The sequence below is a fragment of the Carcharodon carcharias genome, chromosome 3, assembly GCF_017639515.1.
Source record: "Carcharodon carcharias isolate sCarCar2 chromosome 3, sCarCar2.pri, whole genome shotgun sequence".
Taxonomy (NCBI): domain Eukaryota; kingdom Metazoa; phylum Chordata; class Chondrichthyes; order Lamniformes; family Lamnidae; genus Carcharodon; species Carcharodon carcharias.
The window spans coordinates 179,733,353-179,877,531 of record NC_054469.1 but is presented as its reverse complement, the minus strand read 5'-3'; the positions used below and the strand labels follow the sequence as shown (position 1 = coordinate 179,877,531).

At 42.6% G+C, this 144,179-nt stretch overlaps 1 protein-coding gene across 1 annotated transcript; it reads left to right on the top strand.

Moving 5' to 3' along the window:
- The first annotated feature begins 36,609 nt into the window (after nt 1-36,609).
- tmem170b (transmembrane protein 170B) lies at nt 36,610-140,434 on the top strand. The gene is made up of 3 exons (XM_041184796.1): nt 36,610-36,861; nt 72,950-73,120; nt 131,598-140,434. The coding sequence occupies exons 1-3, from the start codon at nt 36,717-36,719 to the stop codon at nt 131,726-131,728; spliced, it is 447 nt and encodes a 148-aa protein (XP_041040730.1). The 5' UTR covers nt 36,610-36,716; the 3' UTR covers nt 131,729-140,434.
- Nucleotides 140,435-144,179: the final 3,745 nt, after the last annotated feature.

Below are 144,179 nucleotides of genomic sequence, written 5' to 3'. Positions count from 1 at the left end.
AGATATTGCAGAGCTCTGGAATGCTGTGGGATCTGGGTGTCCTCATGCATGAATTGCAAATGTTTTGTATGCAGATACAGCAAGTAATTAGGAAAGCTCATAGAATGTTATAATTTATTGTGAGGGGAATTGAGTGTAAAAGTAGGGAGGTTATGCTTTAGTTATACAGGTCATCGGTGAGACCATATTCGGAGTACTGTGTACAGTATTGGTCTCCTTATTTAAGGAAAGATGTAAATGCACTGGAAGCGGTTCAGAGAAGGTTTACCAGGCTAATACCTAGAGTGGGCGGGTTGTCTTATGAGGAAATGTGGAGCAGGCTAGACTTGTATCCACTGGAATTTAGAAGAGTAAGGGGCGACTTGATTGAAACATATAAGATTCTGAGTAAGCTTGACAGAGTGGATGGAGAAAGCATGTTTCCTCTTGTGGGAGAATCTAGAACTAGGCCATTAATTGGCCAATCAGTGTGAAATTGCAGTCAGATCCCGATCGTCGGCGGCAGTCAGTCTCATAGCCGTTCCTGGGCTTGCCCGCCACTCCCACCCGACAAGGGGAAAATCCTCCCCATGGTCACTATTACTGAGACTAACTTTAAATTCTAGATTTATTAATTGAATTTAAATTCCACCAGCCACCATGATGGCATTTGAACCTGTGTCCCCAGAATATTAGCCTGGGCCTCTGGATTACCAGCCCAGCAACATTACCATTGTGTCTCTCGATGGAATTAAGCTCTGTGTTGATTTCAAGTGTGACTTAAAAGTATACTCATCACTTAATTGCTCTGGGGCTGTGAAGAGAGCCTCTGAAACACATCAGGAGATTTTCTGGGACTTTTTGTTAAGACTTCACCAACTTTTAAGCAACATTTATTCTGAAATTTTTTGGGGGAATTCACCTAAAAAAAAAAGTAAGTGTACAGCATTGGACACAGAAGCACTATGCCATGTTTGTGCCAGGTGGACTCATGTGCACTCGCACTCATTTACTCACCCCCTTGGGTGGGCACTCCTGACTCACCATCAGCAATTGAACAGCTGCCTGGTGACCAGCACCCATCCATTAGTCTTTCGCATTGTGTACCATCTTCTCCACAAGCAGAAAAAGGAAGACTGTTACTTCCCCCATGGAGACCAGCACAGCACCTCTGATGGTGGGGGCCCGTTGGTTCTTGATGGGAGCACAACAAAGCCAGGAGGCATGTGACCACTCTCAAGAGACCATGTGGGGGTCAGCAAAGACAGGTGGATGCCTCTCACTAAAATGCAGTCATGCCTCTGACAGGATTTGCTGCCATGCTGCTTCCTGAACCCCTTGCTACTGACTGGGTGGTCACCAACACCAGCCCCCCACACACACCCTGCCAACAAGCTAACCTTCTTACATTACCAAATGCAATCCCTAAAGAGAAAAGAGGTATGCAGTACTCAGCTTGGTGGAATGAATGAGGTTATTGGCGCACTTTCAACACTAAATCCTGGTGTGGGGATGACCCCAAAGCTGCTGACCTCCTCTGCAATCTCTATTCTTGGTCAGGAGAGGCTCTGACCTCCTGCCATCTCTTGTGAAGAGGGTCCACCATTTTACCATTACAGCCTGGAGGGGAACGTGCAAGAAGACATTGCTAAACTGTGGGGTTTCCAGGGGTCTTCCTTCTGCCACTGTTGCCGTGACTTCCTGGTCAGGTCCTTGGTCAGTTTGAGTCTTCAGTGAGGGGAGCAGAAGCAGCAGGATAACTCGAGGCAGAAGGAACAGAAAGACTCTTTTGCTCAGGCAGTAATGAAAGCAGGGTTGGCATCCCCTGGTGCAACATCAGTTGACACCGACCTCACTGCCTACATTCCTGCCTTGGGCCCAAGATTGGATGGTCCCCCGCATCTTGTGTTCTGGCTGCATATTAATTGCTACAACTGTACAGGGCATTGGTGAGACGAAACTGCTATGACCCAGATGAGAAGGAGTGAACTGGCTCCACTATTCTGAAGGAGAGTCATATGGACTCGAAACGTTAATTGTCTCCACAAATGCTGCCAGACCTGCAGAGGTTTTCCAGCATTTTATGTTTTTGTTTCAGATTTCCAGCATCCACAGTATTTTGCCTTCATCCCTTCTATTCAACCTCCTTGGTTGGTCACAACAAAGGCCTAAGTTTCTTTCTCACAAGGATATACTTTTATCAAAACAGAATGTATTTAACTATTTAAGCTGTGAGCATTAAGGAGCCAATCAAACAAGGTTTCCTTGAGTTAAAGAACTGAGGGAGTTGAACAGCGGGAAGCCATTTCACTCCTTCTCACTTGGCCATAACAGTATGACCTCACCAATGCCCTATACAGTTGTAGCAATTAATTTGCAATGATTAACCCCTAAACCTGAGAAAAATAATAAAAACACGGCACCACACACACACACATGGGTAGCAGAAATAAGAGAAGTTAGAGTTCAATTAAAAAGTGTTAAAAGAATATATAGTTAAGTACCGTTTGATTTTCCTGAAGGCGTAGATTTTAAATGTTGCGGCCAATTTGGATTAGCTGGTTTCGTGGATGCGGTCAGGTGTAGATATTACAATTACTACAAGATCTTGGTTCGCTGGTAGGTTTCTGATATTGACTTCTCAAACTGGGTGACACACACTTTTTCTAAAAGAGAGAGAGGGAGAGAGTGCAGCTTTTCAGCCTGTTTCCTCTGCTGAAAACTTTCTGGACACTACCTGTGTCACTTGCAATCTCTTTGTAGTGTTTGCAGTCTGGCCTCTTATACTTCACCCAGTGTACATTTCCAAGAGGTTTTGGGTGGGTTTGTCTGTGGCAGCCATTGATTCAATATCCAGCACTTTGCATTTCTAATGTCTCTTCCTCAGATAGTGACAAGTTTCAATGGATTCTTGAATGACAGGAAATGGCTCTCTCTTTGCAGTCCCCTGAAGGTGTATTGTTTGCTTTGCATTTTTAAGTAGTTTGTTCAGTCTCATTTCAAATAGTAAAATTTCCGTCAGTTTACAATTGAAAAGTCATATTTTCACAAATAAAGGGGCACAGCCACCTCTACATCACAAGAAATGAAATGAGATTCACTCTCATTTCATTACAAGGTGTAAAAACATACAAAACAATAAAAAGCGCATTCACTCCCATTCACTCTCTTATTCAAATTGCAACCATTCTACTGTGGTCTTGATATCCAGATGATCCTAAACTGTGTTAGGTCTCTGGATAGCATTTTTTTTACATTGGTTTTTCCTTTTCATGTGGTTGGTTATGAACAAAACCTGTTTTCATTTCAAAAGGTTAGGCTGTTCCTTAGCTATCACAACTCCCACAGATTCTGTGCTGACCCAGATTTTTTTTCTACTGGTCTGGCCTTTTTAAGTCCTAGTGGCTCTTCCCTAGCTACTCTAACTCTCACAGGTTCTATTGCATCCTGTAGGATGTCCAAAGCTCTCGGTTCCCTGTACTCTGACAAATTCCTATTGGTTTTCTCCAGCCTTTCCAGCCTCTCTCAACTGTCCCTGACCTTTCCTGAGTACTATTCTGCAGCTTGCCTTGGCTGCTTCTATCTCCCTATACAGCCTTTTCTCCCCTTCTTACTGTCGTCTTTGGAATTCTCTCTCCTCCTTCAGTTCCTGCCTCTCTTTTTCTCCTTTCCTCAAATTCCAGTTCCTATTTCCTCTGCTCCAATATTAATTTCTCTTCCACAAATTTATCTGTTTCATTGTCCTCAATTTCCACCTCTAGATGTTTCACCGCCTATTTTAAAATGTCCATTTTCTGGCTTTCAGGCGGACTCCACCTTCTAGGTGCCTAGCTACACCTTTTAGTTCTTACAAGGGCAGTGCCCTTACCTTCTCACCAGTTGTCTCAACTTTTTCCATGAAAGAATTGACATCCAATGTGGATATTATAGCACTTTAGTATTACAAACCCAAGGAAACATTTTGCAGCTTTTAAATTGTTTTTGAAGGAACACTCCAATTCTTTCGTCAGTCTGTGGGAACTAATTTTGGAAGTGAACCCCTAATTTTGTTATGACCAGGTGAGAAGGGGTGAACTGGCTCCCCTCTATTCAACCTCCTCAGTTGGTCACAACAAAGTTTCTTTGTCACAAGGCTATGCCGTTATCAAAACAGAATGTTCTTAACTATTTATGCAGTGAGCAATGAGGAGCCAATCAAACAAGGGTTTCTTGAGTTAAAGAAAGAGCAAATATTACTCACTAAACCTGAGGAAAAAAAAACGTGATGTCACGCACACATGGGTCCAGCTGTGAGACAGAGAGGAAGGTGTGCTGGGGGGGTGGTGGTGGGAGAGGAAGGTCTAGGTTTGACTGGGAGTGAAAGGTATTTAGGTGCCAGGGTGAGGTTGGGAGGAGTGGAGCGAAGATTTCAGGGGGGTGAGGTTGGGAGGGAAGAACAAAAGTGTCGGAGGTGTGAGGTTGGGGCTGGAGTGAATATGGGGGGAGGAGGGTGTAAAGGGGAGAATGTGGCAACCGAGGAGGTAGTTATGAGGGGTAAGGTGTAAGGGAATGAGTTTGGTGGGCGGGAAGAAATTCAGAGGAAGGAAGGACTTCGGGGGGTGGAAGGAGTTCAGAGGAGAGAAGGAGTCCGAGGTGGGGAAGGAGTCCAGGGGAAGGAAGAGGTCCGGGGGCAGGAAGGGGTCTGGGGGGAAGAGGGAGTCCAGGGAGGGAATGGAGTAAGGGTGGAGGAGGAAGTAAGGGGTCAATGTCCAACTGAACATGCAAGAGAGGAGTCTGTGGAGCCAATGATGAAGTGAGGGTGGGCGTGGTAGGAGGGAATGGTGAATATGAGAGGAGGCAGGGTGAGCTGGAACGTTGGGAGGCTGAATGTGCAATGGATGCAGTAGAAGGGATGGTGAGGGTGGTTTGTGGGGACTTGGAGGAAGACACGGATCTTGGGGGAGGGAAGGAGGAGGTTGGGGAGGTCAATGTGGATGGCTGTGGGATTCTCAGGAAGAAAGGGAACGTACATGTTCATCTGGCTATCCTGGAAAGCTCTGGTTGTTAGGCGACAGTTGTCATGAAGCTACTAATGTATATAATGTTATTGGAAATTGTTTTTTTTAAATAGAGGTTTTGTCTGTGGTTGTGTCTGTGTGTGTGTTTTAATTGGATTAAAGCCAGCTAGTCTGGGTGCTTTACCCTTTACCAACTGCTGTGTCATAACAGAGTGGGGAGGTGGAAGGTGATGCCGGGGGTTCAACAGTAATGGGAAAAGGACATGGGTGACTGGGAGAGAGGAAAGGACAGGGGAGCTGAGAAGTAACATAATGACAACCATGGCTGTCAAAATTGAAACTGAGTGGAGCCTTGTGTTGGACGGGCACAGGCGCTGCATGGGAGTGCGATCAGTGTGTGAGTGGAGATGAGGTCAGCTCAGATGGAAAACTGAAAGAGAACCCCAGCAGGCAGCATTGAAAGTGCTCGGACAGTGAGATGAGTGTGATGGAGGAAGGCTCCATATGCGTGGGAGAATGCTTACACGAGGCTCTGAAAGGCCAAGTCACACACACACACTTCTCCTTCCAGAATCACTCGAGGTCTCGCTGCATGCAGCTGAACTGCTAGTGGTGGGGGGGTGGGGGTACGGTGGGATGTAGGGAAGGGCTTGCAAAGCCTGTAAATGAAGCTGAAAGACACCATTACACATTATTCAGTGGAAGTGAATATATTTTTAGATTATAAAGTGACAAATCATGGTCACCCATGTAACCACTTGTGATCGAAAATTTCTAGGCTTACCATTTCTTCTAGGTGCTGCCTGGACATCCGCAGGAGGGGTGGAGACATCCTGTGCAATGGTTGACCCTGTTGCCTCTGGTGACTTTGACATGTGTCCTCTGGAGAGTTGAGGACTTGAGGGCCCTGGCTTGCTTTAACCGTTCTCCTGTGGGCCAGCTGCTACCTCTGCAGTGACAGAGGATGAGGTTGAGGGGGGTTATAGGCAAAGGGGACTTGGAGGGAGGGGATAGCCTCTGCGATTCCTGGGTAAATGACCCAGTGGTGTCTAATTACTGCACCTCCTCCCTTCAGGTGCCCAAGGGCCCTGGACTGACTTCTTGAGGAGAAGGAGCACCTGGAGGGACGTCAATGCAGGCCTTCACACACCTCTGCATTCTGCTGGACCAAGGTCTTCATGGCGTTCACAATCCTCCCCATGGAGATCTCAATATGTACACGTGTGGGCACCACTTCATCAGATAGCAGGCATGCACTCCTCCGACTCGTGTGCCACTCTGCTGAGGGCTTCAAACAGCTCTGCGTGATGTTCACCTTACTAACTCTCCACAATGAGTTTGAAGGTTGAATCCAGAGGCTCGTCATCTGTCTCAGACCTCACAAATACCTCTTCCCCAGCAGTCCTCCTAATGCCGGGAAGCTTAGTAGAACCTGCCTCTTGCTGCGGACATATGTCTGTGCGGTGACCACCAGATTGTAAACCCAAGCCTGCTCTAGATCTCAGTCCCACTGAGGTGTGTGTCTTTGTGCTGGTGGAGGGTGTGGGTAAGTGTGTGGGTGGAGGATATGACAGGCTGTCCAGGCTGCTTATTTCCAGTTCTTCAATGGAGGAGGCGTCCTCTTGGCTGGAGGTGAGGATGTTGGTCATTTGGCAGAGCTCCCTGTGAACCAAAGTAGAGATAATTAGTGCATGACAGCAGAGTCAAAAGCAGGAGAGAAAGCAATCACAGTTGCGTTGAGGGATGGATGTTGTGGTGCAGGATTCCCACATGAGTGTTCACCGCTGTCTTCACCGTCACCACAGGCACGATCCACATCCTCACCAGTCAGCATGATTGCACACTCCTCAAAGTGAGTGAGGAGCCTAAGTCCACCCCACGGTCTGGAATCTCTCCCTGCTGTTGTGAACTAGCTTCCCCTGCATGTAAACAGATGGAGGGTGTGTGATCAGGAAATATGGCACTGCATGGAATGTTTGTGCGGTGAGAAGAGCCATGGACAGGATGAGGATGTGAGCTCCAGAGGATATGAGCATGATGGAGATGTGAGCGTGTGTGTAAGAGTTAGTGGTGTTGTCCCTTGAGGTGTGAGATCCCTGTAGATGTATGATGGATTTGTGAGTGTGTGAGTTGAGAGTGATGAGATGGTTGACTTACACTGGCAGAACGGGTGAGAGCGTTCATCCTCCTCCTGCACTGGATGGCTGACCTCCTCTGTGCTCTGGTGGCGCTGACCGTCGCTGCCGCTGCCTCCCAGGACGGATTTGTGACTCTGGTGGGCCTCGTGTAACATGAACGGGGGTAAAGGACATCACAGCAGCCTTCTACTGTGCCCAGCAGGTGCCCTACAGAGGAGTGACTAAATTGAGGGCTGCCATATTCTCTGCTTCCAGGCCATCTGTTGCCTGGCGCAGTCCTGGTCAGGAGACATGAATTAGGCATGCACTCTGGTGAACTTTAAATATGGTGCCTGGACTGAGGAAATGCTGAAGTCATGGCATGGCAGGCAAATCTTAGCTGGCGTGTTCCCCAATTAATGAGGCAGGATGCGTCAAGAATGAGACGATATGGCATGAAAAGGCACCCCAGCGGCTGGCAGGTAAAATGCCCTTTTACCCACCCACTACCACACAATGCAAATCCGGGACAATTCCGACCTATAATCTTTCAATGGCTGTAGCCCTTCTTCATTGATTTTCTGGTGAAGGCACGAAGTGCGTGAAGGCACACTTGCTCCTTTTCAACTTCACAATAGGCCGTAACTTCCGACTGGTGTCAGAAAGCACTGGCCTGCAAGAATTAGAATAAATAAATGCACACTTACCTGGTCTTGAAAATTGTGTTGACACTTCCGCTCAATGGAGCTGCTTGGGCTTGTATTGAAAGAATCCTCACAGGCCCCGGCAAAGTTTAGATCCAGTGCAGCCAAGGAGGCCATGCCCCATTTTTTATGGCACTTGCTGCTGCAAAGCAGGTAAGTATAAAGGGCCAGGGGCAGGCAAGTGTCTAAGGTAAGTAGATAGGAATGGTGGGGGGGAGGGGTGAGTTGTGTCCAGAGGTCTGGGGGGTTAGTTGTCGGGGGGCAATGGTCCAGTGGTTGGGAGGTGGGTGGTGTCCGGGGGGGGGTTCCAGATGTCGGGGGGGTAGGGGTTGTCTGCGGGGTGTCCAGAGGTCAGGGGATGCCCAAGAAGGGGTCTGGAGGTCGGGGGGGGGTGGCCGGGGGGTGGGAGGCAGGGCGGGGCGGCATCCGGAAGTCAGCGGGGGCGGGGGGAGCAGTGGGGATGCGGTGTCAACTGGATGAAGAGGCCGGGACGAGGGGGGGTCTAGGTGAGGTAGTGTCTGGGGTTGGGGGGGTGGTCTGGAGGTTGGTGGGGTATGCGGGGGGGGTGTGGTTGGGCAGGGTGGGGGTGGGTGGGGGTGGGGTGTTGGGGTGGGGGATGGATCCAGGTGAGTGGTTTATGGAAGGGGGGGTCCTGGGGGGAGGGGGCTTCTGGGGGGAGGGGGAGGGTCCTGTGGTCACGGGGAACCAGGGGCAGGGTCAGAGGGTGGTCCAGATGTTGGTGGGTGGGCCTGGGGTGATGTTCTGAAGGGGTGGAGGGTCTGGGGAGCTAGGGGGGTCCGGGGGGGGGGGGGGGGGGGGGGGGGGGGGGGGGGGGGGGGGGGGTTGTCCAGACAAATCTAATTTAGTGAATATTTTGGATTCTGCGACCTCCACAACCAAATCTTGGGAGCTGGTAATGGCTATTGTTCATCGTTAACTTCCTGATTGTCGTCCCACCTAGTCTCATGGTTTATTTGACTGGGACATTGCTATAATTGGATTTGCCCAATCACTGTAGTTTTCACCAGCATGCCACTTCTCTCTAGCTTCTTTAGTTACTCTTCAAACTGGGTTTTGAGAGCATAAGGAACTGGTCTAGACTTGTTCGTGCATCAAGCCTGATTCAAATGTGTACTTTCACACTCATTATGCCTCATGGCGGTTTTTAAAAAATATCTATTCAATAGTTAATCAAGTTTTTTGATCACCTCAACTTGAAAAGCACGCTTCAAGTCCAACTTCAGCTTGTGAAGCTAATTAATACTTACCAATTAGCATTGGTTTGTTGACATATCTCGCAATAATAATGGGTAACTTGAGGGACTTGCCCTTAAATGAACACTACCTCCATTTTTCCACGTTTCTAACACCTGAACTGTGCTCTAAGTTAGAGGTACGTCACTAAATTTGCTCTTCTATACTCTTGTTATGTCACTGTTTTCCATTACGACCAACATCACAGATGCCAGTTTCCAGCCAATTTGATTCACTCCATGTGAAATCAAGAAACGGCCAAAGGCACTGGATACTGCAAGGCTATGGGTCCTGACAATATTCCGGGAATAGTAATGAAGACGTGCGCTCCAGGACTTGCTGCACCCTTAGCAAAGCTATTCCAGTACAGCTACAACACTGGCATCTGCCTGGCAATGTAGAAAATTGCCCGGGTATGTTGTGTACACAAAAAGCAGGACAAATCCAACCCAGACAATTACTGCTACATCAGTCTACTCTCAATCATCAATGAAGTGATGCAAGAAGTCATCAACAGGGCTATCAACCAGCGTTTGCTTAGCAATAACCTGCTCACTGATGCTCAATTTGGGTTCGACTAGGGTTATTCAGCTCCTGACCTCATTACAGCCTTGGTTCAAACATGGACAAAACAGCTGAACTCCAGAGGTGAGGTGAGAGTGACTGCCCTTGACATCAAGGCCGCATGTGACCAAGTGTGACATCACGGAGCCTGAGGAAAACTGGAGTCAATGGGAATCAGGGAGAAAACTCTCCACTGGTTGGAGTTAAACCTAGCACAAAGGAAGATGGTCAGGGTTGCTGGAGATCAATCATCTCAATTCCAGGACATCACTGTAGGAGTTCCTCAGGGTAGTGTCCTCAGCCCAACCACCTTCAGCTGCTTCATCAATGGCCTTCCTTCCATCATAAAGTCAGAAATGGGGATGTGCACTGATGTTTGAACAATGTTCAGCACCATTCACGACTGCTCAGATACTGAAGCAGTCCATGTCCAATTGCAGCAAGACCTGGACAATAACCAGGCTTGGGCTGACAAATGGCAAGCAACATTCACACCACACAAGTGCCAGGCAATGACCATCTCCAACAAGAGAGGATCCAACCATCGCTCCTTGACATTCAATTGCATTGCCATCACTGAATCCCCACTATCAACATCCTGGGATTACCACTGACCAGAAACTCAACTGGACTAGCCATATAAATACTGTGGCTAAAAGAGAAGGTCAGAGGCTAGGAATCCTGTGGCGAGTAACTCACCTCCTGACTCCCCAAAGCCTGTCCACATCTACAAGGCACAAGTCAGGAGTGTGATGGAAGACTCTCCACTTACCTGGATGAGTGCAGCTCCAACCACACTCAAGAAGCTTGACACCACAAAGCAGCCAGCCTGATTGGCACCCATTCCACAAACATTCGCTCCCTCCACCACTGATGAACAGCAGTGAGTACCATATACAAGATGCACTGCAGAAACTCACCAAGCCTCCTAAGGCAGCACCTTCCAAACCCACGATCACTACCACCTAGAAGGACAAGGGCAGCAGCTAAATGGTAACACCACCGCCTGAAAGTTCCCCTCCAAGTCATTCACCGTCCTGAATTGGAAATATATCACCGTTCCTTCACTGTCACTGGATCAAATTATTGGAACTTCCACACTGACAGCACTGTGGGTGTACCTACATGGACTGCAGTGGTTCAAGAAGACGGCTCACTGTCACCATCTCAATGGCAATTAGGGATGGGCAATAAATGCTGGCCTAGCCAGCGAAGCCCACATCCCGTAAATGAATAAAAAAAAGTCTCAACTCATAACGGTACAAGCTGCAGCCATATCAACGTGCCTTACCAACACCTCTATAGAAAAGTCTCTGTCATTTAAGTCAAAAACAGAATTACCTGGAAAAACTCAGCAGGTCTGGCAGCATCGGCGGAGAAGAAAAGAGTTGACGTTTCGAGTCCTCATGACCCTTCGACAGAACTTGGAGTTCTTCAAGTTCTGTCGAAGGGTCATGAGGACTCGAAACGTCAACTCTTTTCTTCTCCGCCGATGCTGCCAGACCTGCTGAGTTTTTCCAGGTAATTCTGTTTTTGTTTTGGATTTCCAGCATCCGCAGTTTTTTTGTTTTTATCTCTGTGTTTAATTGACTGCCACTGCTCTTCAAGAAATGCCTACCTCCTTGAAGAAGTTCTGTTCCTCTCCCAAGTTCTGTCGAAGGGTCATGAGGACTCGAAACGTCAACTCTTTTCTTCTCCGCCGATGCTGCCAGACCTGCTGAGTTTTTCCAGGTAATTCTGTTTTTGTTTTGGATTTCCAGCATCCGCAGTTTTTTTGTTTTTATCTCTGTCATTTAAGTGATGGCTGATGGCATAAATGCTGCACAGTCCTAGCCCCTCTTTGCTTAAGCATTCTGGATTCACTTCAAAATTGTGAACCCCATTTTTGTGATGTCACTATTTTCCATTACTACCAGAAGGAGTTCTTTCTTGCTTTGGCGTTCGCTTGGCAAGCAGATGCAATATGACTTTGGGAGGCAATGGTGTAGTTGTACTGTTGCTGGACTAGTAATCCAGAGATCCAGCGTAATGCTCTGGGGACCTGGGTTTGATTCCTGCCACGGCAGATGGCGGAATTTGAATTCAATAAAAATCTGGAATTAAAAGATGACTATGAAACCACTGTCATCATTGTCGATTGTTGCAAAAATCCACCAGGTTCACTATGTTAGTTCCTTTAAAGAAGGAAGTCTGTCATCCTTATCTGGTCCAGCCTACATGTGATCCCAGATCCACAGCAATGTGGTTGATTCTTAAATGCCCTCTGAAATGGCCTAGCAAGCCACTCTGTAGTAACAAAACCACTACATAGTCACAAAAAAGGAATGAAACCGGATGGACCACCCGGCATTGACCTAGGCACTGGAAATGACACTGGCAATTTCAGCCCTGTCAACCCTGCAAAGTCCTCCTTACTAACATCTGGGGGCTAATGCCAAAATTGGGAGAACAGACTAGTCAAGCAACAGCCTGACATTGTCATTCTCACAGACTCATACCTTACAGATAATGTCCCATACATCACCATCACCATTCCTGGGTATGTCCTGTCCCACCGGCAGGACAGGCCTTGCAGAGGTGACGGCACAGTGGTATATATTCAGGAGGGAGTTGCCCTGGGAGTCCTCAACATCAACTTCAGACCTCATGAAGTCTCGTAGCATCAGGTCAAACATGGGCAAAGAAATCTCGTGCTGATTACCACGTACGGCACTCCCTCAGCTGATGAATTAGTGCTCCTCCATGTTGAACACCACTTGGAGGAAGCATTGAGGGTGGCAAGGGTGCAGAATGTACTCCACCTTCTCAATCGCAATTAGATGGGGACTAAATGCTGGCCCAGCCAGCAAAGCCCACATCCCATGAAAGAATAAAAAAAAACCTTCTTTGGCAATTAAAACATTTTGTATTTCTGTCCTGACATGCCTGTGCCATGTGATTGTCATTACAGCGATGACAAGTCACTATCACAAGCAGACTTCTGACCAGGTTTCCCCACGTTAGGCTTGGTGGAAGCCTTCTGACTGTGGACAGTGCTGTGCTAGTCACTATCATAGGATGAAATTCTCTCGTATTATTTGATGCTGTCACCATGGTAAAAACAATCTTACATGCTAGCTCAAATGTAAGATTTCTTGTGTTTAGTAACTTCGTGCAGTAAGCTATTTGACTGACTAGAACTGCTCAAAGTAAGGAACAGTGAGGCTGTAATTGAAATTTCCACCATTCAAGCAGGTAGGTCACCAGGAACCAGCAGATTTTCTTAATCATAGGCCCTACCCCTGTTTGCTGCCAATGTTCTTGTACTTTGATTTTATCTTGCTGCCAGAATCTGTTACATAGTGAAAGACACTTACAAACAAAAGACAGAAAATAAGGTAGCCAGTTCACTTGTTTAATGATTTCAATTGTGCACTGTGCATACTTAGAACATATGAATACATTACACTCTGTATCTTCTTTAAATATAGCATTGTACTTCTGTGATGACCTAGTACGGTTAACCAGGATGGGAGTATCACTCTCTAAATGGGATTGTTGATTTAAAGTTATTCCAGACCTACTTTGCTTAATATCTAAACTGATATATTTAAAACTCCCACAAGCCTGACTCCCAATTCTAAATTCTATTTTTATCTTATTAATTTCTCAAATACCGCAGTACTACCCATAAAAAATCAACAACATGTATCATAATGATGTCTGAAAGTTTCTCTTCATGAAACATTTGGGGCAGAATTTTAGGTCCTTCCTGGTCGGTTTGCAGGTTGAGGAGCCTGTAAAATTCTCCAGGTGACCCCCTACCACTTTCCCTCCAGCCCCTGACCTATCAAAAATTTAAGAAGGAAGGTGAGGCCTAGGGCCCGCCCTCACCCCAAGTGAGTCCCTTATGTGGTCAATTATTAACCACTTAGGGGACTTTTCCCACCCAGCTACAATATTGAGGCCAGTGGGAGGAGATCAAGGACCAGGTTGAAGCTTGGCAGGGAAGCCTCCTTGGGCCTTGGGTGGGAGAGGCGGGTGAGCTTCTGTCGCTGGCCTCCTTTCCTGATTGGTATCTCTCTCAAGTCTGTCCCTTCCCCTGCAAATTCTCTCCCACCTCAGCCTTGCCAACATGGCCCCCATCACTCCAGGCCTCCCCTCCTGTCCTTTCCGCAAGGCCTCTGGACTTACTTTTGTCCTGGGCTCCCAGCATTTACAATCTGGAGACTGTAGTGCCAGCAGTGGTAGAATTGTAAAATGGTTACAGCACATAAGGAGGCCATTTGGCCCATTGTCTCCTTGCCAGCTTTCTGCAAGAATAATTCACCTAGTCCCACTTCCCTGCCTTTTCCCATAACCCTGCAAAACCTTTTGCTTCAAACAGTTGTTCAATTCTCTTTTGAAAGCCCCAATTGAATCTACCTCCAGCACAGTCTCAGGCAGTGCATTTCAGATCCTGAAACCCATGCAAAATGGTTTTCCGAATGTCACTTCTTTTTTTGCTAATCACCTTAAATTGGTGTCCACCAAGAGAGACAGTTTCTCCCTATCTACTCTGTCCAGACCCCTCATGATTTTGAACATCTCCATTAAATCTCTTAATTTTCTCTTAAGGAGAACATTGCTAGCTTCTCCAATCCATCCAATGTAACTGAAGTTTCTCACCTCTGGAATAATTCTTCTGAATCTCTAATGCCTTCACAACCTTTCCAAAGTATTGTGCTCAGAACTGAATACAATACTCCAGTTGAGGCCAAACCAGAATTTTGTACTGGTTTTTTTCTTTACTTGACTGCACCAAAGAGTATAAGGAGCACACTATTGAAATTCAATGATGAAACAAAAATCAGGGGGTTTGGAAAATAGGGAAGAAGATTAGAAAAGGCTTTAGAAAGATACAAACAGCTTACTGATTGGACAGGCTTCTTGGGTGAGAAGCAGAAGTCTCATCTCCAGCCAATTAATGTTCATTAAATAGCTGTTGGGCTGTCAACATTGGCAGGGATGTGCTCCTTCCTGACCTTCTCAATGGCATGATGGGGAACACCGCCATATGAAGAAACCTGGACTTGCGATTTGATTTTAATTGAACACAACATATTTTCAGCAAAACAATGTCACCAAAAAAATACTACACCCTAGAAGTATCATTTAGAGATGTGTTTCTTTAACTTCTATAGCTTTCCTTCCACATCTGCCTCTTTAGGCGCTTTCAGAAACACTTCTCTCTGAAAAGTTTAGACCTGCAGAAATGTCACTTTTAGTGTCATACGATTGGATTTTACTGGCCACCCGCCTCCTAGCACACCATCTAGGGAGGGCAGTAAAATGGCAGGAAGCCACATTAGGGAGGGCTTCCTCATGTAGTTCCACTGCTGGGCCATTTTACTGGTGCCATGAGTGATGATGGATTGACTGGAGGTAGGCGATCAATTAGTCCAATTAAAGACTCAATTAACAGCCATTTTCTTAAACCATCGATGGAACACCACTACCCCCCACCTGCTGCATGGGGAGGCTGCAAACTACAAGGAGGTGGCATACCCGCGGCTTCCTGAGGAGGACTATTGCACCTGAGGCTCCATGGCTCAAGGTGGGGGTCCCTACTCGCAAAGGCCATGCTCCACGGCTCCACATTGCTGCTGGAAGTGTTGTCAGTTCAATCGTTGGGGCCTCCCTGTCTGGACCCTGCGGAGAAAAATCAAAACTTTGAACTTCCAGTGAATGACTGAAAGGATCACAGAACAAGATTTCAAGTTTTAAGACTTTAACTGTAACAAAAAAATTAAAAGCAACCTTGACTAAACATTATTTTCGTAGGCAAATTATGCTTTAAACTACAGAAAAGAACTTCCCCCTTTTAACTTTTAAAACAACTGAAAATCCCATGTTACTGTTGTACTTTACACTGTCCCTTAAGTGGATACTTCCTTCTCCAGGAACCAGCCTAAAGTTATTCTTTACTCCTGAGGTCTTTCCTTTTCCAGCTGGGTAACTTTTAATGCCAGAGCTAACTTTCGTGGTGAGGATTACCCTAGAGATTCCTCTCGCTAGCCAAAACTAAGCGAATCTTCCAGTCTTGGTTAAATCCTCATGAGCATGGTCTCTTCATGCTGAGTGTGAGCTCCCACCCATTCTGTGTGATGAAAAATAGAGACTGAATGCCTCTATTACTCTCGCTCTCTCTCTCAGATTCTTGCACACTGAGGTTCAAGGATATCTTAAGAAACCTGTATGGCTTGCTTTGGGTGCTTCCCCTTTCAAAGCCCATCTCCATGGCAACATGAATCACATGGGTCTTGTATCCAGGTGGAACCTACCTGGAAGTCAAATTGGAGTGAAGTGGAGACAGTTGGGAGCAGGGAGCGACTTAAATACAGCTTTGGGATCAGAGCATTGCTTAACCTACCAGGAAGTCAAATCGGAACAGGTGGAGACAGTCGGGGGTTGAGAGCACATCATTTCAGCTGCTGAAGAAACTGGGTGAAAAAAAAGCTGTGACATCACAGGAAACTAGTAATTTGATTCGCCTGTAAGTGCTTGGTGTAATGCATAGTGTGTTAGTAGCCAGTTTGGGGCACCACAATTAAAGTAGATCTAAAAATAAAAAGAACTAAAGCTTAAAAATAAAATAAATAAAATAGAATAATTAGAAAAATACTTAAAACACATACATGTGTAATTAAGAAACATACAATTTGTAGTTGTAGGTCATACTAGCATTTAATAAGTAAAGTAAAAATAAAGTAAAGTAGTAGACATAGGAATTATACTATATTAATTAAGAAAATAATTAATTTAAATTAACTAAATAACGCAAGTAACAATGGTAGGGCAGGTGTTATGTTGTAGCTGTGGAATGTGGGAGCTTTTCGATGCCAAGATGATCCAGGACAAACATGTCTGCAGGAAGTGTAAGCAGCTAGAGGAATTCCAGGTCAGGGTTTTGATCTGGGAGTTGAAGTGCAGACACTGCACAACATCAGGCAGGGCAAGAAACATCTGGACACTTTGTTCTAGAAGTCACAGAATAGCAGGAAGGGACAGAGAGATAAAACCTAAGAGTACACCAACAGTCAAGGCTAGATGTTACAGTAACAACAAAAATACAAAACTAAAGGCTCTGAGTCTAAATGCACGTAGCATTCATAACAAAGTAAATTAATTGTTGGTGCAATTTGAAATAAATAAATATGATCTGTTAGCTATTACAGAGATGTGGCTGCAGGATGACAAGAATTGGATATTGAATATTGAGGGGTATATGATATTCAAGAAGAATAGGAAGCTAGGTAAAGGTGAAGGGGTAGCACTGTTGATCAAGGATGGTATTAGTTGAGGAGATCAGGATGTAGAATCGGTTTGAGTGGAGGTGAGGAATAGTAGGGGAAATAAGTCATTAGTGGGAGTGGTCTACAGGCCTTCTAACAGTAACCATAATGTAGGACAAAGTATACAAGAAGAATTGGGTGCTTGTGATAAAGGGACAGCAATAATCATGGGTAACTTGGATGAAGAGTTCACATAATGCATTCCAGATAGTTTTTTAGAGCAGCACATTCTGGAACCAACCAGAGAGCAGCAATACCACAAGACTTGGTATTGTGTACTGTGACAGGATTAAATAATGAGCTCAGAGTAAAGGCACCGCTAGGTAGCAGTGACCACAATATGATTGAATTTTACATATAGTTTGAAAGGGAGAAGAGTGGGTCTAAGACTAGTATTTTGAATTTAAACAAGGGCAACTATGGGGGAATGAAAGCTGAGCTAGCAGAAGTGATCTGGGATACTAGGCTAGGGATCAATAGAGAAGCAATGGCAGGTATTTAAGGGGATATTTCAGAATACTCAGAATAAGTATATTTCTACTGGAAAAAAAAATCTAAGGCAGGACTCACCATCCATGGTTAACTAAATGAGTTAAGGAAAGCATCAAACTTAAGAAAAAAGCTTATAACTGTGCAAAGGTGAGTGGCAGGTCAGATGATTGGACAGTACATAAAGAGCGGCAGAGAAGAGCTGAAAGGTTAATCAGGAGAAAGACTTTAGAGCATGAGAGGAAGTTATCTAGAAATGTAAAAACAGACAGCAAGAGTTTCTACATGTATTTAAAAAGGAAAAGAGTAAGTAAAGTGAGTGTTGGTCCTCTAGAGAGTGACAGTGGGGAGTTAATAGTAGATAATAAGGAAATGGTGGATGAAATGAACAAATATTTTGCTTCTGTGTTCACTATAGAGGATACAAAAAACATTCCAGTATGGCTGTAAATCAGGAGATAGAAGGGAGAAGGGAAATTTGTGAAATTACAATCACTAGATAAGTAGTACTGAGCAAACTGATGGAGCTGCAGGCTGACAAGTCTCCGGGTCCAGATGGACTTCATCCTAGGGTCTTAAAAGAGGTGACTAATGAGGAAGTAGATGCTGGTGTTAAATTTCCAAAATTCTCCAGATTCTGGAAAGGTTCCATCAGACTGGAAAGTAGCAAATATAACCCCTCTATTCAAGAAGGGAGGGAGGCAGAAAACAGGAGACTATAGTCCAGTTAGCTTGATGTCTGTCTTGGAGAAGTTATTAGAATTGATCATTAAGGAGGTTATAGCTGGGCGCTTAGAGAAACTCAAGGTAATCGGGAAGAGTTGGCATGGTTTTGTGAAAGGGAAATTGTGTATAACCAATGTATTGGAGTTCTTTGAAGAAGTGACATATGCTGTGGATAAAAGGGAGCCTGTAGACATGCTATGCTTGGATTTCTAGAAGGCATTTGAAAAGGTGCTACATCAGAGGTTATTGCAAAAGATAAAAGTTCATGGTGTAGGGGTAACATAGCTGGATAGAACATTGGCTGGCTGGCAGAAAACAGAGTGTATGCATAAATGGGTCTTTTTCTGATTGACAGGATATGATGAGTGGAATCCTGCAGGGTGCTCAACTTTTTACAATTTATATAAATGATTTAGATGAGGGGAGTGAAGGCATGGTAGCTAAATTTACAGATGACACATAGATAGGTAGGAAAGTATGTTGTGAAGAGGACATAATGAGGTTGCAGACAGATTTAGGAAGGTTGAGTGAGTGGGCAACAATCTGGCAGTTGGAGTATAATGTAGGAAAATGTGAAGTTGTTCACTTTGGCAGGAAGAATAAAAAAACAAAGTATTACTTAAATGGAGAATGGCTACATAATTCTGAGGTGCAGAGGGATCTAGGTTCCAATGCATGAGTTACAAAAAGTTAGTATGCAGGTACAGCAAGTAATTAAGAATGCTAATGAAATGCTATCCTTTATTGCAAGAGGAATTGAACATAAAAGTAAGGATGTTACACTTCAATCATACAGGACATTGATGAGACTACATCTCAAATATTGTGTACAGTTTTGGTCTCCTTATTTAAGGTGAAGGTGGTTCAGAGGAGGTTTACTAGATTCATACTGGAATGAGCGGGTTGTCTTATGAGGATAAGTTGGACAGGCTGGGCTTGTTTCCACTGGAGTTTAGAAAAGTGATGGGTGACCTGACTGAAGTATATAAGATCCTGAACGGTATTGACAAGGTGGACGTGGAAAGGATGTTTCATCTTGTGGGTGAGTCCAGAACTAGGGGGCACTGCTTTAAAATTATGGATCGCCCTTTTAAGACAGAGAGGAGAAGAATTTTTTTCTCTCAGAGGGTTGTGCAACTTTGGAACTCTCTGCTCGGAAGGCAGTGGAGGTGGAGTCATTGAATATTTGTAAGGCAGAGATAGATAGTTTCTTGTTAGGTAATGGAATCAAAAGTTAGGTAGATAGATGGAAATGTAGGTAGAATGGAATTCGAAACACAAACATATCAGCCATGATCTTATTGAATAGCGGAGCAGGCTCTAGAGGCCGAATGGCTAACTTCTGCTCCTATTTCGTTTGTTCATATGTCATAGGGTTGGAAGCTATTATTAATTAATAAGATTATTAAAGATGTTTTAGCAGGGCACTCAAAAAATTCAAGGTCAAAATGGTCTTGTGAAAGGGAAGTTATGTTTAACAAATTTATTGGGGTTTTTTGAAGAAATAACATGTGCTATGGATACTGTACCTAGATTTTCAGAAGGCATTTGATGAGGTGCCACATCTAAGGTTACTGCAGAAAATAAAAGCTTATGGTAGAGGGGGTAACATATTAGCATGGATGAAAGATTGGCTAGCTAACAAGAAACAGAGAGCAGGCATAAATGGGTCATTTTCTGGTTGACAAGATGTAATGAGTGGTGTGCCACGGGGATCTATGTTGGGGCCTCAACTTCTTAGAATTTATGTAAATGATTTGGATGAAGGGACTGAAGGTATCATTACTAAATTTGTTGATGAAACTAAGATTAGTAGGAAAGTAAGTTTTGAAGAGGACATCAGGAGGCTACAAAAAGATATAGATAGGTAGGCGTGAAGGCAAAGAACTAGCAAATGGATTGTAATGTGAAAAACTGCAAAATTGTACATTTTGACAGGAAGAATAAAAAAGAAGCTTATTATTTAAAGAGTGAAAGATTGCAAAGCTCTAAGATGCAGAGGGATCTGGATATCCTAGTGCATGAATTGCAAAAAGTTAGTATACAGACACAGTAAGTAATTAGGAAAGCTAATAGAAAGTTATTATTTATTGTGAGGGGAATTGAGTCCAAAAGTAAAGAGTTTATGCTTCACTTATATAGGGCATTGGTGAGACCACATCTGGAGTACTGTGTCCAGTATTGATCTCCTTACTTAAGGAAGGATGTAAATGCATGGGAAGCAATTCAGAGGAGGCTTATTGGACTAACACCTGGAATAGGCAGGTTACGTTATGACACAACCCAGCCTGGACAGGCTGGGTTTGTGTCTGCTGGAGTTTAGAAGAGTAAGAGGAGACTTGATTGAAACATATATGATCCTAAGGGGTCTTGACAGGGTGGATGTGGAGAGGATGTTTCTTCTTATGGGAGAATCGACAACTGGGGTCACTGTTTAAAAATAAGGGGTCACCCATTTAAGACAGAGATGAGGAGAATTTTTTTCTCTCAGGGGGTAGTGAGTCTTTGGAATTCTCTTCCTCAAAAGGCTGTGGAAGCAGAATCTTTGAAAATCTCTAAGGCAGAGCTGGACAGATTCTTGATAAACAAGGGGGTGAAAGGTATCTGGGAATGTAGAGTAGTGGTTAAAATCAGATCAGCCATGATCTTATTGAATGGTGCAGCAGGCTCAAGGGGTCGAGTGGCCCACTCCTCCAAATACGTATGTTCGTATGTATGTTTGTTTGAAATGCTAATTAGCTATCCTCTAGGCTCTCAACACCATTCTACCTTGGAATTAAATAGACAGTTTAAAAGCATAACCATTTATAAAGCCTGACACTCCTGTGAGACTTAGAGACTAAGGGCGGAATTTTCTGTGCCTGCTGGCGTCTGGCGTATTTGGTGGCTTGAGCAGAAATATGGTGAGAAGGCCAAAAATCAGTTTCATGACATCGTGAAACCAGTTTGCGATCATCCGCTCAGCCTGTCAATGGCGGGTCACGTCTCCTCATTATAATACAGCAGTATATCATTATAAGGCTAGCCCGCTGGACTCATCCTCCCACACTGGATCGTCCACCCACATCAGCGTGATAGAACACCAATGTGTTTCACAATATCACATAACTAACATGCACCTGGTGAGCTGCACTTCACTTGGGATTTTGAGGTTTGTCTATCTTGCTTAGGGCAGCCCTCGTAGTCATCAGCGCCAGGCTTCACAGGCAGCACCACATCACTTTTAGTGGGGGCTCTACCTACCAGATCAGCTGTAAGACAGAGGTGGTTATGTATGGGTGCAGGGCTAGGACTTGCTTGGGGAAAGGGGAGAAGTGGCCTTAGGCAAAGGAAGAGGCTGCAGGACGAGGACTGTACTGGGGAAGGAGGGTAACTCAGGGTTTGTGTGGGGGGCACATGTTGATCTGTGCAAGTGGCCTCAAGATGGTGAGGGCTGAGGAGGCAGTCTCCAGAGGAGATGAGGCCAGATGGGGATGTGAGGGTGCGTGTGAAAGAGAGAGTGGTGATGTCCCTTGAGTTGGCAGTGAGAGAGATGCCCATGAATGTGTAATGGACTTGAGTGTGTGAGTTTAGAGTGATGAGATGTTTGCCATACCCTGGCTGCATGGATGAGATCATTCATCGTCTATCTGCATCGGATGGCCAACCTCTTCTGTGCCGCATTGGGCACTGATCACCACTGCCATTGCCTACCAAGCCAGATTGGTAATGTTGCTGCCCATCCTGTGGCCAGAGCGGGGGTAGAGGACATCACAGTGGGCCTCCACGGCATCCAAAAGGTGCTCAAGGGGCACGTCACTAAACCTGGGGGCTGCAGTCTTTTTGCCTTTTGGGGCCATCCTATCTTCTGTGTAGCAGTACTGAACTGGAAGCACCGAGTGGTGTGCACGCAGCTGCACTTTAAATAATGCACCTGGCATGATGAAGCAGCAAGGTGATGGCATGGTGCATGAATGAGAGCCTGCTCGCCATGAAAAAGTTGTGCTTCCTGGGAATGCATAATTAACGTGGTGGGTTTGGGACAATACGAAGTGAGAAGCCGCCATTACAGCCAGCAAGTAATATGTCATTTTTCTTGTCCACTACCACACTTAGTGCAAATCTGGGACGATTCCTCCCTCAACGTGGTGATGGGCAGGAAAGTAGGAATGATTCTCACTGGACGGTGGGAAGGTTCCTGTGCCAAATCATCCGCTTTTCAGCTCGTTATTTATGCATCAACGAGGAGCTTGCTGAATCTCATGGCACGACCGGTAGGGATTTGTCCACTTCGCCATTGCCTTATGACCGAGTTGAAGGTCCTTCGCCATATTTAAATGGCACCCACCCACACATTCACTCAATGCAGGACAGGAGTAGTGTCACAAAGGAACTCCATGTGCCAAAGAGATGCAAACCATCTGCCCCCAAGTTCAGCGACAGCTCCCTGGAGAGATTCCTCTCGGAACTCCAGGACTGGCGGGAGGTCCTCTATTCCAGAGATGGCAGCAGGAAGTCCACCAACTTGCCTACGCTGGCTTGGGAGGAGGTCACCAGGAAGGTCAGTGCCTATGGACCCCAGAAGTGGACCGCCCTGCAATGCAGAAAGAGGACAAATGAACTCATCCACTCTGCCAGGGTAAGTCAACCTCATCCTCACTCCAAACTCACACTCTCATAAGGCCATCAGGCATTCGAAGGGTTACAGTTCGAAGGGTTACAGGAGGGACATCACCACTGATTGTCGCACAGACACTTCAACATCATCATCTCCCTTAACAACCTGCACAAGTTGCATCTTCAGCTGTTACTGGGGAGCACTCAGTGCTCACAGCATATGATCTTCTCTTTCAACTGTGCTGCTCACAGTCTATATGCAGGACAAGATCACCCACAACAAGAGGGAGAGATCCCTGACCAGAGATGGGATGCCGGAGTTGAGGCCACTCGCCCCCTACAAGGAAACTTGCTCAAAACTGCAGGATAATGGCTACCCCAATCAGATCATTTCATGCTGTAAACTGTACAAACTCATGAATGAGCCTTAAGCTGTCACTTTTGGCCCTGAAAAGCGCCCAGTCTGCCTCAGATTACCCTGGAAGGGCAAAGAATCTCAAAATATTTGAGCAACAGGTGAAGCTAGCTGTTTCACGCTGCCACTACGTAGCAGCAACACAAGTGGTATTGACCACCAACAGGATGCTGCTGTCAAGCCGAAAAAAATTACTCAGTTCTGTTGAAGGGTCATGAGGACTCGAAACGTCAACTCTTTTCTTCTCCGCCGATGCTGCCAGACCTGCTGTGTTTTTCCAAGTAATTCTGTTTTTGTTTTGAAAAGACTTTCTGCCGTCACACAAATGAGTAATGTGGTATATGAATTTCAGTGCCAGTGTGATGCTAGGTCTGTAGGCCATACATCCCAAAGGTTCGCAGATCATATCAAACAGCATGTCCCAGCCACTGTTCACAACGGGCAAGGTACAGACTGTAACTAACCAGTCTGTGTTTGTTAAAACTCAAAACACAGAGTCCAACATTAGACGTGATTTCGTGATTGGATAACATTAGCTAAATAATCCTCAGTGTGCTAAGAATTATGCTGACAATCAATTTAAGGTTGTCAGTCAGGCTCGCAGTGTGGCACATTTGTGTGTACTGGAAGCTACATATATTAAAACACAGGGTCCTGTTCTTTGCAGACAGAAAGAATATGTACACACATTGCACCTGCTTCAGCTAAACAAAATATGTGACAGCCATTCGCTGGTTCACTCCCCAGGGCAATGTCTTGACCAATCAGAGTCAGGCTGCCTGGTTTAAATTTCAAACAATGCTTGGCAGTTAGCTGTCAGTCACCATCAACAGGTGCATTCTCCATGGCAATGCCTCTACCAATCAGAGTCCACTTGCCAACCAATCAGCACCCTCTTCTCATACAGTATAAAGTTGTTGTTTCCCCGACATTGGCATTTTCTTGTGAATTGTCCTGATGTGTACAAGACGAAAAGCTGAACGAAATTTTCAGCAATATTCAAGACCTTCATGTAATTAATGTCAGGCTTGGGTTACTGTTTGAGTAATCGTCAAGGACCTTAGCCTTTCCTGCGGCCTGCAGCTTTAACTCGTAACCATGTTTATGGATAAATATTCACCTTATATTAGTTCCCACGCTCCACATGCATGATGGATCTAGTTTGCATTTGGTGACTCTTGAAATGTCTGTTAGACAGCCATTCTATGCAATATTATAGGTGTATGCCTAGCCTCATGATGCCAACCTATTGTATTTACCAGTTTGCAATCAGCAGCTTTGCTGGTCAACGGCAGTCTGTGATTCCCGCTGCTGTTGGACATCGGGAACTTCATTGTAACAAATCTGCATATCATTATAAGCCCATCCTGCCAGAATTATCCCCCATGCTGGATCACCTGCCAACATTGGTGGGAAAACACGTTGGTGCAGGACACATCTTGACAACTATGATGTGCAGAAGTTGGGACTTACCATCAGGGCCTTGCTCACATCGTGGATATTCAAGGAGCAGAAGATGCTGGAGCCCAATGGGACCCTGGAGGAACGTCCATGGCATGCTGGGTGGATTCTCATGGACATGGCTCCACTGGGGAGCAGCTCACAGGAGAGCTCACAAAAGCTGGAAAGTCACTGTTGGAGGTCTGCTCACAATGCTTGATCATTGAGGGGATTGAGAGGGAAGTCCAGCTGTGTTTGGGAGAGGAAGATGTACCAGGGCATGGGAGAGGAAGGGGGGGAACGAAGGTGTTGGTGGGGGTCAGGTCAGGCGCCGGGGTGGGGAGGGATTACAGGCGGAGGAGAGGTTATCAGAGCAGAAGACAACACCTGGAGAGGTAGGTGTAAGGGAGGAGGAGGGTGTAAGGGAAGGAGTTCGGAGGAGGGAATGAGTCAAGAATGGGGAAGAAGTAAGGGTGAAGGAAGGAGCCTGGAGAGGGGAAGGGGTAAGGGTGGCAGAAGAAATAAGGGTGAAGGAAGGCATCGGGAAGCAGGAAGGACTAAGGCAGCGATGTGGTGGGGCGGGCGGGGTGTGGTGCTGGTGCCACGCCAAGAGGGGAAAGAGTTCCAAGAGGGGAAGGAGTTCCAAGGGTGGAAGGAGTCCCAGGAGGGGAAGGAGACCTGAAGGGTGGGATGAACAGGCTGAATACAGCCATGTGTTCTCACCCTCAGTCAGGCTGCTGTCAGCCTGGCTCCTTTAGACACTAGTCCAGCCTCGCTCTTATTTCATGACAGAAAGCGTTGTGGCCTGTAAGATATGACCATTGAAATGACTATGTGAAGCCTTGCCTAGAGCTTTATGCTTATGCCCAACAGCCCTGTTTGTTTACACCCCTGTCCCTCTTTACATACCTCCCTTATTGACATGTGGACTCTCAGACCAAATCAAATGTTTCCCCAAGCCTTAATGGATTCTTGCATGAAACGCTCCATGAGTTAGGGTGACAAACTGCTTCAATTGGCATTAGACACATGTTAACAGATCTCAGCTGAACCATAATCTGCAGGACTTGAGTTGAAAATTAGGGTGCACCTTCAATCGACCCACAACTGCACTGGTTGATTCCTCCTATACACCATCAGACTCCTACCCAGGCAATTTTTTCAAACTTAATTTTTCAACTGTGTTTTTTGAGATCCAAGTCAAGATGGTGGCACTGTGGTTTCTGATGGAGGCCAGCTCCCACTCTTACCCTCCAAGTCCCTCCTATTGTCCTCCATCCTAACCACATTCAAATTCCCCTTCCTCTGGCCTCTTCCTGTCACCCTAGAACCAATCTTCATTTATGTTGATATTCCTGTCCTCCCATTTTCTGTTGATGAGCCCATGCCTTACGTCAATGTGACCTCTCCCCTTCTTGAGGCCACATGTACTGTGGTTTTCTAGATATCCCCCCACCATGAGACCTTCCAATACTTGCCCTTGATGTACCAGCTCGCACTTTACCGGATGCAGATTCTTCCCCGAATGGTGACAGTGCTATTTGCTTTCCAATACAGATTCTCCAAACCCCTGGACTAACCTGTGTAGCACACTGACCCATGCCCTGCACTGTGTGCTGTGCGCAACCTTCACTGCCCAAAGAGGCCTTCCACCTCTAGGACCAGAACTAAGACATGCATGCCATGTGGAGTCCTTTAGCATGGCCCGTTCAGCCCCAGGACTGTCTTCTGAATCTGCCTTAGCAGTGTTGGCCTTAGCCCCAGGACTGTCTCACACTACTACCCTCTGTACCTTTGACAACCCTGCCCCCCAAGTCATGCACCTGCATTCCAGTCTTCCCTCCCATGCTCCACTCACTTTGCTTATGTCATTCCAGTACCTCCCCACCTTGCCTCCCTGGCTACACTCAGTCCCACCCAGACATACATATGGCCTCCCCACTTGCCTCCCGTGCTCCACTCACTTCCTCTCAGTCATGTCTCTGTCTTCCCTCTCCTCGCTGGTATTGCCTCCCGGACAGCAGCCTGGCACAGCTTCATTGAAGCACCAAGATGTCACAGCACCATTGTGAAAGGTAGATGAAAGAAGTGTCTATGTACCTTGAATCGCTATTGAAGTCAAGGTCACCGGGTGCGCACCACATATATCCAGCCGTGAAACAGACTGTTCTAATTATCCCTTGGCAGGACACTTAAATTTAAAGTTGAATGTGATTCTGGCATGTTGCATTTTTAATAAGCATTCATGAGATGCAAAGGGATGCAATTATGGTTCTAGACATGGATCAGCAGGAAACTCGACCTGCCATGAAAATCGGGAGAACAAAATTTCAAACTAATTGCCCACTGGCAGGAAACTGACTCTTACCATCACTCCAATTTTGTGCCCCTGCCTGCCACGATTCCCACCACTGGCGGGAGTGGAAAATTCCACCCTAAAAGTCATCCACCGACAGCACAGCTGCTCTGGTTACAGGTGTGCATATCTCACACCTTCTTCCCAGTAAAACAACCTTATCTGCCCACTTGACCATCCCGTCTATATCTTCCTGTAGCCCAAGCCACTCAACCTCACTGTTAACCATCCAGCCAATCTTTGTGTCATCCCCAAACTTACTAATCCTAACCCCCACATAGTCATCTATGTCATTTATATAAATGACAAATAATAGGGGACCGAACACAGATTCCTGTGCTACGCCATTGGACACTGGCTTCCAGTCACTAAAGCAGCCTTCTGTCATCACCCTCTGCCTCCTACAACTAAACCAATTTTGAATCCACCTTATCAAATTGCCCTGTATCCCATATGCATTTGCCTTCTTTATAAGTCTCCCATGTGGGGCCTTGTCAAAGGCTTTGCTGAAATCCATATAAACTACATCAACAGCACTACCCTCATCTACACACCTGGTCACCTCCTCAAAAAATTCAATCAAATTTGTTAGGCATGACCTCCCTCTGACAAAGCCATGCTGACTATCCCTGATCAAACCTTGCCTCTCCAAGTGGAGATAGATTCTCGCCTTCAGAATTTTCTCCAGTAGTTTCCCTACCATTGATGTGAGACTCACTGGTCTGTAGTTCTCTGGCTTATCTCTACAACCCTTCTTAAATAGCGGAACCACATTGGATGTTCTCCAGTCCTCTAGCACCTTCCCTGTGGCCAGAGAGGAATTAAAAATTTGGGTCAAAGCCCCTGCGATCTCCTCCCTTACCTCCCTCAGCAGTCTGGAACACAAATCATCTGGACCTGGAGATTTGTCCACTTTTAAGCCTGCCAACACCTCCAATACCTTAATAAAAGCAAAAAACCGCAGAGGCTGGAAATCCAAAACAAAAATAAAATTACCTGGAAAAACTCAGCAGGTCTGACAGCATCTGCAGAGAGGAACACAGTTAAAGTTTCTAGTCCATATGACTCTTCAACAGAACTAAGGAAAAATAGGAGAGGTGAAATATAAGCTGAATTAAGGCGGGGGTGGTGGTGGTGGGACAAGTAGAGTTGGATAGAGGGCCAGTGATAGGTGGAGATAGCCAAAAGATGTCATTGACAAAAGGACAAAGAGGTGTTGAAGATCCTAAGATCCTTACTACTTAGTGAATCAAGGTAACATTTTAACCATTCTGTTTCCCATACTGTCAAACTGTATGTATTATCTTGTTACAGTTAAAGAACTACACAACTGGCACATTCATCACAGTTCTAAAATGCCTGTGACCAGTATAATTTGTTTAGATTTATCATTGTCTTGCGCTTTCTCAGCATTCTGCTCTATATGTGTCATTTTGAGAACTCCGCCTCTCTGCTTTGGACAGTTCATCACACAATGATTATTCAAGTCACACCTGAAGCGCCTATTAACTGTTCCTTGGGCATCCCTAGGATTCATTGGCCTATCATTGCAGTTCTTATTCTATCTTCTACAGAAAAAGGCAAATCTGCTAAAAATGCTTTCATTCTTAATCTGCCTGCCTTTATCCTTCCAACGTACTAAGTCCTGTGTCGAGTATCTGGACCATTTCAAAATCTGGCAATCATTGAGTCCTCAATTCTTTGTGTCACCATAGAATGTCCCATTTGTTCCATGAAGGCTGAAGAAAATGATTGTTTGCCCAGGATTTTTTTCAAGGCAGCGGATATCTGATCCAACAGTGTCTCCTTCTCAGAGAACCAAACACCAGTTAGAACCAGGGACCAGTCCATATGAGACACCTTAGCACATTTCAACAATTTAAAAGTTAGTACTCCAAATTGAATTTGATCACTCTTCTATACAATATGTTAAATAGCCTAGTTCAGCTCCTATTCTTTATGTTCCCGTGTTCCATTATATACTTTTTTATGGAATGACCATATGTTTTCTGAAATCTAAAATCCAATTATGCCTCATAGGCATTTAAGCGATTCATGAGTTATTGCCCACTACCTGGATATAATTAAACAAATCTATATGCAATTAATAAGCAGGTTTATCTTCCACAGAGCCATTGCTACTCTGCTGGGCTGGCACCTTAGCGATTGCTGGAGGACAGATTGCTGCACTGCTGTGACACTCTAAAGGTGAGTTGAGCTAGAGATGATGACCTCACTGATTCAAGTTATATTCATGTTGGATGATGTCAGCAGCAGTAATCCTGATTCCTGATTATAAAATTCTATCTACAAGATACAAGTGTTGTACTTTCTACAAGTCTTAAATCAACTTGGTCAGCAGCATTCTGCAATCATAGCTAGTGTCCTGGAACAGAGAGACATGATAATTTCAACCAAATTGCTTAGGCCATACCAATATTTCAATTTGAAACTTTCATACATTTACAAAGTTGGATATCGAACAGAGATCATGGGTTAGGTTATCCCCGCAGGCTTCTGAAACCTGCTGTGAGGCTCAAATGTGGGTGAGAAACCTGCACTGTGTGGTCACTCTGGCTGTTTTGGGATAAAGTCACAATTAATGGCCATAAGGGCGGCAGGCAGACTCTTGAAGTTGAAGGGCGATTCAGAGGCCTTCCAGCATAAAAATAATTTCAAGATGCAATGGATGGTAAGTGAGTGAGAGTGTTTAAAATGGAGGTGCTCTCCCTCCTACTTTTTAAGACTGGAACTAAAAGTGGATTTTGCAACTAGGCCATCATTGGGAGGGGGAAGGGAGTTAGGGAAGGTTGGGGGAAGAGTCTGCTGCCAGGAGGCCACCTCCAAGCAGTTAAACTGGCCCCCGCTGCCTCTGGGAGTTGCGAGACTGACTGGAAAATGCCCATCAACCTCCTTTACATGACCTTAATTGGCCTTAACAAGCCTGATCAGCTTCCCACCACATCTCCCTCATCCCACTTCTGGCAATGGGCCACAGGTGGGATGCAGTGCTGGGGAACTGGCTCACTGGCCAGTGGTGCTGTTTTTAGAGCTTGTCCACCTCACTCCCAGACCTGGTATGGCTTAAAAATCTGGCCCCATCTGTATCAAGGTATATTTTAAAGTTTTCATCTTTGTTGTACCTAGAACATGCTCATTTCCAAGGTTCACTAAAGAGGAAGATGGAGCAGAGATCTGTTACATCAGATCCTGGGCCCCATATGACTGGCCTGGCTTTTTTGGGGGGGCCTCCTTTTTTGTCACAAATGCCTGCCTGGAGCAGGCATAGAGCTTGGGATAAGTATTATAATGATAAGTAACAGGAAATTTCAAGATTGGAGGATCTTTGGGTACCAAAGGAAAATCAATCAACAAAAGCAGAATGTCTCATTTTTTTTGGTACTTTCTTTTCTCTGCTAGATGATCGAAGATTCCAAAGCATTTCTACAAGGCCTTAACGTGAATGGCAATGAAGACAGCTGCAGGCCTCTCAAATCTTTACTATAATCTTGTTCCTGGCGTCAGATCCTGGTGCAAGGCCATGTCACTAGGGGAATTTGTGGCAGGAATATAGGTTGTGTATATGACCAGGTAGAAGAAATTGTGTGTATCTCTTCTTTTACAGGCACGGTGCACCTCAGGTACATTGTGCCTGTACGAGGACAGGCCCAAATGTCCACTGAAAGTTTTTTACTGGGTAAGCATTGATCTTTCCTCTGTCGATCATGACTGTGAACTTATGAAATTGTTTTGCTCATGTTGAATCATTAATACAATAAAAGAGTGGGAGGCCTCAAAGCAGGAATAATTTTGGTTTCAACATTTAATTTCCTAATAGTTAGTATTGTTGTTAAATTATTGCCATAGTTCACTGACCTAACTCATTATCTAATTAGATTTGGTACTTTTCATTTTATATTTCAGGCCATCATCAGGATTTTCAACTTCTCAGTTCAAATTTTTTAAAATGTAATGAACTCAAAAGTCATTTTTTTCAGATTACTGTTACTTTTGTTGTCACTCTTTTCATAAATAAAATGTGACACTGCTCTAATACTCCTGGAACAACTGTTTATGTGCAACTTCCAGAATTGAGTGTCTTTTGAAATATGACCATTATGATCAAAATATGGAAATAATACAAAGAAAATATGAAGTTATGCACTTTGGTGGGAGGAATGGAAGTACAGAGTATTTCTTAAATGGTGAGTGATTGGGAATTGTTATGACTGGTCCCCGGGCGAGGGCCCTCAGTTTGCTAGCCTCCCAAAGTTGGAACCCAATTTTGTTATGCTCCCGGGTAAGGAGGAATGAGCTGGCTCCCTTTCTTTATTCAACCCCCTCGGTTGGTTGCAACAAGATTAATTTAAAAGGGATCCCTTTCCCCCATGGATACCTTATCCCAGTCCAAATGTATTTATTTTTTAGAAGGAGCAAATTTAACCAGGCTTTCTTGAGCCAAAGAAAGAGTGAGTTTATGAGTTACTAAAACCAGAGAAAAATAATAAAAATGCAAAACACATACACATAGATCAGAAATGATAAGTTAAGGTTCCAAATAAAAGTTAAAAAAAATCAGTCTTTGGCTTGTCCGTGAAGCATAGATGGCAGTATGTTGCGGCCATTAAGTTGATTCCAGTAGAGCTGACTTTGGCAGTTTTGCGGTTGGTTTGGAGACTCTTGTTTCTGCAGGATAGCTGAAGAGCTGTCCTATTTCCTTTTGATTGTGGCTTCTGCTGAGCCCTACCTCCAGCAACAGAGAGAGAGAGAGACTGACTTCATCTGCAACTTCAGGGGTGACTAGTTGGTCTTCTTAACAAAAACAGAATTACCTGGAAAAACTCAGCAGGTCTGGCAGCATCGGTGGAGAAGAAAAGAGTTGACGTTTCGAGTCCTCATGACCATTCAACAGAACTAAGTGAATATTAGGAGAGGGGTAAAATATAAGCTGGTTTAAGGTTGCGGGGGGGGTGGGGATGGGGGGAGAAGTTGGGGGGGGTGTGGTTGTAGGGACAAGCAAGCAGTGATAGGAGCAGATAACCAAAGATGTCACAGACAAAGGAACAAAGAGGTGTTGAAGGTGGTGATATTATCTAAACGAATGTGCTACTTAAGCATGGATGGCAGGACACACAGGGTACAGCTCTAGTGGGGGTGGGGTGGAAAGACTAGCAGGGCATAAAAGATTTAAAAATAATGGAAATAGGTGGGAAAAGAAAAATCTATATAAATTATTTGAAAAAACAAAAGGAAGAGGGAAGAAATGGAAAGGGGGTGGGGAAGGAGGAGGGAGTTCAAGATCTAAAGTTGTTGAATTCAATATTCAGTCCAGAAGGCTGTAAAATGCCTAGTCGGAAGATGAGGTGCTCTTCCTCCAGTTTGCGTTGAGCTTCACTGGAACAATGCAGCAAGCCAAGGACAGACATGTGGGCAAGAGAGCAGGGTGGAGTGTTAAAATGGCAAGCGACAGGGAGGTTTGGGTCTTTCTTGCGGACAGACCGCAGGTGTTCTGCAAAGCAGTCGCCCAGTTTGCGTTTGGTCTCTCCAATGTAGAGGAGACCGCATTGGGAGCAATGAATGCAGTAGACTAAGTTGAGGGAAATGCTGTCTCTCTCACAGCACACCAGCACACGCTGCACTTCTCTGCAGCTAGCTTTTTAACGCATTTTCCCTGTGTATTTCATGAGGGTAAATGGTTGTCTTGCGTCCATCTCAAAACTATTTACATATTCTGAGATATAAATCAACAGGAGGTGGATTTATGGGTGACTGCTGAGATGTGCAAATCAGTCTTTTGTCTCGACAACCACAGGAGATTAAAGATCAGTCTTTTGCATCTTTCCTATCTCCCTTTCAAGTGTCCCCGCTTGAAGAAGGCCATGACGTCTTGTTCTCTCAGGATAGGTCATACAGGAATTTTCCAGAAAGTGGTCACTTTACATTATCAGCCATCTTTTGCTCAGTGTCCTTGCTTGTACTTCTTTCAAAGCACAGAATTTTTCCTTAAAAAGTTCAATATGCCCATAAGTAATTTGTGTATGTAATCGGCTTTTCATGACAATGTCCAAAGGGATCTGGGAGAGCTTGTTCACAAGTTACTGAATGCTAACATGTAGGTGCAGCAAGCAATTAGGAAGGCAAATGGTATACTGGCCTGTTTTGCAAGAGGATTTGAGTGCAAGAGGATTTGAGTACAACAGGAAAGATGTCTTGCTTCAATTGTATAGAACCTTTGTTAGATGGCGCCTGCAGTATTGTGTACAGTCTTGGTCCCCTTACCTAAGCAATGATATACTTGCCATAGAAGGAGTGCAGTGGAAATTCATCAGACTAATTCTTGGGATGGCAGAATGGTTCCATAAGGAGAGATTGAGGATATTTGGCCTGTCTTCTCTAGAGTTTAGAAGAATGAGAGGGGATCTCATTGAAACTTACAAAATTCTTAAAGGGCTCAACAGGATAGATGCAGGGAGGATGTTTCCCCTGGCTGGGGGGGTGCTTCTAGAACCAAGTATCAGAATAAGGTATCAGAATAAGGGGAAAGCCATTTAGGACTAAGATGAGGGGGGATTTCCTCACTCAGAGGGCTGTGAATCTTTGGAATTCTCTACCCCAGAGGACTGTGGAAGCTCAGTCATTGAGTGTGTTCAAGACAGAGATCGATAGATTCCTGATACTAATGACATCAAGGATATGTGGATAATGTGGGGAAATGGCATTGAGGTAGCCAATCAGCCATGATCTAGTTGAATGGTGGAGCAGGCTCGAGGGGCTGAATGGGCTACTCCTGCTCCTATGTTCCTATTCCTCTGCACCAAAAGGTTTCAGTGGGAAATGTGGCACTCATGTGGGATTGATCAGTCAGATGGCATCAAGATAGCATCTTTCAAAGATAATAGTGGATTCAGTCGGCCTTAGCATCATTCCAAAACAGGAGAAAAAAGTGTTTCAATCTCCAATAAATCTTAACTGCCTGTTCACTTACCCTAACTTGGTACAAGTCACTTAAACTATAGTCCTCCTGTGGCACACCAACTCTTCTACTGGGCTTTCTCAATCTCAGGCAGTATCCACTAACATCATAGTGTTCCCAGCACTGGATGAGTGACTGTTGATATCAATGGTTTGACACTGATTAAGTTTCCAAACCTGCAACCTCTACCACCTAGAAGGGCAATGCTAGCAGACCATCACCTCCTGCTTTCCTTCCAAGTCTCACACCATCCTGATATGGAAATATATCCCTGTTCATTATCATCATTGGATCAAAATCCTTACCTAAAAGCACTGCGGGAGTACTTCCACCATACAAACTGCAAGGGTTCAAGAAGGTAACTCACCACTATCTTTCTAAGAGCAACATCGATGGACAATACATTTTTGCCTTGCCAGTGCACCCATATCCCCATTTTTAAAAAAATCAACAGCAAATTTACCCTTTTACCAAAATCTATGACATCGAGAATCATTGGAATCAAAAAGGCTCTTTGATGAACCTTTTATAATGATGTTTCAAATTTCTCAATATCTTTGCACCAAGGATTGTGATATTGCTGAAGATCAAGATCATGTAGAATCATTATATAACACAGTTTTAATTCAGATGCCAAATCCTGAAGGAAATAATTGACATGAACAGGTTGAAAACAATAAAGCTGACATATAATTCCAAAAAAAGCATCAAAAACCACAACTGAATTCTTCCCAATTATCTATGGATCTAAATGTTATTCTTTTGATGTACAGCATGTGATTTCTGCATTCAGTTGAGTGACACTTGATGCAGGTAGGAAAACAAAGATGTTATTAACACTTAATGAAGTTATTTGAAAGTAGAAATGTGGAATTATTCCTAGCGATCCACTATTAGAAAGCATGAATATTACTGATGAATGTCCCTATTGTTGATATTTCTAGGCAGAGTTTGTTCTAAGTTTCTTACTAAAGAAATAAACATGTTAAAACAACTCACTAATCAAGATTGAACACACAATAGAGGTAGAAAGCAACAGACCTTGATGAATAGTTGTTCAGACTGATTCTATTCTTAAAGACGATGTTGACTTAAAGAAACTGGTAACCTACCATGGTGTAACATACTGGAGAATATGAATACTAACCAAAGTAATATTTTTGTCTACAAGGTTTTATCACAGCAATTAGCTTTACATAGTGATAGACTCTGCAAATGAAAAACAATTAATTGCAAGTCTTATCCATTATGGGAAGCAAAGAAAGAATGATGATTACCTGATAATAATCATAACCTGCCTATTGGAAAAATGATTACCTGAGCAGATTAGAAAGGACAGGGAAATTAGGAATTAAGTCAGTTGTCCATGATGAGTTAACTGCTAAGAAAGCAAATTGTAAAAGTTGAATGGAAATTTACAGTTTTCAGTATCAATCATACCAAATGAGGGAGGAAGGGAGAATTAAAAACTAAATAGGTATAGGCTTCAGGGCACAACACAAGATGGGATTTTGTGAGCTTTGCCTTATTTAAGTATGACAAAGTGATATTACCGCTGGACCAGTATTCCAGAGACCCAGGGTAATGCTTTGGGGACCTGGGGTTTGAATCCCACCATGGTAGATGGTGAAATTTGAATTCAATAATGATCTGGAATTAAAAGTCTGATGATGACCATGAAACCATTACTGATTGTTGTAAAAACCCATCTGGTTCACTAGTGTCTTTTAGGGAAGGAAATCTGCTGTCCTTACCTGGTCTGGCTCCAGACCCACAGCAATGTCATTGACTCTTAAATGACTCTGAACAAGGGCAGTTAGGGATGAGCAATAAATGCTGGCCTAGCCATCGACACCCACATCCCATAAAAATGAATAGAGTTAGCAGCATCTTGAAGAAGAACTGATAACTTATCTGGTCACATCAGGAGTACGACGTGGAATTCTGGTTGCTGTGAGACAGCAAAGATATCCAGGCTGCAAAGGACAACCAAACTTAACTAACGATATCTGAACTATGCCGAGAGGTTAAAGTGCCTCGAATTATTTATCTGGAGAATAAAAAATTTAGAGGCAGTATCATTCAAGTATTCAAGATCCTTAACTGAATCGACAAATTGAACCCTGAGAATTAGCTTTGAGATGGCTGCAGACTGACTAGGGGAGATAGGTTCGAGTTTAGAAAATGGAAGGTGTACAGACAGTTTAGATTTAACTACATAAAGCGTAATATGTGGAATGGTCTCCCCAGACAAGGCAGTGGAGGAAACATCTAAGGCAGAATTGGAGATGATTGACGGGTGGTCGTTTCATGAATAAATAGATGGGTTCTGGGGTCTCTTTTTTTCTATGTTTCCGTACTTTCCTACGTTTCTAAGAGGGCATTAATTGCACTGTCTGACAAAGTAAATTTGACATGTTTTCTCATTCCGCTTATTCTAAAGCCTTACCCTGTATGTATTTCAAAGCCCTACTGAAAAAGCGATTCGCTACAAGTAATTGTGGAAGTGGTAGTCCAGTATTTTTGCTTTGAGATTGCAAACCTCTTAGGTGTTAGCTCTCTCTTAAAGGCCAATGCTTTGCTGTTGGAGGAATAGGGAGTTACCAGTGTCTGATGTGACACTGCAATGCCTCCAGCGCCCATTCGCGACGCTGGCTGACATAGAGATCCAAGTGTGTGAGGAGGGTGCTGCCTTTAAGGGTACGCTCCTTCATCTCTGCTGTCCACCGCTTCGCCTCAGTCCTGGCTGGGCGCCGCGGCAGTGGTAGCCTCTCCCCCATACCCTGCATCCCAATGCCGGCCGCCTCGAGTAAAAGCGTCCCCCAGCAGCAGCAGCGAACGGCCCGTTCAGCCATGGCCGCCGGCGATTATTCCATCAACCTTACGGTGCAGCAAGTCCTGAGCCTGTGGGCACACGGTACCCTGCGGCACTTCACAGGTAAAGAGAGGCAGAGGGAGGCTGACAGGCCGCTGTTGGGGATCTTGTTGATCCGGGGTAATGAGGAGAGAGGGGACTGGAGTGAAGTGAAGTGATTGCAGCGCCTGGAAAGCGGGGCGGGCGGGGGGCTGAGGCTGCTCCAGCTCCAGGCCGCGAATTCAAGTGAAGGCATGGGAAAGATTGCAATTAAATCCAGAGTAGCAGGAGAAAGCTGGCAAGCCTCCTAAATACCTGGCTCATTCAAAGCAGGAAGAGTTCCTCCACAACCCGAGTTGTGAGCTGTCTACGTTACAATATGTAGCAATTGTAATGTAACAATTGTGTCGAGTTGTGACTTGGGGAGCTGAGGGCCGCAGTGGGATAAAATACGGAGGGGAAACAACCCTCCTGATGTATTAAGGGCATCATTACCGATTAAGGAGGCAAGGTTACTTGAGGGTTCCCCAGGTTAAAATCAATATATTTGAAGTGGAGAAAATAGCTATTTTTTCACATCAGTTGGGGAAAAAATGAAATGATTCCTGTTGGTCTACACATTATATCGCATTAAATGGAGGGCAGGGAAACGTTTACTCAAAACATTAAAAAAACTTTTTTCCCCTTCTCGTATAAGAATGGTAATGTGTTGAGCAATACTGAAAAAAATAGTTAATTACATTATTCACAGAGTAAGGGGTAAGGAAATAAGACACTGCAACATGAATTATATATCAAGCTACCAATCTGCCAGTGCGATTGTTCTTTGTCCCTGACAAATGACAGTATCACATGTAAGATTGTTAAATGGTATTTGATTATAGTAGTCAATCACTTGCACTATACAAAGTGCTTTGAGATCGGCCTGGCAAAGAGGTAGATTTGCAGAAGACAGAGGAGCAATTTTTCTATTGTATTTTACAAGTTTAAAATAATTTTAATTGCAAATTTACTTTGATTTTCTTTTCCATTCTACCAATGGTAGAATCTAATAGAATGCCCATTCATACATTCTATTCATGTAGCTAAATGGGAATCCAGATGTGGCTATTTACAATAAATAAAAAATGAGCAATGGACACCTTCATTGCATGTGATTGCTACTCATTTACATGCTATATACATGTATACTCAAACTATTTTGTTTTTAAAAAATTAGATGAAGTGGGATGTGAATGTTTTCCGACCATTTGAGAGTTTTAATTCCTTTGTTACTAGATGACAGATGTTTAAGTAAATATGCAGGTGAAGTACATTTATGTGTATCGAGAGTGCAAATATTGTACTTACTACTAAAATTTGGATACGCAGTGAAACATCTGTGGTTGGTCAGCAATTTTTATTGGAGAACACCTAATATAGTGATGTGCAGGCTGGAGTGTGTTATGTGAAAATGATGCCATTGGCAGTCATGCCTTAAGTAACCTGGGCCGTAAACTCCAGAATTCCTTGCTTAAGCATCACTTTGCTTCCTTCAAATCTACCTCTTTTTCTCCAAGATTTGGCAACTGCCTATCTTAATATATCCCCTCTGTGACTCTGTGTCAAGTTTTGTTTGATAACACTCCTGTGAAGTACCTTGGGGTGGTTTAAGTTAAAGATACTATACAAATGCAAGCTTTGAAGATTGAGAATTTGTTTTAAAATACAGGAGTTGGAGTGACTTACAGATATCATTTAAGCAGCAATGCATTTTGCAGTCTTTGTAAAGTGTTGCAGAATGTATTCTACTTTTTGTTTATGTTTTCTTTGCAAATATCTTTGAGTATCCTATATTTGGTCGCTGGTTATGACCCATGGGATTAGACCAGACGTGATCATAGAGATTTATTTTACTGACACAGGGAATACTGCACCTTCCATATTATAAATAGAATACACATTGGCAAAAAACCCAACTGCTTCATTTGTGGGGGAGGGGTTGCACTAAATAGATTTTTTTTTAAATGTTGAAAGGATACAATGGAATTCTGGTTGTTTAAGTAGCTTAATCCCAGTTGTAATACTGACCTGCACGAGCTTTATCTTGCAGGATTTCATTTGATGAATTGCAGCTTGTTTTGTTTCCACACAATTGCTTGAAAGGAACATCACAGCATTGTGCTTTCCCATGTACAATAAAGCTGTTCACAGTCCCAGTGACGATATCCCGTTAGATTTGGTCATCAAAAGCAAGTGTTTTGTTGACTTTGATAGTTTCCCCAGCTCCCCTATTAAAATGGCAACAATCTTTTTAAGATAGTTAATATAGTATTACTTGTTACAATCAGGTGAGGAAGGCTTAGATGGCTCCCCACTTTCCCCACTCCTTGTTTGACCACAACAGGCTTTTTAAAAAGATTATGTTTGCCAATCCAGTGAGTGCTAAACTGTTTATGTGCTGTTACTGTAAGAGAGACAAGCAGATTTCCTTGATTTATTTTTAAAAAGAAGAGGTTATGTTTATTGCACTTTACCCAGTCTAAGGAAAATAATAAAAATGTTTCAACTTCTTTTTCTCTTTCTCTCTCAACTGCTGGGTTGAGTTCTTCTTAAAAATCTGTATGTGGCACATGGCTAGTCAAGTAGCAGGCAGGATTCGGGCTTGCAAGATAGGTGGAGGGGGGGAACGAGATCAACACAGGTCCCTGCCACTGTAAAGTATTTTCTCCTTCTGCCTTTGGTCTGGAGAAAACAATTTCTTAAATGCAAAGAGTTAGCTGGCTTCTCACCTGATCCCCTCTTTCCAACTGACCAGGAACCTAAATATGATCATAGCCAGTGGATTCCAGTGGATGGTTTCAACTTGATTAGGTTATGGCTGGGGTGGATTCCTTTCTTAGCCATAGCTCATTGTCTGAGGTGATTCCATCGAATGCATAGTCCCCACTCAGGTGATTGTCTAGATGTTCTGCGAATGGGTTAGGAGGTGATCCCATTCACACCAAGGTAATTGTCTCTGGAGTTTTCTAGTCAGGTTGGCTTCACTTAATGACTTTGAAATTTTTCATGTACAGTGATGCAGGTTTTCAGCCATCTTAGAAGCTGTGATTTCAAGTTACTGGAATGTAGCATCAGTCTTTTAAAAATTTGATCAGTGGTTTCCAGCCAGTACATTTAGAATTTTTTTTTTATATAAAGCATGGCTTTGCGACATCCTCCTATTGTGGATTATTTGGGGCTACTAGAAATAAACATCAGTAGTTCAATGTCCTTGTATTCTTTGAAGAACTGTTTGCTCTCAAGCTTATCAATTTCTCTTAAAAGTGCTGCTTGAAAGATAGAGATTATAGACTGATTTTGCTCTTCAACTTGCATTTATACAGTGCTTTTAATATAGTGAAATGCATTGGAATGTTTTTCTGAGGTATCATCCAAAAAAATGGACACAAAACAAAAAAGGAGATAATGGGGTTCAATTTTTAGTTGCGATTGAAATTTGTGCCAGGAGCAGGAGTGTGACAAGCTGGAGAGACCTGATCATATTTAACTACTTTTCTTTGCTCTTTTTTGTAAATAGCTAAAATGAGTTTCTTTAAAATTAAGAAAATATGTAATATATAGTATTCCTCTGTAACAATTGGAGGGCTCATCAACTAAGGTTGGTATTGCACCCACCCAGATGGTTATATACAGAGACCTGGTGCGAGTATTAAAGTTAGTTTTGGAAGCAGTTGCTGTATAGGAAAAGGGAAATAAATCCAAACTTGCCAACAAATATCTAAACATCCTCATTTCCTGGGAATTATTCATAGAATCGTATATCACAGAAAGAGGCCATTCAGCCCATTGAGTCAGCACTGGGTCTTTTGAAAAGCACCTGCTCTTATAACATGTCCTTGCAGCTTTTTCGCTTGCAAGTATTTATCTGCATTGAAATGGGATTGTTAAATAGGGAAAGACCATAGGGAAGGTTTCTTCAACAGGAAATTTGGGGTTCAAAAAATTGAATGAAATACATTTTTTATGACAGTCAATGTAATAGTAATTGTACAGTTCACTGTGTTTAAATAAACAGAAATTTTTGGATTTAATTATATCTCTGCAATTATATTCCCTGACTCCACCCTCCCTGCCCCAATAAAGATTACCAGTACTACATGTTATATCCAAAGTTGTTGATGTAGGGCCAGGAATTGCTGCAATGGCAGTTTTGGTGGCAAACAATGTTAATTGGACTTTTTTATTCACTTAACATTATACTGCCAATTGTGAGAAGCTTAATCCAGTAACAATACAATGATGTCAGTGTCACATCTGGGGACCTCATGAATGCTGTGCCCAATTGCATGTCTCATTATGCTTTTCTTTAATTAAAAGAAAACAAACGTTGGAGAAGGCAATAGGGTGAATTAGCTAAATTGGAGATACAAGAATGGCTGAGAAAAGAGTGATCAGATTTCAAAAAAAAACAAGCAGAGGAAGGGAACATTGCAATCCAATTGTGTTTGTAAATTGTTGCTTTGGTCCTTCAGAAGTTAGTGAATGACAGGGTAAAATGCACAAACATTCTTGACCCATGATGCATCGAACCAGCTTTCCTGTTTCTCATCAAGTAAGTGGAGCACCCAGTGGGTATGCCCTTCCATTGCCTTCAGAGGAACATGGGACTTGTTAAATGAAACCATCTGTTTAGATTGCTTAATATCATTCTTGTAGTTATGAAATATAATAATTAATTGTAACAATTATATTGTTAAGGACAAAATAAATTACCAATTGGAAAGGCACAGGTTATTAAGGAGAGCCAGCATGGATTTGTCAAAGGCAAATTGTGTCTAACGTGATGGAATTCCTTGATCAAGATATTGCAAGGGATGTGTGTATGGACTTTTGTATTGCATTTTGTTGAATGCTTTCCAACAAGTGTGTTAAGAAGATGGAAGCTCATCAAATTCGAGGAAGAGTGTCAGTATGAATAGAGAATGGGCTCAGTGGCAGGATGCAAAGCGTGGTGAAGAGATGTTTTTCGGACAGGGAGGTGGTCTGGTGTTGTATTTCCCCAGGGGTCAGTTTTGGGCCTGGTACTCTTTTCAATTTTTATAAATTACACAGATTTCAGTATAGGGAGCAACATTATGAAGGCTATTGATGTTCTGAAACTTGGCAAAGGAGTAGATAATGATACTTGAAGAATACAGGGTGGAGCTGATATAGTGAGATTAGGCAGAAGCATGACAGATTACATTCAGTGCACCATGGGAAGGCTAATACTGAAAGACAATATAGTATTAATGTCATAATTTGGAAAAGTGTTTTTTTAAAAAAAGCAGAGAGATCTGGGTGCTCATATACACATATCCTTAAAGGTGGCAAGGTAAACTGATAAGGTGATTTTTTTTTCCCCCCCTTAAAGCATGTGTGTCAGCTGTGGCTCAGCTGGTAGTACTCTGAGCTCTGAGCCAGTACTTGCACATAAAATGAAGGCTGACATTCCACCTGAGGGAATGCTGCACTGCCAGAGGTGCTGTCTTTTGGGTGAGATGTTGAACTCTGCTCTCTCAGGTGGACATAAAAGATCCTATTTTGAAGAAGAGTAGGGGAGTTGTCCTTGGTGCCCTTATCAATATTTGCCCCTCAATTAGTATCATAAAAACAGGTTATTTGGTCATTAACACATTACTGTTAATGAGAGTTTGTTGTGTGCAAATTAATGGATGCATTTCCTGATACAAGCTTAAAAAAAAGGACTATTGGCTGTAAAGTGCTTTGGAAAACCCAGTGGTTGTGAAAGACACAATATAAATGCAACTATTTTTTACTTGGGTTTATAAATACAGGAATAGAATATAAAATCAGAGATATACTAGAACAATATAAATCACTCCATTCCATCTCTGACTCGGTTTTTTATTCATCCATGGGATGTGAGCGTTGCTGGCTAGTCTGTTAAAAGTTGCCCATCCCTCATTGCTCTTGAAAAGGTGGTGGTGAGCTGCTTCTTGAACTGCTGCAGTCCATGTGGTGTAAGTACACCCACAGTGCTGTTAGGGAGGCAGTTCCAGGATTTTGACCCAGCAACAGTGAAAGAGCGGTTTTATATTTCCAAGTCAGGATGGTGTGTGGCTTGGAGGGGAACTTCCAGGTGGTGGTGTTCCCATGTATCTGTTGCCTTTCTTCCTTCTAGATGGTAGTGGTTGTGCATTTAGAAGGTGCTGTCTAAAGAGCCTCGGTGAGTTGCTGCACTGCATCTTGTAGATGGTACACACTACTGCCACTGTTTGTTGGTGGTAGAAGGAGTGAATGTTTGTGGATGGGATGGCGATCAAGCGGGCTGCTTTGTCCTGGATGTTGACGAGGATCTGGAGTGTTGTTGGAGCTGCACCCATCCAAGCAAGTAGGGAGTTACTCCATCACACTCCTGACTTGTGCCTTGTAGGTGGTGAGTGGGCTTTGGGGAGTCAGGAGGTGAATTACTCATTGCAGGATTCCTAGCCTCTGACCTGCTCTGTAGCCACAGTGTTTATATGGCTAGTCTAGTTCAGTTTTTGGTAACCCCCGAGATCTTGATAGTGGAAGATTCAGTAATGGTAATACCATTGAATGTTGTTTGGGTGGGGGTGGCGGGGGGGGGGGGGGGGGGGGGTGGGGGGGGGGGGTGCGGGGGTGAGGAATGGGGGATGATATTTAGATTCTCTCTTGTTGGAGATGGTCATTATCCAGCATTTGTTTGGCGAGAAAGTTACTTGTCAGCCCAAATCTGGTTATTGTCCAGGTCTTGCTGCATTTTGGACATGGGCTGCTTCAGTATCTGAGGAGTTGCGAATGGTGCTGAACATTGTGCAATCATCAGCAAACATCCCCACTTCTGACCTTATGATGGTAGGAAGGTCATTGACGAAGCAGCTGAAGCTGGTTGGGCTGAGGACACTATCCTGAGGAATCCTGCAGTGATGTCCTGGAATTGAGGTGATTGACCTCCAAGAACGACAATCATCTTCCTTTGTGCTAGGTATGACCTGTGGTGAGTTTTATTCTTGATTCCCATTGACTTCAGCTTTGCTAGGGCTCCTTGATGCCACAGTTGGTCAAATGCTGCTTTGATGTCAAGGGCAGTCATTCTCGCCTCACCTCTGGAGTTCAGCTCTTTCGTCCATGTTTGAACCAAAGCTGTAATGAGGTCAGGAGCTGAGTGATCCTGGTGGAACCCAAACTGGGCATCAGTGAGCAGGAAATTGCTAAGCAAGTGCTGTTGATAGCACTGTAGATGACTACTTCCATTACTTACAGATGATGGAGAGTATACTGATGGGGCAGTAATTGGCTGAGTTGGATTTGTCCTGCTCTTTGTGCACAGGATATACCTGGACAATTTTCCACATTGCTATGTATATGCCAGTGTTGCTATGTATATGCCAGTGGAACAGCTTGGCTAGGGGTGCGGCAAGGTCTGGAGCACAAGTCTTCACCACTATTGCCTGAATATTGTCAGGGCCCATAAGCTTTGCAGTATTCCGTGCCTTCACCCGTTCCTTGATTTCACGTGGAGTGGCTGAAGACTGGCATCTGTGATGCTGGGGATCTGTGGAGGAGGTTGAGATGGGTCGTCCATTTGGCACTTCTGGCTGAAGATTGTAGCAAATGCTTCGGCCTTATCTTTTGCACTGACATGCTGGGCTTCCCCATCATTGAGGAAAGGGATATTTGTGGAGTTGCATCCTCCAGTGAGTTGTCTAATTGTCCACCACCATTCAGGACTGCAGTGCTTTGATCTGATCCGTTGGTTGTGGGGTCACTTAGTTTTATCTACTGCATGTTGCTTATGCTGTTTGGCACGCAAATAGTCCTGAGTTGTAGCTTCACAATGTTGACACCTCATTTTTAGGTATGCCTAGTGCTACTGTAGGCATGCCCTCCTGCACTCTTCATTAAACTGTGGTAGATCCCTTGGCTTGGTGGTAATGGTAGAGTGGGTGATATGCTGGGCCATGAGGTTACAGGTTGTGGTCGAGTACAATTCTGCTGTTGCTGAAGTTCACAGTGTCTCATGGGTGCCTAGTCTTGAGTTGCTAGAAATCTATCCCTTAGCATGGTGGTAATGCCGCACAACACAACGGAGGGTGTCATCAGTGTGAAGATAGGACTTCATCTCCACAAGGACTATGCGGTAGTCACTCGTATCAAGGCTGTTGTGGACAGATGCATCTGTGGCAGGTAGATTGGTAAGGATGAGGTCAAGTATTTTTTTCCCTCTTGGTTCCCTCCCTACCTGCTGCAGACCCAGCCTAGCAGCTATGTCCTTTAGGGATGGGCCAGTAGTGGTGCTACCAAGCCACTCTTGGTGATGGACATTGAATTTCCCCACCCAGAGGACATTCTGCACCCTTACCACCCTCAGTGCTTCCTCCAGAAAATGTCCCAGACACCACCATCACCATTCCTGGGTCCCACTGGCAGATCAGACCCAGCAGAAGTGGCGGCACAGCACTTCCCATGAATGGTGTGCTCAACATGGAGGAGTACTGACTCATTAGCTGAGTGGGGTTGTGGTAAGTGGTAATCAGCAGGAAGTTTCCCTGACCATGTTTGACCTGATGCCAGAGTCAATGTTGAGGACTCGCAGGGCAACTCCCTCATGATTTTGTCATTGGACCACCACCTCTGCTGGGTCTGTCCTGCCACTGGGACCCAGGAATGGTGATGGTGGTACCTGGGACATTTTCTGTAAGGTATGACTGTCAGGTTTTTGCTTGACCAGCCTGTGAGACAGCTCCCCCAATTTTGGCACTAGCCCCCAGATGTTAGAAAGGAGGACTTTGCAGGGCTGACAGGGCTGATTTTTGCCATTGTCATTTCTGGTGTCTTAGTGATGAGTTGTTCGTTCGGTTTCATTCCTTTTAGACTTCCGTAGTGATTTGATACAACTGAGTGGCTGAGGGCATTTAAGAGTCAACCACATTGCTGTACATCTGGCGTCAGGTGTAGGCCGGGTAAGGATGGCAGATTCCTTCCCCTAAAGGACATTAGTGAACCAGATAGGTTTTGATAATAGTTTTGAGGTCATCATTAGACTTTTAATTCCAGATTTTTCTTTCTGCCGTAGTGGGATTTGAACCCAGGTCCCCAGAGCATTACCCTGGGTCTTTGGATTATTAGTTCAGTGACAATATGTGATGTCCCAGTAATTTCTGGCTTACACTATATTGTCCACAAGCAGTAGATGCATCCTTGTTGCCTTTCTACTCTTGTGTTCACAGTCATAATTTGTGGGGATAAGTGGGTTGGGGGAGTGGATGCAAGAGACCAGAGACAAAATGCTAAGGAAATTTTTATTATTCCTGGTCTGTGCTCAAGTAATACAGTTAAGTTCCGAGGAACAAGGGAAGGTGCAATGTCCTTCAGAACTGCATAATATTCATGTAAAGTACATTGAGTCTGTTTCTGAACCCTGGAAACTAAGTTACAATTAAAATAGAGCTTGTTTTTACTTGGTGCTTGTTTTATTCCTGGTTTACTGGCCGAAGGCTAGTAGGTTAAAAGTGGAGAAAATTTAATTTTGAAGTAACAGAGATTTTGCTTGGAAATTATTTGATTTCTGAAATTGAGCATTTTCACCCTAAAGTAAATGTAGCTCAAAGTATGAGAAAATAAGCAACATATATGCCGAAAACATTAGATCACCATTTCACGGGAATTGCTGTTGGTCCTTTTTTAAATGTTTGTGCTGATAACCTTAGCAAACTGGATTTGACTGTTCTCAATGAAATTCAGCATTGGCTGTTATTTTTAAATCCAGTGTCCTGGATGCCATTCACCCAATACCTTCAGAAGTAGATTATTCTTTCATTGCTATTTGTGGGATCTTGCACTGTGCAAAATATCTTCACTGTTTGCTTACATTATATCTATTGCATTTCATAGTTCACTTGCATGCAAGGTACATTGAGATTATCTGGTAGGAGATGTAATAAAGTTGCTGTAAAGCAAAATCTCTCAGTTTGGATGTATTGCACTTACTATGTCTTGCACTGGTGTTTATTCTCATTTCTCATTTAGCTTTAAAAGCAGGCCATTCGGCCCCTCAGGCTGCTACACCATTCCTTTAGATCATTGCTGATTTGCATCACAAATCCATTTTCTTAATCTTTGCCTTTCATGCCTTTATGTCCTTAACTAATAAAGATTACATATCTCAGCCCTAAAATTCTAGTTGACTTGGAACACCCAGAATTCTGGAGGAAGAGGTTCCAAATTTTGAAAAAAGTACATCCTGACTTTGCTCCTGAAAGGTCTGGCTCTAACTTTTTGTCCCCTTATTCATGATTCCTGTAGCTGAGGAAATAATTTCTCTATACCTACCCTATCAAATTATCTTAACAGTTTTAAATACCTTGTTCAGATCATCCCTCACTTTCCTTTTAGCTTGTATTCCACTGAATTAAGTATATGCAACTTGTTGTAATTTATCCCTCCAAGTCTACTATCTTTCTGGTAAATCTGAGCTGCAGCTCCTCTAAGGCCAGTGTACCCTTCCTGAAGTGCGATGTCCAAAACTGAACACAGTGCTCCATTTAGAGTCTAACCAAGGCTTTATACCCTGTCTGTAGGGAGCATAACTTCCTCCCCCTTTTATCAAGGAGACTGGAATACAAAGACTTACATTTACATAGCCCCTTCATGATATCCAAAACATTTTGCAGTCAGTGAAGTACATTAGATGTGTGTTCCCTACATGACAACAGTGACTTGTGCAAAGCAAGCTTCCTGCAAACAGTAATGTGATGGTGACTAGATAATTTGTTTTGTGGTGATGTTTGTGGGATAAATATTGGTTAGGACACTGGGGATAACTTGCTTGCTTTTTTATGTCCACCTGAGAGAGTGAATGGGTCCTCAGTTTAACACCTTGTCAGAAAGATGACGTCTGACAGTGCAGTGCTCTCTGAGGTGCACTGGAGTTTCGGGGTTATTTTTGTACTTGTCTTGGAGTGGGATTTAATTCCACAACTTTGACTCTGGCGAGAGTGCAATTAACTGAGTCACAGCTGATAGAAGACTTACATTCAATATCCTTTTATGATTGCTTTTTGTGCCTTTCCACTAGCTTTTAATGATTTGTTTACCTGGGCTCCCCAATCTTTTTGCTCTTCTACAGTTTCTAGTTCTTACCATTTAGGAGATGCATAAATTTATCTTGGGTCCAAAGTAGTTGACATCACACATTGGACTCCATTTGCAGTAATTTTACTCATTCATTTTAATCTGTTTATGTCCCTTTTGCAACTTTCTCTAAGACTGTTTCTGCTGCCCCCTGCATAACTTATTGTTCCTCTTAGTGTCATCTGAAATATTTGCATTTACAACTCTCTCTTCCAACTTATTGATATACAGTGAAACTTGGCTGTCTGGAAAAGGTAGTCATCTGGATTTTTGCTGTCATTTGAATACCTCTGGGGTTGCATCTAGCTTAAGACTTCTAATTTACCTGTTGCATCATTTGAGCTGGTACCATTGTTGCCGGTCATAGGTATCAAGCACAACAAGGCTCCTTCAGTGTCTTGGATAGCCACAACTATTTTTAAGACTCCTCAGCAACAACTTGCATTTACATAGTGTATGGTGTACAAAGTTATATGGTGCAGCCATCTCATTGCATTTTAAGGAACTGTGAATTTAAGTAGTGAAAATCCAGCACAATTCTGCACTGCCTGCTCAGGCTTGGATGACTGTTTGCCATGCATTTGTGTTTTGAGCTGGGGTAACAATGTTCATACTGAACCACTAGTGGATTTGCTTCCTCACTCCATTATCATTAAATAATGTGCAAGATTCCCAACCTGGAGTAACATCTAAGACATTGAAAACCATACCTGTTTTTCTATTTTCTCTTGTTTTACACCTACAAAATTTATGGCATCTCGCATGTATTTCTAACTGTTTCCATTTCTGGTCATTCTTCCCTCATTTTATAGGTTCTCGCTCATGTTCAACTCCATCTTTGATTCTTTTCTCTTCCATTTCCCTCAAGTTATTTTTTACTTCAGCTTCTGACCCCCCAAAAAAGTGCATGCCTTGGCCTGGCGGTTAGTACTCTCATTTGAGCCAGAAGGCTGTGGGTTCAAGTTCTGTTCTAGAGCTATCAGCGCACAACCTTGACTAACAGACGAGTGCAGTACAGAGTGAGTGCTGCATTGTTGGAGCTCTTTCAAATATAACATTAAACAATCTGCCCTCTCTGGTGGATGTAAAAGATCCCATAACAATATTCAAAGAAGAGCCTAGTGTTCTGGCCATTTTTTATCCCTCAAACAACATCACAAAAGAACGTTACCTGGCCATTAACTCATTACTCTTTGTAAGATGTCGCTGTAAACTGTGCTTCCTACATTACAACAGTAACTAGACTTAAAACATATTTCCTTGACTGTAAAGCAACTTAGATCCATCATAGGATTGTGAAAAGAATCATGTTCGCTTTCTCGCTCTTTCCTCTTCACTTGTCTTCATCCTCAATTCATAATTATCTAGTGGGTGAAATTTATTTTTATGCAGAGACAGTATGTTAATTGGAAATTAAATTATTTCCTGTCTATAGTCTTGATCGAGCAGCTTACCAGTGCTCTCTGTGGCTAAGTCAAGCAAGATTCAGATAGTTAAATTCTTCTAGTAATGTTCATCACATGTTTAATGGGAAAGTAGTCCCAAATCTAACTTGTACTTACCTGAGCTCTTTGGACTTCAGTCAGTGTGATGTGTCCCCCTATGGCCAGGCAAACAAAGTCTTATGTATTTAGATTTCTCAACTTGTTTTGAAGATTCATTTAAATATGATGGATTTGCACCTTTATCAGCCATATCCTGTTGTTTAAGAAAAAAACTCCACTTTACCAATATCAAATTCTCAGCTCAGCAAACACGGTGTGTTTGGTATTTTCATATCTTTCCACCTCCAAGGAGTAATTATTTAGTGTGTTTACCATCTCCTGTTCATGCTTGTTTCAACTCCATGCAAATCCCTTGGGGTTTTAACTTCCTCCTCTGTTATAATGGTAGAATAGTTTGGTGTTCTGCTTTGTGTCTGTTGCAATGCCTTTCTTGATATTCGCACAAATTATTCGGTCACTGTTCTTAGTGGTTAGGTTCTTGAATAGTGATCTAATTACTCACAAGTATCTTATTGAGGGGAGCACTGTCTCTTCCAGTCGTTTTGACTCATTTGAGTTAGGAAATATACAAACGCATGAAGTAGCTACAGGAGTAGACCATCCAGCTCCTCAAACCTGTTCGCCATTTGATAAGATTCATTGCTGATCTGATTGTGACCTCAACTGTCCTTTCTGCCCACCTACCCTTAGATTCTTGATTGAAGGGGGTCAATCTAACTCGGTCTTAAAAATATTTAATGACTCTGTCTCCATTACTTTCTGGGGAAGAGAATTCCGTAGACTAACAACTGAGAGAGGAAATCTCCTCATCTCCGTCTTAAATGGGAGAACCTTTATTTTTAAACTCTATTCCACCTAGTTCTAGTCTTCCAATAAGAGGAAACATCCACCCTGTCAAATCCTCGCTGGATCTTCTGTTTCAATAAACTCACACCTGATTCTTCTAAAGGCCAGTGGGTACAGGTGCAACCTGTCCAATCTTTCCCCCGAAGACAACCCCTTCATCCCAGGAATCAGTCGAGTGAACTGAAGCAGCCTGAGCTGCTTCTAATACAATTAAAGCCTTTCTTGAGGAGATCAAAATTCTACACAGTATTTTAGATGTGGTCTTGTCAGTGCCCTGTGCAACTGTAGCAAAACATCCCTACTTTTGTATTCAATTCCCCTTGCAATAAATGACAACATTCCATTAGCCTTCTTAATCACTTTGAACCTGCATACTAACCTATTTGTGAATCATGTACCAGGACATCCAGATTCCTCTGTACCTCAGAGTTCTGAGACTTCTCTCCATTTAAATAATATTCTGCTTTTCTACTCTTCCTGCCAAATTGGACAAATTCGTATTTTCCCACATTATACTCCATTTGTCAATTTTTTGCCCACTCACTTAACCTGCCTATGTTCCTTATGTCCTCATGCCAAATTGCTCTCTCCCTTACTTTGTTTCAGCAGCAAATTTAGCAACCATATATTCGATCCCTTCATCCAAGTTATTGATATAGATTGTAAATAATTGAGGCCCCAGCTCTGATCCCTGAGGCCTTTTCATTGTCATGTCAGCATTTCTCAATCAGCTGTCTCAATTTCTCTGTTCCCCTCACTCGCTCTAACCTATCTCGCTCTGTACTTGCTGTACTATGTTTTCTTGGGTCCTGTTGACAGGGATGGTGCTTGTATGACGAACTGACCTTGACCTAGCACAGGTTGAACACCAACTCTGACATTTCTTCTTGCTTCTCCTGGGCTATGACCTTACCATTGAACATCAAGCTATTGTTTCCGGGACATCACTGACTTAATTTCATCTCCACGGACTCCGACCTATAGGCCCCCAACCCCGAACACCTGTACCTTTCCAAAGATCCACAAACAGGGCTGCCCTGGTAGCCATGTAGTTTCAGCCTATTTCTGCCCCTGCCCCAATGAACTGATTTCTCTTCTACCCCCCCCCCCCAACCCACCCGACTTGGTCAGTCTCTGCCCACCTAAAACTGTCTCTCTTCTGATGCCCTCCACCAGTTTAAATTTTCGAATTTCCTGACCCTAAACATCTCCTCTTCACCATGGACATCCAATCTCTCTACACATTTGTCCCCCCATTGGGATGGTCTTGTGGCTATCCATTTCTTCCTTGAACAGAGGAGCAACCAGTCTCCAACCACCACCACTTTCTGCTCATATTGAATAATTTCTTCACCTCCACTCATACCCTCCAAATAAAAGATGTTACAATGGGTACCTACAGGGAATATATGGAGCACTCCTTGTTCTAGCCCACTCAGGCCCTCTCCCCGATCTCTTTTCTTTTTTCTTGTACATTTGTGACTTTAAGTGTGCCATTTTCTGCTCTCGCCCTGAACTGGAAAAATTAATCTACTTTTTAATTACGATTTCCCCCTTCTCTCACCCTCACACAGTCCAGCTCTGACAATTCTCTTCCCTACTTTGACTTACCTGTCTCCATTTCTGAGGGGAGGCTATCAACAAACATTTATTATAAGCTCACTGACCCCCACAGCTACATCAACCTCACTTCCTCACATCCTGCTTCCCGTAAGGACTTTATTCCATCCTCCTAATTTTGTTTTTGTTCTGATGGTGCAGCCTACCACACCAGTGCTTCTGTTATGTCTTCCTTATCCTCAACCAAGGATTATTCCCCCAGCATGGTTGACAGCACCCTCAATTGTGCCTGCTCCATTTCCTGCACCTTTGTTCTCATCTGTTCCCCTTCCTTCCAGAGCCAAAATAGGGCCTCCCTTGTCCTTGTCTTTCACCACACCAGTCTCCAAATTCAATGGATAATTCTCCAGCGTGATGTCACCACCAAACGTATCACACCCTTTGCTTTTTCAGCATTCCAAAGGGGGCTATTCTCTCTCTGATACCCTGGTCCATTCCTCAGTCACCCCTCACAACCTGTCCTGCTTCCACAAAACTTTTCTGTGCAAATACAGGAGATGCCCTAGTGGTAAAAACAAAAAAACTGCGGATGCTGGAAATCCAAAACAAAAACAGAATTACCTGGAAAAACTCAGCAGGTCTGGCAGCATCGGCGGAGAAGAAAAGAGTTGACGTTTCGAGTCCTCATGACCCTTCGACAGAACTTGAGTTCGAGTCCAAGAAAGAGTTGAAATATAAGCTGGTTTAAGGTGTGTGTGTGGGGGGGCGGAGAGATAGAGAGAGAGAGAGGTGGGGGGGGGGTGTGGTTGTAGGGACAAACAAGCAGTGATAGAAGCAGATCATCAAAAGATGTCAACGACAATAGTACAAAAGAACACATAGGTGTTAAAGTTGGTGATGTTATCTAAACAAATGTGCTAAACAAATGGATGGTAGGGCACTCAAGGTATAGCTCTAGTGGGGTTTTTTTTTTAATTTTTTTTTTAATAATGGAAATAGGTGGGAAAAGGAAAATCTTTATAATTTTTTGGAAAAAAAAGGAAGGGGGAAACAGGGGCTGGGGATGGGGGAGGGAGCTCACAACCTAAAGTTGTTGAATTCAATATTCAGTCCGGAAGGCTGTAAAGTGCCTAGTCGGAAGATGAGGTGTTGTTCCTCCAGTTTGTGTTGAGCTTCACTGGAACAATGCAGCAAGCCAAGGACAGACATGTGGGCAAGAGAGCAGGGTGGAGTGTTAAAATGGCAAGCGACAGGGAGGTTTGGGTCATTCTTGCGGACAGACCGCAGGTGTTCTGCAAAGCGGTCGCCCAGTTTACGTTTGGTCTCTCCAATGTAGAGGAGACCACATTGGGAGCAACGAATGCAGTAGACTAAGTTGGGGGAAATGCAAGTGAAATGCTGCTTCACTTGAAAGGAGTGTTTGGGTCCTTGGACGGTGAGGAGAGAGGAAGTGAAGGGGCAGGTGTTGCATCTTTTGCGTGGGCATGGGGTGGTGCCATAGGAGGGGGCTGAGGAGTAGGGGGTGATGGAGGAGTGGACCAGGGTGTCCCGGAGGGAGCGATCCCTACAGAATGCCGATAAGGGGGGTGAAGGGAAGATGTGTTTGGTGGTGGCATCATGCTGGAGTTGGCGGAAATGGCGGAGGATGATCCTTTGAATGCGGAGGCTGGTGGGGTGATAAGTGAGGACAAGGGGGACCCTATCATGTTTCTGGGAGGGAGGAGAAGGCGTGAGGGCGGATGCGCGGGAGGTGGGCCGGACACGGTTGAGGGCCCTGTCAAAGACCGTGGGTGGAAAACCTCGGTTAAGGAAGAAGGAGGACATGTCAGATGAACTGTTTTTGAAGGTAGCATCATTGGAACAGATGCGACAGAGGCGAAGGAACTGAGAGAATGGGATGGAGTCCTTACAGGAAGCAGGGTGTGAGGAGCTGTAGTCGAGATAGCTGTGGGAGTCGGTGGGTTTGTAATGGATATTGGTGGACAGTCTATCACCAGAGATTGAGACAGAGAGGTCAAGGAAGGGAAGGGAAGTGTCAGAGATGGACCACGTGAAAATGATGGAGGGGTGGAGATTGGAAGCAAAATTAATAAATTTTTCCAAGTCCCGACGAGAGCATGAAGCGGCACTGAAGTAATCATCGATGTACCGGAGAAAGAGTTGTGGAAGGGGGCCGGAGTAGGACTGCAACAAGGAATGTTCCACATACCCCATAAAGAGACAGGCATAGCTGGGGCCCATGCGGGTACCCATAGCCACACCTTTTATTTGGAGGAAGTGAGAGGAGTTGAAGGAGAAATTGTTCAGCGTGAGAACAAGTTCAGCCAGACGGAGGAGAGTAGTGGTGGATGGGGATTGTTCAGGCCTCTGTTCGAGGAAGAAGCTAAGGGCCCTCAGACCATCCTGGTGGGGGATGGAGGTGTAGAGGGATTGGACGTCCATGGTGAAGAGGAAGCGGCTGGGGCCAGGGAACTGGAAATTGTTGATGTGACGTAAGGTGTCAGAGGAATCACGGATGTAGGTGGGAAGGGACTGGACAAGGGGAGAGAGAAGGGAGTCAAGATAACGAGAAATGAGTTCTGTGGGGCAGGAGCAAGCTGAGATGATCGGTCTACCGGGGGCAGTTCTGTTTGTGGATTTTGGGTAGGAGATAGAAGCGGGCCGTCCGAGGTTGGGCGACTATCAGGTTGGAAGCTGTGGGAGGGAGATCCTCCGCATGCAAAGGATCATCCTCCGCCATTTCCGCCAACTCCAGCATGATGCCGCCACCAAACACATCTTCCCTTCACCCCCCTTATCGGCATTCCGTAGGGATCGCTCCCTCCGGGACACCCTGGTCCACTCCTCCATCACCCCCTACTCCTCAACCCCCTCCTATGGCACCACCCCATGCCCACGCAAAAGATGCAACACCTGCCCCTTCACTTCCTCTCTCCTCACCGTCCAAGGACCCAAACACTCCTTTCAAGTGAAGCAGCATTTCACTTGCATTTCCCCCAACTTAGTCTACTGCATTCGTTGCTCCCAATGTGGTCTCCTCTACATTGGAGAGACCAAACGTAAACTGGGCGACCGCTTTGCAGAACACCTGCGGTCTGTCCGCAAGAATGACCCAAACCTCCCTGTCGCTTGCCATTTTAACACTCCACCCTGCTCTCTTGCCCACATGTCTGTCCTTGGCTTGCTGCATTGTTCCAGTGAAGCCCAACGCAAACTGGAGGAACAACACCTCATCTTCCGACTAGGCACTTTACAGCCTTCCGGACTGAATATTGAATTCAACAACTTTAGGTTGTGAGCTCCCTCCCCCATCCCCACCCCCTTTCCGTTTCCCCCTTCCTTTTTTTTCCAATAAATTATAAAGATTTTCCTTTTCCCACCTATTTCCATTATTAAAAAAAATTTAAAAAAAACCCCCACTAGAGCTATACCTTGAGTGCCCTACTATCCATTCTTAATTAGCACATTCGTTTAGATAATATCACCAACTTTAACTTTAACACCTATGTGTTCTATTGTACTATTGTCGTTGACATCTTTTGATGATCTGCTTCTATCACTGCTTGTTTGTCCCTACAACCACACCACCCCCCCCACCTCTCTCTCTCTCTATCTCTCCGCCCCCCACACACACACCTTAAACCAGCTTATATTTCAACTCTTTCTTGGACTCGAACTCAAGGTCTGTTGAAGGGTCATGAGGACCCGAAACGTCAACTCTTTTCTTCTCCGCCGATGCTGCCAGACCTGCTGAGTTTTTCCAGGTAATTCTGTTTTTGTTTTAGATGCCCTAGTGGACTGGGCAGGAAGACTACAAGTAGGACAGTTGATGAACAGTGGCAGATATTTAAGGAGATATTCAATTCCTCCTAAGTAAAATACATCCCAATGAGGAAGAAAGATGGGAAGAGGGGGAAAAGCATCCATTGCTAAGCAAGGAAGTTAAAGATAACTTAAAGGCAAAAACTAAGACAGACCAAATTGCGAAGTGGCAGGCTGGAAGATTGGGAAACTTTAAAAATCAACAAAGGGTTACTAAAAAAATAATAAAAAGAGCAAAGGTAAATTATGAAAGAAAACTAGCGCAAAATGTAAAAACTGATAGCAGGAACTTCAAGTATATAAAAGGAAAGAGTAGCTAAAGTGAATGTTGGTCCCTTGGAGGACGAGACTGGAGAGTTAATAGTGGGGAATGCAGAAATGGCAGAGATGCATATTCAATATTTTGTCTCAGTTTTCACAGTGGAGGACACTTGTACCACCCCAATAGTAACAGGTAGTGCAGAGGATATAGAGAAGGAGGAACTTAGAACAATCACCATCACTAGAGACAAAGTACTGAGCAAACTATTGGGATTAAAGGGTGACAGTTCCCCAGGACCTGATGGCCTACATCCCAGGGTCTTAAAGGAAGTGGCAGCGGAGATGGTGGATGCATTGACTATAATATTTCAAAATTCCCTGGATTCTGGAAAGGTTCCAGTGGGTTGGAAAAATGGTAATATAACGCCCTTATTCAAAAAGGGAGGGAGGCAGAAGGTAGGAAACTATCGACCAGTTAGTTTATCATCTGTCATTGGGAAATTGTTGGAATCCATTATTAAGGAAGTAGTAATGGGGCATTTGGAAAGTCAAAATGCAATCCATCACAGTCAGCATGGTTTTATGAAGAGTAAATCGTGTTTAACGAATTTGCTAGAGTTCTTTGAAGATGTGACAAGCAAAATGGATAATGGGGATCCTGTAGATGTAGTATATCTGGACTTCCAGAAGACCTTTGATAAGGTGCTGCACTAAAGATTAATAAACAAGATAAGATCACATGGAGTTAGGGGTAATGTATTAGCTTGGATAGAGGATTGGCTAACCAACAGAAAACAGAGAGTCGGGATAAATGGGTCTTTTTCTGGAAGGCAATCTGGAACTAGTAGAGTGCCACAGGGTTTGGTCTTTGGGCCCCACCTATTTACAATCTATATTAATGACTTGGATTCAAGGATAGAAGGTACTATAGCTAAATTTGGAGATGACACCAAAATAGGTGGGAAAGTAAGTTGCAATGAAGAAATAAGAAATTTACAAATGGATATGGACAGGTTAGGTGAATGGGCCAAAATTTGGCAGACGGAGTTTAAGTGGTTAAGTGTGAGGTTATCCATTTTGGTTGGAAGAATAAAAAGGTGACTTATTATTTAAATGGAGAGAAACTTCAGAATGCTTCAGTGCAGAGGGATCTGGGTGTCCTCGTGCATGAATCGCTGAAAGCTAGTATGCAGGTACAGCAGGTAATAAGAAAGGCAAATGGAATTTTGGCATTTATTGTTAAAGGAATAGAATATGAAAATAGAGAAGTGTTATTGCAACTGTACAAGGTATTGGTGAGACCGCACCTGGAGCACTGGCCCCCTTGAGGAAGAATGTAGTTGCACTGGAGGCGGTTCAGAGGAGGTTCGTTAGATTGAATTCAGAGATGCGGGGCTTGTCTTATGATTGAGCAGTTTAGGCCTATAATCGTTAGAGTTTAGAAGGATGAGAGGATATCTAATTGAGGTATATAAGATGCTAAAGGGGGTAGACAAAGTAGAAATGGAACGGATGTTTCCCCTTGAGGGGCATTCTGGAACGAGAGGTCATAGTTTTAGGCTAAGGGGTGGTAGATTTAAATCCGAGATGAGGAGGAATTACTTTTCTCAAAGGGTCGTGAATCTGTGGAATTCACTACCTCAGAGTGCAGCAGATGCCGGGCACTGAATAAATTTGAGGAGAGAGACAGATTTTTAATTAGTAATGGGTTGAAAGGTTATGGGGAGAGGGTGGGAAATTGGAGTTGAGGCCGAAATTAGATCAGCCATGATCGTCTTGATTGGCGGGGCAGGCTTGAGGGGCTGAATTGCCTCCTCCTCCGAGTTCTTATGCAACCCCTATTTTAGCTCCTTTTCACCTAATGCCCCAAACAGTCCTCCCAGATGGAACAGTGATTGTCCTGTACTTTCAATTTCATATACCGCAGTCTGCTGTACATTATGGACACCAAACCCAGATTGGGTGACTGCTTTGCAAAGTACTTCTGTTAAGTCTACAAGTGTGACCCTGCTGGCCTGCTGTTTTAATTCTCCAGCTTGCTCTCATGCTGACCCCTCGGTCCTTGGCCTACTGCAGTGTTCCAATGAAGCTCAACACAAGCTCAAAGAACTTCTGATTGGACACTTTGCAGCCCTCCAGACTTAACATTGTGTTCAACAATTTCATACCATAATCTGTGCCCCCAATTTGTTTCATTTTCTTTGCATTTTGGCCTTGATTTTCTCTTATTTTGTTTTCCAACAGCAGCTGTTCTACCATTCTACCATTTGCCTCTCCTCCAGACGTATTTGTTTCTTTACGTGACTCACTTGGTCCCCACCAACTCCTTTTGTCATTTCATGTTTCCTACCTTCTACCCTATCACAAACCTTCCCTTTTGTTCTTTTTCCACCCTTCCCATTTCATACGGTTAAAGCCTATTACATTTCTCATTTTTCCTGGTTCCAGTGAAGGGTTATTGACCTGAACTGTTAACTCTTTCTCTCTCTATAGACGCTCATTGACCTGCATTTTTCCAACATTTTTCTTTTTAATTAGATTCCAATGCATGAATTGCAGAAGCAGAGAAAATATAGATCATTTTGCCCTTTATCTCTTTTACTATCCTTTCATGTTGTTCACTTTTACGATGTGATGCATTTTATGATGCTGCATTTTTGGTAATTTCCTAATCCTAATTTATTAATCTCTCTCTTGTGCAGGATATGACATCTTGTTGAAACAATGCCTAACAGGTACTGTGTTGCCTGTCCAATTTGGGTACAACCATCACCCTTGTGCATGTTTTATTTCTTCAAGGATTTTAGGTATTTATTTGTTTTTGCATCATTCAGTTAGTCAGGTTTTTAAGCTTACTTTTCCTATTGCTTTCACCCTCCTTTTTTCCATTGTGTAGCACTGGAAATATGCTCAAGCATTTCTGTGTGTTTCTCAATTCCTCTTTCAGTTTTATTTTTATTTTTATATAGGATATACGACACAAAAAGAGGCTATTTGGCCCAGTCAGTCCATTGCTGGTGTTTATGCTCCACTTGAGGTTCCTTACATTTTTTCTCATCTACATCTGTCAACTTAATTAACTATTCCCTTCTCCCTCATATGCTTGTCTAGTTTTCTCTTAAATGCATCTATAATATTCACTTCAACGTTCTTGCCACTCTGAGTAAAGAAATTTCTTCTGAATTCCCTACTTAATGCTATTCTCCACAAGAGGAAACATTCTCTTTGTATCCTCTGTCAAAATCTTACATAATTTTAAATACCTCTTATTAGGTCACCCCTCAGCCTTTTTTCAAGAGAAGAGACCCAACCTGTCGATCCTTTCCTAAAATGTAAACCTGCACATTTCTTGCATCATCCTTGTAAATCTTGTCTGCACCCTCTCCAGTGCCTCTATCATTTTCATGATATAGTGAACAGAACAGTACACAGTACTTTTTCCAATGTGGTCCAACCAAGGTTCTATACAGGTTTAGCATAACTTTCCTAATTTTCAATTCAATCCCTCTAGAATTAAACTCTGTGGTTCATTTTTTATGGTCTTCTGAGTGTGTGGCACAACTTTCAGTGATTTGGTGTCTTTGTACTCTGAGATGCCGTTGTTCCTCTACCCAGCCGAGGCTGAAACCTTCCAAATAGTAAGTGATCTTACTGTGGTGGAATCTGTGGTTTCAAAGCTTGTTTTTTTTTGAGATGTACCCTAACTGAGAAGAGAAGCTGAACCTTCTGGTTTCTAAGGAGACAAAGACTGGAACTTTAGATTGGAAATTAAAACTTCTGGGGAGACTGAATCTTGTTGAAGCATTCAAAGGAATACAGAGCCATCCAAGTTGGTAGTAGATGTTGATCCCAGTGGTACAGTAGAGACAGGCTGAAGCCGATGGAAGCTTGACCTCGAGCTGAGAATAGGCAAATATACCGTTGCTGCTGTTTTTTTAAATTCATTTACAGGATGTGGGCATTCACTGGCTAGGCCAGCATTTATTGCCCAACCCAAACTGCCTATTGAGAAGGTGGTGGTGAGCTGCATTCTTGAAGTGCTGCAGTCCAGGTGGTGCAGGTACTTTCACAGTGCTGTTAGTAAGGAGATTTTGATACAGTGAAGGAACAGTGATATATTTCCAAGTCAGGATGATGAGTGGCTTGCAAGGGTGGTGGTGTCCCCATGTATCTGCTGCCCTTGTCCTCCTAGATGGTAGTAGGTGTGCATTTGGAAGGTGCTGTATAAGGAGCCTTGGTTAGTTTCTGCAGTGCATCTTGTAGATGGTACACTCAGCTGTTGTTCGTCAATGGTGGAGGGAGTGAATGTTTGTGGATGGGGTGGCAATCAAGCAGGCTGCTTTGTCCTGGATGGTGTCAAGCTTCTTGTGTTGCTGGAGCTATGCTCATTTGGGTAAGTGGAGAATATTCCATCACACTCCTGACTTGTGCCTTGTAGATGTTGGACAGGTTTTGGGGAGTCAGGAGATCAGTTACGCATTGCAGAATTCCCAGCCTCTGACCTGCTCTTGTAGCCACAGTATTTATATGGCTAGCCCAATTCAGTTTCTGTTCAATGGTAACCCCCAGGATGTTGATAGTGGGTGATTCAGAGATGGCAATGCCATTGACTGTCAAGGGACGATGGTTAGAGATTCTCTCTTGTTGGAGATGGTCATTGTCTGGCACTTGTGTGCTGCAAATGTTACTTATCACTTGTCAGCCCAAGTCTGGATATTGTCCAGGTCTTGCTGCATTTAGACATGGACTGCTTCAGTGTCTGAGGAGTCGCGGATGGTGCTGAACATTGTGCAATCATCAGCAAACATCCCCACTTCTGAACTTATGATGGAAGGAAGGTCATTGATGAAGCAGCTGAAGATGGTTGGGCCGAGGACACTACCCTGAGGAACTCCTGCAGTGATGTCCTGGAACTGAGATGATTGACTTCCAACAACCACAGCTATCTTCGTTTTGTGCTAGGCTTGACTCCAACCAGCAGAGAGTTTTCCCCCTGATTTCCATTGACTCCAGTTTTGCTAGGGCTCCTTGATGCCACACTCAGTCAAATGCTACCTTGATGTCAAGGGCAGTCATTCTCTCACCTCACCCGTTAGTTAAAGATAACATTGGTGGATCTATGCAATCCAGACCATTGTAAGCAGAGCCGGGGAGGTTGTATAGACAGATGTCATGTTTTGGGCGCAGGCTGTGCCTGTTGAACTCGAGTGGGCTGTGCACTGCTGTCGGCTGAGGATCAGGTTGAATCCTCAATAAACTGGAGCTGAAATTCTTCGTGAGGAGACGAGTTTGTGCTGAGTTGGCTGCCGAGCCAATTCGTAAGATCTCTCTTGGTTGTATCTGCCATTCAACATGTAGCATAATTTTTATAATTGACTGCGATTTGTCTGTTAATTTATGTTTAACTAATGTTGATTTGGGGCTTTAGAGGGTCATCTAAGATGATGTTTTTTGTTTGCTTTGTTTGACTCGTAAAAATTCTTCTGTTTTAAACCGTGGAATCTTGTGGCTCAATTCTTTCAGCTGTGATTTTGGATTTCTGCTCTTTTAAAAAAGTTTACTGGTCCCTACTAAGATAGAATAGTGTTAGAATCTACTAAAATGCACTATCCCACATTTATCTGAGTTGAACTTTATCTACCATTTAGTTGTCCATTCTGCAAGTTTACTACTGTCTTCCTGTAATTTGTTGTAGTCGTCCTCTATATTGGCTATTTCCTCCCTCCCTCGCCAATTTGATGTCATGGTGAATTCATAAATATTATTTTTTGATTCACAAGTGCATGTCATTAATGTAAATTGTGACCACCAGCGGTCCCAGCGCTGATGCTTGTGGAACACCAAATCCCACCTTCTGCCACTTGGAATAATTGCCCTTTAGTCCCACTCTCTGCTTTCCCTGTTGGAGCCAGTTAGCAATCAGTTTTGCCATTTGTCCCCTGACTCCACATTCTCTGGCCTTATTCAGTAGTTCATTATGGGGCACCTTTATTGAAGACCTTTTGAAAATCTAGATAAATTGCATCTATTGCATTACCATTGTCAACTCCCTCTGTTACTTTCTCAAAATTCAATAAGATTAGTCAAGGGAGATTTCCCCTTTTAAAATTCATGATGAGTATTCATTATATCTTTCATTTCTAGAAGTCCTTCCATTCTCTCCCGCAAGGATTGCATGATTTTTTTTCTACCACTGATGTTAAGTTGACAGGTCTGTACTTCCCTGAGCATGTTCCTCAAATCTAGGAATTACATTAGCTATTTTCCAATCTTCTAGCACTGCATATTTTTCTGATAAATTATTAAATAGGAGTAATAATGCTTCTATCTCTTCCATAGATTATTTTAAAATACATGGATGCAATCCATCCAGATCAGAAATGTTATCCTCTTGAGTTTATTTAGTTTTGTTTACTGTATCCAGTTTAAAACAAAATCATTTTGTTTAATTTTAAATGCACTTGTCTCATTGTTCATCTCTTCATTCAGTGTCATGTCTACCTTTTCTTCTTCTTGAGCTCTCTGCTCAAAGCGTCATGATCTCCACCTACAGGGCAAGGAGGCAAGTCCCGAATCCACCCCAGCCGGAACGAGGATTGAACCCTATGCTGTTGGCACCAATCTAATTCACACCAGCGGTCCAGCCAACTGGGCTCCCCAGGAATCAAAGGTTGCAGTGGCAATATACACTTTTTTACATGCATTTTATAGTCTGGAGTCATGGATGGTGATGGAGAAGGCTTCAATTTCTTTTCATCATATGGCTGACCAGAAATCCCCCTGATCGTATATTGGAAGATTTACAAGCTGATGTGCAGCCTGCTTGGCAATGTTGTGTGTACACCTGGGGTGGGAATTGAATCCAGAGGTACCTTCTGAGCACAAGAACTTTACCTACCTGTTCAATTTCCCTGATTAAATAATTATTTTGCTTCAATATTTAATATTTCTGGCATCTCTCTATTGTTACCTGTGATATTACCCTGTCTATCCCTAATGGACCTATTCCCATTACAGCCTTCTATTTTTTTTTGTTGATGTGCCTGTAAAATATTTTACAAATTTGTTTTATATTCCTTGATAATTTAATTTCGTAGATCCTGTTTTCCTTCCTAAGTTGTTTTTCTTATTAGGAAGAAGGTCTGAAATGTGAAAATGTCATTTACATCTGTATGGATGACCATTTTCTTTATTCTTTCATGGGATAAGGGCGTTGTTGGCAAGGCCAGAAATTGTTACCCATCCCTAGTTGCCCTTGAGAAAGTGGCGGTGAGCTGTCTTCTTGAACCGCTGCAGTAGTGCTGTTAGGAAGGGACTTCCAGGTGTTTGACCCAGTGACAGTGAAGGAACGGTGATATAGTTATAAGTGTGGCTTGGAGAGGAGCTTGTCCTTTTCCTATGCACCTGCTGTCCTTGTCCTAGGTTGTAGAGATCCTGGATTTGAAGGTGTTGTTGAAGGAGTCATGTTATTGCAGTGCACCTTGCATATGCTGGACTCTGCTGTCATAGTGCATTGATGGTGGAGGGAGTAAATACGTAAAGTGATGGATGGGGTGCTGATCAAATAGCCTGCCTTTTCCTGGATGGTGTTGAGCTTGAGTGTTGTTGGAGTCGTACTCATCCAGCAAGTGGAGAGTATTCCATCATACTCCTGATCTGTGTCTTGTATATGGTGGACAGGCTTTGGGGAGTCAGGTGATGAGATACTTTCCACAGAATTTCCAGCCTCTGACCTGCTCTTGTAGTCACAACATTCACATGGCTGTTACAGTTCGGTTTCTAGTCAATGATAATCCCAAGGATGTTAATAAAGGTAATGCCATTGAATGTCAAGAGAAGATGGTTAGATTCCCTCCTGTTGGGGATCGTCATTGCCTGGCACTTATCAGTCCAAGCGTGAATGTTACTCAAGTCTTGCTGCATTTTGGACACTGACTGCTTCAGTATTTGAGAAGTCTCAAATGTCATTGAACACTGCAATCATCAGCGACCATCCCCAATTCTGAACTTATGGAAGGAAAGCCATTGAAGCAACTGGAGATGGTTGGGCCTAGGATGCCACAGTACACTGAGGAACCATTGCAGTGATGTCCTGGGCTGAGATGATTGTCCTTCAACAACCTCAACCATCTTCCATTGTATTGGGTATGACTCCAAACAATTGAGAGGTCCCCACTGTTTCCCACTGACTTTAATTTGGCTGGGGCTCCTTGATGTCACACTTGGTCAAATGCTGTCTTGATATCAAGAATAGTCACTCTCGCCTTGCTTGTTGAATTCGGCTTTCTTATCCATGTTTGGGTCAAGACCTTTGGCCAGGAGCCAAGTGTCCCTGGTGGAACCCAATCTGAGCATTAGTGAGCAGGTCATTGCTACCTAAGTGCTGCTTTGATAGAACTGTTGATGACACCTTCCATCTCTTTGGTGATGATCCAGAGTAGATTGATGGGATAGTAATTGGCTGGATTGGATTTGTCCTGCCTTTTGTGGGCAGGACATACCTGGGCAGTTTTCTACATTGTCGAGGGGTTGCCAGTGTTTTAGTTGTACTGAATCAGCTTGGCTAGTTCTGGAGCACATCTTCAGTACTACAGCCAGGATGTAGTCAGGGTCCATAGCCTTTGCTGTATCCCAGTACATTAAGCTGTTTCTTGATATCCTGTGGAGTAAAGTGCAATGGCTGAAGACTGGCATCTGTGATGCTGGGTACCTCGAGGAGGCCGAGATGCATCGTCCACTGTGCACTTCTGGCTGAAGATGGTCGCAAATGCTTCGGACTCGTTGTTTGCACAGACATGCTGGGCTCCTCCATCATTTGAGGATGGGGACATTTGTGGAGCACCCTACTTCAGTTAGTTATTTGAATCTCACTGAGCCTTTACTCTCTCTGCTAAGCAGTCTCCTGTCCTGTCAAATGTAGGCAGCTCCTCATTTTGTTTACACTTTCCTTGCTACACCAGTCACTCCCCTAAGCAGCACATCTCTTAATGCCATTGTCTCTAGATGCCTCAACTGCCTTTACAGGTTTACTGTGCTCAACAACTTTTGTATTGGTCAGACCTGGACATTGATCTTAGAGTTCCATACAGGCACTCATCAATAAAACTTTCACAGTTCCCTAATACTTCAGTGTCTGAACCCTTCTTTTCACTTCCTGTATTTTCTCGAGTTCTTTAATTAACAAATACTTGTTTACTTCTCATATCTGGGCTGCTACTCTCAGAATATCTCTTAATAGTCATTATTTGTAAACTAGGTCTATTTTGTGGCGTTATTACTCTACTGACTCTTGAGAATTTTTTGCAACAGATTCTAATGTTTTCTTCAATGTTGCTGTACACGGTACTGATGGTTTCAGTAAGGTTACTCCAAGCATCCCCAGATCCCTTTCCTGTGTTGCCCCAGGATACTACTACTGCTTAATTTGTATCACCCGACTTCTTTTCCATTCTAAACTGATATTTTCAAGCTGTATAGCTGCATGGCCATCTGGAATTTGTTAGACGATCTTCTTGATTTGTTTCCAGTCTCACTTTCTCGCTCATTTAGTCCACTTGTTTTATATTATTTACCAAATTTCTCCCATTACCCTCCCCAAGTCAGTTAACCTCAGAACATGATAATCTTTAGAGTTTTATCTCAACAATGTACATAAATAATTTAAAAGTAAACTGTAACACCCAGAGCCCTTTGATTGCAAAATCCAATGGTTTTCTTGGTCCCATCTATACTGATGCACCTAAATGTGTAGTAATGGATGCTTTGTCTGAAAAGAAAATGGTTGATTCAATCTAGAAGCCGCCTTAATTTTGTAGCTGCCAAACAGTGGCCCTGTATGACACTCTTAAGATCTCTTCTAAAATGTTTTTTAATATCGAAATACATGATACCCAATGCATTTCTCCCTGCTTATGGGTCTTTTATTTCTTCAAAGAATGTCAATAGTTTTGGCAGCATGACTTGCTTTGCTGACTCACATAAAACATGAGAGAATTCTAAAGTACGTTTTTGACCACTCTCTCATATCTGCTTGTTGCAGAATACATTGCAATAAATCACACAAAGCTAGTTTTAACCTACTTGATACTATAACTCAGCCATCTAGAGCTGTCTTTGAGAATTATTTGCAGCCTTTTCATATTTGACTACTGCTTTTGATCTTCTGTGGCAGTGAAGTAACTGATGTTCTAGATCTTGGTTTCAACACTAAAACATTCCATGGTGATTATTGATTTTTATACTGTAAGTCACTCCTCTTCTTCCACATGCTCTCACTCTTTTATGCTCGCGCTGTCACCACTCACTCCCCCACCTAATTTTAATCTCTTACACACACTCCATTTTTTTTCCTTTTTCCTTCGTGTTCATTTTTATATTGACTCTATTTCTGATGGTGATCCTGCTTTCCCTTAAATCTACCACACTAGTGTATTACTCTTTTATTGGTGAAAGAAGCTATTAACTCTTAATTAATCCATCAATTTAAGTTCTGATGATTAATATCGTTTTCACGGTCACAATTTTATTTCTTATGAAGCTCTGTTGAAACATTTTTGTTTAATCCTCTCTAGTTGCCTTGAGCATCACTAGAATCTTTCTTTTAGCACTGTTCATGGCTATGTAATTTTCTCTCTCTCTCTCGACTGTGTTGATTTGCTGATGCTCTGAATTTTTCTCCATTAACTTGGGCTCTCTGCTTCTCCATTGGGCTCTTCCTACTTTTTTAGACCAGTGATGCACTCTTCTTCTTAAATTCTATACCACTGCAGGTCTCTTGCACTGGTCTCTGCAGCTATAGTCAAAGCATCTCTTTCTTGCTGTCCATGCCCTTAAATGAGGGAACTGAAAATCTTAATTCTTCAAAGGCACGCACTTTCTGCAAGTTTCTGATAAATTTAACCAACATCTACAATGTGTCAATTTTGACTTGCCCTGAGCTCTTTTTCATCTGTCCTCCACATGGATTTTGGATGTAGTTTTACAGATAGATGAAATATTAAAGTTTTGCTGCAGCAACACACTGTTTACCCCCTCAAAAACTTGGTTAATGCCACGCAAAAAAGAAAGTCCATCTAAAGCACTTATACTTTTCTCCCATTTTATTGTAGTTGATACTTGATTAAATTTTACTAGGTGTCACCTATGACTCAGTGGTAGCACTCTTCCACTGTCAGGTTGTGAGTTCAAGTCTCACTCCAGAGACTTGAATACTCTAGGCTCATGCTTCAGTGCAATACTATGGGAGTGATGAATGGTCAGATGTACTGTCATTCAGATAAAGATATTAATACGAGGCTCTGTCTGCCCCCTCCACTGGAGATAAAAGATCCCATAGCACTATTTGTGGAATAACAATAGAGTTCTCGCCAGTTTCTTGTCCAGCATTTGTCCCTCAGCCAACATCATTAAAACAGATTATCTGACCATTGTTTCATTGCTGTTTGTGGAATTATGTTGTGCACAAATTTGCTGCCATGTTTCCTACATTAAATAATAATTACATTTCTAAAGTACTACATTGGCTCTGAAGGACTTTGGGACATCCTGAGATTGTGAAAGGTGCTATGTAAATACAAGTTTTACTTTATCAAGATTACAAATGTATCATCACATCTACAAGATTTCCTTCCACCTGTTAATATAAAGACTTACGCTTAAAACTTTGGATTTTAAATCTAAAACTTGGTGTCACCTAATTGGTAATATTGATGCCTTTTTGATTTTTAAAAAAATTGTATGGTCTGAAGGTTTTCCCTCCGAGCAATATGTTACTAGACTATGTTACTATATCAGGTAGTGGTAGAGCCAGAGGGGTGGGGGTGAGTGCGATTATGACCATCCCAATCCCCAGTTGTTTGGAGGTTGGCTAACGTGACATTGGAGGACCACTTCTCTTTCATTCCCATATATACCAATATTGCTCACGTTTGGCCTCCTGATTCAATCTGCAAGTCTCCCAGATTCCTGGTTGAGCCATCAGACTAGTAAATCAACATTCTTACTTTCCAGTTTGATGCCCTGAGCAACCTGATTTCCATTCCTGTAAAAAGAAGGCAGATCTGTGTTGGGAGGAAGAGACAGGAGGAGGAGATTTACAGCTGCTGACAAGAATTTCTCATAATCTAAGCCAGGGGCAAATTTGAAGATTTGACTGGTCTTTCTGCATCCCCACTGCCTGTCCCCCACCCCCCCAACCAAACCCATCTTTTCAACCACTCTGATCCAGTTGTTAGCAATGAACTAGATAGTTTGTGAGCTGTTGGCGAATAGCAAGCACAAAATGATAATATTAACCACGTGATATGGTTTAAGATTCAATTATAAAAGAGTCAGTTCAAAAACTGGAAAATTCAATAGAATCATAAAATGGTTACAGCATAGAAGAAGGCCCTTCAGCCTATCCTGTCCATGCCAGCTCTCTGCAAGAGCTACTCATCTAATTCTGCTTCCTTGTCCTTTCCCCGTAGCTCTGCAAGTTTTCTTTCTCTTCAGGTGCTTATCCAATTCCCTTTTGAAAGCCACTATCGAATCTGCTTCCATCACACTCAGGCAGTGCATTCGACTTGCTGTGATTTTTTTTAAATGCTTCACATGTCGCCTTTGATTCTTTTGCCAATCGCCTTAAATCAGTATCCTTGGGCTCTTGGCCCTTCTGCCAATAGGAACAATTTCTCTCTATTTGTTCTGTCTAGATATCTCATGATTTTGAACACTTCTGTCAAATTTCCTCTCAACTTTTCACTAAGGGGAGCAGCCATAGCTTCTCCAATCTATCCATGTAACTGAAGACCTTCATCCTTGGAACCATTTTTGTAACCCTTTTCTGCAACTTCTTTCAAGGTCTTACCAAAAGTACAGTGACCAGAATTGGACACAATACTCCAGTTAGGGCTGAACTAGTGTTTTATAAAGGTTTGTCATAAATCCCAGGATCCCTTGTGTCTCTTAACCACTTTCTCAACCTGCCCTTCCACCTTCAACATTTATACAATGAGTATATGCACATATTACTCTCCACCCAGGCCTATTGTACTGTTCCCTTTATTACACACTACACTTCTCACTCTTTCTACCAAAATATATTACTTCTTTGCATTAAATTTCAACTGCTAGGTGTCTGCCCATTTCACCAGGCTGAAATGCCCTATTGAAGTCTATGATTAACCTCCTCACAGTTCACAACACTTCCAACTTTTGGATCATCTGCACCTTTTAAAAATGTGCCCTGTACATCCAACCCTCGGTCATTAATAATGTCAAGAAAAGCAGTGGTGCTTGTACCAACCCCTGGGGGACCCTGCTATACAACTTCCTCCAGTCCAAAAAACAGTTGTTCACCACTACTGTATCATGGCAGTCGCCCACCTTTGTATTTGTGCTATTATTTTCTCTCTTATTTCATGGGCTTCAACTTTGCTGGCAAGCCTGTTTTGTGGCATTTTATCAAAACCCTTTTTGGAAGTAAAATGTACACCATATTAACCATATTAACCTTATCAATTGTCTCCGTTACCTCATTTAAAAATCTTACTCGAGTTAATTAAATATGATTTTCCTTTAATTAATCCTCAGTTGTCCAAGTGACAATTTCATCCTAGATTATTGTTTCTAAAAACTTCACCACACCAACTGCCTGGCCTGTAATTGCTGGGTTTATCCTTGCACCCTTTTTTGAATAAGGGTAAAACGTTTTCAATTCCCTGCCTCTACCACCCCTGTATCAAAGGAGGGTTGGAAAATTGCCTTCACAATTTATATTCTTGCTTCCCTCCATAACCTCTGATGTATCCCATCTTTGAGTACAGCTAGCCTTGCAACTACCTCCCCTTCCACTATGACTGGAGCAGCATTTCTTCCTTGGTAAAGATAGATGCAAAGTACCCATTTAGTACATTGCCACATCCTCTACCTCCATGCATACATTCCCATTTTGGCCCCTGGTCAGTTTAACCCCTCATTTTACTACCCAATTATTATTTATATTCCAATAGAAGACTTTTGGACTCCCTGTTATGCTAGCTGTCAGTATCTTCTCGTACTTCCTCTTATTTCCTTTTCCACTTCCCCACTGAACCAATCTGGTTCTCAGTTGTATTATCAACCTGACATCTGTCACATCCACGTCGCCCTTTTCTGTTTTTTCTCACTCCCTATCTCTTTCAGCATCCAGAGAACTCTAGTTTTGTTTGCCCTACCTTTCACCTTCATGGAAATGTACCCTGACTGTACACAAACCATCTGCTCGTTAAAGACTGCATTGTTCTGTTACAGTTTTGCCTACTAATCTTGATTCCAGTTTACCAGGAAGAGGTTCACATCCCATTGAAGTAAGGTCCAATTTCGTATTTGTACTCTAGATTGCTCCTTATCTTTTTCCATGGCAATCCTAGATCCTATGATCACTGTCCCTGAAATATTCCCTGACTGACACTTTATCCCTTTGGACCCACCTTCACTCCCCAGAACAAGATCCAACAATGCCTCTTTCTTTATTGGGCCAGGAACACATTGAAGAAGAAAAGTCTCCTGAATACATTTCAGAACTCTTCCCTCTTCATTATTAATATCCCATTCTAAATTAGGATAACAAAACTAGAAGCTTGACACCAACAAGGACTAAGTAATAATTGGCAGCCCATTCTCGAGCTTAGATATTCACTTCCTCCATCACGGGCACAACTTGGCTGCAGTGTGTATCATCTTCAAGATGTACTGCAGCAGCTCACCAATCCTTCAGTATCACCTTCCAAAGCCTCGGCCTCTACCACTGAGAAGAACAAGGGCTGCAGAGGTGTGGGAACACCACCGCATATAAGTCCCCCTCCAAGTTGGGACTTATGGAAATATATCACTGTTCCTTCACTCTTTTTGGGTCAGAACCCTGGTACTCACACCCTTTATTATACTGTGGATGTATCTATACCACACAGCAGTGTTTGAAGAAGGTGGCTCACCAATACCTTCTCAAGGGCAAGTAGGAACAGGCCACCTTGCCAGTGATGCTCACATCCCATGAATAAATTTTAAAATAAAATCTTCTGTTCCTCTATAGGTTCCCTTAGGAGTGGAAATGCTGCTCCAGACCCTGAAATGTTAAGCAAAACCCTCTGCCCTAGCACTCCCTAAATTAGCATCATTTCAGTTTCCAGTGGCTACCCCCATCAAGCATTTACCCACTGCTGAGGACCAATTCCTTGAGTCCATCCTATTCCCACTCCTGCCTACTATCTTTGGATACCAACAGCCTGTGATGAGTGACTTTCAGGCATAAAAAATTATTTTTATGATTGGGCCCCTCGGCCTTTCCGACATCTGGGAGTGCCACCTATTTGAGGAACCTCCTGCCCAAGTTCTCCATACAAATATTAAATTGTTTTCTGAAGCTACAAGAAGTATTTTGATTTTTGTTGCTGGGCAAGGTATAAAACAGGTCAGCCAAAAGTTAATAAAAACAGAAAATGCTGAAAATACTCAGGTCAGGCTGCATCTGTAGAGAGAAAAATTGAGTTAATATTTCAGGTCAATATTTCAGCAGCTTTTTAATTTCTTAAATAAGAACAATGAGAAAAGACAGGGGACAATAAGCTTAAGCACCTAGGCAATTAAAATAAAGGTGCAAGGCTTGAACACATTCCTTTTTGTTTGCAGAGAATGCATCCCTGCATATGAATATACACCTTGCAAGCATAAATGAATCACATCACAAGCTTGACTGATTATCTTAAATTGGTTGTTAATGTAGTCATTAGCGTATTCAGGATTGTTCAGTAAGTGTTGCCCAATTGCAGAATCACATCTAACAGCAGACATTACGTTTTGGGTTATGAAAGTGCGGGCTGGTTGAGTATGTTCTGGACCCTGTCTATTGCGAACCACTGAAGTTCCCCACTTTTTTCTCCATGGCAATGCCTCCATTAATTAGTGCCAACTTGCCAACAAATCGGCACCCTTTTTTTTCCTTGTATAAATTGTTGTGATCATTTGAAATTTGGCATTCTTGTGTTTGTCTTGTTGAGTACAAGATGGAAAACTTCATCAACATGTCTCTCCTCTGTAACATTCAAGTTCTGCACCAAGCGACTGTTTATTTAACAACACAGAAGATAACTTTGTTCTTTCTCCACTGACCCACTCCATTATTGCCAGAACCTGAGATCTGCTCCTTAGGAGCAGAGTTACCTGTGTCTTTCCTTGGGCTGTAGCTATGGGGCTCTTTTTCCAAATTATTTCAAAAGCAGCTGTAGCATGAATTTTAGTTGTTTGGGATAAAACCAGCAAGGGTCCCTTTTTTTAAATGTGTCTACCCACACAGTGAGTAACAGAAGCTTCGTGATTCCAACACCTGTGTTTTTTTTTTGTCCACGCAGAACATTTGAAAATGTGTTTTTGTTATCTAGCTGTAATGGGCAAGACTGGTTATTTATCATAGATCTTGTGGGCCTTTATAAGGACATAGTTTAACCTCACCTGTAGAATTATACACTATGCTATTATATTGTGTAACAATCCTGTCCTTGTAAAACCTTGCTTAATGTGAGCAATGTAATAGAAAATCATCTTATGCATATGTTTATTTTAAAGTCAGTTTCACTCTGCACTCTGGGCATTACAATTCATGGTGCTGCATTTTGTTAGAAAACATACCTTTTTTTTAAAGAATGCCAGTGATTGGCAAAGAGCCAGACATGATCAACTCTTACATTCACCTGTGAGTAACCTGAGCATTTTCCAATCAACTTTGAATGAACTTTAGAGTTTGATCTTTTAAAGTTAGCAACTAGAAGTAGCAGATACCATGATCATCCAGTAAGTTTTGTAGAAAAAAAACACATTTGTGATGTATAGATTTCAGAATAGAAATCTAGCCAGTTCTGGAAGCTTACTTCATTCAAGAAGCTTTGCTCTATTCACCAAGTTAGTTGTACAACTAAAGAAACTTATGTGCCTTGTCTTTTCATCAATGTCATTGATGTGAAGGTCTAAAATTTGTTTTAGTCGTGTTTCTTACACCCTAATAATTATTTTCTTTTTTCCCATAGAAATGTGGTACTGGGTTTTCCTCTGGGCTCTCTTCTCCTCTCTCTTTCTTCATGGTGCTGTGGGCCTGCTGATGTTTGTAATGCTTCAAAGACACAAGCAAGGCAGAGTGATATCAGTGATAGCCATTGTTGTGGGCTTCCTAGCATCCATAACTGGAGGAATGATCACCAGTAAGTACTTGAACTTGGGCAGCAGACATGCATGTGATATTTTGGTAGTTCAATGTGTGTTGGATAAAGTTAAACAGAAGATAAGTCATGATCTAGTTGAATGGTGGAGCAGGCTCAAGGGGACAAATGGCCTATTCCTCCTATTTCCTATGTTCCTAACCTCTAACTATTGTGAAAAAAATGACTTTTTAAATTGCATATTATGTGCTTTATTTTCTTGAAGTTTTTTTAAAAAATAAATGAAAGTCCTAGATTTTCTGAATGTGGTGGTGATTGTTGTTGGTGTTTGCATGCTGCAAAACGCAAAATGCTGTTCATGGAATAGACATGCAAAGCTTTCTGAAAATACTGGGAAGGCTTCTTATAGCCTGGACCCTCTCTCTTAAGAAGAAATATTGAGTATTAATGGAATTATTGATCACCTGTTTCTATTTTTGAACAGTGAGTGATGATGGTGGGGAAGCAATAATCAGGTATAGCATGAGGAAACTAACCTAATGTGAAATTACAAAAATCATGAAATGTTTGACATTACAAATGGCAATTTGTAGTCAGTGGCGATGTAACAGCGATTGCTGCTGAACCTGAGGAAAGTCTTGCTGAGAGATCTAGTGATCTGTGGCAATAGCTTCAACTCTCTTGATAGGTAAATTATCATAGTGTAATTTAATGGGGATCACAAGTATTGAGCTGCAGTGATGCCATCAAGCTGTCTAAGCAGCCAATAACACACAACTTTCATGGATGGCTAACCAGGAAACAAAAAACATAACTTTTAAAAAAGTGATTATTAAAAGTTTGGGGAGTATGCATGGATTAAGGTAAAAGCTGAAATATCGTGAATAAACTTTACTAGATTTTTCAAACAGTTACATTTTTTGAATTAACCTTTGCATAAATTTAACAACATTCCATTATTTTTTCCTGGACTGTCAGGCAGTAGTTATCCCTCATCACTGTTTAAAAACCCAGTTACCCCTCATTAAACATTAAATATATTTTTACACGGTTTCCAATAGTGATATGGGAGCAGAAAAGGGGAAGTTCTCATCAGAGCAACTTATCTTGCTGATTGCCAACTCGGTGGGGTCACAGCACAGCCTGTGGCAGAGTAGTGAATAATAGACTGCAACTTCAGGACTTCCATTTTACTCTATGCTTGCACTAAATCCTGAAGTTTTAGTCAGATTGAGAGGGCGAATGAAAACGAACACTGACAGTTGTCGTCAAAACTTCCACAAATTCTGGGATAATGGCTATGCAATATAGAGTTTGTTTCTGCACACAGGTGCTATTAATACAGGAATACATCTTTAAGGCATTGGTGCCCAACCTTCATGTTTTTATGGTCCCTCTTGTGCCTAGCATGGAACCTTGGCTGTCAAAAATTAAGTTTCAATCCATGTTTCCATTAATTTGCATATATTTTGCATTGTCGATCAGTAAGCCTCGTGTTGATGGATAAATCCGAAAATCAAAACAAGGCAATGGTATTGCAACTATCCTTATCTAAATCTATAACCTATAAAGATACGTGTGTGTATACTCCTTTCAATTTGCTGATATTTTCTATATTCGGTTGTCATATCTTTCCAATTTGGGTTATCTCAAAATGGTGTTCTAGTCAAACATTTGAACAGTACTGAGCAATGTCTGTGATCAGACTGAGGTTCCAGATAATTATGTCTATTTATTTTGAAGTTTTTGAAGTGTATTACTGAATATAGTGATTTCTTTAAAATTAAATTGCTTTGGCATCTTTTAATAAAAAAGAAACACTGGTGGCTTGGGTCTATTTAAGACAATGGCTGGAATCTTGTAGAGGTGATGGGGGTATTTGCTGCTTGCTAGAGGTCGCATTAGCACCTTTAGGGAAGGCCCGCAGCATTTTGTTTCAGTCAGACACTTGACAGCCCATTGGGGAGGCGTTTCCCTGGGAGCTGCCAGTCAAGTTAGAGGCCAGAAACAGCACCGCTACTGAGGAAGAAGTGGCTGCTGATGCAACACCCACCTGGGATCATCTCTGGATCCCAGTCCAGAGGTGAGTGACGGTGGGAAGGGATCGAGGGGAAGGGGTGTTGGCAGCAAGTGCATAGGGGTGGCTCTCAGTGCCCCCCACTGCTCTCCCTTTCTGATGCTGGGTCCCTGGATCAGACGTTGAGTGCCTTTGAACAAGGGCCCTATCCAGGGAGCCTGCAAGCAATGCGACAGGGTTTGCTTACCGTGCTCCCCGCAAGGCAAGCCCTGCGCTTGTCATTGGGCTTATACCACTGGAAGCGATATGAGACCCTTAAGTGGACATTAATTGACAGCCCATTGGAGAGCCAATGCTTAACTGAGCTATGTAGATTATGCTGACTCTGATTTGATTCCTGGTCTGTTGCTAAGTTAGCTAATTTGAACAATCGTGGTGGTTGGAGTGCCACTATTGCCTTAATGTCTCTGAATTGGAGAATATCAGAAGTGCTCACTGCTAAATAATATTGTGTTGCATACATTCTTCAATTTAACATTTAGTTTGAGGTTGCCATGAGATTTAGTCACATTAGCCATGTTTATCTGTTAAACTATAGGAAGTAATGTGTCCTTATATTATTTAGAGTTCAGATGAGAACTGAGCTCAAATATATTTTTCAAATATTCACTCAGTTTTGGGGGGACAAAAAGATTTTTCATTAACTACCAAGTGGATAATTATCTATATGCGACATTTAGTGTTCTTGAAATTCACAGCAACCAATCTAAGTGTTTACGTTACTAACTAGTTTCCATTTATAAAGAAAATCGACAAATTTAATTGCTGAGGTAAGTTTGAAGTTTCTTTCAGCAGCTATTCTTAAAAATAAAATTTATAATGTCCTTTTTTAAAAATATCACAAACTTGGTTCCAACAACTTTCTCCCACAGAATACCAAAAGGGGCAAAGTTCAGCTTGAGGGTGCGCAGTGTTCTGGTTTGTGCTCCACCGAAGTTGAATTTCACCCACAGATGTCTGAACACCCTAGACTGTGGATGTCTCCCTGCTCCAACCTCTTCATGCGCAATACACCTGACCAAATTCTCTGTAGGTCTCATGTATAAACTAAAGTACGAGAACAAAACCATTACTGATGTTTAATTGAAGGGGATGTACTAATGAATTTTTTAAACTTTGCATTAGTTTAATTTATATGTGTGCTTGCTTTTGTGTTTTGAACAGCTCTGTGGAACTTTCGCTGAATACATAAGGAAGGTAGTGGCAATAAACTTCAACTTCAAAATGGGCAAAAGTGAATGAAGCAGAGTGTATAACGGGTGTTAGATCCATTATTACCTGTTTTGCACCTCTGTCAAAGATGAATTTTAGCCCCAGGGGTTTGTTCTATCACATTGCTATATGCTCTAAAGCTTCTTTTGGATAATATCATTGTGCATAGACTCACTAAGAGCAATACCCACTAGCATTAAATTGTGTCCAGCTTCTCATTTGCCATGGCCTCACATAAAGGCCACAATGTCTGGTAGAATTCTTCACTTTTTTTCATCAGAAGGCCAAGGATTTGGGATGCACTCCACTGACACTTCAGTGCAGTACAGAGAGTGTACTGTCTGAGGTGTTGTCTTTCTGAGACTTTAAACTGAAGCTGCCTCTGCCCCACGGAAGAATGTAAATGATTCAAAGGCACTTTTTAAAAAGAATAGCGGTGTCTTCTTGGTATCCTGAATAATGTCTATCCCTCAACCAACAGCATTAAAAGTATCTGGTCCATTATGGTCCAGATTGGTTAACATGTAGCCAATGTTACTGCAGTGACTACCTTTAATTCATTTGCTGTATAATACTTTGGGATATTGTGAAGACATGAAAGGTGCTATATTGTTTTGTTTCTTTTTGAGTGTAGTTTTAAACAATAACAGAGCAAAATCTAAAGTAACAAACCAAAAACAAGCAATTGCAATATCAGAATTCTGCTCCTCAGGCTTCCCACTACAAAATATGTAGACTAGGGATTTTAAAGTTGGGCTGCTTTTCAACACTGGTGATCTTTGATAATTTTCAAGTTGCTTTTAGACTTTAATTTTGATCACATTAGCCGTTTAAAGTAACTTCCATAACAACTTGTACTTATATAACATTTTAATGTAAGTGTCCTAAGACAAAATACTGTATGACACTGAGCCATATAAGCAGATGACCAGAAGCTTGGTATTAAGTGACTTAAGGAGGGGGCGAAGGCGAAATAAGAGAGGCTGAGGAGCTTAAGAAGGGGATTGCAGAGCTTGGGACCCAGCAACCAAAAGCATAACCACCAGTGATGGACTGACTTAAAATTAGAGATGTTCAGGACGCCAGAATTAGAGGAGCAATAATATGAGGGTTGTGGGCCTGAAGAAGATTACAGAGATAGGAAAGGGGTTTGAAAAAAGGATGAAAATTTTAAAATCAAGGTGTTGCTTAACCAGAAGCTAGTGTAGGCCAGTGAGCAGAGCAGTGATGGATGAACGAGACAGCAGGAGAGCAGAGTTTTGGATGACCCCCTCCAGTTTATGGAGGGTTGAAGGTGGAAAGCTGGCCAGGAATGTATTAGAATAGAGGTTTTTTTAAAAAAAGACCCATTCATTGATGAGGGATTCGGCAGCAGATGAGCTGAGGTGTGCTGGAGTCATGAGGATATGTAGGTGGAATTAGGCGATCTTCGTGATGTGGCAGATATGACACCAAGATTGCAATGAGTTTGACTCAGCCTTACCATTGCCTAGGAGAGGGTCAGACTTAGTGACAAGGGAACAGAGTTTGTGGTGAGACCTGAAGACGGTAGCTTTGATCATCTTAGTATTTAATTGGGAGAAATTTCTGTTCATCCAGTACTGGCTGTCTAACAATTTAGAGATAGTGGAGGAGTCAAGAGAGATAGTGGTGAGATAGAGCTGGGTATCATCAGCATAGATGTGCAATCTAACATTGTGCTTCTGGTTGATGTCGCTGAGGGGCAGCATGTAGATGAGAAATATGAAGGACCAAGGATGGATCCTTTTGGGGGGCACCAGAGGTGACTGTGCAGTAGTGGGATGAGAAGCCACTTCAGGTGATCCCCTGGTTACGATTAGATAAGTAAGAGTCAAACCAGATGAATACAGCCCCACCTAGCTGGAAAACCATGGAAAGGCATTGGAGGAGGATGGTGTCATCAACTGGGTCAGAGGCTGTAGATAAGGTGAGAAGGGATGGTTTACCTTTGTCTCAGTCACAGGATGCAATTTGTCTGTTTGTCATTTTGATGACTGTTTTGGTGCTGGGGCTATAACTTAATTGGAAGAATTCAAACATGGATTTTCGGGAAAGATGGGCACAAAGTTGAGAGAAAATAACACATTCAAGGACTTTGGAGAAGAAGCGAATGTTGCAGTTGGGATGGTAGCTTGCAAAGCCAGAGGGATCAAAGGTTTTTGTTTGCAGAGAGAAGATGACGGCAGATTTTAAGAAAAGGGGTACACAACTTAAGGAGAAAATGTCATTAATAATGCCACCTAAAATGAGAGCCAGTAGGGAAGCATCTACTTTCATTAACTATCTTTGCTGAGGCTTTTAAAGAGATTCAAACTTCCAGGTGATGCAAATGACAAAGCACTATTGACTAAACACTTTTTTTGTAGTCAATTTGCACTTAAGCTACAGGGAGGAACATTGCACTGTCCATGGAATTATGGCAAATAGACTAGCTTCCAGTGGGTTCCTGAATCCCCATTTCAATGAGTTACTGTCTCCAGGCACTTTCCTCAGTTTTTGGAGAGTTTCTTAAACCCACCAACAGCAGTAAAGCTTGTTCTGATTATTCTTCTTCCCCAAGCTATGCAAAGACAAATCTCCTGGACTCTGTAGAAGGCTGTAGGATGTGTCTCTTTGACTGACTAAAGACCATTTCCCTCCTGCTTCCAGCTGTGGTAGCTTGCAAAGCCAAGTAGCCCTTTCTGTCTGCTGACCATATAGATCTGTCTGTGATACTTATAGATTTGGAGGAAAGCCAGTAACCTCATCTCAAAAATGGCTTCCTTTGCCTCCTTCCCCATGGCAACATGAAACACACTAACATTTCACCTGGGTAGAGATACTGATTAGCTATTCTTGACCTAACTCCCTTTCATCTTCGAGTAAATAGTTTACAGAACAACTGTTTACAACCTTCAACACCTTTTTGAGATGTTGGGAGACACCAAGTGTACTTATTGTGAATTCAGAGACTGCTGCTGTTGTCTCTGAGTGTAAATACATTGAACCTTCTTCCCAATAAACAATTTAAGTCTTCCTTTAATCTCTAACAATTAAACCACCCAGACAGAATTCAGAACAGGTCACATGAACCCCTTCATATTACCTTAAACTTAAAGACCCAGTCCAAAACATACAATTAAGAGATTAACAGTGGCTAATGGTTTCATGAGGAGCAGGAGGTGGGGCTCATAGACAAGTTGAGTTCAGAGAGCACATGAGTGGAAAACAGAGAAACTAGAGAAAGCTGCAAGTTCATGCTAAGGGGAAGGGCTTTACAGAAAGTTTGGCCGGATGGGCTAGGGGAAGAGAGAGAAGTGGCAATGTCAATTGATGGGATGACCTCAATCTTGGTTAATTCCATGAGCTCTTCACAACTGCTGGAAGTGTGTGAAGGGAGAAAGAAAGACGGGCTTTAGAAGATGACTTGCAGTAGGGAAAAGAAGCCAAGGAATCATCACAGACTCTCAGAATCTTTACAGTCAGAATAAGGCCATTCAGCCCATTGAGTTTGCATTGCTTCTGAAAAAGCATTCTACCTAGTTCCACTCCCCTGCCTTATCCCTGTAACACTGCTCATTCTCTTTTCAGATAGCAATCCAATTCCCTTTTGCACATCTTGATCGAACCTACCTTCACACCCCCTCTCAGGAAGGTTATTCCAGACTCCAACCAGCCTCTGGCTGAAACGTTTTTTCCTCGCATCACTTGTACTCCTTTTGCAAATTATTTTGAATCTGCGCTCTCTAATTTTCGATGCTCTCGAGTGGGAACAGTTTCTCGCTATTTACCCTGTCCATACCTCTATCAAGTCTCGGTCTTCTTTTCTCTAAGGAAAACTGTCCCAACCTCTCCAATCTATCCTGATAGCTACAATTCTTTATCCTTGGAATCATTCTTGTGAAAATTATTTTTCCTGATTTACCTTGTCGAAACTCCTCTTAACTTTGAACAATCTCTGCCAGTTTTGTTCTTAACCTTTTTGTTCTAATGAAGAACAGCAGTGTCTTTAGCCTTTTATAATTAAAACCCATCATTCCTGTTATCATCTTAGTGATTTGCTTTTGCACTTTCTTCAAGACCTTGGCATTTTCCATAAAGTTGAATAGTCAAAACTGAACACAATATTCTAACGGACCTAACTAATGATTTGTAATGCCTTTTGAAGTCTATGTTCTGTTTATAACTTTCTTTACTGCTTTATAAATTTGATTTTTTTTTCATATTAATTTATTCTCAGGATGTGAATCTCCTGTGTACTTTCTCCTTCCTCAGTGCCCAGTACTAGACCCAGTACTCCAGATGAGGTCTAACCAGTGTCTTATAGAAGTTCAACATGACCACCTCCTTCTTGTACTCAATGTCTCTACTAATAAAGCCTAAGATACTCTGCTTTATTAACTGATCTCTCAACATGCCCTGCCATCTTCAATGATGCATGTGCATATACACTGAGGTCCCTCTGTTCCTGCACCTCCTTTAGAGGCTCTGCCTTTATTTTGTACTGTCTCCATATTCTTCCTGCCAAAATGAATCACTTCACACTTCTCTGCATTGAACTTCATCTGCCACTTGTCTGCCCAATCCACCAACATGTCCTTTTAAAGTTCAAGGCCATCCTAATCACAGTTGACAACGTGACCATCTGCAGATTTTGAAATCATGCCCTGCACAACACAATCTAGGTCATTAATATATATGTCAGGAAGAACAGGGGTCCCAACACTGACCCTTGGGGAACTCCATGACAGAAATTCCCCCAATATGAAAAACAACCATTTATCACTACTCTGTTTCCTGTCACTCAGCCAGTTTCTTATCCAAGTGCCTACTTTCCCTTTTATTCCATGAGCTATAATTTTGCTCACAAGTCTGTATCAAATGCCTTTTGAAAATCCATATATATCACATCAACAGAGTTGCCCTTATCAACCTTCCCTATTACCAGCTCAAAAAAAATCTCCAAGTTAGTTAAACATGAGTTTTCCCTTAATGAATTCATGCTCGCTTTCCTTAATTATCCTGCACTTGTCTAAGTGATTATTGATTTTGTCCTCAACTAGAGTATCCTGAAGTTTCCCTACCACTGACTGGTCCAAGCTGACTGGTCTGCAGTTGCCGGCATTATCCTTGCACACATTTTTGAATAAGGACGTAACATTCACAATTCCCCAGTCCTTTGGCACCGCCCCTGTGTCTAAGGAAGATTATCACTAATACCTCAGCAATTTCCACTGTCTCTCCCCTCAGTACCCTTGGATGCATCTCATCCGGTCCTGGGATCCTATCTATTTTAAGTAAAGATAGCCTAACACCACCTCCTTCTCAACTGTTATTTCTTCGAGTGTACCAGCTATCTCCTCTCTCTCATAAAAGCAAAATACCAAGGATGCTGGAAACCTGAAATAATAAAGAAAATGCTGGAAAAACTCAGATCTGGCAACATCTGTGGAGAGAGAAACAGTGTTAATGTTTCGAGTCCGTATGACTCTTCAGAGCTAAAGAGAAGTAGAAATATGGATATTATACTATTCAAGTTGGGGTAGAGCAAAATAAAAGGTCAGGGATAGGTGGGAGCTGAGGAGAGAGTGACAAAAATGTCATGGACACAAGGCAATGGGAGTGTTAATTGCAGTGTTAAAGACTAAAGAAAATGCTGATAGTGGCGTAACATTCTGCTATCTTACCTTTAACAGCCTAACAAGGGCAAGCGCTCTGTGAAAGCACAACCATAGAAACAAGTGACAGATGGCCCTGTTTGGGAGGGTTGGGGGAGTGGTATGGGGAAAAAGGATAAAAATAATTTTAAAAAAGAATATATATAAAGATAGAGGAGAGAGTTCATGATCTGAAGTTGTTGCACTCAGTGTTAAGGCTGGAAATCTTTAAAGTACCTAACTGGAAGATCAGGTGCTGCTCCTCCAGTTTGCTTACATACCTGCATGAACAACAGTTATGCCTGTCTTTTTGTGGGGTATGTGGGACATTCCTTGTTCTAGTCTGTCTTAGGCCCCCTTCCACAACACTTCTTTCGGTACATCGATGACCACCAGTGCTGCTTCATGCTCTTGTCTGGACCTGGAAAAATTTATTTTTTGCTTCCAATTCCCGCCCCCCTCTCACCTTCACATGGCCCATCTCTGACACTTCCCTTCCCCTCCTTGACCTCTGTCTCCAGTTCTGGTGATAGTGTCTATTCATTTGGAGTCCACTGACTCCCACAGCTACTTCGACGACGGCTCCTTGCACCCTGCTTCCCATTAGGACTCAATGCCTCCAGCTCCCCTGCATCTGTTCCAGTGATGCTACCTTCCAAAACAACACTTCTGACATGTCTTCTTTTTTCCCTAACCAAGGGTTTCCTCCCTCTCTCACTGTTGTCCACAGGCCTGTCAACCATTTCTGACCCAGCTCTCGCACCTCTGTCCTCCCCCTTCCCCACCCTCCCAGAGCCCTTCTCCTCACTTTTTTACTTTTATCACCCCACCAGCCTCCAAATTCAAAGGGCCATCCTCCACCATGTCTGCCAACTCCAGCATGATGCCACCACCAATGCATCTTCCCTTCACCACCACCCCCGTCAGCATTCCATAGGGACCGTTTCCTCTCTGACACCCTGGTCCACTTCTCCATCATTTCCAACTCCTCTTGCCACAGCACCTTCCCATGCAATCGCAGAAGGTGCAACATCTGCCCCTTTACTTCCTCCCCCCTTTACCTCTTCCCTCCTCAATATCCAAGGCTCCAAACACTCCTTTCAGGTGCTTCATTTGCACCTCCTTCAATTTGGTCTACTGTGTTTGCTGCTCCCAATGCAGCCTCCTCTACACTGGGGAGACTAAACGCAGACTGGGTGACTACTTTGCAGAACACCTTCACTCAGTCCGCAATCATGACCCAGCCTTTTCTGTCGCTTGCCATTACAACACACCATCTTGCTCTTATGTCACATGTCCATCCTTGGCCTGCTGCGATGTTCCAGTGAAGCCCAAAGCAAACTGGAGGAACAGCACCTCATCTTCCGATTAGGCACTTTACAGCCTTCCAGACTTAACATTGAGTTCAACAACTTCAGACCATGAACTCTCTCTTCCATCATGATCCCTTTTTTTAAATCCAATTTTTAATTTGTTTATTTTACTTATCTTTATTTATTTTTTAAGTTTTAATTTTTTTATCCCTGTTTAAATCCTTTTTCCCCCACCCCCCCATAGGGCCATCTGTCACTTGTTTCTGTTTTGTGCTTTCACAGAGTGCTGACATTTGTTCAGCTATTGATCCATTCTGCCATCTTGCCTTTATGCCACTACCTTCTTTAGTCTTTAACATTCCCTTTTTGTTGTGTCCATGACATTTTTGTTGATCTCTCCTGAGCTTTCACCTATCGCTGACCTTCTATTTTGCTCCATCCCTTCTTAAACAGTTTAATATCCATCAAGTTTCTACTCTTTAGCTCTGAAGAAGAGTCATACGAACACGAAACGTTAATCTGTTTCTCTCTCCACAGATGCTGCCAGATCTGCTGAGTCTTTTCAGCATTTTCTGTTTTTATTACCCCCTTTCTCACCTTGGCCTGGGTACCATTATCCTTCCTTTGTAAAGACAGGTGCAAAGTTATACCTTTGCTATTTCTTCTGCTTCCACGTGCAAGCCCCTTTTTTAAATTCTTAATCAACCCTACTCTTTCTTTTACTACCCATTTATTAATATCCTTTATAGAAGGCCTTGGGGTTCCCTTTTATGTTAGCTCCGAGCCCCTCTTCTTGCTATCTCCTTGCTTTTCTTATTGGTTGTTTTACTTCCCCTCTGGTCCTTCTACATTCAGCCTGATTCTCCATTGTATTTTCACCTGACATCTGTTGTACACACACTTCTTCCTTTTCATCTTTACCTGTATATCTCTCTCATCATCCAGGGCGCTCTTGATTCATTTGTCATACCTTTCCCTTTTAAGGGAATATGCCTTGACATTGCCTGCACACTTTTTCTTTGGGTGGCCGGTTGATCAGCCATCATCTCTTCTGCCAACATTTGATTCCGACTCACTTGACTCAGATACAGTCTCATCCCATCGAAGTTGGCTCTTCTGCTATTAATTATCCCTGCTCTGGATTGTTCCTTGTCCTTTTCTACAGCCAACCTAAACCTTATGATACAATTGTCACTATCCCCTAAATGCTGTCTCACTGATATTTGATCCACTCATTCCCCAGAACCAGGTTCAACAGTGCCTGCCCTCTCATTGGACTGAAAACATACTGATGCAGAAAATGATCTTGAACACATTCTAGGAACTCTCGCCTCCTCGCCCCTCTTGTCCCTTGGCACTATTGCACCTTTTTCATTCCTCCTCCCTAGAGATTCCATCCTTCACCCCTCTGGAATATCCTCTCTCTCCAGTACTGTAATGCAATCTTTAATGAATACTGCCACTGAGCATGTCTCCCACCCCTCCCCCCCACCCCATTTTCTTCTTCCCTGTCTCTCCTAAACATCTTGTACTCAGGAATATTTATCGCCCAGTCCTGCCCTACTGGAGCCAAGGCTCTGTTATAGTAAAAATATCATAATTACATTTGTCAATCTGTGCCTGCAGTTCAACAATCTTATTAACCATGCTCCGTGCATTCACAATGCATATAAACCCCTAATTTAGGCTATTTTTTCCTTTCCCCCATACTCTGATCCCATCTAGTGACTTACTAATTCTATCAAACTCTCCAAGTATTCTATCCACCTTGGTACTACTCTCTGATACACCCTCCTTATCAGTTAATATTTCTCTACTTCCCACTGCCGGTTTTTCTCCTCTCCACTCTGGATTTCCCTTCAAGTTCCCATCCCCCTGCCAATTTAGTTTAGACCCTCCCAGCAACACTTGCAAACCTTCCCACGAGGACATTAGTCCCAGTCCTGTTAAGGCGTAACCCATCCTCCTTGTACAGGTCTCACCTACCCAACAACCGATCCAAATGTCCCAGAAATCTAAAGCCCCCTCTCCTACTCCATTTCTTCTGTCATGTGTTGAACTGCTCAGTCTTCTTATTTGTATGATCACTCGCACATGGCACTGGGAATAATCCTGAGATTACTGCTTTTGAGGTCCTGCTTTTTAATTCCCTTCCTAATTCCCTAAAATCTGCTTTTAGGACCTTGTCCCTTTTCCTACCAATGTCACTGGTCCCAAGGTGGACCATGACCCCTGTCTGTTCACCCTCTCCCAAAAGAATGTCCTACAGCCACCCTGTGACATCCTTGACCCTGGCATCAGGGAGGCTACATACTATCCTGGGTTCACGTCAATGGCCACAGAAAGGCCTGGCTGTTCCCCTAACTATGGAATCCCCTTCCACTAGAGCACTTCTGCCTCCCCGCTCCCCCCAAACAGCTGTGCAGCTGATCCACCTGTGGTGCCACATATCTGGCTCTTGGTACGTGGCTCTGAAGAACCATCTCACTCACCAGTATCCCACATGGTTAGAGAGCGAGAGATCCTCAGCCTCAGGGTGTTCCTGCACTACCTGCCTGTTTCTCTTAGAAACTCCGGCTGTCAGTGATTTCCCCCTCTGCCTGTGTACTTAGCTTGTAGTGTGACCACTTCTCTCAACATGCTATCCACGTAATCCTCAGCCTTGCGGATATACCACAGTGACTTCAGCAGCCGCTGTAGTTCCATAACCTAGAGCTCATGTTTCTGCAGCTGGTGACACTTCCTGCAGATGTAGTTATCGAGGCCACTTTGTGCTGGCACGACTTCCCACATCCCACACAATGCATATTCCACATGGCTGAGCTGCACTGACGTACCTTAAACATTATATAAAGTGTTTACTACTGCATGGTATACTATAATTCACCTATCACTCATCAATCGTCGTCTCTGTGTCAAGTCCTGAAAGGCCTATACTTAGCAACCAATCAACTTGCAGGACTCCTGTGATGTCACTTTTTTATTTAAGCTGCGAACTCCTGGCATGCACTCCTCTGCTTTATGGGCTCTCTTTCTCCAAACTCCTCCTTTAAGGGCTTCCACTGTAGCAAAGTAACAATCAGCATTTTAAACATTCTAATGCACACAAAGCAGCACTCCTCCAGTGCTGATCCTAGAATGGTGGGTAGTTTTCACAGATGAGAGCTGTATGGAGCAGGTGTCCTGCCAATCTGGCATGAATGGCTAAAGCAGTTGGCTACCATATCCGTTCAGCTTAAGACTTAAGGGAGCTGAAATGAGAGCCATGCGAGGAAAATGGCTGGGATGAGATAGAATAATGGTTTCAATTATGTTGAGGGAATTGAGGATGGAGGTGAGGGTATGGTTGAGTAGAATGATAGCTACAGAAATGCTGTGGTGAACAGTGCACCAAAATCTAGATTTTGAAAGCGTAGTTTGTAAGTGAACTAGAAAATAGTTTTTCATGGGGTAGACAAGGGGGAAGCAGGAAGTGATCAGCAGCAGCCGCCATGTGGGATTTTAAGGTCAAAGGGATGACTGAGTATGGATTGGAGAAAGACTAAGGGAATCTAGGAATGCAGTGAAGTCGGAGCATGATGGTTGTAAGGCAGATGCAGTTGTATACAGCATGTGCTTTTGATGAAAATGCATTTAGTGTTTTCATTTTGGCCCAAATCTTCTGTTCTCTGGATTGACTTTAGATGTGTGTCAGGGCTCTGGATGGAAGTCCTGATGCATGGACCTATGTGGGAGTTGCTGGGGAAGTTTTAAAATTCTGATGGGCAATTACCCTGCTCTCTGGAACCCTCCAAATGCCTCTGACTCTGAGCTAGAGTCAGATCTGCACGACTTACCTTGAAAGTTGCCCAGGAAGTTTGACAGTTTAAAAGCTGCTGTAACATTTCTATAACTCTACAACTGACCCCCCCCCCCCCCCCACCCCCAACCCCACTCCCAGACTCAACTACCCACCTCACCCATATTTATCGTTAAAACACTGGACCTTTAGACACTTGTAAGAATATGGCAGCCGGTGCCATAAAAAGGGGCGTTTCCTCTCTTGTCCCCAACTCTATTTTGCTCCAGTGGAACTCCCTGGGAGACACTGTACTGCGTGCTTCAGTGATGACCAGGATCAAAATTACCCGGAAGAAATGCGAAGTAGTGTCAGGCAGGGGAAATGTGTGTGCAGCCTTGCTGCTACTTGGAAGTTTCAGTCCAATGTTTTTTTGCCAGTGCCTTACAATTCATTGAGGTTAGCCGTATTAGCACAGTAACTTGAATGAGAATGGCTATAGATAAAGACCTGAATAAAAAATTTAACTTGCTTATGTTTAGATTTTCAATGGTATTTCAGATCTTGATGTAATTAAAAGTTATTTTAGTGAAACCTTTTGGCTTTCTTAACAAGTGTTAAGGGATTGTCTAATGTTGTCTCACCTGAAATCAACTCCCATTATAAAATCCTTTATAGTTTGCAGAATTGCTTTTAATGGACATTTTTAAAAATTTCCCTCCATTGTTAATTACCTCACTGATTTTATTGTATGTCAAATTTTCACAAATACCACAAATCCTACAAAAAATGGTAGTCCCTGACTGTACAGATCTGTAGTACATAAGTAGTAAACGCTTGCTCACCTATTCTCTCCTTTATTATTCTTATCAGATTAATCAGTTCACCAGAGCTGGCTCATAAAAACATAAGATATAGGAATAGGCCACTCGGCCCTTTGAGCCCGTTCCACCATTCATTATGATAGATGAAATGATCATGGCCTCAACTCCACTTGCCCCCCAATAACCCACGACTTCCTTGTAGATCAAAAATCTGCCTGACTCAGCCTTGAATATATTCAATGACCCAGTCTCCACTGCTTCCTGGGTTAGAGAATTCCAAGGATTAACAACCTTCTGAGAGAAGAATTTCCTCCTCATCTCCATCTTAAATGGGAGATTTCTTTATTTTTAAACTTGCCTCCTAGCTCATGTATTCCCACGAGCTGGAACATCCTCTCAGCATCTGCCTTTGTCATTTTCTTGGGTCTGACACCTTGCAGCTTTTCAACTTCAACTTAGATTTGTAGAGCCAAGTCCCAGCATAGTTGTTGGATGGATTGCTTTGAATCACAGAATCTCAGTGCAGAAAAAGCCCTTCGGCCCATCCAGTCTACACCGACATGTGAGAAACACCTGACCTACCTACCTAATCCCATTTACCAGCACTTGGCCCATAGCGTTGAATGTTATGATGTGCCAAGTGCTCATCCAGGTACTTTTTAAAGGATGTGAGGCAACCCACCTCCACCACCCTCCCAGGCAGCTGTTCTTGCATGCTAACTTTTTGCTTCACATATGAGGACACCCAGATCCCTCTGTACTTCAGCATTCTACAGTCTCTTCATTTAAATAATCTGTTTTTCTATTCTTCCTGCCAAGGTGGACAACCTCTCGTTTTCCACGTTATACTCCATCTACCATTTTCTTGCCCAATCTCTCAACATATCTATATTCCTTTGCAGAATCATTGTGCCCTCCTCACTACTTACTTTCTTACCTATCTTTGTATCGTCAGCATATTTGTCTATAGTACAATTGGTCCCTTCATCCAAGTCATTAATATAGATTGTAAATAATGAGCTCCAGCACTGATCTCTGTGGCACCTCACTAGTTACATTTTGCCAACTGGAAAATGACCCATTTATACTGACCCTTTGCTTCCTGTTAGTTAGCCAATCCTCTATCCATACTATTCTATCACCACCAACACCACAAGCTCTTGTTTAGTAATTTTTTATGTGACACCTGACTGAATGCCTTTTGAAAATCCAAATACTCTACACCTACTGGTTCCCGTTTATCCACCCTGCTTGTCACATCCTCAAAAAACTTCTAATAAATTTGTGGTTCTGCTTTTTAATTTATTCTCTAGCTGCTCGTATTGTCTCTGCAGAACCTCTTTCTTTGTTGTTCTTTTGTGGTTGGTATCGACGTGGAGCATGACAACTGGACCATTCCCCTCCAACTCCCAAGTTCCTTTCCAGCCACAAGGAGTTGTGCTTAACCCTGGCACCAGGCAGGCAACACAACCTTTGGGACTCATGCTCTTGGCTGCAAAGAACAGTATCCATCTCCTAAACTATACTGTCCCCTACCATTACCTTTTTATTCCCTAAATTTGAATGGCCCCCTCTACCATGATGTTGTGATCAGTTTGTTCATCGTCCCTGTAGTCCCTGCTCTTGTCCACACAGGCTTCAAGAACCTCATCCGTTGGACAAGTGCATGGGCTGAGAGGCTCTTCTAGTGCTACTTTCTGGATCCCTATATCTGCCTTACTTATAGTCACAACCTCTTGTCCCTGACTATGGATCAAGTCTGAAGTGCTTAACCAAGTGCCCAAGTAACTTCCTCCCTCCCTGATGCATTGCGGTGCCCAAAGCTCATGACTCCTGCTCATAAACTCTGATCCATAGCACCTCGAGATGCAGACACTTGCCGCAGATGTGATAATTAATTAGGGTTTCAAATTTTTTCACCCCACAATTAATTGTAGTTATATAAAGTAGTTTAACTAGTTAATTTAATTAACTAGTAAATTTAGTACAGTACTTGTATCTCCCCAGTCCGAGTAAGTAAAACTTAAAACTCAGTTAATGCCTTGAGGCTTCAGGTCTTGGACTGCTGTTTGTCTTGTAAAAGACCAGACCAGCACTTCTTCCCTCACTGCACAGAATTCCCTCACTTGCCAAATTTCAGAGTTAAGTACTCTGTAAAGCTGTTCTGCGAACTGGGCTCCGTGCTACTAACTTACTTTGCTATTGAAGAATCCCTTAATTTCCAATATCCAATGGGTATGTCAAACATACTTTTAAGGTTGCAAAGCTGTTCTGGTGTTAAATGTAGAAAAAAAATGCTTTTCTATAGAGCAGTTCATGACTGCAGGACACCACAAAGTGCTTCAGATTCATTTGAAATATTTTGAAGCGTAGTCACTTGTAAAGCAGGGAAGCATGGCAACCAAGTTGCATGTAAAAATATCTCATGAATGGCAATGAGATAGATAACCAGACATTGGCCTGGATTTTACAGTTAGTGAAAAATGGGCAGTGTTCGTATTGCACTTATACTTGCCTCTAAACGTTCTGTGGGCTCTTACACACAGTTTGTGGAGATTAGAAATTTGAAACAGCATAACGTGCTCCACAGGCCCTGTGGAAGGGGAAGCTACTGTGCATTTCCCTTAACCAATCATATTGAAGAATCCTTACTGAGGTACTGAATCAGGAAGTGTAAGTTAATTCATTGACAAATTATGTACAGAAAGCAGAATAGAGAGGAAACAAATAGGCATTGAGAGAGGGGGAGATAAAAGGGTGGGAAGAAAAAAAACAATTTTAATTGAAACAAATTAAATTTCCAACAGTAAGTTGAAATCTGAATGAATGAAACCTCAAACTTGTAAAATTTACTTTTCAAATGTCACCGAGTTTGGGAGTAATTAAGACACACTGTTTAAAAATTCACTTATGCTTGAATGGACAAGTCTTTTTTCTGATGTATTAAGTATGTGTCTATCATGTAAATACTCCCAACTTCATTCACTTCCATGTATTTGAGTGACTCCAGGATTTCCATGTTAAACTGCTTGTCTATTTGCTGGAAGTTGCTGCCCAATTTAGTCTTTAATGAACTCTGATAGCCTCACCATTGTTTTAACACAAAGTCATTGACAATCTATTTCTGACATTGGTTTAGTGATAAATGTTGACTGGACATCGGAAAAACGTGTCTGTCTTTTGAATAGTCCTGTGAAATCTATAATATTCACCTGAAGGGACACTGGATCAGAGCACCTCTCCTGGTGTAGTACTTGAAGTGTCTGATTAAATTATATACTTAAGTGGGACTTGAAACCATGACCTCCTGAGTTGGAGGAGAGAGTGCTCCATTGAGCAACATTTGAAAAATAACTTGTAATTCCATCGCACAGCATGATACTTTTAATTTTGAATCGGAAACCCTGGTTAAATCTATAACTATTTTGTATAGAAATGTAGAGTATTTGATATTTAAAATGTACAAGTTTGGTATTAATCATTTTTCCATTTTTGGATCATCATGACCATGTGCTACAGATTTGGCCACTTTTATTGGAAATGCCAACTTGGATCCTAATTGATTCATTAGGATCGACCAAACTGTATATTTCCATTATGTAGGAGTACATTTCAAAGATTTGTTTCAAGTTGTTGCCTTGGAGAAGGGCAACAGAGTTCCACTACCAGAAAATGTTTTAAATACCATACCACCTTTACCTGTGATTTAGATTTTAAATGCTTATGTCCTTTATGAACCAAGGAAATGTTGATCTTACATTGTAAGATGCCAGCAAATTTTTGATTGTGCTACAGTGAAGGTATATTGATTTGCAAAATGTGTTACCATATTTTGGATTGTAACCTCACTAATTGCAAATCAAATCTGCATGGTTGTACAGCACTTAACAGATGCAGTGTTGGTGCATTTTGAATGCTGATACAAGAAGACACTGCTCTCATTCTGTCTGCCTACACTGCTGTTAGAAAGCACTTTGCACACTATAGCATTGTGATATAATAAGTTTTCAAAACACTTCAGAACTGGTGTGATTTGCTACTTCCTGGAAACCAGGCAGCAGGGGACCATGTAGACAACTGTAATTTATTTAATGATGAAGTATAGTAAATTTAAGCCCAATAGATTAGTAGTTTCAGTTTTTAGTATAAATATTACTTAACTCTCCTGGAAGATTAACTGCACAGTAGCTTATGTAAAATGTATTTATTATGGAATACAGTGGAAATGGCCAATTCAGAGAGGTGCATATCTAAAGCTATTCAGTCATTCTATGCAACTAATGGCTTCCTCTAGTGTAAAAGAGTAACACCCAGGAAGTACTCAGCACAACACCACATACTCACTTGCAAGTTCTGTACACAAAATATATATTTTTAGATATAAACAGCATAGGCGTAGCTTTCTTTCTGCTTCCTGTGATCTATTGATGGCTGTTGTGGATTGTACTGAGGGAAGATTAACCTATGAACACTCAGCCAGTAGTCATTATTGAACAAAGTTTTAAATTGTTTTACTCTTTCACTGGATGTGGGCATTGCTGGCTAGGCCAGCATTTATTTACACCTCCACAGCAGAGAGGACTCTCTAACAAAATGCTTAGATTTTGCAATATTCTGTACTCTCCTCTAATGTAATCACAACCAAAACATGACCGATGCTACCAGAGTACTGTAAATGTTAAGCATATTTTTCCTTAATGCAGTATGTCTTTCACAAAAATATTATCATTTGATGAGAAATAATGAAAAGAATAATTGATTCCTCCTTCCTTCCCACATACTTTCAATGAACCTCTTAGTTTCTTTCTCTTTCTGTCTGGGTATCTCCTTCCATTTCCATTAGTTTGACTCTTGCTCTCACAACATCTCTGACTGTGTCAAACCTGAACTTTGACCTTGACTACCAATTCTACTTAATGGTTGGGATTGTGATTTTGTTGTAATCAAAGACTCTAACTCGCATTGCTCCACTGGTGGATACTGGCAAACTTAGCTTTTTTTTTCAACTTTCACTTTGGACTATCAGAGGAATCTGGAATATAGGAGGTTTCTCATGCACAGATTGCCCCTTTCAAGCAAATGATCTACATGACACTGATGGAGTCTCTCTCCAGTCTTCTCTAGATATATGAATACATTTAGGCTGTTTACAACTACTCTTATCACATACTTCTCTTCACCTTGGTGAATTTTTACCATAACCTCCTGACCAGCACTGAACTCCTAAGTTTCATGCCTCATGTATCATGACTCATCTTCACTTAGTCTTGCTTTTCTTTTCGATTGCCATTGACATCAGCCTTAAGCAAATTAAACCTTGTCCTAGGAGCATGTTTAAACACAAAGTCGTCAAGTGAGTAACCTGTTGTAGATAGTGGGGCTATTCTGTAAGAGAACAAAATTGTCTAGCCTGTGCTGAAAAGAAACAAGGAAATTACTGCCTAGCTTGTCACGTAGCCAATACTCCTGCAAAGACCACTTCACAATCTGTACACTTACTTCTGCAGCATCATTAAATGCTGGGTAATATGGTAGGATTAGTGTGTTTGACTCCATTCTTACTGACAATGATCAGGTGAGCAAGGATAGACTGGTTTTGCACCTTTCTCTCCTTGTTTAGTTATAGTAGAGGCTTTGAACTTTAAAAAGATGCTGTATTGCCAATTCGGTATCTACTTGACCGTGTGCTGTTTGTAAGAATTAAGCCAGACAGGGATTCTTGAGTTAAGCACAAGAGATTTTTTAATATATATACGGGTGGGTTTTAGTACGATAAAACTATTAAGAATGTATCAATATGTCCTCCTTCTGCTAATGGGTGCAAACATGTGTTCCAAGGCCAAGCTTGCAGAAAAAAGTACAACTCTATAGAGAGTATCAGATATTAAACTTTGCCAAGTTAAAGTGCAGATTTTTTTTAAAAACAGCAAAGTAATACAGATTCACCGATTTGTTTCTGGAGGTGTTGGCTCATTAGCTGAGACAATTGCTTTAAAGTTGCGGCTGGTTATGAACCTTTTCTCCTGGAAACACTAGAAATCTAATGGGTTTCAGTAGCGAGTCTCTTGTCTGTCTGCTGTAGGAATGTGGACACACTTTTAACTCAACAAAACAGGTTTCAATACTTGGATGGAATATTGTAGAGAGACGGTGAAAGACAGCCATTTTCTCCAGCAGCTAGAATATCTCTGCCAAATCCCTAACTCTGACAAAAGATTGTATCACATGACCCCTCCATATTGGTTGTACGTTCCTAAACAGGCTTGTCCAATATTTTCGTGTAAGGAACCACGTTTTTTTTTTTCTCAATCAGGGGCCCTATGAGCAAGTTTCAGAAAGATAAGGTTTGACACATGAAACATGAATTTTAAGAAAAAGGCTTAACTATGAAAGGAAACAACTCGCTGAGCAAAAAAGTGTCAAATCAATAAATTAATAACTTTAAAAATGTTGTAATTAATAGAATTGACAATTAGTGTGAGAGCTCGCCCATGCCCCGGTGGGCCCGTTTTTCTTTTCCCTCCTCCCACACTTCTCCAGCCCCCAACCTCTCTCCACCCGCCCCCCCCAAACCACCGCCATGCCCTGGAAGCTGAAAACTGATGACTGTCACTTACCTTCCCACTGCTTGCCGCTCATCTGATGAGGGCTGTTTTCTCCCTGCATTTACTGTTGAGTTGAGCCTAGAAGCAAATGCGGAGTGAAAACATCCTGCGATTGGACGAGCAGCTCAGCAGCATCTTTCAAATGCAAGTCTGCAGTTCTTATATCTCGGACAATGCTTGGTGGGATGGATGGAGAGGCATGGCGGGTTGGATTCCAGCCTATCGTCTTAAACCAATTCCTTCCTACCAGGGAGACGTTGTTCCCTCCTGCTAGGACCAATGGCAAGTACTAGGATGCATCATCATATTCCACTCTAATACTAACTTCACCGAGCACTGGAATACTGCTATTGGAAAAACTAGTCAGTTTTGCACCAGTTTTGCATAAGGGAATGTGACTTGGAAACTTTATGTACTCATTCCAGCTGCAGCTAAATCAACAATGGAAGTAAGATGTGAGTCTCTGACTTTCATTTCTACTGTGGGTGTTGGAATTATATCTTCAGCCCTTTTTACTCTCATCTTCCATGTGCTATTTTCCTTGCTCTCTGAGTACAACTCTAAATTTTCCTATTAGATAACATCAACTTCTATTTCCACATCTATCATATACTCAATTGAGGATATGCTGACTCCTGGTCTAGCTTTAGAACTACCACGACCTTGATCTGGTGAATGGCTGTGACCTGGAGCTTTACCACGACTATTACATCCTCTCCTGCAAGCTGTCTGAATATGACCAACTTTCCCACAAGCTTAGAACTTTGAATGGGAATGGGGGAAAGTTACAAACATAGTAAATAGGAGCAGGATTAGGACATTCAGCCCTTCGAGCCTGCTGTGCTATTCAATATGATCATGGCTGATCCACAGTCTTAATCTCAATCTCCTGCTCCATGCCCATAGCTCTTGATGCCTGAGTCTAGAAATTTATCTATTTCCTCCTTAAATATATTCAGTGACTTGACCTCCACAGCCTTCTGTGGTAGAGAATTCCACAGGTTCATCACCCTCCTGAGTGAAGAAGCTTCACCTGATCTCGCTCCTAAATGGTCTCCCCTGTATCCTGAGACTGAGACTCCTTGTTCTAGACCTCCCCATTCCTGCATCCAGTCTGTACAGCTCTCAGAATTTTATACATTTCCAGTGAAATGAGATCTCTCATTCTTCTAAACTCCAATGAATACAGGCCTAGTCAACCCAATCTCTCCTCATACAACAATCCTGCCATCCCAGGAATCAGTCTGGTGAACCTTTGCTGCACTCCCTCTATGGCACATATATTCTTTCCTTAGGTAAGGAGACCAAAACGGCACACAATATTCCAGGTGTGGTCTTACCAAGGCTCTGTACAGCTGCAGTAAGACATCCTTGCTTCTGTACTCGAGTCCTCTTGCAATGAAGGCCAACATATCATTTGTCTTCCCAACTGCTTGCTGCACCTGTATGCTTGCTGTGTGAATGGTGTGCAAAGACACCCAGGTCCCTTTTTTACATCAACATTTCCCAATCTATCAACATTTAAATAATACTCTGCCATTCTGTTTTTCCTACTGAAGTGGATAACTTCACACTTATCCATGTTATACTGTATCTGCCATGTATTTGCCCACTCACTCGACCTGTCGAAGTCGCCTTGAAGCCTTTTAACATCCTCCTCACCACACTCATTCCCACCAAGTTTCATGTCATTGAAAAATTTGGAAATATTACATTTGGTTCCCTCATCCAAATCATTGAGATATATTGTGAATAGGGCCAATGCACTGACCCCTGAGGTACCCCACTGGCCACCCCCTGCCACTCTGGAAAGACCCATTTATTCCTACTGTTTCCTATGTGCTGAATAATTTTCAAGCCATGCCAATATATTACCCCCAAGTCCATGTGCTTTAATTTTACACACTAACCTCTTATGCGGGACTTCATCAAAAACTTTCTGAAAATCCAAATACATCACATACTCTGGTTTTCTCATGTCTAATCTGCTGTTTATGTCCCCAAAACATCCCAGTAGGTTTGTCAAACATGATTTCATAAAACCATGTTGACTTTGTCTAATCCCGTTGATATTTTCTGTGTTCTGTTATCACATCCTTTATAATAGATTCTAGCATTTTCCCAACAACTGATAGGCTAACTGGTCTGTAATTCCCTGTTTTCTCCCTCCCTCCCTCCCTTTTTTTAAATAGTGGGGTTTAAATGGTGGTTGGCATCTAAATTTCTGACCGAGACAGTGAGCGTGGCTGCTGGGGCCTGGGTTTCACTGAAATCTGGTGGATCTCCCCTGCAGGCTCAGGAAAAGAACTCCCTTACAATTTGAAAATATCTCTTTCTGCCATTTCCATGGCTTTGGCCTCATCGCAGCTCTACTTCCACATCAGCTGATCGTCTTCACTCAAAAGCTTGGCCTGGCTTTTATTATTTTTTAGGCCTCCTATGAATGTGTCTCTCTAAAGTTGATTTCTAAGTTAGCACCCTACTCACAATAAAGAGAGTTTCTATTATTTGAGAAAGTAATCTGCAACAGTCTCACTTGGCAACGGTTTTCTTTCATGGAATGAAACTCTTTAGTGCAATCTCATCTTAATCGTACCATAGTATAAGTCCATAACTTCATTTTGGCATATCTCATCGAATTGGGGTGCCTTAGGCAACAGTGGTTAAATACCACATCAGAAGCATTTGGCCCCATTAAGGTGAGGAAATATTTACTTTTTTCCTTGTCTGTTGTTCGCTTTCGGCCAAATTTGAAACCTTCGTTTAAATTACGTCAGTCCTCTTTGGGGCTGAATTCCCCCATTGTCCCCAAATATGTCTTCAGTGCCATAACATGCTAACTCACTGGGCGGGATGGGAAAATTCCACCTGCGGCATGTTTTTTGGCGGACGGGAGCAGAGTATCCAGCATCGCTCAGTCTGCAGCACATCGATATACAAAGGAGGTCACAGATGCTCTTTACAGAAAAGTCCATCATTATGTCAGGTTTGCTGTGGACAGAGATAGCCAGGCTGTGAGATTCACTGGCTTTGCCGCCACCTCAGGCTTCCCAAGAGGGAAGGGTGCAATAGACTGCACCCATGTGGCAATACGGGCTCCATGGCAACAGGCTCTAATGTTTATAAACTGCAAAGGTTATCATTCCATCAATGTACAATTGGTGTGAGATCACTGGAATCTCTCACTGCATGTTTGTGCACGGTACCCTGGGAGTTGCCACAACTTCTACGTCCTGAGTCACTCCCAGGTGCCTGAGATTTTTGAGAGGCCATTATGTCTGCAGAGATGGCTGCTTGGGGTTAAGGGGTACCCACTGAAAAGCTGGCTGATGACACTGGTACACTGCTCTTAGAGTCGTTGCGAGGAGAGGTGCAACGCTGCTCACAACTCCACATGCTCCCTTATAGGACCGACCATAGTGTTTCTGAAGATGCGCTTCAGATGCTTGGATCACTCAGGTGGCTCACTTTAATACATTGCTGACAGGGTTTTCTGCACCATCGTAGTGTGTTGCACCCTTCACAATCTGGCAAGGCAAAGAGGTGACCCCCTGCCAGGGGATGAATGAGAAGAGGATGAGAGCTCATCAGAGGATAAAGATCCGGAGACCCAGGAACCTCATGAGGCTGCTGAGGGTCAGTATGAGCATTAACACGCCATGGAGGAAGGAAGACATGGGGGATGTGCCTGTGATACATTAATTACTGACAAGTTCCAGGAAGAGTAAGTTAAGAGAGGGAATATGGCCACATCTCTCTTAGCCTCAGTGCCAAGTTCTTTCAACTTGGGATGTCCATCCACTTGCAGTGAAAAGGAGTCCCACATTCATACTTGTGCATTCTGACCTCATGAATTGCCAGGCCATGACTTTTTGCTTTGGTCCATGGGGCTCTGTGAGTGAGCTCACTCTGGGAACTCAGAGTCCACTTAGGGACAAGGTCGATGCGAGAGAAGACCTGAAGCCTTTGCCGTCATCAAATGATGCAAACACTGCTGCGACTGAGATGCTGCGACTGAGATGGCTAGGGATCTCCTCCTCCTGTGCATGTCCTATCTTCGGCCACTACCACTGAGGAGACTCAAATGCTGCTAGAATATCAATGCTGATTAGCTGCCCTCACTCAATGGTGTTCCTTGAGGAAGAAGGATTAGAAATGCTTACATCACACATTTCAAATAGAGATTTAAACACATCTCCCTGATATCACACAAGGGGTGCGGGTACCAGTTCACCTGAGGCTGACATCACAGGAATGTGAATTTCTCATTGGGACATTATCACTGAGTGGGGGGAAGGCTTAACCTCAAAATAAGAGGACTCCAAAGTACAAAATCATGCCTTCAGTTGACAGGAACATTCATATAACCATCAAATATATTAACAAAAAAAGTGCAATTTATTTACGTCTAGCACACCCATGACCCAAAAGTGACATCAATTTTTCTTAACTTTCCTAATTCTACGGCTGTGGCTGGGTGCAGCCCCAATATCGGCAGCAGAGGTGGAGGCAGCCTGCTGACTGCTACATCCTGATGTCTGCCGATGACCTTGGTGAACGTCCTCTGGTGGCCTGAGGCCTGGAGGGCCCCAGCCTAATAAGGGTCACCTGCTCAGGGGCAGAAGTGCCCTCGGCAGCCTAAGCAGCTGGAGTGGATGGGGTCACAGGCAGAGGGGGCTGTGAGCAGCTGCACACCCCGATGGGAGGCCCCTGGGGTGTCGGTCTGATACTCATCCTCCCTGTGGGTGCCTGAGGGCCCTGCCCTGACTCCAGGCGATGGTGCACTTGGAGGGAGGTGAAGGTGCCTCATCCCCACGTTGCCTAGACAATGATGGTGCCCACTAGGGTGTGTGGCCATGGAGTGCAGGGCAGAGCGTTAATCCGACAAGAGCTGCTGAACCAAGGTCTCCATGGTGGCTGTCAGCCTTCCCATGGTGACCTTGAAGTGCTTGTATGTCGGAGCCACAACATCAGACAGAACGCGGACAGAATCCTCCATTGCTGTAGGCTGCTGAGTGACTGTCGAATCTCTGCCTGATGTTCCGCAGCCTGTTGGTGCACCTCCAAATTGATATGGTGGCCGCTTCCAGAGGCTCTTCATCTGACTCACTGAGCAGGTGCCTTGTCTCCAGCAGCACTTCGAGTGCCGGAGACCTGGGCTGTCCTCGTCTCCGACTGCGTGTCAGGTGTTGCCCAGAAAGTGAGCCCGAGCCTAATCTACAGCTGTGCCCAACCAATGTGTGTCTGAGCTGGTGGAGGGTGTGGGTGAGCACCATGACGGTTCTTTCAGAGCTTCCTCTTCTGATAAAGTCTGGGGCTCACATTGGTGGTGCTGGACTGGCTTGGGGGACTTGATCTGCTGGTGCCTAGAAAATAGTTTCAGTTAATGAGCATGAGCTAGATAAGACTGCACTGAACGTCAGGATTTGATGAAGTGATGGAGCTGTGACTGGGTACTGGGTTGGTGGGAGAGGCCGATCTTCCCTTCCCCACAGGAGCAATCCCTATCCTCCCCATCCAGCTCAGCTGCAGCCTCCTCAAACGCAGTGAGGACAGTGATGTCGCCCGCCCTCCCCCTTTCTGTAATCTCTTGCGCCTGTTGAGTGTCAGCTTGGCCTGTATAGAACCAAAGGAAAGTTAGGGCAGAAAAAAGGCCATTCAGCCCATCATGTCTGTGCCAGCCAGAAAAAGATGAAAAAGAATTTAGCCACTCATTTTAATCCCACTTTCCAGCACCTGGTCCGTAGCCTTGCAGGTTACAGTGCTTCAGATGCAGATCAAGTACCTTTTTAAATGAGTTGAGCGTTTCAGCCTTAACCACCAACTTCAGCAGTGAATTCCAGACGCCCACCACTCTGAGTGAAAAAGCTTTTCCTCATGTCCCCTCTAACCCTTCTACCAATCACCTTGAATCTATGCCCCTGATAATTGACCCCCCAGCTAGGGGAAACAAGTCTTTGCTTTCTACCATACCTAGGCCCCTCATAATTTTGTACACCTCAACTCAGTCACCCCTAAGTCTCATCTATTCTAGGGACAACAACCCTAGCCTAATCAATCATTCCTCATAGCTGCAATTTTCAATCCCTGGCAGCATTCTTGTAGATCTAGTCTGTACTCTCTCCAGAGCAATTATGTCCTTCCTGTAATGTGACCAGAACTGTGCACAGAACTCCAGCTGTGGCCTACCCAGCGTTTTATACAGTTCCATCATTACATCCCTGCTTTTGTATTCAATACCTAGTCAAATAAAGGAAAACATTCCATATGCTTTCTTTATCACCTTATCTACCTGTCCTGCCATCTTCAGGGACATTCCAAGGTGTCCACTTCCTCAACCCCTCTCAATAACTTCCTGTTTGTTGAGTATTCCCTTGCTTTGTTTGCCCTCTCCAAATGCATTACATCACTTTTCTGGATTGAATTCCTTTTTGCCTCTTTGCTGCCCACTCAACCAAACCATTGATCATGTTCTGAAGACAATAGCTATCCTCTTCACTATCAACTACACAGCCAATCTGTCTCATCTGCACCTTTCCCAATCATACCTCATACATTTAAGTCTAAATCATTAGTATATACAACAAACAGCAAGGTCCCCAACACTGAGCCCTGTGGAACACCACTGGAAAATGTTATCCATTTGCAAAAACATTTATCGACCATTACCCTTTGTTTCCTGTCGCTGAGCCAATTTGGATCCAACTCGCTACCTTCCCCTGTATCCCATGGGATCTCACTTTTCTGACCAGTCTGCCATGTGCAACCTTGTCAAATGCCTTACTAAACCCATGTAGACAACATCCACTGCTCTAACCTCAACAATCCTCCTTGTTACTTCCTCAAAAAATTCTATTAAGTTAGTAAGACACGATCTTCCCCTAACAAAACCATACTGACTGTCTCTGATCAACCCGTTCTTTAAGTGACAGGTTATCCTGTCTCCAGAATTGATTCCAATAAATTGCCCACCACTGAAGTCAGACTGACCAGTGTAAAATTTTCCGGCCTATCACTCGCACCCTTTTTAAATAATGGCACAACATTTGCAGACCTCCATTCCTCTGGTACCTTGCCTGTATCTAGTGAGGATTGGAAAGTGATCCTCAGATTATCTGCTATTTCATCCCTGGCTTCCTTTTAATAGCTTGGGATACAATCTATCTGGCCCTGGTGACTTATCCACCTTCAAAGATGTCAGTCGTTCCAGTACTTCCTCCCTCACTATGCTTATTGTATCTAATGTTTCTCACACCATCTTATTAACTAGAATGTCTGCATCATCCCTCTCATGAGTGACGAGAGACAAAGTACTCATCGTGAACCCTGTCCGCATCTTCAGCATCAACGCACAGGTTACTATCTACATCTCGAAAAGGCCCTAGCCTTTCCTTCATTATTCTCTTGCTCTTAATGTACTGGTAAAACATCTTTGGGTTTTCTTTGATTTTACCTGCAATATTCTTCGTATCCCCTTTTTGCTTTCCCAATTTCCATTTTTACTTCACCCTTGTACTTTCTATATTCCTCTAGGCTTTCTATAGAATTAAGTCTTTTGTGAATGTCATAAGCTTTGTTTTTCTGTTTCATCTTGGCCTGTATGCTTCTGGATAACTGGGGGCTCTAGATTTGGCAGTGCCACCCTTTTTTTTGTGGGGACATATCTACACTGTGACTGTAGAATCGCGCTTTTGAATGCCTCCCACTGATTTGACACTCTTTTCCCTTCTAATAGGTGTATCCAGTCCACTCGCATCAGCTCACCTCTGAACTTCGTAAGATTTGTCTTCCCCCAATTTAGACTTTTCGCTTCTGTTCTATCTTTGTCCTTTTTCCACAATAATGCTAAATCTAGGAGAGTGTGAGAGGAGGACCCTGGGACAGGCAGTCAGCAGCACCTAGGGAGAGCGAGAGGAGGACCCTGGGACAGGCAATCAGCAGCACCTAGAGGAGAGAGGGAGAGGAGGGCCCTGGGACAGGCAGTCAGCAGCACCTGGAGAGAGGGAGAGGAGGACCCTGGGACAGGCAGTCAGCAGCAGCTGGAGGAGAGTGTGAGAGGAGGATCCTGGGACAGGCAGTCAGAGCTGAAGTGTGACATCAAAAGAAAACAGGCAGGTGATTGGTGGGTATCCCTTCCATTTCTCTCTTGATTGGCCAAGTGGTTTAAGTTGGCAGATGTTATCACAGCTGAAGAATACAATTAAGAAACTCACTTTTAAAATATTTAACACCCAAATTAATTAATTAAATAGAATAGAGATGGCTGGGCAGGCGATGTATTGCAGTTGTGTGCAGGGAAACTGTTGGACACCAGTACAATTCACTGAGCACATGAGCAAGTGTTGGCTGCTCAAGGAACTTCAGCTCAGAGTTGATGCGCTGGAGTCTGAGCTGCGGATGCTGTGACACATCAGGGAGGGGGAGAGTTACCTGGACACTCTGTTTCAGGAGACAGTGACACCCCTTAGATTAATTACATCAAATTTGGACTGTGGCCAGGAATAGGAGGGCGTGACTGCGAGTGAAGAAGGTATGGGGGCTCTGGAGGAGCTTCAGCCAGTGCCCTTGTCTAATAGGTACGAGGTACTTTCTCCAGGTGTGGACAAGGGTACAGACTACAGGGAGCATGAGCGAATTGACCACAGCAGTATTCATGTGGGCGGGGAAAAGAGAAATGCAGTAATAATAGGGGATTGCATAGTTAAGTGAATAGATACTGTTCTCTGCAGCAAAGACAGAGTCCTGAAGGTGACAAGGTTAAGGACATCTCTTCTGGGCTGGAAAGGAACTTGGAGCAGGAAGGGGAAGTATCCAGTTGTCATGGTCCACGTAGGTAGGTACCAACAACATAGGTAGGAATAGGAAAGAGGTTCTGCTGAGGGACTACGGGTAGCTTGGGGCTAAATTAAAAAGCAGAGCCACAAAGGTGGTAATCTCTGGATTATTATCTGAGCCATGTGCAAATTGACGTAGGGTAAATAAGATTAGAGAGGTAAATGCATGACTGAAAGATTCTTGTGGGAGAAATGAGTTCTGATTCATGGGGCACTGGCACCAGTACTGGGGAAGGAGAGCTGCTCCAACAGGCTTCATTTGAGCCAATTGAGACCAGTGTCCTGGCAAATCGTATAACTAAGGTTGTAGATAGGACTTCAAACTAATTAGCGGGGGGAAGGGATTCAATTGAAGGAAAGTTTAAAAAATCAAAAAGAAATGAAGGAGCAGAGGTGCAGGGTAGTGAAGGCATGAACAATAATCAAAGTGTGTCAGGAAGAAGCAGAAAATATAAGCAGAAGACTGCAGCATAAATTGGAACCAGAATGAGTAATAATGGTAAAAGTCAAAGCTTAAGGCTCTTTATCTGAATGCATGCAGCATTTGTAACAAGATAGATGAGTTGACGGCACAAATAGAAATAAATGAATATGACTTGATAGCTATTATAGAGACATGGTTGTAGGGTGACCAAGACTGGGAACTAAATATTCAAGGGTATTCAACTTTCCGGAAAAATAGGCAAAAAGGAAAAGAAGTTGGGTTGGCTTTGTTAATTAAGGAAGGTATCAGCACGGTAGTGAGTAGGTATCATAGATTTCTGCTGTGGAATCAGTTTGGGTGGCAATAAGGAACAGCAAGAGGAAGTAGTCCCGGGTGGAAGCCGTTAATGGGCCCCTGAAGAGTTGCCTCACTGTAGGACAAAGTATAAATTGGGAAATAATTGAGATGTGTAAGAAGGGTGCTATAATTGTCATGGGTGATTTTTAATTTGCATATTGACTGGACAAATCTGATTGACAGGGGTAACACGAAAGCCGAGTTTGTAGAGTTCATTAGAGATTGCTTCTTAGAGCAATATGTTGCAGGACCTACCTGGGGACAAAAGGCTACTTTAGTTCTAGTAATGTGTAATGAGGTGGGATTAATAAGAGATCTCATAGTTAAGGATCCTCTAAGGGGTAGTGATCACAACATGGTAGGATTTAAATTCAGTATGGGGGCAAGCAACTGGGGGACACTAACTAGTGTCCTTAACTTAAATAAGGGCAATTACAGAGGTATGAACCAAGAGTTGTCTAAAGTGGACTGGGAAAATAGACTAAAGGGCAGGTCAGTGGATGAGCAGCAGCAGACATTTAAGCAGATATTTCATAATGCTCAGCAAAAATTTATCCCGGTGAAAAAGGAGGACTCTATGAGAAGGATGAACCACCCATGGTTAACAAGGTTGGTCAAAGAGAGTATCCAATCAAAAATGAAAGCATGCAAAATGGCAGCAACTAGTGGTAGGCCAGAGAATTGGGAATTTTTTAGGAACCAGCAGTGAATGACTAAAAAGCTAATAAAGAGGGAGAAAATTGGTTATGAAGGAAAATTGGCAAGAAATATAAAAACAAACAGCAAGAGCTCCAAAGATATGTTAAAAGAAAGAGAGTAGCTAACGTGATCTTGGGACCCTTGGAAGAGGCAACTGGAGAATTGATAACGGAACAGGGAACTAGTAGATAATTTAAACCGATATTTTGCATCGGTCTTCATGGTGGAGGACAAGGCAGACAAGTCGCCAGGACCTGATGGCCTGCATCCAAGGGTTTTAAAGGAAGTGGCTGCAGAGATAGTGGAAGCATTGGTCGAAATATTCCAGAATTTGTTGGATTCTGGGAGAGGCCCAGTGGATTGGAAAGCCTCTAATGTGACATCCCTGTTCAAGAAGGGAGGGAGATAAAAAGCAGAAAACTATAGGCCAGTCAGCCTAACACCTGTCATTGAGAAAATGCTAGAGTCCATTATTAAGAAAGAAATAGCATGACATTTAGAAAAGCTTAATGCAATCAAACAGTCAGCATGGTTTTGTGAAAGGGAAATCATGTTTGACAAATTTGCTAGAGTTCTTTGAGAATATAACAAGCAGAGTTGATAAAGGGGAACTGGTAGATGTAATGTATTTGGTTTTCGAACAGGCATTCGATAAGGTGCCACATAAAGTGTTATTGCACAAGGTAGGAGGTTATAGTATTAGGGGTAATATATTAGCATGGATTAAGGATTGGTTAACACACAAAAGACAGATTTGGGATTAATGGGTCTTTTTCAGGTTGGAAAGACGTGGAGCGCCACAAGGAACAGTTCTAGGGCCTCAATTATTTACTATCTGTTACTATCTGTATTAATGACTTCGAGGAGGGAGCAGAGTGTAATGTATCCAAATTTGATGACAATACAAAAATAGGTGGGAGGGCATGTTGTGATAAGGACATAAGGAATCTGCAAGGGGATATAGAGAGGTTGAGTGAGTGGGCGAAAACTTGGCAGATGGAGTTTAGTGTAAGGCCATGCACTTTGGTGGAAGAATGAAAAGGCAGGGTATTATTTAAATGGAGAGACTTCAAAAGAAAGTGCAGCACAGAGGGATCTGGGTGTTCTTGTGCATGAAACACAAAGTTAGCATGCAGGTGCAGCAAGTAATTAAGAAGGCAAATGGAATTTTGGCATGTATTGCTAGGGGCTGGAGTTTAAAAATAGGGAAGTCTTGTTACAACTATACAAGGTGTTGGTGAGGCCACATCTGGAGCACTGTGTACAGTTTTGGTCCCCATATTTAAGGAAGGATATACTTGCATTGGAGGCAGTTCAAAAGTGATTCACTAGGCTGATTCCTGGGATGATGGAGTTGACTTATCAAGAACGGCTAAACAGTTAGACCTTTATTCATTAGAGTTTGGAACAATGAGGGGTGATCTTATTGAAATGTACAAGATTCTGAGGGGGTTTGACAGAGTAGATGTTGAGAAGATGTTTCCACTAGTGGGGGAATCTCGAACTAGGGGACATGGTTACAGAATAAGGGGACACTCATTTAAAAATGAAATGCATAGGTATTTCTTCTCTGAGGGCAGTGAATGTTTGGAATTCTCTACCCCAGAGAGTTGTGGAGGCTAGATCACCAAGTATTTAAAGAGGAGGTAGATATATTTTTGAAATATTGAGGAGTTGAGGGCTCTGAGGAGCTGGCACGAAAGAGGAATTGAGGAATGGGGCAGATCAGCCATGATCTTGTTGAATGGTAGGGCAGGCTTGAGGGGCCGAATTGCCTACTCCTGCTCCTATTTCTTATGCTCTATATGTATTATGGTCACTATCTCCAAAATGGTCCCCCACTTGCCCAGCTTCATTTCCTAAAAGTAAATCTAGGATTGTGCCCTCTCACATTGGACTTGTTATGTGCTGGCTAAAAAAGGTACTCTGGAATATAGTTCAAGAATTTTGTGCCCACTGTGCCCTTCATACTGTTTGTATCCCAATTGATATTAGAGTAGTTGGAAGTCCCCAGCTATTACTGCCCTACTGTTTTTGCACTCACAAACCTGCCTATATATTTGCTCTTTTAACCCTTCCACTATTTGGGGATCTATACGACACTCCGAGCAGTGTGGCTGCCCTTTTTTTTATCTCTGAACTCCAACCGTACAGCCTCATTTGATGCATCATTTAGTATATCATCCCTCCTCACAGCTGTAATTGATTCTTTAACCAGTAATGCTACACTCCCTGCCGTTTTTATTCCCATCCCTATCCTGTCTGAAAACTCTGTATCCAGGGACCTTGAGCTGCCTCCTTAAGTCAAGTCAAGTTTCTGTTATAGCAATGATATAATGTTGCCATGAGTCTGTGTGCCCTCAGCTCATCGGCTTTATTTGCTATATTCCTTGCATTTACATATATACACATTTTAACACTGCCAAATTCCTGTGCTGTACACTTTTTTTAACTTGTGCCACTTCTGCCTTTCGGAGTCACTCACTAATTCTCCATCTCCCATTCCCTGCTGTAAATTTGCCCTCAGGTCCCTACTCCCCTGTCAATCTAGTTTAACCACCCCGAACAGCACTAGCAAATCTCCCTGCGAGGATATCCATCTCAGTCCTGTTCAGGTGTAGACCGTCCAACTGGTCCCAATGCCCCAGAAATCTGATGCCCTCCCTCCTCCACCAGCTTTCCAGCCACGTGTTCAATTGCTCAATACTCCTATTTCTATACTCACACGTAGGACTGCCAGTAATCCTGAGATTACTACTTTAGAGGGCCTGATTTTCATTCTCCTTCCTAGCTCCCTAAAGTCTGCTTTCAGGACCTCATCCCCTTTCCTACCTAAGCCATTGGTACCAAGGCGGACCACGACCTCTGGCTGATCACCCTCCCCCAGAAGAATGTCCTGCAGCCACTCTGTGACATCCTTGACCCTGGCAGCAGGGAGGCAACATACCATCCGGGAGTCATGTCTACGATTACAGAAACACCTGTCTGTTCCCCTATCTAATGAACCTCCTTTCACTATATGTCTTCCTTTTATCTTACTCCCCTCCAGTACAGCTGAGCTGCTCGTGGTGCCACAAACTTGGCTCTGACTGCACTCCCCTGAGAAACCAGTGCCCTCACCAGCTTCCAAAACACAAAACCGATTAGAGCGGGAGCCCAAGGGACTCCTACACTACCTGCCTAGTTTTCTCGGACTGCCTGGTGGTCACCCATTCCCTTTCTACCACCAGATTCCTAAGCTGCAGTGTGACCACCTCTCTGAACATGCTATCCATGTAGCTCTCAGCCTTGCGGATGCGCTACAGTAACTCCAGGTTGCAGAGCTTGAGCGGTGGCTGGAACTCAAGATTCTGCAGCTGATGACAATTCCTGAATATGTGGTCGTCTAGGACATCGGGGGCGTCATCGACTTCCCACGTATTACAGGTCATGCATTCCACCTGACTGAGCTGTCCTGTCTTGGTGTAAATTTACTTCTTTTAGGTTTACTTTATTTTACTTTGGTTTACTTCTATTAACTTTATATTACTTGGCTCTACTTAATAAATCTTACCAAAAGTACAGTCCCTACGTTATTTTAAACCTTAGAAATAGAATAAACCTTAAACACTTACTAGATATTCACCAGGTACTCGCCAAATCTTCAACCAATCAAGTTGCTTCTTTTCTGTGATGTCACATTTTGTTTTTTTTTCACACTCCTTTCGAACTCAGCGCAGGCCGGTTCCAAACAACTGACAGGTCTGCCTCTCCGACTGCTCTTCCCGAAGGTGATTGAAGGTATATGAAGAAGAAAGAAAGGCGTGTGATGAGAAGAAATGGAGCAGAGGTTGGGTGAGATGCATGTTCCCTGTGTGTGGTGAGTCTTCCCCAAAAGGGCCAGAGGATAGAGTGTGAGCAACATGATAGATGGGATGATGGTGATGTGAAAGTCTCTGAGAGAATGAATGTTGATATGCGTCCCCTGCAATGGTTGGGTAAGATCCCTGAAGAGATTTGAGTGCATGATGCCATGATGAGATATTGGAGAGAGTTGAAGGATGACTTACCCTCGTGGAGCGGATGAGATCATTCATCCACTTCCTGCACTGGGTGGCATTTCGGGTGTGATTGTCAGCCATACTGACCTGCTCTGTGACAGTCTCCCAGGCTGGAGAGATGAGGTTGCTGTGTTTCCTGTAGCCATCCCTGGGATAGAGCGTGTGCCTTTGTTAAACTATTTCGGAGAGCACAGATGTTATTCAATAACTAAAACGTTCTGAGAGAGAAGATTGATCTACACTGGTCATACAAGGATCCCTAAACAGATTTGGAATAGGAAGAGAGGAAATAAAAAGAGCTGGATGTCAACTAACAGGGACTCCATATAACATATACAGTTGCAATGCACTTGGAACTATGGGAGCCAAAGCCAGAATTATATGGTGTCTATTCGTTACTGTTATGTTCAGTTGTACAAGAAATCTTTGTTGCAAGCACTATATAAATGTTAATTCTTGACAAATTCAAGTGCAATTGTACCTCTGGTGTAACTGATGGTTGCAATATTTCTGTTGATTAGTAGCTTAGTACTGCCACATGAACAGTTCTCATCTCCCGGAGTTTATACAAAATACAACACGCTATGAATTTGTGCAGGAAAATATAATTTGTCATTCCAGGTAATGATCGATTGACTGTCTAGATGAGTACTGGCAAATAGTGTACGCAGTGGATAACCAAAGCTGATGTGAATTGAAGCTCACATCAGGGAATGGCTAACACCTAGTATATTTAGCTTAACAAAGTGATGAATGAAAACATTGAGTGTTAAAGAACCATTTTCGGCAATTACACTGGAAGCTGTTAAGCTTCTTTTGGAAAGCTTTGTTGGACTTCCAAATTTCTGATCCATATATAAACCAGTCAGCACATTGCTCTTAAACGTTCTTAGCTTTGTTTCTTCCCCAATCATATTTGCACATTGATTGGTCTCAGCTAGAGCTTTGTGGACAATTCTGAGCAACACATTTCCAAGAGAGATGTAAGGATGTTAGAAAGGGTATAGAGGAGGGGATTACCAGGGTGTTAATAGGGTTTTTATGAGGAGAGGTTGTAAAAGTTAAGACTGTTGTCTTCAGAACAGAAGATTGAGCTGACACAAGGTTTTCAAGGTGATGAGAGGTTTTGATAAAGAGAAGAATTATTCCTTCTGCCGAGGGATCATAAGATTCAAAATCATTGGCAAAAACCTAGAGGGGCGATCAAGAATATTTTTCACTGAGAGAAGTGGGGGACCTGGAATGCTCCATGTGAAAAGGGCGGATGTTAATTCCATAAATACATTTTTAAAAGGGCGCTGGATAGGTACTTGAGGATGAGGAACTTGGTTTACAGACAAAAAATTGGGACTGTGCGACTAAGCATGCCTGTTCTTTGATAGGGCCAGCATAGAGACAATGAGCTGAATGGCCTCCTTTTGTGTACAAATTTCTGTGTTTCCAGTCTCTGTTTTGACATCCAGATTATGTATAAGCTCAGAGCATTTAAGCACATCATTCAGACCAGGGAGATCACTGTTCTTCAGTGAGTCAGAATGGTAATTATAGTTGAACTCAGCTGGCTCTATTTTATTCTCCATGGCACTGTTTACCAGACACGCAATTACCCGTAGACTTTCAATGGGCTTTTGAACTGGAAATTTTGTCCCACACACAGTGGAGTGGGATTAAAATGAGCAGCTAGTTTCTTTTTCACCTTTTTCTGGCTGGCACAGACATGATGGGCTGAATGGCCTCTTTCTGTGCCGTAACTTTTCTATGGTTCTGTGTGCCCTCCACAGGACATCTGTGGCCTAGGTGAAAAGGGCAAACAACTGTGTGTGTAATTAAACAATTAGATTGAACAATCGTTAATAAGCAGCGCAGTGTTGGAACAAGGAAGTGTCAGTTTGAATGGTGAATTCAATGTCAAAACATGTTCAGAAGGGGAAGAAAGATTATACTGAGAGAGAAAGGAAGCGAGATATTGATTTTGGAAAGAAAATGCTCAACTTTTCAATTTAAATAGTTTTAAAATTTCCAACAATTAAAATCTGAAGAAATTGAGACCCCTCACTTGTAAAAGTTAATTTCAGTGCTAGGGAGGTTGTTCAGAGGTAACCAAAACTTATCGTGCCATTTAAAATGCCTCTGTGTCTCTGCCACCATTTAATCTGCCTAATTGCATCTCCATCACATTGCATAACTCTGCCTCTGTCTCAGCTAATTTACTGCTGAAAACCTCAACCATATCTTCTGTTACCTCCTAGATTTGACTATTCTAACATTCCTGGCTGGCCTCCCAATTACTACCCTCTGTAAATGTATCATCCAAATCTACTGCCCATATCCTAACACACACAGCAAGCCCCAATCACCCATCACTCCCATGCTCACTGACCTCCATTGGCTCCTGGTTGAGTAAAGCCTTGATGCTAAAATTCTGATCCTTGTTTTCAAATCCCTCCATAGATTGACCTCTTTCTATCTCTAATCTCCGGTAGTCCTAAAACCCTCTGAGATGTGGGTGGTACTCTAATTCTCTGTCCCTCTTTCATCCTTTTAAGATGCTCCTTAAAACCTATCTCTGATCAAACTTTTGGGTCATCTGCTCTGTCTCCATATGGCTTGGTGTCAAGTTTTATTTGGTAACATTTTGTGGAGCACCTTAGGATGCTTTACTATATTTAAAGCTGTTATATAAATCAAAGTTGTTGATGTCATTGACACAGGAACAGCGCTTCCACTTTTTGGAGCAGTGTGTAGACCTTGAACAACCTCACGTTCTTAGGGTAATGTACCATAAACCATTCTCTTAACTCGCACCAAGTTCCGTTCTCCTATAAGCACTGTGCTAGCTGACTTACATTGGCTCCTAGCTGGGCAGTGCTTCTGATCCTTGTGTTTGCATCACTCCCATGGCATTGCCCTTCCCTATCTCTGTAATTTCCTTCAACAACTCTGCGTTCTTCCAACTCTGATCTCTTATGCATCCGTCAATTCCTTTACCCTACCATTGGTGGATGGACGTTAGCCATCTCGACCCTAAGCTCTCGAATTCCCTCCTAAAACCTCTTTCCATTCCATCTTTGTCCTGCTTAAAAAACTGCATACAATCTACCACTTTGGCCAAGCTTTTCATCACCTGCCTTAATATCATCTCTTCTAGCTACATGTCAGTTTTGGCTGATAACTCTCTTGTGAAGCATCTTGGGACTTTTGCGTTTATGTGGCACCTATAATATAGTAAGGTTGTTGCATTGGAATAGACAAGACCAAGTACTTTATGGCATATTAGAGGCTAATACGACAGCTTCACACCCTTTGATACAGTTGAATGGGGAGGCAAGTAGTAAGAATGCAGTTTTTGGGAAGACATTGGAGGAATGTTGCATCTTCGACAGTAGCTTCCGGATTTCAACATTTAACTGCACGCTGCTAGAAGTTGCTGTCTGATTTCCATGTAAGTCATGGTGAGCGCTGTTTGCCTCTACAGCTCAGTATCTCTAGTTAGTTATCAAGCAGGGAAAGAAGACTCCAGTTTTCCTCTTGGCCTCTCCCAAATGATTATCTCTGGAAAGGGAGAAGAAAAGTGCTGTAAGACCACCTCTCTAAACTGAAGTCAGCCAGAGATTACTTTATAGAATCCTTATTTGTGTGTGTGTCACCCTCACCATCTCACTGCCTCTCCTAATATAATCTGCATATGTATGATCTATCCTTGGTTTAATTTCAAAGTTTGCAGATGGCAATGTAGTGAACAATGGGGAAGATAATAACAGTCTTCAGGAGGACAGATAGACTGGTGAAATGGGGAGATATTTAGCAGATGAAATTTTAATGCAGAGTATCATTCAGAAAAGATAGGGAAGGGAAAAGGGAGGTGGGGTGGCAGTACTACTTTGGGGAGACATTGTTACTACTGAGAGGATTTTCTTGAGGTGGCAAGGATAGCGTCCATTTGTTTAGAGTTGAGAAGCAAGAAAGCTATGATCAGCCTACTGGGGATACCCTATAAGCCTCCAAATATTGAGAGAAAGGGGAGCAAATATGTAGGGGGAACCACAGATATATGCAAGAACTATGAGTGCTGATATTTGGGGTCTTTAATTACCCAAATATTGGTTGGGATTGTTAGAGTAAAGGAAAAGGAGGGGGAGGAATTTCTGAAATGTGTTCAGGAGAACTTCCTTGACAAGTATGTTGTTGATCCAACTAGGAAGAATGCATTGCAGGATCTGTTGGAGGAGATTTAATGGAATGGTTCCAGGAATGAGGTATTTTAGCAACAAGGTTAGGTTGGAGAAGCTGGGGTTGTTCTCCTTGGAGCAAAGAAGATTGAGGAAAGATTGGAAAGGATTGAACAAGATTACGCAGGTTTAGATAAGGTAGACAAAGAAAAGCTGTTCCCATTAGCTGATGGCACAAGGACAAGGGGGCACACATTTTCAGGTTTTTGGCAATGCATGCATGGGGGGATGTGAGGAAAATTTTCTTTACACAGTGACTGTGAATGATCCCAAACACTGCTCACAAAGGTGGTGGAAGCAGAGAGGATAAATGATTTCACAAAGAAATTGGGTTGGCATTTGAGGAAGATAAACTTGCAGGGCTACTGGGAATAGAGCAAGGGAATGGGACTGACTGGTTTAATCCAGAGAGAATGAGCACAGACTCAGTGGCTGAATGGCCTCCATCTACACCTAATGATTGAGTAGTGTGAAGTGATACATTTAGGTAAGAAGAATGAGCAGGGGCAATATTAATTTAATAGAATTTTACAGGGGATACAGGAAGATGGATCCGCGGCTGTATGTACATAAATATTGGATGGTGGCTCATCAAGTTAAAAAGGCTTTAACTTTTTAAGTTAAAAAGGATTTTGGATCCTTCATTTATAAATAGAGGTATAGTATACAAAAGCAAAGAAATTATACTGAAACACTAAAATGCTGATTAGGCCTCAGAGTATTGTGTTCAACTTTGGCACCACACTTTAGGAAGTATATCAAGACCTTTGAGAAGGGGCAGAAGAATGGTACCAGAAATAATGGTTATGCGGAGAGTTTGCAGAAATGTGTCTGTTCTCCTTGGGGCAGAAAGGACTGTATACAGTTTTGGTCACCTTACTTAAGGAAGAATGTGCTTGCATTGAAAGCAGTTCAGAGAAGGTTCACTAGGCTGATTCCTCGGATAAAGGGGTTGCCTCATGAGGAAAGGTTAAGCCTATAGTCTTTGGAGTTTAGAATAATGAGAGGTTTCAATAAGAGCACATGTAAGATTCTGAAGGGGCTTGACAAGGGTACATGCTGAGAGGATGTTTCCCCTCGTAGGGGAATCTAGACCTGGGTGGGGGGGGCACCTTAAATATTCAGCTGGTCAAAGGCAGCCAGTGTGGATAGGTAAAGCAAGGGTCATGCCCAACAAATTTGACCAACTTTTTTGGAGAGGTGACTAAAATAATTCGACAGGGGAATGTCAAAGGATGTTATTTATTGCTGAAAAGAGACCTGCTGTCAAAGCTTTTCATCTTGCACTCAAGATAGATGCAAGGATACCTGGGGAAGAATTTTTAGCTTGGTGGTTGGGAACACACCCAGACCAACTGAGTGTAAAATGATGCACGATGATGTCGGGCGAGTGTCCTGTGCAATATTTCAGGTGGCATGTACGTGTCGGAGGCGGCAGCGCACCCGCTGACAATTAAAGGCCCGTTAAGGCCATTTAAAAAGTTAATTGAGAGAAATTTTTTGCTGCCCATCCAACCTTACAGTTGGCGGACAGGCGAAAAGTCCAAGCAGCCTTTGCAATTTTTAGGAAAACCCATCCACTGGCGGGATGAGATTTCCAATGGCAGATAAAAATAAAATAAAAATTTTAAAATTTAATTAATAATATGTCCTTGCTCATGTGACTGAGTTTATAACATTTTTAAAGTCTTTATTTTGAAAAATGTCCATCTCCCTGAAGCAGCTCTGTGCCTCGGAGATTTTCAGCGCACATGCCTTCCTCCCCCAGCCCCCAAACAGGCAGCGCTGAACGCTTCCCCTCGCATTTCACACTGGTGGGCCTTAATCGGCCCCTGTGGTCTGGTCCCGATTGTGGACAGCGGTCGGCTTCCTGACTGCACCAACTGAGCCCGCTCGACAAGGGAAAATCCTCCCCCAAAACTCAAGAGGGAACAATAATTTCTACTGCATGTCTCTTTGTTTCAGCAATACTCTTAAGTCGCCTAATACAGAACTTAGTATTATTTATATGGCCTTCCAGAAGACATTTTATAGCCCCTAATAAGAGATTTGGTTAAAGATAACACTAATTGAATTAAAGATCCTTATGGAAAAGGACAAGGATGCCAGAAGTCAGAGTTCTAAATTGGGGGAAGGTTGATTTTAATAAGATCAGATATGATTTGGCCAGAGTCGACTGGGAGCAGCTACTTTTAGGTAAATCTGCATCAGAGCAGTGGGACTCATTCAAGAAGGAAATAGGGAGAGTACAGGACCAACATATTCCAGTAAAGACAAAGGGTGGGACCAACAAATCCAGGGAACCCTGGATTTTGAGGGATATACAGGATTGGATAAAGAGAAAAAGGGAGGCTTATGGCAGATACAGAGGGCTCAAAACAGCAGAAGCCCCAGAGGAGTATAGAATGTGTAGGGGGGAACTTAAAAAGGAAATTAGGAGACCAAAAAGGAGGCATGAAAAAACATTGGTAGGTAAAATTAAGGAAAATCCAAAGTTATTTTACAAGTACATTAAGAGTAAGAGGAGAACTAGGGAAAGAGTAGGGTCCATTAAGGACCATAGTGGTACTTTGTGTGTGTGAAGCCGGAAGACGTAGGTAGGGTTCTAAATGAATACTTTGTGTTGCTGTTCACAAGTGAGGGGGACAGTGTGGGTATGGAAATCAGGAAGAAGGACTGTGATATAATTTAAGAAATTAGCATAGAAAGGGAGGAGGTTCCAAGTGGTCTGGCAGGCTTAAAAGTAGATAAATCTCCAGGCCTGAATGAAATGTATCCCAGGCTGTTGAGTGAGGCAAGGGAGGAGATAGGGGTGCTGGCTATAATTTTCAATACCTCTCTGGCCACAGGAGGGGTGCCAGAGGACTGGCGGACAGCCAGTGTGGTACCATTATTCAAGAAGGGATAAATCAGGGAATTACAGGCTAGTCAGTCTAACCTCAGTGGTGGGGAAACTATTGGAAGCAATTCTGAGGGACAGAATTAATCTACACTTGGAGAGGCAGGGATTAATCAAGGACAGTCAGCATGGTTTTGTTAAGGGGAGGTCATGTCTGACCAATTTGATTGAATTTTTCGTTGAGGTGACCAGGTGTGTAGATGAGGGCAATGCATTTGATGTAGTTTACTTGGACTTTAGCAAGGCTTTTGTTAAGCTCCCGCATGGGAGACTGATAATGAAGCTAAGAGCCCATGGGATCCAAAGCAATTTGGCAAATTGGATCCAGAATTGGCTGAGTGGCAGGAAGCAGGGGGTGATGGTCGAGGGGCATTTTTGTGACTGGATGCCTGTGTCCAGTGCAGTTCCACAGGGAACGGTGTTGAGTACCTTGCTGTTTGTGGTATATATAAACAATTTAGACTTGAATGTAGGTGGGTTGATCAGTAAGTTTGCTGATGACATGAAAATTGGTGGGGTGGTAAATAGTGAAGAGGATAGCCTTAGATTACAGGAGGATGTAGACAGGCTGATCAGTGGCAAATGGAATTTAATCTGGATAAGTGTGAGGAGATGCACTCGGGCAGGACAAACAAGGCACGGGACTACACAATGAATGGTAGGACCCTGGGAAGTACTAAGGATCAGAGGGACCTTGGTGTGCATGTCCACTGGTCCCTTAAGGTAGTGGGGCAGGTAAATAAGGTGGTTAAGAAGGCAAATGGGATACTTGCCTTTATTAGTCGAGGCATTGAATATAAGAGCAGGGAGGTTATGCTGGAACTGTATAAAACGCTGGTTAGGCCACAGCCAGAGTATTGTGTGCAGTTCTGGAATCTGCATTATAGGAAGGATATGATTGCACTAAAGTCAGTGCAGAGGAGATTTACTAGGATGTTGCCTGGGCTGGAGAGTTTTAGTTATGGGGAGAGATTGGATAGTCTGGGGTTATTTTCCCTGGAGCAGGGGAGATTGAGGGGGGACATGATTGAGGTGTATAAAATTATGAGGGACATAGATGTGGCAGACAGGAAGGAACTTTTCCCCTTGGTGGAGGGATCAATAACCAGGGGGCATAGATTTAAAGGAAGGGGCAGGAGATTTAGAGAGGATGTAAGGAAGAATTTTTTCACCCAGAGGGTGATCGGAATCTGGAATTCTACCTGAAAGGGTAGTAGAGGCAGAAACCCTCATAACATGTAGGAAGTATTTGGATGTGCACATGCGATGCCATGGCATACAAGGCTATGGGCCTAGTGCTGGAAAATGGGATTAGAATAGTTAGGTGCCTGTTTGACTGGTGCAGCCTCGATGGGCCGAAGGGCTTTTTCTGAGCTGTAGACCTCTATGACTCTATGAAAGCTATTGAGTTGGTTAGAAGATTAGGACAGTGGCAGGTACACAGACTGAAAATTAGAGACAGACTTTTCGGGAATAAAATTAGGTAACATTTCCACAAGCAATGGATGCTAGAGATCTGGAAATCTGCAAGTGGCAGTTGCTAGATAAATCTGCAATTGATAGACTTTTGTTAACCAAAGGTATTGCGGTATATGGGGCAAAGAGGGGTATATGAAGTCAGGTCACAGATCAGCCATGATCTCTTTGAATGATAGAGCATGCTGGAAAGGCTTAATGGCCTTACTCATCTTCCTATGATACAGTGCCTAAGCTGAAGATACCCAGATCCAAAAAGTGATCAAAGTGCTTGAGGAACATCAGGCTTTCCAGGCACTTACATGCACAAAAGATCCCTCTTGAGCACCTGATATAGACAGTTTAAAGGGAACAAAAACAAAAAAACTGCGGATGCTGGAAATCCAAAACAAAAACAAAAACAGAATTACCTGGAAAAACTCAGCAGGTCTGGCAGCATCGGCGGAGAAGAAAAGAGTTGACATTTCGAGTCCTCATGACCCTTCGACAGAACTTGAGTTCGAGTCCAAGAAAGAGTTGAAATATAAGCTGATTTAAGGTGTGTGTGTGGGGGGCGGAGAGAGAGAGAGAGAGAGAGAGAGAGAAGTGGAGTGGGGGTGTGGTTTTAGGGACAAACAAGCAGTGATCGAAGCAGATCATCAAAAGATGTCAACAACAATAGTACAAAAGAACACATAGGTGTTAAAGTTAAAGTTGGTGATATTATCTAAACGAATGTGCTAATTAAGAATGGATGGTAGGGCACTCAAGGTATAGCTCTAGTGGGGGTGTTTTTTTTTAAATAATGGAAATAGGTGGGAAAAGGAAAATCTTTATAACTATATATGACATGGTGGCCCGGTCAAAAAGGGGACGTGAATCATTACTCACACAACTGTTCAACTATGTACAACATCAAAAGTATGTATATGTATATTATTCTCCCTTAATCTCCATATAAAATATCCTACCCATATTCACTACCACCTCTTTGACCTTTGCTAGTGGACACCTTCCCTGTATGGGTAGAAACTCTTGCATTTTCCAGTGCCACTGCCCAAGTCAAGGTCAAGATTCTGGCAAATCATGTATTCACTCGATGGGGCTTCCCATATTGATTGATCCTTTTTAAACCAAGGAAGTCACTTTACGTGAAGGTTCTTATTAAATTCCTTTAAGAAATGTGAGTGTTGCTGGCATGGTTAGCATTTGTTGCCAATCATTGATAAGCTGGTGATGAGCTATTTTCTTGAATTGCTGCAGTCCATCTGTGTAGGTACATCAACAGTGCTGTTAGGGAGTTCCAGGATTTTGACCCAGCAACAGTGAAGGAGCGGCGATATAATTCCAAGTCGGGATGGTGTGTGGCTTGGAGAGAACTTGCAAGTGTTGGTGTTCTCATGCATCTTGTTACACCTGTTCCTCTAGGTTGCAGGTTTGGAAGGTGCTGTCAAAGGAAGTTTGGCGAGTTGCTGCAGTCTATCTTGTATATGGTGTGTACTGCTGCCACTGTGCGTCGGTGGTGGAGGGAGTGCAGTTTTACGGTGGTGGATGGGATGACAATCAAGTTGGCTGCTCTGTCCTGAATTTTGTCAAGCTTCTTTTGTTGTTGGATCTAAACTTCTGATTTGTGCTTTGTAGATAGTGGGCAGATATTTGGGAGTCTGGAGGTGAGTTACTTACTGTAGAATTCTTTTGTAGCCATGTGATTTATATGGCTGTTCCAGTTAAGTTTCTTGTAAGTTACAATGCAATTTCTAGGAATAAAATGTGATTTAATTGCATCCACAAACCTACTTCTTAAAATTACATAAGATGTACAGCACAGAAGCAGACCATGGTCTACATTGATATTTATGCTTCACACAAGGCACCTCCTACCCCTCCTCATTTAACCCCATCAGCATTAACTTTTATTCATTTTCCCCCTCGTGTGTTTATCCAGCTTCCCCTTAAATTTTCCTGTTCCTCTCACTACTCCTTGTGATTGCATGTTCCACATTCTAACCACTCTCTGGATTAAAAAGGCTTCTCCCGAATTTCTTCTTTTATCATAAAATAAATGAACTGCACATAGAAACAGTCTTAAAATCATTGTTCAAGAAATTAGCAACTCCGTCTTCAAAAAGTTGGGATCATCTGCCACCATGAGCTCTAATGGCTTTGTGATTGGCCCCTTCCTGATCTGTCAAGATAACTTGTGAGATTAAGACAGCATGAACTATGCAGACTCCAGAATTTGAAAGTGCTGTTGTAAATCACTTGCACTGGGGAGAGCATTTTCTGTGGACGAGCACACGATATTGGGAAGAAGGGGAATGTGAGAGGAGATAAATGCAAGAAAGTGGTTTGAGATGGCTTTATCTGTGATTGGCACATCAAGCAAGGCCACAGGAGAAAAGGTCAAGGAGATGGTAGCAAATACAGGTAGAGTAGTTTATATGGAGATTAAGGAAGAATAATAAACTCGGAGTGAGGCTGAATGAGTTTAGATGAAGAGCCACTTGGTGGCATGATCCTCCATCTAAACTAAACAAGAAGAGTCACTTATTGCAGAGCAAGGAAAGAAGTGAAGATGTCTCACTGAAAACCTTGATGTGGCATATGGATAGGCGATAGAAAACATAGATCTTAAATACGATGCGAGAGTGTGAAACAGAGATGGTTAATGGACCAGAAGGGGATGGACCAAGATGTATTTTGGGTAGGACAGGTGGTGAAAGCTTCATTACAGGGAGAGGTGGCCAAGTTTCTGTTGGCTAGATCCACAGCATTAACACTGGGAGTGATGAATCAAAGAAATATAGAATCATAGTGTCCGTGTAGGCTGAGAAACTGTGATCCAACCTAATCCACTTATCAACTCCTGGCCTGTAGCCTTGTCGGTTACAACCATTCAAGTGCATATTTGGTTAGAGCTTCTGTCTCTACTACTCTTTCAAACAGTGAGTGCCAAACCTGTCCATGGTCAGGGACAGGAGGGTGTGCCTGAGTGAGGCAGGTATGGGATCCAGAATTCAGCTTTGGAGGTGCCCATGTCCAATAGGTACAAGGTTCTTGCTCCTGATGTGGACAAGGGCACAGACTGCAGGAAGGATGAGCGAACTGACCACAGCACCATGGTACAGAGTGCCATTCAAGTGGGGGGAGAAAAGAGAAATGTTCTAGTAATACAAGAATAGATACTGTTCTCTGCAGTAAAAACAAAGAGTCCCAAAGGCTATGTTGCCTACTTGGTGCCAAGGTTAAGGACATCTCTTCTGGGCTGGAGAGGAACTTGGAGTGGGAGGGGAAGGATCCAGTTGTCCTAGTCCACATAGGCACCAACGATATAGGTAGGAATAGGAAAGAGGTTCTGCCGAGGGACCACGAGCAGCTCGGGGCTAAATTAAAAAGCAGAACCACAAAGGTAATAATCTCTGGATTACAACCTGAGCCATGTGCAAATTGACGTAGGGTAAATAAGAGTAGAGAGGTAAATGCGTGGCTCAAAGATTGGTGTGGGAGAAATGGGTTCAGATTCACTGGGGAAGGAGAAAGCTGCTCCGTTGGACCGGGCTTCATTTGAACCATGCTGGGACCAGTGTCCTGGCAAATCATATAACTAGGGCTATATTCAGGACTTTAAACTAATTATTGGGGGGTGGGGGGGAGGGGGTGGTGGTTCAGTTGAAGGCAAGTTTAAAAAATCAAAAAAAAATGAGAGAGCAGAGGTGCAGAGTAGTGAAAAGGTAAACGATAATCCAAGTGTGATGGGCAGGGGCAGAAAACGTAAGCAGAAGAGTGCAGCAGAAATTAGAACCAGAATGAGTAATAATGGTAAAAAGTCGATGCTTAAGGCTCTTTATCTGAATGCACGTAGCATTTGTAACAAAATAGATGAGTTGACGGCACAAATGGAAATATATGGATATGACTTGATAGTTGTTAGGTTGCAGGGTGACCAAGACTGGAAACTCAACATTCAAGTGTATTTGACATTCCAGAAAAATTGGCAAAAAGTAAAAGGGTAGCTTTTTTAATAAAGGAAGGTATCAGTGCGGTGGTGAGTAGTGATATAGTGACTAGTGATATAGATCATGATGTGGAATTAGTTTAGGCAGAAATAAGGAATAGCAAGGGGAAGAAGTCACGGGTGAGAGTCATCTATAGGCCCCTGAAGTGTTGCCTCACTGTAAGATAAAGCATAAATCAGGAAATAATGGAGGCAAGTAAGAAGTGTGCTACAATTGTTATGGGTTATTTTAATCTGCATATTAACTGGACAAATCAGATTGGCAGGAATAACACCAGAAGATGAATTTATAGAGTGCATCAGAGATTGTTACCTAGCAATACGTTGCAGAACCTACCTGGGAACAGGCTATTTTAAATCTGTAATGTGTAATGATGTGGGATTAATAAGAGATCTCATAGTTAAGGATCCTCTAGGTGGTATCGATCACAACATGGTAGAATTTCAAATTCAGCTTGAGGGCGAGCAGCCCAGGTCTCAAACCAGTGTCCTCAACTTAAATAAGGGCACGTACAGAGGTATGAAGAAAGAGTTGTCTAAATCGGGCTGGGAAAATAGACTAAGGGGAAGGTCAGTGGATGAGCAGTGGCAGACATTTAAACAGATATTTCATAACGCTTAGCAAAAATTTATCCCAGTCAAAAAGAAGGACTCAATGAGAAGGTGAACCACCCATGGATAACAAAGGTGTTCAAGGAGATTGTCCAATCAAAAACTAAGGCATTCAAAGCAGCGAAAACTAGTGTTAAGCCGGAGGATTGGAAATTTTTTAGGAGCCAGCAGCGGATGACTAAAAAGCTAATAAAAAGGGAGAAAATTGATTATGACTGAAAATTGGCAAGAAATATAAAAACAAACAGCAAGAGCTTTTGCAGGTATATAAAAAGAAAGTAGCTGAAGTAAGCTTGGGATCCTTGGAGGATGCAACTAGAGAATTGATAATGGGGAACAGGGAAATGGCAGATAATTTAAACCAATATTTTGCACTGGTCTTCACGGTGGAGGAGACTATAAACATCCCAAAGATGTCAGAGAAGCAAGGAGTTAATGAGAGGAAAGATCTTGTCCCTCGTGATAGAGACTGTTACAATGTATTTGACAAACTAATGGGTGTTATAGCACAGCAGTTGGTAAAGGCTGAGTTATTTAACATCTCAGAGGGAAACTTTAAACAACTGTCATAACTTATATTTTCAGTTGGTATGTTTGAGATGTAGCTCTGAATTCAGAAGTGAAACCATCAAGTATCCAGAGGTTTTTTTATATAAATTAAATATCTATTAATTTACCGACTAATTTGAACACGAGTCTACAAATTACTACCATATTAGCTTTTAAACAAATCCCCAAATTAATCACTCTTGGGTAATCTTCCCCAAGGCAACAATAAGCCATAGACTTAAACAGACATCAGGCAAAGCACATTTTATCTTACAAATTCAAAATGAGCTTCCTTTCAATTTGTTCCTTTGCAGATACTGGTAAGGTTTGCAGGCTGCTTAGACCTTACATGCCTCTGGCTCAGCATTTATTGCCCATCCCTAACTGCCCTTGTCCAGAGGGCATTAAAGAGTCAACCACATTGATGTAGGTCTGGAGTCACATATTGGCCAGACCAAGTAAGGACAGCAGATTTCCTTCCCTAAAGAACATTAGCGAACCAGATGGGCTTTTACGACAATTGGCAATGGTTTTGTGGTTATTGTTAGACTTTTAATTCCAGATTCTTATTGAAATCAAATTCTACCATCTGCTGTGATGCGATTCAAAGCCAGGTCCTCAGAGCTTATCTTAGGTCTGATTACCAGTCCAGTGATAATACCACCACGCCATCACCTCCCCATTCGTAATATAAACATATTCCATGGTGTCTCCTAGCTAGGTGCAAGATTTCACCCCCAGTCTTCAAATGGTTTATTCAACAAAATGCAAACATATCCTTCACCTTGCTGTTTAACATCTCAAAGCTACTATACATCAAAATACCCAGACTAGCTGCTTTAATCCAATTAAGGTGCGCACACTCTCACCCACAAACACTACTACAAGTCCAATTTAAAATAATTTCCAATAATATATACATTTAATATCTTCATGACATGTGACTAAAGGGCGACACGTCCTGATGGCCTGCATCCAAGAGGTTTAAAGGAAATGACTGCAGAGTTAGTGGAGGACTTGGTTGAAATATTCCAGAACTCACTGGATTCCAGGAGGGTCCCAGAGGATTGGAAAACCACTAATGTAATGCCCCTGTTCAAGAAGGGAGGGAGCCAAAAAGCAGGAAACTATAGGCCAGTCAGCCTAACACCTGTTGTTGAGAAAATGCTAGAGTCCATTATTAAGGAAGAAATAGCTGGACATTTAGAAAAGCTTAATGCAATCAAACAGAGTCAGCATGGTTTTGTGAAAGGGAAATCATGTTTGACAAATTTGTTTGAGTTCTTTGAGAATATAACAAGCAGAGTTGATAAAGGGGAACCGGTAGATATAGTGTATTTGGATTTCCAGAAGGCATTTGATAAGGTGCCACATAAAAGGTTATTGCACAAGATAGGAGCTCACGGTATTGGGGTAATGTATTAGCATTGATTGAGGATTGGATAGCACACAGAAGACAGAGAATCAGGATTAATTGGTCTTTTTCAGGTTGGAAAGACATAACCAGTGGAGTGCCACAGTCCTAGGGCCTCAATATCTATATTAATGACTCGGAGGAGGGGGCAAAGTGTAATGTGCCCAAATTTGCTAATGATACAAAAATAGGTGGGAGGACATAAGGAATCTGCAAGGGGGATATATACAGGTTGAGTGATCTTGGCAGAATGAAGTTTAACGTAAGAAAGTGAGGTCATGCACTTTGGTAGGAAGAATGAAAATACAGGGTATTATTTAAATGGAGAGAGATTCAAAGTGCAGCACAGAGGAATCTGGGTGTTCTTGTGCACGAAACAAAGTTAGCATGCAGGTGCAGTAAATAATTAAGAAGGCAAATGGAATTTTGGCCTGTATTGCTAGGGGGTTGGAGTTTAAAAATAAAGAAGTCTTGTTGCAACTGTACAGGGTGTTGGTGAGGCCGCATCTGGAGCACTGTGTACAGTTTTGGTCCCCATATATACTGGCATTGGAGGCAGTTCAAAAGAGATTCACTAGGCTGATTCGTGGGATGAAGGGGTTGACTTATCAAGAATGGCTAAACAGGTTGGGCCTTTATTCATTAGCGTTTAGAACAATGAGAGATGATCTTATTGAAACGTACAAGACTCTGAGGGGGCTTGACAGGGTAGATGTTAAGAAGATGTTTCCATTAGTAGAGAAATCTCGAACTAGGGGACATGGTTACAGAATGTGGGGACACTCATTTAAAACTGAGATGTGAAGGAATTTTTTCTGAGTGTAGTGAATGCCTGGAACACTGTACCCCAGAGAGTTGTGGAGGCTAGATTACAAAGTATTTAAAGAGGAGGTAGATAGATTTTTTAAAATATCAGGGAGTTGAGGGTTATGAGGAGATGGCACGAAAGAGGAGTTCAGGCCTGGGACAGATCAGCCATGATCTTATTGAATGGTAGGGCAGGCTTGAGGGGCCGAGTGGCCTACTCCTCCTATTTCTTATGTTCTTACCACCATTTACGTGAAAGAATTTCTCCTCAACTCCCCTCTAATACTTCCACTGATTAATTTAAATATATTCCTCTGGTAATTGACTTTTCTGCAAAGTGAAATAGGTCCTTTCTATCCACTCTGTCTCATTCCCTCATACTTTGATACTCTCAATTAACGCTTCCCCTCGGTCTCCTCTATCCTGAAGAAAACTCAACATATCCAATTTTTCAGCAAAGCTCAAATTCTCCAATCCTGGCAGCATCCCCGCTCTGTGCACTCTCTACTGCAATCACGTAGGAATCATGCAATCATGTCGTGACCTGTAATGATGTGACCAGAACTGTACACAATACTTGGCTGCAGCTTCCAAGTGTTATATAAGTGCTAGCGTAACTCCATGCTCTTATATTCTACGCCCTTATGCTGCTTAACCTAGCCTGCTACCTTCAGGGATCTGTGGACATGCACATCAGTCTGTTCCTTCACACTTCACAGTATTTTGCCATTTATTGTGTATTTTCATGCCTCATTTCCCATTCCCAAATGCATGACCTCACACATCTCCGGATTGAATTCAATTTTCCACATTTTTGCCAACGTGACCAGTTCATTGATACTTTCCTGCAGTAAACATTCTTCCATACTATCAATCACGTGGTCAACTTTTGCCACATATGCAGACCTTTTAGTCTTGCTCCCCATGTTTAAGTCTAACTTATTATGTACCATGAAAAGTAAAGGACTTAAGACCGAGCCCTGTGGAACTCCACTGGAAGCAGTCACAAAAACACTCATTGTCTATTATCCTTTGCTTCCTGCAGTGAGCCAATTATGGTTCCAAGCTACAACCTTCCCTTGGTCTCATGGGCTTTTACTTTTCTACCCAGTCTGCCATGTGGACTCTTGTCAAAGTCCTTGCTAAAATCCACGTAGACTACATCAAACATACTGGACCAGGCTTGGTCAGCATTGGTCAGTGATTGGCAACAAATACTGACCTTGGCAGCAACATTAACATCCCATGAAGGAATTAAGAAAAAAAATCCTTCCTGTAAAGTGACTTCCTTGGTTCAAAAATCAATCAATGTGGGAAGCTCCATGTAGTCTCTAATCGACTCTACTTGTTGCTACCTCAAAAATTTCAATCAAGTTAGCCAGGCAGGATCTTCCCTTAACAAATCCATATCGATCATCTTTGATTGATCTAAGTGGCGCTTTAGATGTTTTTCCAGCAATTTTTTGCTGGCAAGTTTTTTTATATGATACTTCAGCAAATGCCTTTTGGAAGTCCACGTACCCCACATCAACCATATTTTTACCCTCAACAGCCCCCTCTAACTCCTCAAAAACTCAATCAAGCTAGTTAAACATAATTTGCTTTAACAGATCTGCGCTAACATTCATTAATTAATCCATACTTGTCTAAGTGACTGCTAATATTGTACCTAGAGTCAAAGAGGTCTACAGCACAGAAAAAGGCCCTTTGGCCCATTGAGTCTTTGCCAGTCAAACATGTACCTAACTATTCTAAACCCATTTTCCAGCACTAGGCTCATAGCCTTGTATGCCACGGCATCGCAAGTGCGCATCCAGATACTTTTAAATATTCTGAGGGTTTCTGCCTCTACCATTCTTTCAGGCAGAGAGTTCCAGATTCTCACCACCCACTGGGTAAAAAAAATTCTTCCTCACATCCCCTGTAAACCTCCTGCCCCTTACCTTAAATCTATAGCCCCCGGTTATTGATACCTCCACCAAGGGGAAAAGTTCCTTCCTGTCTACCCTATCTATGCCTCTCATAATTTTATTTACAATCATGTCCCCCCTCAATCTCCTCTGCTCCAGGGAAAATAACCCCAATCTATCCAATCTCTCCTCATAACTAAAACTCTCCAGGCCAGGCAACATCTTGGTAAATCTCCTCTGTACTCTCTCTAATACAATCACATCCTTCCTACAATGCGGATTCCAGAACTGCATGCAATACTCTAGCTGTGCCCTAACCAGCATTTTATACAGTTCCAGCATAACCTCCCTGCTGTTATATTTTGTGCCTCAGTGAATGAAGGCAAGTATCCCGTATTCCTTCTTAACCACCTTATCTAGCTGTCCCACTACCTTAAGGGACTGGTGGACATGCACACCAAGGTACCTCTGATCCTCGGTACTTCCCAGGGTCCTACCATTCATTGTGTATTCCCGTGCCTTGTTTGTCCTGCCCAAGTGCACCACCTCACACTTATCCAGATTAAATTCAATTTGCCACTGATCAGCCCATCTGACCAGCCCGTCTATATCCTCCTGTAATCTAAGGCTATCCTCCTTGCTATTTACCACCCCACCAATTTTTGTGTCATCCGCAAATTTATTGATCAACCCTCCTACATTCAAGTCTAAATCGTTTATAAATACCACAAACAGCAAGGAACCCAACACCGATCCCTGTGGAACCCCACTGGACACAGGCATCCAGTCACAAAAACATCCCTCGAGCATCACCCTTTGCTTCCTGCCACTCAGCCAATTCTCAGCCAAGCCAAACTGCCTTGGATCCCATGGGCTCTTAGCTTCGTTATCAGTCTCCCATGCATGACCTTATCAAAAGCCCTGCTGAAGTCCAAGTAGACCATGTTAACGAAAAATTCAATCAAATTGCTCAGACATGAGCTCCCCTTAACAAAACCATGTTGACTGTCCTTGATTAATCCCTGCCCCTCAGAATTGCTTCCAATAGTTTCCCCACTACTGAAGTTAGACTGGCTGGCCTGTAGTTCCGTGATTTATCCCTTCCTCCCTTCTTGAATAACGGTACAACAGTGGCTGTCCTCCAGCCCTCTGGCACCTCTCCCATGGCTAGAGAGGTATTGGAAATTATTGCCAGCGCCCCTGCTATCTCCTCTCTTGCCTCACTCAACAGCCTGGAATATGTTTCATCCAGGCCTGGAGATTTATCTACTTTTAGCCTGCCAGAGCACTTAGAACCTTCTCCCTTTCAATGCTAATTTCTTCAATATATCTCAGTCGTCCTTCCTGATTTCCATACCCACATTGCCTCTCACTTGTGAGCACTGATACAAAGTATTCATTTAGAACCCTACCTACGTCTTCCGGCTCCACACACAAATTACCACTATGGTCCTTAAAGGGCCCTGCTCTTTCCCTAGTTATCCTCTTATTCTTAATGTACTTGTAAAATAACTTTGGATTTTCCGTTATTTTACCTGCCAATGTCTTTTCATGCCCCCTTTTTGTTCTCCTACCTTCCTTTTTAAGTCCCCCCCCCCCACCCCCTACACATTCTATACTCCTCTAGGGCTTCTGCTGTTTTGACCCCTCAGTATCTGCCATAAGCCTCCCTTTTTCTTTTTATCCAATCCTGTATTTCCCTCGACATCTAGGGTTCCCTGGATTTGTTGGTCCCACCCTTTATCTGAACTGGAATATGTTGGCCCTGTACTCTCCCTATTTCCTTTAATGAGTCCCGTTGCTCTGACGCAGATTTACCTAAAAGTAGCTGCTCCCAATCCACTCTGGCCAAATCATATCTAATCTTATTAAAATCAGCCTTCCCCCAATTTAGAACTCCGATTTCTGGCCCATCTTTGCCCTTTTCCATAACAACCTTGAATCTAATGGAGTTATGATCACTATCTGCAAAATGCTCTCCCACTGATACCTCTACCACTTGCCCGGCTTCATTCCCTAGAATTAAGTCCAGGAACTTCTTGTGGGAAATTCTACGTACTGGCTTACAAAGCTCTCCTGGATGGACTTTAAGAATTTTGCTCCCTCTAAACCTATCACAGTATGACTAACCCGGTTAATGTTGAGAGAGTTGAAATCTCCCACTATTGCTACCGTATTATTTTTACACTTCTCTGAAATTGGCCTACATATCTGCTCTTCTATTTCTCTGACTGTTTGGGGGCCTACAGTACACTCCCAGAAATGTGATTGCTCCTTTTTTATTTTCAAGTTCTACCCATATGGGCTACATTTGAGGAACCTTCTAAGATGTCATCCCTCCTTACTGCAGTATTTGATTCTTTGATCAATATTGCAATACCCTCTCCTCTTTTACTTCCTTCCCTGTCTCACCTGAAGACCCGATATCCTGGAATGTTGAGCTGCCAATCTGCCCCTCTCTCAACTATGTCTCTGTGACAGCAATGACATCATACTTCCACGTGTTAATCTGTGCTCTCAACTCATCTGCCTTTTTCATCAGACTCCTTGCATTAAAAGAAATACCATCCAACCTTGCCAAGCTCCCTTGTGCCTTAACTGGCCTATACTTTCTATAACAAAAACAGAATTACCTGGAAAAGCTCAGCAGATCTGGCAGCATCGGCGGAGAAGAAAAGAGTTGACGTTTCGAGTCCTCATGACCCTTCAACTTCTGTTGCAGGGTCATGAGGACTCAAAACGTCAACTCTTTTCTTCTCCGCCGATGCTGCCAGACCTGCTGAGTTTTTCGAGGTAATTCTGTTTTTGTTTTGGATTTCCAGCGTCCGCAGTTTTTTGTTTTTATCTCTATAATTTCTATGCCTTCCAGATTCACTTGTTCTCTCTTCTAATTTTGGCTGTGTATCTCTCCCTGCTGAACCTCCTCTCAGGGTCCTATCACCCTGCCAAGTTAGTTTAAACCCTCACCAACGGCACTAGCAAACCTCCCTACAAGGATGTTGGTCCCATTCCGGTTCAGGTGCAACCCTGTCTGCCTTTTATAGGTCCCACCGCCCCCAGAAACGGTCCCAATGTCCCAGAAATCTAAAGCCCTCCCTCCTGCACCATCTCTCCAACCACGCATTCATCTGGACTAACCTCCTATTTCTATACTCACTAGCACGTGGCACTGGAAGTAATCCAGAGATTACTACCTTTGAGGTCCTGTTTTTTAACCTGCTTCCTAGCTGCCTAAATCCTGCTTGCAGGACCTCATCCCTCTTTCTACTATGTCTTTCATAACAATATGTACCATGATCTCTGTCTGTTTGACCTCCCCCTTTAGAATGCCCTGCAGCGGTTCAGTGACATCCTTGACCCTGGCACCAGGGAGGCAACATACCATCCTGGAGTCACATCTATGGCTGCAGAAATGTCTGGCTGTTCCCCTTACTATCAAGTCTCCTACCACTATTGTTCTTCCCCTCTTTCCCAGCCCCCCCCCCCAGCGCAGCTGAGCCACTCAGTGCCATGAGCATGGCTGCACTCCCCAAAGGAGCTGCCACTCTCACCATTTTCCAACACACAAAACGGTTCTCGAGCGAGATGCGCCCTGGGGATTTCCTGACTACCTGCCTGACACCTTTCTTCTGACTGGTCATCCATTCCCTCTCTGTCTGCACTTCTGTAAGCTGTGGGGTGACCACATCTAAAAACGTGCTATCCACGAAACTCACGGTCTCGCGGATGCACCTCAGTGCCTCCAGTTTCCACTCGAGCTCCGAAACTCGGAACTCAAGTAGCTGTAGCTGGCTGCACTTCCTGCACATGTGGCCGGTCAGAGTGCAAGGAGCGTCTAGGACTTTCCACGTGTTGCAGGCAGTACATAATGATGTCTGAGCTGCCCTCCCATGCCACTAGTTGAAAAAAAAGACTTTAAGTTAAATCCAGTTTTAAAAAAAGTTAAATTACTTTTGTACTTTAACTAAAAACTAGAGCTCTTATTTTAGCTTAATCTATTTTAATCTGGAGAAAAACACTTACCCACTACTCACCAATCAGCTCTCACCTTTGTGCTGACGTTACTTTTTGAAGCTTCCCCGTACCCGCGCTGGTTCTGATCTCTCTGCTGCTCTCTCGCACTGTCTTGTGATGTCACTCTTGTTATTTTCAACAAGAACTGACTGCAGGACACTCTTCTCAGACTGTTTTACCATGATGTTGACTGTAGGACACTCTTCCCAGACTGCTTCACTGTGATGTTGACTGCAGGACACTCCTCCCACACTGCTTCACTGTGATGTTGACTGCAGGGCACTCTTCCCAGACTGCTTCACCGTAATGCTGACTGCAGGACACTCTTCTCAGACTGCTTCACCGCGATGTTGACTGCAGGACACTTTTCCCAGACTGCTTCACCGCGATGCTGACTGCAGGACGCTCTTCCCCTGATTACCATTTCTAAAAGCTTCCCCACCAATATGGTTGAACTGATTAGCCTGCAATTGCTGGGTTTATCTTTGCACATTTTTTTGAATTCTCCAGTCCTCTGCCACCAATCCTGTATCTAAAGATGATTGGAAGATTAGAGCCAGTACCTCTGCAATCCACCATTAGTATCCTTGGATGCATCCCATCTGGTCCTGGTGATTATCAACTTCAAGTTCAGACAATTGGTTCGGTTGGTTGCAAATCTTGCCTGTATTTTTGCAGATGCATACATAATTTATTTTGCTAGAATATTTTTGTTTAGTTCACAAGTATTTAACGTTCATCATTTTAATATTTGTGATTTACTACTTAAGTAATTGTTCTTTCTCTTTTGTACAGGTGCAGCAGTGGCTGGTGTGTACAGGGTAGCAGGAAAGACCATGGCTCCACTTGAGGCATTGGTATTTGGTGCTGGACAGACAGTGCTCACAGTTATCATCTCATTCTCGAGGATTCTAGCCACCCTATGAGGGCAGATTTCAACAAACTAAGCAAGTACTGTTGGAGTTCTTAATGAGGGGGAAGGAAATGAAAGTTCGAGGAAAAACCTGCTGAAAGACACCAGAATTGAATGCCAACTTGCAAGGTCAGGAAGTTGTGTGAAAGATGCAAAGTTTTGTGATCTCCAGGCGAGTAGGGAAAAACAGTCTGCTGTTTGGATCTCTGCACTACAGCACCATATGTGCTTTTTCCAGAAAGGAGGACATGAAGGTGACTAATGAGTCAGCAAAGCCTCATAAGTAAAGGATTTTGTAGTTACCAGTCATATTGACCATTAGTGTTGACTGATGTACACAACCGTAAATGCACTCTAATACAAACTGCAGGGAGAGTGTCAGTATTACATGTGCCAAACTTGGAAGTTTTTAAACATTATTTTGAAAATATGAACTGTGGTATCCAGGTAAAAAGTGGACTCTGGGGAGATGTTTACTCCTGTACATAAATAAGTACGATCATTACAAGAACTGGAGATGATGTTTCCCGTTTTCTCTTCCCCCACCCCACCACCACACACCCCCCAGCCCCCCACTCCACAAACCTGAGGATACCGTGTTTGTGTGTGTATTGTGATGATCAAAAAGCCCCACCAGGTGAATAGGTTTAAAAACAATATTACCATTAGTGATGCGCTGCTTTACTGTTTTAACTTTTGTCATGACCAACCTTGCTTTCGTTCATTACTGCAGCTTCAAAGTGCACATGAAGCTTCCTGCTACTCAACTGTTCTTTTTGGGAAGGAATTACTATATAAGTACACAAATTACTTGACTTGGGATTCTCACTATTGTCTATTGAGCATGTCACCTTTAGCCAGTACAATTGTGCACAAGCTAGCATTTAGCAGGGTGCATGCCAGCAGCAAAAACCCCACAAGACCTATTATTCACTTAGTTTACAATTCATAGTGAAACTAGGAAAATATAGTTGCATATTTCTGAATGATTGTGAAATTCAAACATTTGTACACCTACTCATCCTTTGTCTCATGGAGGTTTTCTTTCTATGGTTCAAACGGCTGAACAGTAGTTTACAGGGTCAGCCTCCTCGGCAAAAGTTGTTGTACAGTAGTTTACAGACTGGTCTCCTAGGCAGACCACATTCAAGTTTTTAAATTAGCATGCTCCTCAAACTTATCCCAACTGCAATAGGTGGATCTACTGGCTCTTGACCATTCGGTGGAAGTGAGAAACATTGACAATGTCCCTGGTGTATTAAAGCATGACTGTTGTGCATTGCCCCTCTAGTTTTATCAATTACATGACTAAAGTAAAATGCACAGCTGGAACTACCCTGATACTTACACTATAGCAGTAGTTTCAGAGCATATAAAATTCTCTTATGTTTGATGGTGCAAGAGATGGGCATTACTGGGCAGTGGATGGATGCAACACTTGCACATTTTGATTTATTTGTAACATTGAAACTGGGGCTGGAACCAAAGATTTGTAAAACTTGGACACCCACTTACAATTTTTGATCAGTGGGACGTTGCCCATTGATGTGCTGCTAGTTCTTTTTTGTTTAGTTGAAGTAAATTCCTTTTTTGTAAATCATTTTTAAACTTTGGTTATAGCTTGAACTCTAATTGCTAGAAATTGTGGTTCTAAAAACATCAAGATCCATATGGTAGGTTCCAGACTGCTTTTAATTTCATTTATACTAACTAATGTATTTGCCGACATCATGACATCAGGCTTAGTTTGTTTCAGCATTAAAATGTTCATGGGTGTCCCTAATATACATACCACACAACTTTCAAGCTGCCTCCAAAGAGGATCAGTACTGATTGAACACATTTCTTCAAATTGCAATGGAAGATTTAAAACTTGTCTCTGACATTTGACCTTCCCTCTCTCTTAATCCTGCTTTGCATCCATGGAGACAGTAGACCGTACCCACGTATATCTGATGTACAAACTACTCAAATGTGTTGCTGGTTTATCAGAAAAAGAGACAACTAACTTCTGTTGGTCATTTTTTTTCTATGGTTATCCTCTACACGCCACCCTGAGGGATGCACTCACAAAGGGATAGCTTGCCTTATATTTAAGAGCTATGCTGTTAACATCAATGTAACGCCAGAAATAGTGCACAGTTGGCAGGAATGTACTGTATTTAATTATTTTGCCTACTACATTTTGTAGTTATATTCTCCTTTGGGCCCAGCCAATAAGAAAACCTTTCATTGAATCTAGAAATGGCAAGCTGGTCCTCAAACTGTTAACAAAATATCAGTAGAGCACTGAGAAGGCAAAGGTACATCTGAAAGCTAGACTGGACTTTTTAAATCTTCTCTTCAAGCCCATTTCCTTAAATGATTGTTTAGTGATCTACACAAGTTTGGAAATACATTTTCAGGAGAGAGGACTGGGATTAAAAAAAAACTTTGTGCCTGATTGTAAATGTGGCGTAAATCCAACCATGATGGCAATGCCCATAATTTTGTTCTGTACATCATGTTTTGGAAATTCCACCTCCATTGTATGTGTTCTATTTTCACTATTGCTATGAGAACTGAACATCTATAGTTCGACACAGTGTGCAGATAGACTCAAATACGAGGCTCTGAAATTCCATGTGTTCTCTTAATTCCTATCGCAGCTGTTGAATCTTTGGATAAAATGAAAGATCCTCTTCAAATTATATCTGCTTCCAAACCACTGCCATCAATGCTGCTTCATTCTGTAATTTGTTTGATATGGATTTACCTGCTTGTGATATCTAGGCTTTAATAGTTGTCTAGGTATGAGTGACTAAAATATTTCTGCTGCCAACATGAACTAAAACTATATATTGGTAAGAAATTCACATTTTCTAACATTTTTTTTCTTGGAATTATTTGAGTAAACAGTGAACACAACAAAAGAATGTCAATTTAGCATAGTTTCACATTCCTTGTGACCTGCACATGACACTGTTTTTTCCTGCTTATGCTAGGAATACCCAAATTGTGTCTGTTTGTGTTCCAAAGTGGAGTTCAATGCCTCAGACTCTCCTTTAACACCTTCTACTGTAAACTTCCTTGTGAATATTTTACCTCTTTATTATTGATCCAAAAAGTAATCTCTCAGAACAAAGTCTAACCTATATTTTTATACTTCATTAAAGATCAGTATTTATCATAGTTCTAATCAAATGCCTGGATGTTTGAATTTTTTGTCCAGCGCTGTGTTCTCTACTTGCTAGATAGTAGGATACAACGCTACTCCAGTAAGCTTGTTGGTTCTTTATTTTGAAGCTGCAATAAATCTGTCTGAGAATGGTCATGCTGCAGCTCGGTTTCAAAATATCATGTATTTGTTACCAATATTTAGTAAGAGCCTATTGAATACTCTTGGGTGTGTTTCAAACCTTTTTCAGTTATTTTATACAGACTGAATTCAAACTAGCTCTAAGCTGAATTGAATCTCCAAAATTAGAAAAAAATACAGAAGAGAAAAATATCCAGCTGCATAAAGCATGCTGCACTATACACTAAAATGTGAGTTAACATGCACACTGGAAGTTGTAGAGTAGCATCAATGGAATTTACTGTTTAGTCACCATACCTCTCCCACTGTAGACTGGACAGTTTGAATAACTAAGCCACACAGTTGGTGACTGGGAATCCATAGCTGCAATTTCCGAAGACATTCTTAAAATGACAGTCCTAGAGGTTCCATGGTGACTCAGTCAGTAAAAGCACTGCACAATGTAGATCTGAGCCAAACAGATCAGGAGGGGTCCAGGTTCAACTTTGTCTGAATTTCTGGTATGGAGAATTCCACTGATTATTAGCTGATACAGAGAAGGCAGAAGAACTTGTCTCATGTAAAATTCTCAGCTATTATTGTTTGGTGTAAAAGATGGTAGCTCCACAGAACAGTTCTGTGTTGTGTGCGCCTTTTCACTTCCTCAAACATGATGGCCCAGGCCCAGACCCCCATCTTCATTTAAATGCCTTGAGTAATATGGATTTGAGTAACCTTTGTTTGGAACGCACTGATTAATTTTCCTAACAATGCCTTCATAATCTTCATTAGTTTGAACACACTCATCTTTGAGATAGTATGAGAAATTAGATCTTTGGCAGTTTATTACTGGTAATGTGGATGCAGGTCTGCATTTGTCCATGTGTGATCTTGAAAAAGATTATACTACTGTAAAAGGTCCAGATTTTTTGATAAGCTGACAGTATGCCATTCATTTTAAATGGGTTTATAAAGTCTGCATTAGATTTTGAAACTCTAATCTAAAATGTTCATCCTTTGTTTTGAATCTTTGGGAAGATTTGCTACTCAGTAAACTTTATTGTTTTAAACCCAATATCAGATACCTTGGTCACTGTGAAGCAGTAATTGAGGCATTGCACATGTTCCAATTTTTAGTCAAGAAATTTGATAAATTGTTATTTTGTGGAAGGTATACTGAATTATTTAAATCTTTTTAAAATTCTAAGTACTGAAAATCAAAAAATATACAATAGCTGTGCTTGATTCTGCAAAGGAAAAAGGCAGTTCCACATTTCAGATGCAAAACCCTTCTTCAGGAATGAAAACTGGAAGATAACTCCTTAGTAGAGCTGAAAGGAATGTTTGATTCTGATGAAGGAACTACATCTGAAATGTTCATTGGCCCTTTCTTAAACAAACAAGTTTGCTGTGAATTTTTGTTTTGGTGCTTAATTACTCATCTCCTCCTGTCACTTGTGTTAAAGATTTTATTGGTTATCATTTTATTTTTTTCTGCTACCTCATTAGCCTTTTACCTGAAAAGATAGTGAAACAAGCTAGTAACAGGCATGTGGGTTGAACAGGTGATGAACCCTTAACCTTTAAATAAAAAATATTTGAACAAAAATTGTCACTTAATGCACTGCATTTCCCCCTTCCTGAAAAGTCTTTAGTTTGTTCATTTTTTAACCTTTTTAATGTATTGTAAATGTCAAGCATCAAATAAGTTTTAACTGTGAATACTCTCAGTCTGTATTGTTTCCCTTCAGTTAATACTGTGAGTTTACAATTTTTAAAATATATTTAAAACTGTTTAACCTGCGTAAACTAAAAGCTCAATGAGTGCCAGGTCTTTCTGAGGTATCATGTATTTGTGATTCCATGCAATTGCATGTTATTTTTGTCAACTTGCATGGAATGTTTTTCTTTCTGCCAAACTTTATTATTACATTTGGGGAGAAAACAAATTGCCAAAGAATTCCCAAGAAACCTTCTTCAAGAAACAAAAACTGTAAACGCTGAGCTCCAGTGATTCCTATAGTGTGATGGACTCATTAAATGCACAGAAAAAGTTTCTGCAAAAGAAGGTAACCCATTGTAATGGTTTTAAGAACTGTACAGAAATAAAAAGAACAGACAGTATCCTTAGCCTATTGTTTCTGTTAAAACTGAGGACAAAATTTTTTAATCTAAAAATAAAATCCAAGAAGTCTCTATTCTGATGAGCCACTTTAAAAAAAAAAATAACTTTATATACCCCATCCAAGGCCAATAAATCGTTCTAAGATTTTGTGCCCATAACTGAACATAGCACTCCAGATGGGGTCTGATCAAGATTCAGTATAGCTGAAGCAGCATTAATTCCTGACCTTTGGATTCCAGCTATCTTGGGATAATGGACAACATATAATTTTTTTTACTATTCACTCTTGGGATGAGAGCAATGCTGGCAAGGCTAGCATTTATTGTCCCTCCCTAATTGCCCTCAGGAAGATGATAGTGAGTCAGTGTAGTCCATCTGGTGCGGGTGTGCACACAGGTGGTGAGTAAGGTACTGATCAAGCAGACTGATTTGGATGTTGAGTATTGTTGAAGCTGCATACATCCAGGCAATTGAAGAGTATTCCATCATACAACTGACTTGTGCTTTGTAGTTGGTGGACAGACTTTGGGGAGTCAGGAGATAAGTTAATCACTGCAGAATTCCCAGCCTCTGATCTCCTTTTGTAGCCACAGTATTTGTATGGCTATTTCTGTTAAATTTTTGCTCAGTTGCATCCCCAGGATGTTGGTGGGGATCAGTGATGGTAACACAGTTGAATGTCATGGGAGATGGTTAGATTCTTTCTTGTTGGAGATGATCATTACCTGACACTTAGCAAGTAAATACACACCACATCAGCCCAAGACAATGTTCTCTAGGTCTTGCTGCATTTGAGCACAGACTGTATCTGAGGAGTTGTAAATGTGCAATCATCAGAGAACATCCCAATTCTAACTTTTTGCTTGTGAAAGGTCATTGGTGAAGCAGCTGAAGATGTTTAGGCCTGGGACACTACTCTGTGGAACTTCTGCAGTGATACCCTGGGGCTGGGATGATTGGCCTCCAACAATCTTTGTACCTGTGCGCTAACTTTTGTGCACATTGACATCTAATTCCCTTTGCTCCAACACAATTCTTAATCTCTCACCATTAAAAGAATATTCCAATTTGTTTTCTCTTATTTAAGTAAATGCACTTGCACTTGCCCATAATGAACTCCACCTGTCATATTTTTACTTAGCCTTTCTATGTACTTTCATAACTTCCTGTTTAACTAATTGTATCTCTTTCTGTCATCTGCAAATTTGGATCTCTGATCATCCAATTATTAATATACATAAGTTCTTGCTTCAGGTGCTTTTCAGGAATTAGTAAGATCATTCCAGCTATTCATCCTTCTGAACGCATGGCAGGGAGGGGAACAAGAATGTGAACGTTTTCGTATGCAGTCAGATTTGATTAAGTATACACGCGTACAGGTCTCATTTAAAAAAACAAGTGTGAAAAAAACATTCTTATCAAACACCAGAAATCTGCTGCACTAATAGGTGACTTCTAAGCGTTGCAATCTTTCAGCATAAAACTGGCTAAAGCTCTATTCCTATGCACTATTCCTCTGGGAGGGAATCGGGAATTTGGGAAGAGTTGATGCAGCTTTACTCTTTCTGTATTTATCACGAATTCCAGGAAATCCTAGTTTTTCCTTTCAAAGGGGTTCCCCAATTTCTCTGTGCCATAATGATCAAGATCATCCCAGGCTTGATGCCTGCTTTACATCTCAGGAAGTGAGGACAGCACAGGAAGCTGCTCCTTGCTTGCAAATACTCTTGCGTTGTCTTCCCTTTAGATACTGCTGCCTGTTCAGCAATGGAAGTGGGCTACAACTAAACAGACACAATGCTTTTCTGAAGGGGCCTGATTTGCAGTAATTTTTTCCAAGCATTCCCCGAGTTGGATGATCAGTGATGAAGCCATACTTGGCTTCCCCTGGGAAAGGTCAGCCAGTATTCCTGGTTCTGGTAACTAAACAAATGAAGAATGACTAATTGAGTGAATTACCAGATGTATGAAGGTACACCTAGCATGAAGTACTCTACAGGCGAAGGAAAAGATTGCCTCCCTTCTAGCTCTGTTTTCCTGCAGCCTGAATACATTACACCAGCTGCAGAACACATTGGTGAACAGAATGGAACTGTTTCACCAAATCCTGTTTAAACATACTTTAAAACAATGAGTAACATGGCAGTATTGTTAGCCATCTTGTAGGGTTTGGTAACTTTTCCCAACTGGAGCATTCTTGAGATCTGAAGTATAACTTTTCAAAATGTTGCTTCCCATTTGAAAGTTTTCAACTGCCAGTTAGTTTCAGAATCTATCTGATCTTTGCCCAACCATGGGAGCCAATCTGTGTTGTTCGTAACCAACATGTGTTTTTATTATATATATTAACAATTTTAAAAAGGCATTTTTAAAAAAGAAAATATGAAATCTTTGCAGGGAGCACATGATGTCAACTATCTAGGGAATTAAATAAAGCCACCAGGAAGTCTGGAACTGGATGGGCCTTCACAGTATCAATTCCAAAAGCTTACATGTATTATTTTTGAACAATTTGAGGCCAGATTCCATGAAGAAACCAAAAAGCTGGGGTTATTGGATGCTTTGGAATCAGTTTTGAATATTTAAATGTAACTTTTATTCAATACTGTCTACCTGTAACTGTCAATGGAAGGGGAGATCTCCCAAAGTATTGTTTTCTAGTATCTGAATGGAATAGAAAGGTTTGGTTACTCTTTATAGATGGAAGATGCATTAGTCGGGGCAAAATTAAATTAATTCAATGTTAGTGTTTCAGTCCATGTGTAAATAATATTGTATGTAACATGCTGTTTGTTTGCAACATTGTGGTCTGCTGTTGTTGACTGCTGCGGTGGAGAAAATTCTATCACCCAACCTGATTAGTCAGAATGAAAAGAAGCATATTCTTTTTGTATTTAAACAAAACCCTTTCTCGTTGTTGACCTCTTCAAAATGAACTCTTGTCAGGTTGGAGATGTTTAGAAGTTCCTACAATGAGCTTGCTATTTCTTCTTTGTCAAAATGAATAAAAATACAAAATGGAATAGCACACTTATATTTTGCCAATGAAAGAATTTTTGGCTTCAAGTACATGGCTATGTACGTGTAGCACATTCACTTAGTGTTTTGCCTTTCTCCGTCATCATCCCAGTGATTTCAGGTGCATTGGACTCTAGGATCGGGTTTGATTACACTTACTGTATGATAAATACTTAAAAGCTGTAAATAATGTATATTATAGTTTTTAATTTCTTTTATAAACAACCATTTTTATTTCCCTGTTTACGTACAGCCCTGTATTGTACATAATTACTTGGAGAATAAAGTTTTGCAGTGAACTATTTTGGCTTGGCCTGCTTCTATTTTCAGCTGTAACTTGAAGTTAATCAGGATGGATGATGCTAGTCATGATGGATGTTGTTTATGACTATTGTTGAATTTTATCACTTAAATATTAGTAACCTCATCGCACAACACAACAGTAGGAAATAAAAACAGAAAATGCTGCCAATCCTACTAAGCTGTACTTTCCAGGTTGCTGCGTGGCTGTATCATGCAGGCCTTGTTCTGTGATAATTACTATGGATGCATGGCCATGCAAGAAATAATTTCAAGAGACCATACGCAAAAGAAAATGATCATCATCAACTAAATCTTAAAGGGAATGTTTTTTAGCAGGTCTGGCAATGCCTGTGTAGAGAGGAACATGAATTAGCATTTCTAGACAATGACCTTTCCTCAGTTCTGATGAATAATCATTGAGCTGAAATGTTACATCAATTTCTCCACAGATGCTGCCAGACCTACTGAGTATTTCCAGCATTTTGTGTTTGTATTTGGTTTTTGGTATATGCTGTAAGTTGCTTCTGCATTGGAGAACAGTAGGATGCTTGTTTGCTTGCATAACTTCCCTGATTATCTAGCATTGCAGTTTGGAATTTGTGTGTGAGCTTCTTTCCTCTTTCAAGTATTTTGGTGGCCATTTCTTAAACAGTTTTCACCTCCCACAAAACTACCTTTGATGTTCTTGCCTGTCACGGTTTTAACAATCAACTTCTAACTGGCTGTTCGCTTACATAGGGTGCCCATCGTTTCACATGTCAAGCTAGAAAAAGAAAATGTCTCACTTCATCTTAAGCATTGCTGTGTCTTATGCTTACTTCAGATGTTTTTTCCTAATGTCCAACAGAAAAATTTGCTTCCATAACCAAGTGCTTGCTCCCAAAGAATTGAAGCTTGAGCTTGTATGAAATAATTTGGGAGAATAGGTCATGTAACATTCACTTGCTGTTCAAGGCATTCAAAATCTCCATCTTTTTTCTTTGTTCATCAATTGGACTTACGGTGGTATACACTTTGTAATAGTCCCTCCCCAACAGCATGAGAAGTGTGGCTACTCATCAGTTCAGGCTTGTTAATTAAGTCGGTTGCAATCTCAATTTTGCCATTGTAAGTCAAAAACCTGCCAATTTTGCCACATATTTCCTTTCATTACTGGAGAGGGAGTGGAAAATTTATTCATGTTACTCACTCAGTATTTTTTTGCAGCCTTCATTTTGTTTGCTTTTCCTTAATTCGTTTTTTTTCTTTCCTTTTTCTTTTCCTTGAGAAATGGCAGCCTACAGCTTGCCTCATGGCAAAGTCACATGACTATGGCAAGCCAGGTAGTACACTTAGTAAAGATTGCATTTCTACAACCTTAGCACTAATCAAGATAATGGATTTGGGTCCATTTTGCTCCCTTGTTCCCTGTACCCATCAAGGCAGAGTGCCCTCCACCACCTGCAAAATATTTTTTAATAGAAGACTAGGCCATTCAAATTTTTGAACCTGTTCTGTTATTTAATTAGATCATGGTTGATCTGCACCTCAATTCCATTTTAACCACCTTAGCTCCGGATCATTAATTCTGTTCCTTAAATCTGTCTATCTCTGTGTTAAAAATGTTAATTCAGCAGCACCAACATCCTTTTGGGAGAAAGAAGTCTATATTTCTGAGCCTCCTGATTTCATCTTCAATGACTGAACTCTAAATGTAAGATTATGATATAGTAGTCATCACTGAGATGTGGTTGAGGAAGCGGCAGGATTGGCAGTTCAACATTCCGAGATATAGAATCTTCAGGCGAGACGGGAACGGGTAAAAGAGGAGGAGGAGGTGTTGCATTATTAGTTAAGGAGTCAGTTACTGTAGTAAAGAGAGATGATACCTTGGAGGGGGCATCGAATGAAGCTTTGTGGGTAGAGCTTAGGAATAAAAAAGGGGCAGCCATACTGTTAGGTGTTTATTATAGATCCTAGATAATCAGTGGGAAATTGGGGAGCAAATATGTGCACATTTGCGTAGGTGTTTAAAAAATAACAATAGGGTAGTTATATTGGGTGATTTCAACTTTCCCAACATTGGATAGACATAGTATTAAGGGCTTGGATGGAGTTGATTTCTTGAAAGTACAGGAGAACTTTTTAGGTCAATACGTAGGTCCAACAAGGGATGGCACAATGCTGGAGCTAATTCTGGGGAATGAAGCCGGACAGGTGGCTGAGGTGGTGGTAGGGGAGCATTTTAGTGATAGCGACCGTAACATGGTACAATTTAAGCTTGTTATGGACAAAGAAATAGACAAGTTGCAAAAAAATGTTTTGGATTGGGGGAGAGCGGATTTTAGCGAAATAATGCAGGATCTGGCCAAGATAGAGTGGGAACAGCTACTTGTGGGGAAATCTACAGAGGAGCAGTGTGGGGTGTTCAAAAAGGATATGGGGAGGGTAAAGGCTCAACATATTCTCTCTCAGGTGATAGGAAGGAATAACAAGCCCAGAAAACCACGGATGATCAGAGATATTCAGGATACGATGAGAAGGAAAGGAGAGGCTTTTAGCAGGTACAAGGGGAGCAAATCAGCAGAGGCTTAAATTCAGTACAGAAATTGCAGGGTGGAGCTTAAGAAAGCAATTAGGAGAGCAAAGAGGGGACATGAGAAAGCTCTGGCTGGTAAGAGGGAAAATCCCAAGATATTCTCTAAGTATATCAATGGGAATAGGATAACCAGGGAAAGAGTAGGGACCAAGGGGGCAATCTATGGGTGGAGCCAGAGGATATCGATAGAGTGTTGAATGAATACTTCACATCCATCTTCACCCAAGAGAATGAGAATTAAGGTATGGAACTCTGGGAGAGAGACTGCGAGGTTCTTGAGCAAATTGATATAGGGAATGACAAGGTATTGGAGGTGTTGGCAGGCTTAAAAGTGGACAAATCTCCAGGTCTGGATGATCTGTGTCCCAGACTGCTGAGGGAGGTAAGGGAGGAGATTGCAGGGGCTCTGACCCAAGTTTTTAATTCCTCTCTGGCCACGGGGGAGGTGCCAGAGGACTGGAGAACAGCTAATGTGGTTCTGCTATTGAGAGAAGCCAGGGAACTACAGGCCAGTGAGTCTCACGTCAGTGGTAGGGAAACAATTGGAGAAAGATTCTCCTTCAGAATTTTCTCCACTTGGAGATGCAAGGTTTGATCAGGGATAGCTTTGTCAAAGGGAGGTCATGCCTAACAAATTTAATTGAATTTTTTGAGGAGGTGACCAGGTGTGTAGATGAGGGTAGTGCAGTTGATGTAGTTTATATGGATTTCAGCAAAGCCTTTGACAAGGTCCCACATGGGAGACTTATAAAGAAGGCAAATGCACATGGGATACAGGGTAATTTGATAAGGTGGATTCAAAACTGGCTTAGTTGTAGGAGACAGAGGGTGATGATTAGGAGGATGCTTTAGTGACTAGAAGCCAGTGTCCAGTGGCGTACCGCAGGGATCTGTGCTGGATCCCCTATTATTCGTCATTTATATAAACGACATAGATGACTATGTGGGGGTTAGGGTTAGTAAGTTTGTGGATGACACAAAGATTGGTGGGTGGTTAACAGTGAGGTTGAGTGTCTTGGGCTACAGAAAGATATAGACGGGATGGTCAAATGGGCAGATAAGTGGTAGATGGAATTTAACCCTGAAAAGTGTGAGGTGATACACTTTGGAAGGAGTAATTTGACAAGGAAGTATTCAATGAATGGCATGACACTAGGAAGTTC

Bases quoted from the DNA above. Each gene is read 5' to 3' on its own strand.
- tmem170b (XM_041184796.1), top strand. From the start codon at position 36,717: ATGCCGGCCGCCTCGAGTAAAAGCGTCCCCCAGCAGCAGCAGCGAACG. The intron at 36,862-72,949 runs GTAAAGAGAGGC...TTTTTCCCATAG, and splicing joins TACCCTGCGGCACTTCACAG to AAATGTGGTACTGGGTTTTC. The intron at 73,121-131,597 runs GTAAGTACTTGA...TCTTTTGTACAG, and splicing joins AACTGGAGGAATGATCACCA to GTGCAGCAGTGGCTGGTGTG.